Below are 143,241 nucleotides of genomic sequence, written 5' to 3'. Positions count from 1 at the left end.
GGCAGCGATTAGCAGCCCAGCGACGGCGGCGGCAGCAGCAACGACGACGACGGCAGCGACAGCAGCCCAGCGACGGCGGCGGCAGCAGCAACGACGACGACGGCAGCGACAGCAGCCCAGCGACGGCGGCGGCAGCAGCAACGACGACGACGCAGCGAGCAGCAGCCCAGCGACGGCGGCAGCAGCAACGACGACGGCAGCGACAGCAGCCCAGCGACGGCGGCGGCGGCAGCAGCAGCAACGACGACGGCAGCAGCAGCCCAGCGACGGCGGCGGCAGCAGCAACGACGACGGCAGCGACAGCAGCCCAGCGACGGCGGCAGCAGCAGCAACGACGACGACGGCAGCAGCAGCAGCCCAGCGACGGCGGCGGCAGCAGCAACGACGACGACGGCAGCGACAGCAGCCCAGCGACGGCGGCGGTTGCAGCAGCAACGACGACGGCAGCGATTGCAGCCCAGCGACGGCGGCGGCAGCAGCAACGACGACGACGGCAGCGACAGACGACGACGGCGGCAGCAGCAACGACGACGGCAGCGGCAGCAGCCCAGCGACGACGGCGGCAGCAGCAACGACGACGGCAGCAGCAGCCCAGCGACGACGGCAGCAGCAGCAACGACGACGACGGCAGCGACAGCAGCCCAGCGACGGCGGCGGCAGCAGCAACGACGACGACGCAGCGACAGCCCAGCGACGACGGCGGCAGCAGCAACGACGACGGCAGCGATAACAGCCCAGCGACGGCGGCAGCAGCAACGACGACGGCAGCAGCAACGACGACGACGAGCAGCAGCAACGACGACGGCAGCGACGCAGCCCAGCGACGGCGGCAGCAGCAAACGACGACGGCAGCGACAGCAGCAGCGACGGCGGCGGCAGCAGCAACGACGACGAGCGACAGCAGCAAGCGACGACGGCAGCAAACGACGGCAGCGACAGCAGCGAGCGACGGCGGCGGCAGCAGCAACGACGACGGCAGCGACAGCAGCCCAGCGACGGCGGCGGCAGCAGCAACGACGACGACGGCAGCGACAGCAGCCCAGCGACGGCGGCGGCAGCAGAACGACGACGGCAGCGATAGCAGCCCAGCGACGGCGGCAGCAGCAACGACGACGGCAGCGATTACAGCGACGACGGCGGCAGCAGCAGCAGCAACGACGACGGCAGCGATAGCAGCCCAGCGACGACGGCAGGCAGCAGAACGACGACGGCAGCGATTCAGCGCGACGGCGGCGGCAGCAGCAACGACGACGACGGCAGCGATTGCAGCCCAGCGACGGCGGCAGGCAGCAGCAACGACGACGGCAGCGAGCAGCAGCGACGACGGCAGCAGCAACGACGACGGCAGCGACGCAGCGGACGGCGGCGGCGGCAGCAGCAGCAACGACGACGGCAGCGACAGCAGCCCAGCGACGGCGGCAGCAGCAACGACGACGACGGCAGCGATTGCAGCCCAGCGACGGCGGCGGCAGCAGCAACGACGACGGCAGCGATTACAGCCCAGCGACGGCGGCAGCAGCAACGACGACGACGGCAGCGACAGCAGCCCAGCGACGGCGGCGGCAGCAGCAACGACGACGGCAGCGACAGCAGCCCAGCGACGGCGGCAGCAGCAACAACGACGACGGCAGCGACAGCAGCCCAGCGACGGCGGCAGCAGCAACGACGACGGCAGCGACAGCAGCCCAGCGACGGCGGCAGCAGCAGCAACGACGACGACGGCAGCGACAGCAGCCCAGCGACGGCGGCGGCAGCAGCAACAACGACGACGGCAGCGATAGCAGCCCAGCGACGGCGGCAGCAGCAGCAAACGACGACGGCAGCGACAGCAGCCCAGCGACGGCGGCAGCAGCAACGACGACGGCAGCGACAGCAGCCCAGACGACGGCGGCAGGCAGCAGCAACGGCGACGACGGCAGCGACAGCAACGACGGCGGCAGCAGCAACGACGACGGCAGCGAGCAGCCCAGCGACGGCGGCAGCAGCAACGACGACGACGACGCAGCGACAGCAGCAGCCCAGCGACGGCGGCAGCAGCAACGACGACGGCAGCGATAGCAGCCCAGCGACGGCGGCGGCAGCAACGACGACGACGGCAGCGATGCAGCCCAGCGACGGCGGCAGCAGCAACGACGACGGCAGCGACAGCAGCCCACGACGACGGCAGCAGCAACGACGACGGCAGCGACAGCAGCAACGACGACGGCAGCAGCAGCAACGACGACGACGGCAGCGAGCAGCAGCGACGGCGGCGGCAGCAGCAACGACGACGACGCAGCGATAGCAGCAACGACGGCGGCAGCAGCAACGACGACGGCAGCGACAACAGCCCAGCGACGGCGGCGGCAGCAGCAGCAACGACGACGGCAGCGATAGCAGCCCAGACGACGGCGGCGGCAGCAGCAACGACGACGGCAGCGACGATACAGCCCAGCGACGGCGGCAGCAGCAACGACGACGACGGCAGCGACAGCAGCCCAGCGACGGCGGCAGCAGCAACGACGACGACGGCAGCGATAGCAGCAGCGACGACGGCAGCAGCGACGGCAGGACAGCAGCAACGAGCGACGCAGCAGCGACGACGACGGCAGCGATTGCAGCCCAGCGACGGCAGCAGCAGCACGACGACGGCAGCGACAACAGCCCAGCGACGGCGGCAGGCGGCAGCAGCAAACGACGACGGCAGCGATTAGCAGCCCAGCGACGGCGGCGGCAGCAGCAACGACGACGACGACAGCGACAGCAGCAGCGACGGCGGCAGCAACAACGACGACGGCAGCGACAGCAGCCCAGCGACGGCGGCGGCAGCAGCAACGACGACGGCAGCGATAGCAGCCCACGACGGCGGCGGCAGCAGCAGCACGACGACGGCAGCGATAGCAGCCCAGCGACGGCGGCGGCAGCAGCAACGACGACGACGGCAGCGACGAGCAGCCCAGCGACGGCGGCAGCAGCAACGACGACGACGGCAGCGACAGCAGCCCAGCGACGGCGGCAGCAGCAACGACGACGCAGCAACACGACGGCGGCGGCAGCAGCAACGACGACGACGCAGCGACAGCAGCCCAGCGACGGCGGCGGCAGCAGCAACGACGACGACGGCAGCGACGACGCGACGGCGGCGAGCAGCAACGACGACGGCAGCGACAGGCCCAGGACGGCGGCAGCAGCAACGACGACGGCAGCGACAGCAGCCCAGCGACGGCGGCGGCAGCAGCAGCAACGACGACGGCAGCGACAGCAGCCCAGCGACGGCGGCAGCAGCAACGACGACGGCAGCGACAGCAGCCCAGCGACGGCGGCAGCAGCAGCAACGACGACGACGGCAGCGACAGCAGCCCAGCGACGGCGGCAGCAGCAACGACGACGACGGCAGCGACAGCAGCCCAGCGACGGCGGCGGCAGCAGCAACGACGACGACGGCAGCGACAGCAGCCCAGCGACGGCGGCAGCAGCAACGACGACGACAACGCCCAGCGACGGCGGCGGCGGCAGCAGCAGCAACGACGACGGCAGCGATTGCGCCCAGCGACGGCGGCAGCAGCAGCAACGACGACGGCAGCGATAGCAGCCCAGCGACGGCGGCAGCAGCAACGACGACGGCAGCGACGACAGCCCAGCGACGGCGGCGGCGGCAGCAGCAACGACGACGGCAGCGACAGCAGCCCAGCGACGGCGGCGGCAGCAGCAACGACGACGACGGCAGCGATAGCAGCCCAGCGACGGCGGCGGCAGCAGCAACGACGACGACGGCAGCGACAGCAGCCCAGCGACGGCGGCAGCAGCAACGACGACGGCAGCGACAACAGCCCAGCGACGGCGGGGCAGCAGCAAACGACGACGGCAGCGACAGCAGCCCAGCGACGGCGGCGGCAGCAGCAACAACGACGACGGCAGCGATAGCAGCCCAGCGACGGCGGCAGCAACGACGACGACGGCAGCGATTAGCAGCCCAGCGACGGCGGCGGCGCAGCAGCAACGACGACGACGGCAGCGATTGCAGCCCAGCGACGGCGGCGGCAGCAGCAACGACGACGACGCAGCGAGCAACGAGACGACGGCGGCAGCAGCAACGACGACGACGCAGCGACAACAGCCCAGCGACGGCGGCGGCGGCAGCAGCAACGACGACGACGGCAGCGACAGCAGCCCAGCGACGGCGGCGGCGGCAGCAACGACGACGACGGCAGCGACAGCAGCCCAGCGACGGCGGCGGCAGCAGCAACGACGACGGCAGCGACAGCAGCCCAGCGACGGCGGCGGCAGCAGCAACGACGACGACGGCAGCGACAACAGCCCAGCGACGGCGGCAGCAGCAACGACGACGGCAGCGATAGCAGCCCAGCGACGGCGGCAGCAGCAACGACGACGACGGCAGCGACAGCAGCCCAGCGACGGCGGCAGCAGCAGCAACGACGACGACGGCAGCGACACAGCCCAGCGACGGCGGCGGCAGCAGCAACGACGACGACGGCAGCGACGAGCAGCCCAGCGACGGCGGCAGCAGCAACGACGACGGCAGCGACAACAGCCCAGCGACGGCGACGGCGGCAGCAGCAACGACGACGACGGCAGCGACAGCAGCCCAGCGACGGCGGCGGCAGCAACGACGACGACGGCAGCGATAGCAGCCCAGCGACGGCGGCGGCAGCAGCAACGACGACGACGGCAGCGATTGGCAGCCCAGCGACGGCGGCAGCAGCAGCAACGACGACGGCAGCGATAGCAGCCCAGCGACGGCGGCGGCAGCAGCAGCAACGACGACGGCAGCGATAGCAGCCCAGCGACGGCGGCAGCAGCAACGACGACGGCAGCGACAGCAGCCCAGCGACGGCGGCGGCAGCAGCAACGACGACGACGGCAGCGACAGCAGCCAGCGACGGCGGCGGCAGCAGCAACGACGACGACGCAGCGATACAGCCCAGCGACGGCGGCAGCAGCAACGACGACGGCAGCGACAGCAGCCCAGCGACGGCGGCGGCGCAGCAACGACGACGACGGCAGCGACAGCAGCCCAGCGACGGCGGCGGTCAGCAACGACGACGACGGCAGCGATTGCAGCCCAGCGACGGCGGCGGCAGCAGCAACGACGACGACAGCGACAGCAGCCCACGACGGCGGCAGCAGCAACGACGACGGCAGCGACAGCAGCCCAGCGACGGCGGCAGCAGCAACAACGACGACGGCAGCGACAGCAGCCCAGCGACGGCGGCGGCAGCAGCAACGACGACGACGGCAGCGAGCAGCCCAGCGACGGCGGCGGCAGCAGCAAACGACGACGACGCAGCGACAGCAGCCCAGCGACGGCGGCAGCAGCAACGACGACGGCAGCGATAGCAGCCCAGCGACGGCGGCAGCAGCAAACGACGACGGCAGCGACAGCAGCCCAGCGACGGCGGCGGCAGCAGCAACGACGACGACGGCAGCGACAGCAGCCCAGCGACGGCGGCAGCAGCAACGACGACGGCAGCGATTGCAGCCCAGCGACGGCGGCAGCAGCAGCGACGACGACGGCAGCGATGCAGCCCAGCGACGGCGGCAGCAGCAACAACGACGACGGCAGCGACAACAGCCCAGCGACGGCGGCGGCAGCAGCAACGACGACGACGGCAGCGATTGCAGCCCAGCGACGGCGGCGGCAGCAGCAACGACGACGACGGCAGCGAGCAACGACGACGGCGGCAGCAGCAACGACGACGGCAGCGAGCAACAGAGCCCAGCGACGGCGGCAGCAGCAGCACGACGACGACGGCAGCGACAGCAGCCCAGCGACGGCGGCAGCAGCAACGACGACGACGGCAGCGATAGCAGCCCAGCGACGGCGGCAGCAGCAGCAACGACGACGGCAGCGATAGCAGCCCAGCGACGGCGGCAGCAGCAACGACGACGACGGCAGCGATTGCAGCCCAGCGACGGCGGCGGCAGCAGCAACGACGACGGCAGCGATGCCCAGCGACGGCGGCGGCAGCAGCAGCGACGACGACGGCAGCGACAGCAGCCCAGCGACGGCGGCGGCAGCAGCAACGACGACGACGGCAGCGACAGCAGCCCAGCGACGGCGGCGGCAGCAGCAACGACGACGACGGCAGCGACAGCAGCCCAGCGACGGCGGCGGCAGCAGCAACGACGACGACGGCAGCGACAGCAGCCCAGCGACGGCGGCAGCAGCAACGACGACGGCAGCGACAACAGCCCAGCGACGGCGGCGGCGGCGGCAGCAGCAGCAACGACGACGGCAGCGACAGCAGCCCAGCGACGGCGGCGGCAGCAACGACGACGACGGCAGCGACAACAGCCCAGCGACGGCGGCGGCAGCAGCAACGACGACGGCAGCGACAGCAGCCCAGCGACGGCGGCGGCAGCAGCAACGACGACGACGGCAGCGACGCAGCAGCCCAGCGACGGCGGGTCATAGCAACGACGACGACGGCAGCGACAGCAGCCCAGCGACGGCGGCAGCAGCAACGACGACGGCAGCGACAGCAGCCCAGCGACGGCGGCGCAGCAACGACGACGGCAGCGACAACAGCCCAGCGACGGCGGCGGCGGCGGCAGCAACGACGACGACGGCAGCGATTGCAGCCCAGCGACGGCGGCAGCAGCAACGACGACGGCAGCGATAGCAGCCCAGCGACGGCGGCAGCAACGACGACGGCAGCGAGCAACAAGCGACGGCGACGGCAGCAACGACGACGACGGCAGCGATGCAGCCCAGCGACGGCGGCAGCAGCAGCGACGACGACGCAGCGACAGCAGCAGCGACGGCGGCAGCAACGAACGACGACGGCAGCGATAACAGCCCAGCGACGGCGGCGGCAGCAGCAGCAACGACGACGGCAGCATTACAGCAGCCCAGCGACGGCGGCAGCAGCAGCAACGACGACGGCAGCGACAGCAGCCCAGCGACGGCGGCGGTGGCGGCGGCAGCAGCAGCAACGACGACGACGCAGCGACAGCAGCCCAGCGACGACGGCGGCAGCAGCAACGACGACGACGCAGCGACAGCAGCCCAGCGACGGCGGCAGCAGCAGCAACGACGACGGCAGCGACAGCAGCCCAGCGACGGCGGCAGCAGCAACGACGACGACGGCAGCGACAGCAGCCCAGCGACGGCGGCGGCAGCAGCAACGACGACGACGGCAGCGATTAGCAGCCCAGCGACGGCGGCGGCAGCAGCAACGACGACGGCAGCGACGAGCAGCCCAGCGACGGCAGCCCAACGACGACGGCAGGACAGCAGCACGGCGGCAGCAGCAACAACGACGACGACGGCAGCGACAGCAGCCCAGCGACGGCGGCGCAGCAACAACGACGACGGCAGCGACGCAGCCCAGCGACGGCGGCAGCAGCAACAACGACGACGGCAGCGATTGCAACGACGGCGGCAGGCAGCAGACGACGGCAGCGATTTACAGCAGCCAGCGACGGCGGCGGCAGCAGCAACGACGACGACGGCAGCGACAACAGCCCAGCGACGGCGGCAGCAGCAGCAAACGACGACGGCAGCGACAGCAGCCCAGCGACGGCGGCGGCAGCAGCAACGACGACGGCAGCGACAGCAGCCCAGCGACGGCGGCGGCAGCAGCAACGACGACGACGGCAGCGACAGCAGCCCAGCGACGGCGGCAGCAGCAACGACGACGACGGCAGCGACAGCAGCCCAGCGACGGCGGCAGCAGCAACGACGACGGCAGCAGATAGCAGCCCAGCGACGGCGGCGGCAGCAGCAACGACGACGACGGCAGCGACAGCAGCCCAGCGACGGCGGCAGCAGCAACAACGACGACGGCAGCGATAGCAGCCCAGCGACGGCGACGGCAGCAGCAACGACGACGACGGCAGCGACGCAGCGGCGACGGCGGCGGCAGCAGCAACGACGACGACGCAGCGACAGCAGCCCAGCGACGGCGGCAGCAGCAACGACGACGGCAGCGACAACAGCCCAGCGACGGCGGCAGCAGCAGCAACGACGACGGCAGCAGCAGCGACGACGGCGGCAGCAGCAGCAACGACGACGGCAGCGATTGCAGCCCAGCGACGGCGGCGGCAGCAGCAACGACGACGACGGCAGCGATTGCAGCCCAGCGACGGCGGCGGCAGCAACGACGACGACGGCAGCGATTGCAGCCCAGCGACGACGGCGGCAGCAGCAACGACGACGGCAGCAGCAACAGCCCAGCGACGGCGGCGGCAGCAACGACGACGGCAGCGACAGCAGCCCAGCGACGGCGGCGGCAGCAGCAACGACGACGACGGCAGCGATAGCAGCCCAGCGACGGCGGCGGCAGCAGCAACGACGACGACGGCAGCGATAGCAGCCCAGCGACGGCGGCGGCAGCAGCAACGACGACGACGGCAGCGATAGCAGCCCAGCGACGGCGGCGCAGCAGCAAACGACGACGGCAGCGACAGCAGCCCAGCGACGGCGGCGGCAGCAGCAGCAACGACGACGGCAGCGACAGCAGCCCAGCGACGGCGGCGGCAGCAGCAACGACGACGACGGCAGCGATAGCAGCCCAGCGACGGCGGCGGCAGCAGCAACGACGACGACGGCAGCGATAGCAGCCCAGCGACGGCGGCAGCAGCAACGACGACGACGGCAGCGACAGCAGCCCAGCGACGGCGGCAGCAGCAACGACGACGGCAGCGACAACAGCCCAGCGACGGCGGCGGCAGCAGCAGCAACGACGACGGCAGCGACAGCAGCAGCAGCAACGAGACGACGGCAGCGATAGCAGAGCGACGGCGGCGGCAGCAGCAACGACGACGGCAGCGATAGCAGCCCAGCGACGGCGGCGGCAGCAGCAGCAACGACGACGACAGGCAGCGACAGCAGCCCAGCGACGGCGGCGGCAGCAGCAACGACGACGACGCAGCGACAGCAGCCCAGCGACGGCGGCAGCAGCAACGACGACGGCAGCGATTGCAGCCCAGCGACGGCGGCGGCGGCAGCAGCAACGACGACGACGGCAGCGATTGCAGCCCAGCGACGGCGGCAGCAGCAGCAACGACGACGGCAGCGACAGCAGCCCAGCGACGGCGGCGGCAGCAGCAACGACGACGGCAGCGATAGCAGCCCAGCGACGGCGGCGGCAGCAGCAACGACGACGACGGCAGCGATGAGCAGCCCAGCGACGGCGGCGCAGCAGCAACGACGACGACGGCAGCGACAGCAGCCCAGCGACGGCGGCAGCAGCAACGACGACGGCAGCGACAGCCAGCCCAGCGACGGCGGCGGCGGCAGCAGCAGCAACGACGACGGCAGCGACAGCAGCCCAGCGACGGCGGCGCAGCAGCAACGACGACGACGGCAGCGATAGCAGCCCAGCGACGGCGGCGGCGCAGCAACGACGACGACGGCAGCGACAGCAGCCCAGCGACGGCGGCGGCAGCAGCAACGACGACGACGGCAGCGATAGCAGCCCAGCGACGGCGGCGGCAGCAGCAACGACGACGACGCAGCGACAACAGCCCAGCGACGGCGGCGGCAGCAGCAACGACGACGACGGCAGCGATTGCAGCCCAGCGACGGCGGCGGCAGCAGCAACGACGACGACGGCAGCGACAGCAGCCCAGCGACGGCGGCAGCAGCAACGACGACGACGGCAGCGACAGCGCCCAGCGACGGCGGCAGCAGCAACGACGACGGCAGCGATGACAGCCCAGCGACGGCGGCGGCGGCAGCAGCAGCAACGACGACGGCAGCGACAGCAGCCCAGCGACGGCGGCGGCAGCAGCAACGACGACGACGGCAGCGAAGCAGCCCAGCGACGGCGGCGGCGGCAGCAAACGACGACGGCAGCGGCAGCCCAGCGACGGCGGCGGCAGCAGCAACGACGACGACGGCAGCGACAGCAGCCCAGCGACGGCGGCAGCAGCAACGACGACGACGGCAGCGATAGCAGCCCAGCGACGGCGGCGGCAGCAGCAACGACGACGACGACGGCAGCGATTGACAGCCCAGCGACGGCGGCGGCAGCAGCAACGACGACGGCAGCGATTGCAGCCCAGCGACGGCGGCGGCAGCAGCAACGACGACGGCAGCGACAGCAGCCCAGCGACGGCGGCGGCAGCAGCAACGACGACGACGGCAGCGACGAGCCCAGCGACGGCAGGCAGCAGCAACGACGACGGCAGCGACAACAGCCCAGCGACGGCGGCGGCGGCGGCAGCAAACGACGACGGCAGCGACAGCAGCCCAGCGACGGCGGCGGCAGCAGCAACAACGACGACGGCAGCGACAGCAGCCCAGCGACGGGCAGCAGCAACAACGACGACGGCAGCGATTGCAGCCCAGCGACGGCGGCGGCAGCAGCAACAACGACGACGGCAGCGATTACAGCCCAGCGACGGCGGCGGCAGCAGCAGCAACGACGACGGCAGCGATACAGCCCAGCGACGGCGGCAGCAGCAACGACGACGACGGCAGCGACAGCAGCCCAGCGACGGCGGCAGCAGCAGCAACGACGACGGCAGCGACAGCAGCCCAGCGACGGCGGCGCAGCAGCAACGACGACGACGGCAGCGATAGCAGCCCAGCGACGGCGGCGGCAGCAGCAACGACGACGACGGCAGCGACAGCAGCCCAGCGACGGCGGCAGCAGCAACGACGACGACGACGACGGCAGCCCAGCGACGGCGGCAGCAGCAACGACGACGGCAGCGACAACAGCCCAGCGACGGGCAGCAGCAGCAACGACGACGGCAGCGACAGCAGCCCAGCGACGGCGGCGGCAGCAGCAACGACGACGGCAGCGACAGCAGCCCAGCGACGGCGGCGGCAGCAGCAACGACGACGACGGCAGCGACAGCAGCCCAGCGACGGCGGCAGCAGCAGCAACGACGACGACGGCAGCGACAGCAGCCCAGCGACGGCGGCGCAGCAGCAACGACGACGACGGCAGCGACAGCAGCCCAGCGACGGCGGCAGCAGCAACGACGACGACGGCAGCGACAGCAGCCCAGCGACGGCGGCGGCAGCAGCAACGACGACGACGGCAGCGACAGCAGCCCAGCGACGGCGGCGGCAGCAGCAACGACGACGACGGCAGCGACACAGCCCAGCGACGGCGGCGGCAGCAACGACGACGACAGCACGACGACGACGGCAGCAGCAACGACGACGGCAGCGATTAGCAGCCCAGCGACGGCGGCGGCAGCAGCAACGACGACGACGGCAGCGATAGCAGCCCAGCGACGGCGGCAGCAGCAACGACGACGGCAGCGATAGCAGCCCAGCGACGGCGGCGGCAGCAGCAACGACGACGACGGCAGCGACAGCAGCCCAGCGACGGCGGCGGCAGCAGCAACGACGACGACGGCAGCGACAGCAGCCCAGCGACGGCGGCAGCAGCAGCAACGACGACGACGGCAGCGACAGCAGCCTGAAGGACGGCGGCAGCAGCAGCAACGACGACGACAGCGACAGCAGCCCAGCGACGGCGGCGGCAGCAGCAACGACGACGGCAGCGACAGCAGCCCAGCGACGGCGGCGGCAGCAGCAACGACGACGACGGCAGCGATACAGCCCAGCGACGGCGGCAGCAGCAACGACGACGAGCGACGCAGCAGCGACGGCGGCGGCGCAGCAGCAACGACGACGGCAGGCAGCAGCAGCGACGGCGGCACGAACGACGACGGCAGCGACAACAGCCCAGCGACGGCGGCGGCGGCAGCAGCAGCAACGACGACGACGGCAGCGATAGCAGCCCAGCGACGGCGGCGGCAGCAGCAACGACGACGACGGCAGCGAGCAGCCCAGCGACGGCGGCAGCAGCAAACGACGACGGCAGCGATGCAGCCCAGCGACGGCGGCGGCAGCAGCAGCAACGACGACGGCAGCGATTGCAGCCCAGCGACGGCGGCGGCAGCAGCAGCAACGACGACGGCAGCGATAGCAGCCCAGCGACGGCGGCGGCAGCAGCAACGACGACGGCAGCGACAGCAGCCCAGCGACGGCGGCGGCAGCAGCAACGACGACGACGGCAGCGACAGCAGCCCAGCGACGGCGGCGGCAGCAGCAACGACGACGGCAGCGATAGCAGCCCAGCGACGGCGGCAGCAGCAGCAACGACGACGACGGCAGCGACAGCAGCCCAGCGACGGCGGCAGGCAGCAGCAACGACGACGACGGCAGCGACAGCAGCAACCAGCGACGGCGGCGGCAGCAGCAACGAACGACGACGGCAGCGATAGCAGCCCAGCGACGGCAGCAGCAACGACGACGGCAGCGATAGCAGCCCAGCGACGGCGGCGGCAGCAGCAACGACGACGGCAGCGATAGCAGCCCAGCGACGGCGGCAGCAGCAACGACGACGACGGCAGCGATTTCAGCCCAGCGACGGCGGCGGCAGCAGCAACGACGACGACGGCAGCGACAGCAGCCCAGCGACGGCGGCGGCAGCAGCAGCAACGACGACGGCAGCGACAGCAGCCCAGCGACGGCGGCGGCAGCAGCAACGACGACGGCAGCGACACAGCCCAGCGACGGCGGCAGGCAACGACGACGACGGCAGCGATTAGCAGCAGCGACGGCGGCGGCAGCAGCAACGACGACGACGGCAGCGATAGCAGCAACGACGACGGCGGCAGCAGCAACGACGACGACGGCAGCGACAACAGCCCAGCGACGGCGGCGGCGGCAGCAGCAGCAACGACGACGGCAGCGATTGCAGCCCAGCGACGGCGGCAGCAGCAACGACGACGACGGCAGCGATAACAGCCCAGCGACGGCGGCGGCGGCAGCAACGACGACGACGGCAGCGACAGCAGCCCAGCGACGGCGGCGGCAGCAGCAACGACGACGACGGCAGCGATAGCAGCCCAGCGACGGCGGCAGCAGCAACGACGACGACGGCAGCGACGACAGCCCAGCGACGGCGGCGGCAGCAACGAACGACGACGGCACGATAGCAGCCCAGCGACAGCAGCAGCAACGACGACGGCAGGATAGCAGCCTAGCAGCGACGACGACAACGACGACGCAGCGACAAGCGACGGCGGCGGCAGCAGCAACGACGACGACGGCAGCGACAGCAGCCCAGCGACGGCGGCAGCAGCAACGACGACGGCAGCGACAGCAGCCCAGCGACGGCGGCGGCAGCAGCAGCAACGACGACGGCAGCGACAGCAGCCCAGCGACGGCGGCAGCAGCAACGACGACGACGCAGCGATAGCAGCCCAGCGACGGCGGTGGCAGCAGCAACGACGACGACGGCAGCGATACAGCCCAGCGACGGCGGCGGCAGCAGCAACGACGACGGCAGCGATAGCAGCCCAGCGACGGCGGCAGCAGCAACGACGACGGCAGCGACAGCAGCCCAGCGACGGCGGCGGCAGGCAGCAGCAGCAACGACGACGGCAGCGATAGCAGCCCAGCGACGGCGGCGGCAGCAGCAACGACGACGACGCAGCGACAGCAGCCCAGCGACGGCGGCGGCAGCAGCAACGACGACGACGGCAGCGATAGCAGCCTAGCGACGGCGGCGGCGGCAGCAGCAGCACGACGACGGCAGCGATAGCAGCCAGCGACGGCGGCAGCAAGCAACGACGACGACGGCAGCGACAGCAGCCCAGCGACGGCGGCGGTGCAGCAACGACGACGACGGCAGCGATAGCAGCCCAGCGACGGCGGCAGCAGCAACGACGACGGCAGCGATAGCAGCCCAGCGACGGCGGCAGCAGCAGCAACGACGACGGCAGCGATAGCAGCCCAGCGACGGCGGCGGTGCAGCAACAACGACGACGGCAGCGACAGCAGCCCAGCGACGCGGCAGTAGCAACGACGACGACGGCAGCGATAGCAGCCCAGCGACGGCGGCAGCAGCAGCAACGACGACGACGCAGCGATAGCAGCCCAGCGACGGCGGCAGCAGCAACGACGACGACGCAGCGACAACAGCCCAGCGACGGCGGCGGTGGCAGCAGCAGCAACGACGACGGCAGCGATAGCAGCAGCGACGGCGGCGGCAGCAGCAACGACGACGACGGCAGCGATAGCAGCCCAGCGACGGCGGCAGCAGCAACGACGACGGCAGCGATAGCAGCAAGCGACGGCGGCAGCAGCAACGACGACGGCAGCGATAGCAGCCCAGCGACGGCGGCGGCAGCAGCAACGACGACGACGGCAGCGATAAAGCAGCCCAGCGACGGCGGCGGCAGCAGCAACGACGACGACGCAGCGATTGCAGCCCAGCGACGGCGGCAGCAGCAGCAACGACGACGGCAGCGACGACGACGGCAGCAGCAACGACGACGGCAGCGATTGCAGCCAGCGACGGCGGCGGCAGCAGCAAACGACGACGACGGCAGCGATAGCAGCCCAGCGACGGCGGCGGTAGCAGCAGCAACGACGACGACGGCAGCGACAGCAGCCCACGACGGCGGCAGCAGCAGCAACGACGACGACGCAGCGATAGCAGCCCACGACGGCGGCAGCAGCAACGACGACGGCAGTGATAACAGCCCAGCGACGGCGGCGGGCGGCAGCAGCAGCAACGACGACGGCAGCGATAGCAGCCCAGCGACGGCGGCGGCAGCAGCAACGACGACGACGGCAGCGATAGCAGCCCAGCGACGGCGGCAGCAGCAGCAACGACGACGACGGCAGCGACAGCAGCCCAGCGACGACGGCGGCAGCAGCAACGACGACGGCAGCGAGCAGCAGCGACGGCGGCAGCAGCAACGAACGACGGCAGCGACAACAGCCCAGCGACGGCGGCAGCAGCAGAACGACGACGGCAGCGATAGCCCAGCGACGGCGGCAGCAGCAAACGACGACGGCAGCGATAGCAGCCCAGCGACGGCGGCAGCAGCAACGACGACGGCAGCGATAGCAGCCCAGCGACGGCGGCGGCAGCAGCAACGACGACGACAGCGATAGCAGCCCAGCGACGGCGGCGGCAGCAGCAAACGACGACGGCAGTGACAGCAGCCCAGCGACGGCGGCAGCAGCAACGACGACGGCAGCGACAGCAGCCCAGCGACGGCGGCAGCAGCAACGACGACGGCAGCGACAGCAGCCCAGCGACGGCGGGCGGCAGCAGCAGCAACGACGACGGCAGCGATTGCAGCCCAGCGACGGCGGCAGCAGCAGCAACGACGACGGCAGCGATTGCAGCCCAGCGACGGCGGCAGCAGCAGCAACGACGACGGCAGCGACAACAGCCCAGCGACGGCGGCGGCAGCAGCAACGACGACGACGGCAGCGACAGCAGCCCAGCGACGGCGGCAGCAGCAGCAACGACGACGGCAGCGATAGCAGCCCAGCGACGGCGGCAGGCAGCAGCGACGACGGCAGCGATAGCAGCAACGACGAGCAGCAGGCAGCAACGACGACGGCAGGACAGGCCCAGCGACGGCGGCAGCAGCAACGACGACGGCAGTGACAGCAGCCCAGCGACGGCGGTGGCAGCAGCAGCAACGACGACGGCAGCGATAGCAGCCCAGCGACGGCGGCGGCAGCAGCAGCAACGACGACGGCAGCGATACAGCCCAGCGACGGCGGCGGCAGCAGCAACGACGACGACAGCGATAGCAGCCCAGCGACGGCGGCAGCAGCAACGACGACGGCAGCGACACAGCAAGCGACGGCGGCAGCAGCAACGACGACGACGGCAGCGACAGCAGCCCAGCGACGGCGGCAGCAGCAACGACGACGGCAGCGACAGCAGCCCAGCGACGGCGGCGGCAAGCAGCAACGACGACGGCAGCGACAGCAGCCCAGCGACGGCGGCAGCAGCAGCAACGACGACGGCAGCGACAGCGACGCAGCAACGACGATGGCAGCAGCAGCCCAGCGACGGCGGCGGCGGCAGCAGCAGCAACGACGACGGCAGCGACAGCAGCCTAGCGACGGCGGCGGCAGCAGCAACGACGACGGCAGTGACAGCAGCCCAGCGACGGCGGCGGCAGCAGCAACGACGACGACGCAGCGATAGCAGCCCAGCGGCGGCGGCAGCAGCAACGACGACGGCAGCGATAGCAGCCCAGCGACGGCGGCAGCAGCAACGAACGACGACGGCAGCGATAACAGCAGCCCAGCGACGGCGGCGCAGCAGCAACGACGACGGCAGCGATAGCAGCCCAGCGACGGCGGCGGCAGCAGCAACGACGACGACGGCAGCGATAGCAGCCCAGCGACGGCGGTGGCAGCAGTAAACGACGACGGCAGCGACAGCAGCCCAGCGACGGCGGCAGCAGCAACGACGACGGCAGCGATAACAGCCCAGCGACGGCGGCGGTGGCAGCAGCAGCAACGACGACGGCAGCGATAGCAGCCCAGCGACGGCGGCGGCAGCAGCAACGACGACGGCAGCGATAGCAGCCCAGCGACGGCGGCGGCAGCAGCAACGACGACGACGGCAGCGATAAACAGCCCAGCGACGGCGGCGGCGGCAGCAGCAACGACGACGGCAGCGACAGCAGCCCAGCGACGGCGGCAGCAGCAAACGACGACGGCAGCGATAGCAGCCCAGCGACGGCGGCAGCAGCAACAACGACGACGACAGCAGCGATAGCAGCCCAGCGACGGCGGCGGCAGCAGCAATGACGACGGCAGCGATAGCAGCCCAGCGACGGTGGTGGCAGTAGCAGCAACGACGACGGCAGCGATAGCAGCCCAGCGACGGCGGCAGCAGCAACGACGACGGGCAGCGATAGCAGCCCAGCGACGGCGGCGGCAGTAGCAGCAACGACGACGGCAGCGATAGCAGCCCAGCGACGGCGGCGGCAGCAGCAACGACGATGGCAGCATAGCAGCCCAGCGACGGCGGTGGCAGTAGCAACGCAACGACGACGGCAGCGATAGCAGCCCAGCGACGGTGGCAGTTGTAGCAAATGACGACGACGGCAGCGATAGCAGCCGAGCGACGGCGGTGGTGGCAGCAGTAAACGACGACGATGCAGTGATAGCAGCCTAGGACGGTGGTGGCAGCAGCAACGACGACGATGGCAGCGACAGCAGCCCAGCGACGGCGGCAGGCAGCAGCAACGACGACGGCAGCGTGATAGCAGCCCAGCGACGGCGGCGGCAGCAGCAACGACGACGACGGCAGCGATAGCAGCCCAGCGACGGCGGCAGCAGCAACGACGACGATGCAGTGATAGCAGCCCAGCGACGGCGGCAGCAGCAACGACGACGGCAGCGATAACAGCCCAGCGACGGCGGCAGCAGCAACGACGACGGCAGTGATAGCAGCCCAGCGACGGTGGCAGCAGCAAACGACGACGGCAGCGATAGCAGCCCAGCGACGGCGGCAGCAGCAACGACGACGATGGCAGTGATAGCAGCCCAGCGACGGCGGCAGCAGCAACAACGACGACGGCAGCGATAGCAGCCCAGCGACGGCGGCAGCAGCAACGACGACGGCAGCGATAACAGCCCAGCGACGGCGGCGGCGGCAGCAGCAGCAATGACGACGGCAGCGACGGCAGCCGGCGACGGCGGCAGCAGCAGCAACGACGACGGCAGCGATAGCAGCCCAGCGACGGCGGCGGCAGCAGCAACGACGACGGCAGCGACAGCAGCCCAGCGACGGCGGCAGCAGCAGCAACGACGACGACGGCAGCGATAGCAGCCCAGCGACGGCGGCAGCAGCAACGACGATGGGCAGCGACAGCAGCCTAGCGACGGCGGCGGTGGCAGCAGCAGCAACGACGACGGCAGTGACAGCAGCCCAGCGACGGCGGCAGCAGCAGCAACGACGACGGCAGCGACAGCAGCCCAGCGACGGCAGCAGCAGCAACGACGACGGCAGCGATAGCAGCCCAGCGACGGCGGCGGCAGCAGCAGCGACGACGACGGCAGCGATAGCAGCCCAGCGACGGCGGCAGCAGCAGCAACGACGACGGCAGCGACAGCAGCCCAGCGACGGCGGCAGCAGCAGCAACGACGACGGCAGCGATAGCAGCCCAGCGACGGCGGCAGCAGCAACGACGACGGCAGCGATAACAGCCCAGCGACGGCGGCGGCAGCAGCAGCAACGACGACGGCAGCGATAGCAGCCCAGCGACGGCGGCAGCAGCAGCAACGACGATGGCGACAGACGACGGCAGCAGATGAGCAGCGATAAGCGACGGCGGCAGCAGCAACGACGACGGCAGTGACAGCAGCCCAGCGACGGCGGCAGCAGCAGCAACGACGACGACGGCAGCGATAGCAGCCCAGCGACGGCGGCAGCAGCAGCAACGATGATGGCAGCGATAGCAGCCCAGACGGCGACGGCGGCAGCAGCAACGACGACGGCAGTGATAGCAGCCCAGCGACGGCGGCAGCAGCAACGACGACGGCAGCGATAGCAGCCCAGCGACGGCGGCGGCAGCAGCAACGATGACGACGACGGCAGCGACAACAGCCTAGCGACGGCGGCAGCAGCAGCAACGACGACGGCAGCGATAGCAGCAGCCCAGCGACGGCGGCGGCAGCAGCAACGACGATGACGGCAGCGATAGCAGCCCAGGACGGCGGGTGGCAGCAGCAATACGACGGCAGTGACAACAGCCCAGCGACGGCGGCGGCGGCGGCAGCAGCAACGACGACGGCAGCGATAGCAGCCCAGCGACGGCGGCAGCAGCAACGACGATGGCAGATAGCAGCCCAGTGACGGTGGTGGTAGCAGCAACGACGACGGCAGTGATAGCAGCCCAGCGACGGCGGCAGCAGCAACGACGACGGCAGTGACAGCAGCCCAGCGACGGTGGTGGCAGCAGCAGAATGACGACGGCAGCGACAGCAGCCGCGACGGCAGCAGCAGCAACGACGACGGCAGCGACAACAGCCCAGCGACGGCGGCGGCAGCAGCAGTAACGACGATGGCAGCGATAGCAGCCCAGCGACGGCGGCAGCAGCAGCAACGACGACGGCAGTGATAGCAGCCCAGCGACGGCGGCGGCAGTAGCAACGACGACGACGGCAGCGATAGCAGCCCAGCGACGGCGGCAGGATGACGCAGTGACAGCAGCAACGACGACGGCAGCAGCAACGACGATGGCAGCGACAGCAGCCAGCGACGGCGGCAGCAGCAACGACGACGGCAGCGATAGCAGCCCAGCGACGGCGGCGGCGGCAGCAACGACGATGATGGCAGCGATACAGCCCAGCGACGGTGGCGGCAGCAGCAACGACGATGACGTTAGCGATAGCAGCCTAGCGACGGCGGCAGCAGCAACGACGACGGCAGCGATAACAGCCCAGCGACGGCGGCGGCAGCAGCAGCAACGATGACGGCAGTGACAGCAGCCCAGCGACGGCGGTGGCTGCAGCAACAACGACGACGGCAGCGATAGCAGCCCAGCGAAGGGCGGCAGCAGCAACGACGACGGCAGTGATAGCAGCCCAGCGACGGCGGCAGCAGCAGCAACGACGACGGCAGTGATAGCAGCCCAGCGACGGCGGCAGCAGCAGCAACGACGACGGCAGTGATAGCAGCCCAGCGACGGCTGGCAGCAGCAACGACGACGGTCAGATAACAGCCCAGCGACGGCGGCAGGCGGCGGTGGTGGCAGCAGCAGCAACGACGACGGCAGTGACAGCAGCCCAGCGACGGCAGCGGCAGCAGCAACGACGACGATGGCAGCGACAGCAGCCGAGCGACGGCGGCAGCAGCAAACGACGACGGCAGCGACAGCAGCCCAGCGACGGCGGCGGCAGCAGCAGCAACGACGACGGCAGCGATAGCAGCCCAGCGACGGCGGCAGTCTGTAGCAACGACGACGACGGCAGTGATAGCAGCCCAGCGACGGCGGCAGCAGTAATGCTGATGGTAGTGATAACAGTTTAGTGATGGTGGTAGTAGTAATGATGATGGTAGTGATAGCAGTTTAGTGATGGTGGTGGTTGTAGTAATGATGATGATGGTAGTGATAGCAGTGACAGATACAGAGGGAACAGAGAAAGTCAGAGAGACTGACAGATACAGAGGGAACAGAGAAAGTCAGAGAGACTGACAGATACAGAGGGAACAGAGAAAGTGAGAGACTGACAGATACAGAGGGCACAGGAACAAAGAAAGACAGAGAGACTGACAGATACAGAGGGAACAGAGAAAGTCAGAGAGACTGACAGATACAGAGGGAATAGGAACAAAGAAAGACAGAGAGACTGACAGATACAGAGGGAACAGAGAAAGTCAGAGAGACTGACAGATACAGAGGGAACAGAGAAAGTCAGAGAGAGACTGACAGATACAGAGGGAACAGAGAAAGTCAGAGAGACTGACAGATACAGAGGGAGAGAGAATATACTGTTTGGTTCCAGTAAGTCTCTGGTATAACGGTAAGGGGAGGTTAGTGGTGGCCACCCCATGGGCTGTAGAGCATAGAGCTGCCTGCCACACACACACACATACACGTACACACACGGCACAGTCTTGTGTGAAATTCCATCACCGCTGGGCTGGAATTTAATGTTTCCCTTTAACAGGCTTATGGCGAGCTGTTAACTGGGGTGTTTTCTAAAGATGGCTGGCCAGAGAGATCAGAGTGAGAGACAGACAGGCTTTCCATATCAGCAATCCCCAGGCCCAGTCCAGAGCCCAGAAACACCGGCTGGCTAATACCACCATCACCACACACAAACACAGGATGAACCCTGCCAAGATGGAGGGCGGGAGAGAGGGAAGGAGAGAAAGAAAGAGAGACGGACTGAAATAACTGTTCGCTGACTCCTTCTATGGTCCTGGGGGTAATGAAGCAGCTTCTTGTCCACATCCTGGTTTAACACTAACCCTAGCTTAATGTCCACATCCTGGTTTAACACTAACCCTAGCTTAATGTCCACATCCTGGTTTAACACTAACCCTAACCCTAGCATCTTGTCCACATCCTGGTTTAACACTAACCCTAACCCTAGCTTAATGTCCACATCCTGGTTTAACACTAACCCTAACCCTAGCTTCTTGTCCACATCCTGGTTTAACACTAACCCTAGCTTCATGTCCACATCCTGGTTTAACACTAACCCTAACCCTAGCTTCATGTCCACATCCGGGTTTAACACTAACCCTAGCTTCATGTCCAAATCCTGGTTTAACACTAACCCTAACCCTACCCTCATGTCCACATCCTGGTTTAACACTAACCCTAACCCTAGCTTCATGTCCACATCCTGGTTTAACACTAACCCTAACCCTAGCTTCATGTCCACATCCCGGTTCCACCCTAACCCTAGCTTCTTGTCCACATCCTGGTTTAACACTAACCCTAACCCTAGCTTCATGTCCACATCCCGGTTCCACCCTAACCCTAGCTTCTTGTCCACATCCTGCTTTAACCCTAACCCTAGCTTCTTGTCCACATCCTGGTTCAACACTAACCCTAACCCTAGCTTCATGTCCACATCCCGGTTCCACCCTAACTCTAGCTTCTTGTCCACATCCCGGTTCCACCCTAAGCCTAGCTTCATGTCCACATCCCGGTTCCACCCTAACCCTAGCTTCATGTCCACATCCTGGTTTAACACTAACCCTAGCTTCATGTCGACATCCTGGTTTAACACTAACCCTAGCTTCATGTCCACATCCCGGTTCCACCCTAACCCTAGCTTCATGTCCACATCCCGGTTCCACCCTAACCCTAGCTTCATGTCCACATCCTGGTTTAACACTAACCCTAGCTTCATGTCCACATCCTGGTTTAACACTAACCCTAACCCTAGCTTCATGTCCACATCCTGGGTTCAACACTAACCCTAACCCTAGCTTCATGTCCACATCCTGGTTTAACACTAACCCTAACCCTAGCTTCATGTCCACATCCCGGTTCCACCCTAACCCTAGCTTCATGTCCACATCCCGGTTCCACCCTAACCCTAGCTTCATGTCCACATCCTGGTTTAACACTAACCCTAGCTTCATGTCCACATCCTGGTTTAACACTAACCCTAGCTTCATGTCCACATCCCGGTTCCACCCTAACCCTAGCTTCATGTCCACATCCCGGTTCCACCCTAACCCTAGCTTCATGTCCACATCCCGGTTCCACCCTAACCCTAGCTTCATGTCCACATCCTGGTTTAACACTAACCCTAGCTTCATGTCCACATCCTGGTTTATAACACTAACCCTAGCTTCATGTCCACATCCTGGGTTTAACTTAACCCTAGCTTCATGTCCACATCCTGGTTTAACACTAACCCTAACTTCATGGTTCCACCCTAACCCTAGCTTCATGTCCACATCCTCCGGTTCCACCCTAACCCTAGCTTCATGTCCACATCCTGGTTTAACACTAACCCTAGCTTCATGTCCACATCCTGGTTTAAACACTAACCCTAGCTTCATGTCCACATCCTGGTTTAACACTAACCCTAGCTAACCCTAGCTTCATGTCCACATCCTGGTTTAACACTAACCCTAACCCTAGCTTCATGTCCACATCCTGGTTTAACACTAACCCTAACCCTAGCTTCTTGTCCACATCCTGGTTCCACCCTAACACTTCATGTCCACCCTTCTAACCCTAGCTTCATGTCCACATCCTGGTTTAACACTAACCCTAGCTTCATGTCCACATCCTGGTTTAACACCCCTAACCCAACCCGGTACCCTAACCCTAGCTTCATGTCCACATCCTGGTTTAACACTAACCCTAACCCTAGCTTCATGTCCACATCCTGGTTCAACACTAACCTTAACCCTAGCTTCATGTCCACATCCTGGTTTAACACTAACCCTAACCCTAGCTTCATGTCCACATCCTGGTTTAACACTAACCCTAACCCTAGCTTCATGTCCACATCCCGGTTCCACCCTGACCCTAGCTTCATGTCCACATCCTGGTTTAACACTAACCCTAGCTTAATGTCCACATCCTGGTTTAACACTAACCCTAGCTTAATGTCCAAATCCTGGTTTAACACTAACCCTAACCCTAGCATCTTGTCCACATCCTGGTTTAACACTAACCCTAACCCTAGCTTCATGTCCACATCCTGGGTTTAACACTAACCCTAACCCTAGCTTCTTGTCCACATCCTGGTTTAACACTAACCCTAACTTCTTGTCCACATCCTGGTTTAACACTAACACTAACCCTAACTTCTTGTCCACATCCTGGTTTAACACTAACACTAACCCTAGCTTCTTGTCCACATCCTGGTTTAACACTAACCCTAGCTTCATGTCCACATCCTGGTTTAACACTAACCCTAACCCTAGCTTCATGTCCACATCCGGGTTTAACACTAAGCCTAGCTTCATGTCCAAATCCTGGTTTAACACTAACCCTAACCCTAACCCTAGCTTCATGTCCACATCCTGGTTTAACACTAACCCTAACCCTAGCTTAATGTCCACATCCTGGTTTAACACTAACCCTAACCCTAGCATCTTGTCCACATCCTGGTTTAACACTAACCCTAACCCTAGCTTCATGTCCACATCCTGGGTTTAACACTAACCCTAACCCTAGCTTCTTGTCCACATCCTGGTTTAACACTAACCCTAACTTCTTGTCCACATCCTGGTTTAACACTAACACTAACCCTAACTTCTTGTCCACATCCTGGTTTAACACTAACACTAACCCTAGCTTCTTGTCCACATCCTGGTTTAACACTAACCCTAGCTTCATGTCCACATCCGGGTTTAACACTAAGCCTAGCTTCATGTCCAAATCCTGGTTTAACACTAATCCTAACCCTAGCTTCATGTCCACATCCTGGTTTAACACTAACCCTAACCCTAGCTTCATGTCCACATCCTGATTTAACACTAACCCTAACCCTAGCTTCATGTCCACATCCTGGTTTAACACTAACCCTAACCCTAGCTTCATGTCCACATCCCGGTTCCACCCTAACCCTAGCTTCTTGTCCACATCCTGGTGTAACAGTAACCCTAACCCTAGCTTCATGTCCACATCCTGGGTTTAACACTAACACTAACCCTAGCTTCATGTCCACATCCTGGTTTAACACTAACCCTAACTTCATGTCCACATCCTGGTTCCACCCTAACCCTTGCTTCATGTCCACATCCTGGTTTAACACTAACCCTAACCCTAGCTTCATGTCCAAATCCTGGTTTAACACTAACACTAACCCTAGCTATTTGGTCCACATCCTGGTTCAACACTAACCCTAACCCTAGCTTCATGTCCACATCCTGGTTTAACACTAACCCTAACCCTAGCTTCATGTCCACATCTCGGTTCCACACTAACCCTAGCTTCATGTCCACATCCTGGTTTAACCCTAACCCTAGCTTCATGTCCACATCCTGGTTTAACACTAACCCTAACCCTAGCTTCATGTCCACATCACAGTTCCACCCTAACCCTAGCTTCATGTCCACATCCCGGTTCCACCCTAACCCTAGCTTCTTGTCCACATCCTGGTTTAACACTAACCCTAGCTTTATGTCCACATTCTGGTTTAACCCTAACCCTAACCCTAGCTCCAGGTCCGTCCGTGTGTGTGTGTGTGTGATTTCTCCTGAGCAGGGTTCATGAGTCTAATGTGTCTCTAATGACCCCCACCTTCACCTCCTCATCTACTGGGCTGTGGACGTATTCACACACCCCGGGGGACACCTGGAACACATACACACAGATACACAGACAGACACACAGACACACACTGACAGACACACAGACAGACACACACACACACACACACCCACACAGATACACAGACAGACACACCCACACAGATACACAGACAGACACACAGACAGACACACACATACACACACACCCACAGACACACACACACTCTCCTCATCTCTCTGTACCTGGAAGCAGGTGGGTCCTGGTTTGACAGGCAGTATGTTGGCCAGGTAGTAGACCTTGAGCTCAGGGAACAGAGCGATGACCGTCTTGACCAGAGAGATGATGTCTGACCAAACCTTCTTGATGTCCACTCCTTTAGAGGCCAGGCGGTAGAGCACGCTGGAGAAGGTGCGCTTGTTTCTTGACGAAAGGCTGTCAGAGTGGACAAATTTCCCACTCTGGACACTGAGGGAGTAGTTGGTCAGGTGCATGAGGACATGGCTCAGGTTCTTCTGACTGGGTTCCTGTTGGGGTGCCAGGGACATGGGAGAACAGAGTTGTTAGAATGCTATATTTAAACATAGAAACATGTTAAAAAAGTCCATGTTTAAATGCTAGTATAATGCTTTATGCCAAAATGGAAGACAAAATATATTGTGTAGTGATTATGAGTGCTGTATGTATGTGTTATGAATGCGTTATGTCTTCAGATAAAGTGTTCCTACCGTTCCTACCTGGTATTGCTCGGTTCAGAATGTGTTATGAATGGGTTATGAACATGTTATAAAGTCCCTTTGTAACTTCCAACCTGGTATGGCTCGATACAGAAACTTCTTATGAATGTAGCTTATATGTATTATGAGCATGTTATAACATCCTTATCTATGTTCCTAGCTGGTATGTCTCGGTGCAGAAGCGTGACAGCGATATAAATCTCCAGCGGCTCCAGGGACTTGACCAGAACGTAGAGACGGATGTCCAACTTCAGCTTTCGATAAGAAGAGGCTTGTGGATGTACTCCTGGACCACAGACTGCCTTGTCTGTGATCCCGCTATAACCCTGAGGTCACTGGGCTCGTGGATCCAGCTTGACGATGAAGGTGCGCTTCAGGGACGCATCAGCATTAACTATGTAGTAATAAGACTTACTTGTTAGATATTACTGCAAGGTTGGAACTAGAAGCACAAGCATTTCGCTACACTTGCATTAACATCTGCTAACCATGTGCATGTGACCAATCAAATTTGATTTGTTTTGATTTCACTGACTGGAAAAACATAAACATTGACCATCCATAGGTCTAAATGGGTGAATATGTTGGGTCAATCAAGCACTGGTCTTTAAATCATCAATGGCCCCCAGAAACCTTATTTTACTGTCTGTTCCGGACATTCTAGACAACCAATTCTCATAGCTTTTAGCCGTACCCTTATCCTACTCCTCCTCTGCTCCTCTGGTGATGTAGAGGTGAATCCAGGCCCTGCAGTATATAGCTCCATTCCTATTCCCCAGGCGCTCTCTTTTGATGACTTCTGTAACCGTAATAGCCTTGGTTTCATGCAGGTTAACATTAGAAGCCTCCTCCCTAAGTTTGTTTTATTCACTGCTTTAGCACACACTGCCAACCCGGATGTTCTAGCCATGTCTGAATCCTGGCTTAGGAAGACCACCAAAAATTCTGAAATCTTCATCCCTAACTACAACATCTTCAGACAAGATAGAACGGCCAAAGAGGGCAGTGTTGCAATCTACTGCAAAGATAGCCTGCAGAGTTCTTTCCTACTATCCAGGTCTGTACACAAACAATTTGAACTTCTACTTTTAAAAATCCACCTCTCTAAAAACAAGTCTCTCACCGTTGCCGCCTGCTATCGACCACCCTCTGCCCCCAGGTGTGCTCTGGACACCATATGTGAACTGATTGCCCCCCCCATCTATCTTCAGAGCTCGTGCTGCTAGGCGACCTGAACTGGAACATGCTTAACACCCCAGCCATCCCACAATCTAAGCTTGATGCCCTCAATATCACACAAATTATCAATGAACCTACCAGGTACCACCCCAAAGCCGTAAACACGGGCACCCTCATAGATATCATCCTAACCAACTTGCCCTCTAAATACACCTCTGCTGTTTTCAACCAATATATAATGTCTATTCTAATTACATAGTTAGAATATAATAGCGGGCACTTTGAATACAGTCTTGTTTGACATGACAACGAATGAAAATTCCAGGGAGGAGTTATTGTGATAGGGTAGGAACTAATGTGTTGATAGGTGTTTCCTAGGGGACCCTATAATCTTTGGCTTCATGTAGCTAACAGAAGACACTGTTGCACAAACAACATGCTGATTTAGGTCTACACGATCATTGGTATTATCAGTATCAGCTGTATAGCTAATTACGCTTGCTCTTACTCAGTACATTTATTATCTAGCTAGCTAGCGATTAGCATTAGTGGCTAACAAGATTTAGAAACAACTTGCTAAGAAAAGACAAACAAGCTATTTGCAGATGTAAGAAACACAAGCTAATGGTGTAATTATAGAATGCTAGTAGATTTATATTAAGAAGCAAAGTGACAACTGCATCGTTGTCATCAACGGTGTTGCATATGCTGCATTGACCATGCAGACTGAACGCAAGTGTCTCGTAGTTGAGGGACATCAAATGCGCTCCTTGAGTGTCGGTGACATAGAGAGAGTGAAGAGAGATGACTCAAGTAGCGAAGTAAACTATAAAAAATTGACGTTACACACTGCGTATCACATTTAACAAACCAAACATTCAAATACCGGTAAAGAAGGTCAAGTAAAACCAGTCCGTGCATCAATACCGGTATATTACAAAAAAACGGTTTACCGCCCAGCCGTACTCTGAGTCAAATCACAGTACATTAAGGCTGTGTTTACACAGCCAGCTCAATTCTGATCTTTTTTCCAGTAATTTGACTTTTGACCAATCAGATCAGCTCTGAAAATGATTTGATGTGATCTGTCAAAATACCTAATAGTGGAAAGAATATCAGAATTGGGCTGCCTGTGTAAACGCAGCCTTAGTGCTGCAGTATGTGGTAGCGAACTACACTCTTAGAAAAAAGGGTTCCAAAAGGGTTCTTCGGCTGTCCCCATAGGAGAACCCTTCTTGGTTCCATGTAGAACCCTCTGTGGAAAGGGTTCTACCTCGAACCATAAGGGTTCGACTATGGAAACAAAAAAAATCTTTAAAGGGTTGTCCTTTGGGGACAGCCAAAGAACCCTTTTAGGTTCTATAAGGCACTTTTCTTTCTAAGAGTGTACTTGTTATCACCTAATGTAACCTAAGTGACACAGTGATAGACTGACACAAGCTGAGTGATATTTAGCTACCTGCTTTGCCTAGACATTTCAAGTTGAAGTTTTATTAGTAGTCTGTACAGGATACACATGGTATACATCGTCCAACAAAATGCTTACTTGCTTATCTTACTCTTGTTCACTTTGTCATGAATGAACTTCAGTGTCTCGTCACTGCCCCTAGAGTATTTTGCACCATTCAACACCACATCCCAAGGCGAAATATTGAGATCTGGAGCTTATATGTATCTACGGCAATTTCCTAGGTTGGGATTAATTAATTTTAACTACACACAATTTCCTTCCTAATCGTTGTCTACCTTGTTTAAGTAAGTAATTGAAACCAACTTAAATGTTAAGACTCCCTAAGCTCTGATACTATCCTATGGCACAGCTCTATCAAGGTTAGTCTATGCCTGTAGACAACGTTCCCTCTGAGCTGCGCGAGGCCGTGCACATCCTCCATGACTGCAGCACAGAAGAAATGCCAGCCAGCGCAGAGACGCACGAGATTAAACTTCACTGAGTTCGCTTCATTAGTGTGCACTATAGAGATCAACATTTTTCTCTAATGTGACCAAATCAACATTATATCAGCCCCTTTTTAATGCAACAAACAAAAACAAATCTAACTTGCAAGATTGAGTCTGCGATTTAGTTGTAGGCTGAGCCAGAGAGCATGGGAGTAGAATTCTATTGACCAGCCCATTCAATCAGCCTGAGTGGATGCGCTTTTCTGATCTGAGCTCAGAGCAAAGCTTGTTTCTTTAAGGGGCAATGTTGTATTTTGATACAGGCTTGATTATGCAAATAAGCCAATAGGCAGTGGGTAGCCTACTTTGCATAATTCTCTGCATGGTAATAATAACGCATTTTATTTTGTAAATAAAATGCGAATACAATTTGATACAATGAAATGTACACTACCGTTCAAAAGTTTGGGGTCACTTAGAAATGTCCTTGTTTTTTGTGTGTTTTTTAACCTTTATTTAACCAGGTCGGCTAGTTGAGAACAAGTTCTCATTTACAACTGCGACCTGGCCAAGATAAAGCAAAGCAGTGCGACACAAACAACAACACAGAGTTACACATGGAATAAACAAACATACCGTCAATAACACAAGTCTATATACAGTGTGTGCAAATGAGGTAAGATAAGGGAGGTAAGGCAATAAATAGGCCATAGAGGTGAAATAATTACAATTTAGCAATTAAACACTGGAGTGATTGATGTGCAGAAGATGAATGTGCAAGTAGAGATACTGGGGTGCAAAGGATTTTGGTTAGAGACAGTTTGCGCTGTTCTGTGAAGGGAGTAGTACACAGCTTTGTACGAGATCTTCAGTTTCTTGGCAATTTCTCGCATGGAATAGCCTTCATTTCTCAGAACAAGAATAGACTGACGAGTTTCAGAAGAAAGTGCTTTGTTTCTGGCCATTTTGAGCCTGTAATCGAACCCAAAAATGCTGATGCTCCAGATACTCAACTAGTCTAAAGGCCAGTTTTATTGCTTCTTTAATCAAAACAACAGTTTTCATGTGCGAACATAATTGCAAAAGGGTTTTCTAATGATCAATTAGTCTTTTATAATGATAAACTTGGATTAACTAACAACGTGCCATTGGAACACAGGAGTGATGGTTGCTGATAATGGGCCTCATGTACACCTATATAGATATTCCATGAACAATCAGCCGTTTCCAGCTAATAGTCATTTACAACATTAACAATGTCTACACTGTATTTCTGATCAATTTGATGTTATTTTAATGGACAAAAAATGTGCTTTTCTATCAAAAACAAGGACATTTCTAAGTGACCCCAAATTTTTGAACGGTAGTGTACAGTCACCTATTCGGCCCATGGTAGAGACCAAGTAAAAAATCATTAATTCATGTCAATCCCTGCATAATGTAAAAAAGTTTGTAAAGGTCTCATGGAATGTACTGGAGGCCTGCATTGAACACTGCATATTGTAGACTATATCATTGAAATCAAAAGCTATTTCCATGTGAAAATGTTATGGGATTTGCTCCATTGATTTTGTTGCTAGGCCACTCTAATATGCTCAAATAGCCACAATAGCCTATTGGCACTGTCTAAAACTGTAAGTTAAAGCAGGTACAGCCTCAGTTTTCACTGTAATCGCGTGCCGGAAGTTGCACAAAATTCTCACAATGTTCAAGTTTCTGCTCACAAGCCCAGAAATTTGCTCAGTGCCCAAAAACATTAGAGGGAACATTGCCTGTAGCCTGTCTGTGGTTAAGATGCAGAGCCTTTTAAAGGGGCTCTAGTGCCCCCCTCTGTTTGACTAGCTGAGCTGTATCTCAGGCAATGACGTAAGTTCATTCACAAAGCCAGTTAAATCCCGCCTCCACCATCCATACATCCCCTTGCCAGGCAGGGAGGCTGTCTGAGGACACACCCTCTCAAAGTCACTGTGACCTCTGAACGTCAAACACCATTAAAACTTATGAGCTTGACCTCTGACCTTTCCCTCTAGCCATTCTGAATTAATCATGCGTGCCAACGCTTACGGTTCACTAAGGGATGAGTAGAGGGAAGGGGGTGGACAGGGGTTTGAGAGTGGTGTGTGTGTGTGTGTGTGTGTGTGTGTGTGTGTGTGTGTGTGTGTGGTGTGACACAGCTGTTCGTGTGGTTTGTGTGTGGTTTCCTATTAGAGAGCACGTCATTCACTATTGCACAAAGGGTAGTGAACTACTAGTTTGTATGAAATCATTAAAGGAAAACTGTACCTCGTGAGTCATGCTCCCGAGTGGTGCAGCAGTCTAAGGCACTGCATCTCAGTGCTAGAGGCGTCACTACAGACTCTGGTTCGATCGCGGGCTGTATCACAACCGGCCGTGATCGGGAGTCCCATAGGGCGGCGCACAATTGGCCCAGCGTCGTCCGGATTAGGGGAGGGTTTGGCCCAGGTAGGCCATCATTGTAAAATAATAATTTGTTCTTAACTGACTTGCCTAGTTAAATAAATACATACTTTTTAGATTACCATTTACGACAGATGTACACTTGATGGGTTAGTGGTACATCTCCAAACCGTGCAAAGGAAAGTTGACTCATCATTGACTCAGAGGAGTTAGAGAGGGCTTGCACTGTTTGACAACATCCAATTGAGGACAAGCGCTCAGCCTTTTGACTGGATGCCATGGGGAGTGAATGGCCCTGTTCCACTATGGAGGACAGTTTTCTCTGTTGTTATGGGGAAGTAGAGTCTTACAGCGCAGCTGAAAACAGTGGTGGGGAGAGTGACAGAGGCTGCATTTAAACAGGCATCCCTATTCTGATCTTTTGCCCAACTATTGGCAAAACATCTGATCTGACTGGTCAAAAGACCAATAATTTGGCAAAATATCAGAATTGGGCTGCCTGTGTAAATGCAGACGGGGTGATGAGAGAGCTCTGATAATGGTTGGTTCGAGGCTGAGTGATCAATGTGGCTGAGTGATTAATGTGTCCTGCGCTGTACTACATAACATTAGGAATTGAATAGGACTGAATGGTGCGCTGTGCCTGGGTATAGTGACTAAAATTGTGTCCTACATTGAGTGGCTGTACCCGGATGTCATGAGTGATAAAACGTGTGTTCTGAACTAAGAGGATTACCTATGTGTAATCAATCAATCACTCAAATGATCAAACAATTGTGTGGAGATTAAAATAGAGTTCTGTTTCCTTAGCTGTGTGCTGTACCTGTGTAGAGAAAAGATGGTACTCCTCAGGCAGGATGCAGGAGTGGGGGTAGAAGTTGTACTCCCCAGGCAGGATGCAGGAGTGGGGGTAGAAGTTGTACTCCTCAGGCAGGATCCAGGAGCGGGGATAGAAGTTGTACTCCCCAGGTAGGATCCAGGAGCAGTGGTAGAAGTTGTACTCCCCAGGCAGGATGCAGGAGTGGGGGTAGAAGTTGTACTCCCCAGGTAGGGTCCAGGAGTGGGGGTAGAAGTTGTACTCCCCAGGTAGGATGCAGGAGCGGGGGTAGAAGTTGTACTCCTCAGGTAGGATCCAGGAGTGGGGGTAGAAGTTGTACTCCCCAGGCAGGATGCAGGAGCGGGGGTAGAAGTTGTACTCCCCAGGTAGGGTCCAGGAGCGGGGGTAGAAGTTGTACTCCTCAGGTAGGATCCAGGAGTGGGGGTAGAAGTTGTACTCCTCAGGTAGGATCCAGGAGTGGGGGTAGAAGTTGTACTCCCCAGGCAGGATCCAGGAGCGGTGGTAGAAGTTGTACTCCCCAGGTAGGATCCAGGAGCGGTGGTACTCCTCAGGTAGGATCCAGGAGTGGGGGTAGAAGTTGTACTCCCCAGGCAGGATGCAGGAGTGGGGGTAGAGGTTGTACTCCCCAAGCAGGATGCAGGAGTGGGGGTAGAAGTTGTACTCCCCAGGCAGGATCCAGGAGCGGGGGTAGAAGTTGTACTCCTCAGGCAGGATCCAGGAGCGGGGGTAGAAGTTGTACTCCTCAGGTAGGATCCAGGAGTGGGGGTAGAAGTTGTACTCCTCAGGTAGGATCCAGGAGCGGTGGTACTCCTCAGGTAGGATCCAGGAGCGGTGGTACTCCCCAGGTAGGCTCCAGGAGCGGTGGTACTCCTCAGGTAGGATCCAGGAGCGGTGGTACTCCCCAGGTAGGCTCCAGGAGCGGTGGTACTCCTCAGGTAGGATCCAGGAGCGGTGGTACTCAGGTAGGATCCAGGAGCGGTGGTACTCCCCAGGTAGGCTCCAGGAGCGGTGGTAGAAGTTGTACTCCTCAGGTAGGATCCAGGAGCGGTGGTACTCCTCAGGTAGGATCCAGGAGCGGTGGTACTCCCCAGGTAGGATCCAGGAGCGGGGGTATAAGTTGTACTCCTCAGGTAGGATCCAGGAGCGGTGGTAGAAATTGTACTCCTCAGGTAGGATTCAGGAGCGGTGGTACTCCTCAGGTAGGATCCAGGAGCGGGGGTAGAAGTTGTACTCCTCAGGTAGGATTCAGGAGCGGTGGTAGAAGTTGTACTCCTCAGGTAGGATTCAGGAGCGGTGGTACTCCCTAGGTAGGATCCAGGAGCGGGGGTAGAATTTGTACTCCTCAGGGAACAGCTCCTGCATGGTCCTCACCGCTCGGCTCAGGTTGATCTTTCTCAGCATCTCTATCATACCTACAGACCACACCACAGACGGACAGACAGACAGACAGACATATTAGAGACAGGTAAGGGATATGTGAGAGACAGACAGTTGTAATGCTGGTGGTTTGGTAACCCACCCTGGTGTGGTTGTGAGTGTTATGGGGTGAGTGATGAGTGGTATATCAAATCAAATCAAATTTTATTAGTCACATGCGCCAAATTCAACAGGTGTAAGCCTTACAGTGAAATGCTTACTTACGAGCCCCTGACCAACAGTGCAGTTTCAAAAAAATACGGATAAGAATAAGAGATAAAAGTAACAAGTAATTAAAGAGCAGCAGTAAAAAATAACAATATATACAGGTGTGTGCCAGTATAGAGTCAATGTGCAGGGGCACCGGTTAGTTGAGGTAGTATGTACATGTAGGTAGAATAATTAAAGTGACTATGCATAGATGACAACAGAGATTGGCAGTGGTGTGGAGAGGGGGTTGGCAATGCATATAGTCTGGGTAGCCATTTGACTAGATGTTCAAGAGTCTTATGGCTTGGGGGTAGAAGCTGTTTAGAAGCCTCTTGGACCTAGACTTGGCACTCCAGTACCGCTTGCCATGGGGTAGCAGACAGAACAGTCTATGACTAGGGTGGCTGGAGTCTTTGACAATTTTTAGGTCCTTCCTCTGATACTGCCTGGTATAGAGGTCCTGGATGGCAGGAAGCTTGGCCCCAGTGAGGTACTGGGCAGTTCGCACTACCCGCAGTCGAAGGCAAAGCAGTTGCCATACCAGGCAATGATGCAACCAGTCAGGATGCTCTCGGTGGTGCAGCTGTAGAACCTTTTGAGAATCTGAGGACCGATGCCAAAACTTTTCAGTCTCCCAAGGGGGAAAGGTTTTGTCGTGCCCACTTCACGACTGTCTTGGTGTGCTTGGACCATGTTAGTTTGTTGGTGATGTGGACACCAAGGAACTTGAAGCTCTCAACCTGCTCCATTGCAGCCCAGTCAATGAGAATGGGGGTGTGCTCTGTCCTCTTTTCCTGTAGTCCACAATCAACTCCTTTGTCTTGATCACGTTGAGGGAGAGGTTGTTGTCCTGGCACCACACGGCCAGGACCTCCTCCCTATAGGCTGTCTTGTTGTTGTCTGTGGTCTGTGATCAGGCCAACCACTTTTGTCATCGACAAATTTAATGATGGTGTTGGAGTCGTGCCTAGCCGTGCAGTCATGAGTGAACAGCGAGTACAGGAGGGGGCTGAGCACGCACCCCTGAGGGGCCCCAGTGTTGAGGATCAGCGTGGCGGATGTGTTGTTACCTACCCTTACCATCTGGGGGTGGCCCGTCAGGAAGTCCACTATCCAGTTGCAGAGGAAGGTGTTTAGTCCCAGGGTCCTTAGCTTATTGATGAGCTTTGAGGGCACTATGGTGTTGAACGCTGAGCTGTAGTCAATGAATAGCATTCTCACAATGGTATTTATTTTGTTCAGGTGGGAAAGGGCAGTGTGGAGTGCAATAGGGATTGCATCATCTGTGGATCTGTTGGGGAGGTATGCACATTTTAGTGGGTCTAGGGTTTCTGGGATGATGGTGTTGATGTGAGTCATGACCAGCCTTTCAAAGCACTTCGTGGCTACAGACGTGAGTGCTGCGGGTCGGTAGACATTTAGGGAGCTTACCTTAGTGTTCTTGGGCACAGGCACTATGGTGGTTTGCTTAAAACATGTTGGTATTACAGACTCGGACAGGGAGAGGTTGAAAATGTCAGTGAAGACATTTGCTATTTGGTCAACGCATGCTCGCAGTACACGTCCTGGTAATCTGTCTGGCCCTGTGGCCTTGTGAATGTTGACCTGTCTAAAAGTCTTACTCACATCGGCTGCGGAGAGCATGATCACACAGTCTTCCGGTACAGCTGGTGCTCTCATGCATGTTTCAGTGTTATTTGCCTCCAAGCGATTATAGAAGTAGTTTGGCTCGTGTCACTGGGGAGCTCTCGACTGTGCTTCCCTTTGTAGTCTGTAATGGTTTGCAAGCCCTGCCACATATATGGGGTGATGGCCAGGTGTAGCATGCTCCAGCTTCCTCACACAATATAATAATCCTCCTCACTCCTAATGCTGGGTTTATTAAATTGGCATGACAAGGCATTAACACAGCTGTGCTTAGGGCTCACACAATATCATAACAGGATCCATAGACCCTACATACACGAAACCTGACTGACAACAGTGTTTCCCTCTGTACCATTGTAAAGGCTATAATTTACTGGCTAATCAATTGATATTTTTCGTTAAAGGATGTTGATTTGGGGACCTGGAAAACAATCTATGGGAAACACTGTGAACACATACAGTGTAGCTTTTTTCAGTCGGATCAGCATACCTGGGAACTTGTTGACCTGTCCAGAGAGGATGTTATCGTTGTCATGGAAGGACACTCCATGCCAGTAGATGTCACAGGCTGACCATCTACCCACAGGGAACTGCAGTAAGAAGGAGAGAGATGTTTGAGGGAGGGGTTCTGATTGAGCTCTACATGGTTAGGGTTGAGGTAGTCTCACAATGTCACTTTTTCAAAGTCTTGTCTCATCTAGTTCTGACTGAGGAGAGGAAGACTGTATATCAAGTCTTGTGTTGAGGTGTTGTTGAGGGAAACACTGTTACACAAACTAAATGCACTAAATGCATTGAATCTTTTACTCAGTATTGTGGTTCCATTATATAAATATAAATGATTTTTCCATACACTAACAAGGCCATTTGTTGTTACAGGCAGTTAGGTAATCTCAGGCCAGGCGTGCAGGTTACCCTTCCAGTGACAATACGTTCTTCGGCTGTCCCCATAGGAGAACTCTTTGAAGAACCCTTTTTGGTTCCAGATAGAACCTTTCGGTTCTACATGTAACCCAGATAGAACCTTTCCACATAGGGTTCTACATGTAACCCAAAAGAGTTCTACCTGGAACCAAAAAGGGTTCTACCTGGAACCAAAAAGGGTTCTCCTATGGGGACAGCCGAAGGACCCTTTTGAAACCCTTTTTTCTAAAAGTGTAGGAGGCATGGCGTATCAGTGGTCTTTGTGAATGAGACTGCAGTTCTGTGTTAGCTAATCATATAAGTCTATGGTTAAGAGGAGCCCTGGCAGGTGGAGGACATGATATTCTGACAAGATTATAAGAACCAATTTCTGGGACCTGGCCCACCGACACCTTACTGTTAATGACACACTTAGAAACCCACCCCACACACACAAACACATCACCTTCTCCCGTCCCGACCCAGCTTACTCATGGGGTAACTGGCAGTGGCATCAGATAGAAACAAAATTCTATCTAGTCTATTATATAGAATAGACCTTAAAACTTCTTAGGGATCAAATCCTGTTAACGGGATCGATTTGACAACATCCGGTGAAATGGCAGAGCGCCAAATTCAAATTAAATTATTAGAAATATTTAACTTTCGTACAATCACAAGTGCAATACACCACATTAAAGCTTTACTTCTTGTTAATCCAGCCAGTGTCAGATTTTTAAAAGGCTTTACGGCGAAAGCAAACCATGCTATTATCTGAGGACAGCACCCCATCAAACAAACACAGACAATCATATTTCATCCCGCCAGGCGCGACAGAAAACTCAGAAATAACTATATAATTCATGCCTTACCTTTGATGAGCTTCTTCTGTTGGCACTCCAAAATGTCCCACAAACATCACAAATGGTCCTTTTGTTTCGATTGATTCTGTCGTTATAGTCCAGAAATGTCCATTTATTTGGCGCATTTGATCCAGAAAAACACTGGTTCCAACTAGCGCAACATGACTACAAAATATCGAATAAATAACCTGTAATCTTTGTCCAAACATTTCAAACAACTTTTCTAATACAACTTTAGGTATTTTTTTACGTAAATAATCGATCAAATTTAAGACGGGATAAACGGCGTTCAATAGCGGATAAAGACAAAGTGGAGCGAGCTTTCAGGTCGTGCGCCCCTAACAAACAGTACACTAAACTCGACCCTCGTTCTGAACAGCCCTACTTCTTCATTACACAAAGGAAAAACATCAACCAATTTCTAAAGACTGTTGACATCCAGTGGAAGCGATAGGAACTGCAAGCAAGTGCCTTAGAAATCTAGATCCACATAGAAAACACATTGAAAAGAGAGTGACCTCAAAAATAAAATTCCTGGATGGTTTGTCCTCGGGGTTTCACCTGCCAAATAAGTTCTATTATACTCACAGACATTATTCAAACAGTTTTAGAAACTTCAGAGTGTTTTCTATCCAAATCTACTATTATATTATGCATATCCTAGCTTCTGGTCCTGAGTAGCAGGCAGTTTACTTTGGGCACGCTTTTCATCCGGATGTGAAAATACCGGCCCCTAGCCTAGAGAGGTTATTAATTAATGATGAGTAAAATAGCGAATTTACAGATTGTATTTTTATCTCCAACATTCTAAATGTTGTCATTGCCACCTCAGTGAACAGGCCCAAGGCGAGCTACGCAACAGTGAGCATCCCAAAGAAAGAGTTGGGTAAATAATTGGGGCGGCAGGTAGCCTAGTGGTTAGAGTGTTGGACTAGTAACGGAGAGGTTGCAAGATCGAAACCCCAAGGTGAAAATTTGTTCTTGCCCAGTTAAATAAAGGTAAAAAAAAGGAGGTTGAAAGAAAACTTGCATGACAGCCAAGGCCTGCTATAGTTACGATCTCATAGATTTCAATGTTTAACCACCCCTTAATCTTGTCAGCCAATTGGGTCACATTAATTTGGGAAGTATCTAGGGGAAGAACAGGGAAGAGAGATGGCAATAGCTCCATCTGTGAGTGCATTCCAGAACTTCATCTTACACACACAAACACAAAGGCTCACTTGTGGACGTGAAAAATGAACCATTCTAGTTTTTCTGGCTCCATCGCAGTTTAGAACAGGATATGAGCTCATCTCCCTAACATCCAATCAAAATTGTCCGAGAGACATTGGCATGAATTTGCAGACTTGTCTTGGCAGGTCTGGTCATTCCTTCTGATCCTGCCAGATGAGGTTGCCTGGCAGCGGGCATGTAACAGTTTATAACAAGATCTGTACTGCCTGTCATCCCACTGAACCCACTGCCTGGCCTGCATTATTCTTTCACATCATACTAATGTCACACCCTGATCTGTTTCACCTGTCTTTGTGATTGTTTCCACCCTCCTCCAGGTGTCGCCCATCTTCCCCATTATACCTGTGTTCTGTTTGTCTGTTGCCAGTTCGTTTTGTTCGTAGAACCTACCAGCGGTTTCCCCCTTGCTCCTCTCTTGTCTACAGTGCCTGTTTTCTAGTTTTTACCATTCTGCCTGCCCTGAGCCTGCCTGCAGTCCTGTACCTTTGCCTTTCAGTGGAAAACTGAAAGGTAATGTCAGATCCAAATTAGATCCAACACTATCCTCCCTCTTTTTACATGTGACAGTGTGACTCTCTCTCCCTCTCAATCTACTCTTGCCTGCTCCGCTCCCCGAGAGTAATATGACTTTATTGGATTATCAGAGATTAGGTCTAATCATTTCCCACCGTTAAGAGAAGGCCATATGCTGAAAGTTAGCTGGCAGATGCCTTGCAGGCTTCAAAACTGCTGTGCCATGAAAACTGCCTGGTTACACACAGGTGAAGGTGTTAGACCTAGATTGCTGACACATTACAGCCTTATAGGCTACACTAACTCACCGAGTGAACCATTATTAGTACCCTGCCTAGTACCTATTATAGTACTATAGCCTAATTAACAAATACGCTTAAGTGACTGTAATGATACAGAGAGCTCACTCTCCAACAGCGTTGTGGGACTTCAGACAGTTTCTCTCACGCAGGCTGAGGAGGCTACTTCAATCCCCGTTAGGCTACAAGTGGGAATATCTTAACACAAAATAGTGAGGATTTGGTGTCAGACCTTCTTAATAAAAAAGTCTTAGATGAAATAGATTCCAGAGTAATGAGTGTAGTGAGTGAGCGACTAAGGGGAATGTCTAATGGCAGATACTGTAGGCTGGGTCCTCTGCAGTGAAGCATGGATCAATAATAACCATAGAGTGCAGAGTAGTGTAGGAAATGAGAGGAGAGATTTGTATTTATTTTTTACCTTTATTTAACTAGGCAAGTCAGTTAAGAACAAATTCTAATTTTCAATGACAGCCTAGGAACAGTGGGTTAACTGCCTGTTCAGGGGCAGAACAACAGATTTGTACATTGTCAGCTCGGGGATTTGAACTTGCAACCTTTCGGTTACTAGTCCAACGCTCTAGGCTACCCTCAGCCATTGATCAAACATTTAGGCTTAGCAGCAATCATTCCTTTTTGAGGTAGAGTGCCTTCAGAAAGTATTCATATCCCTTGACTTATTCCACATGTTGTTGTGTTACAGCCTGAATTCAAAATGGATTAAATTGAAAAAAAATACATTTTTTCAAATGTATTGAAAACGAAATACAGAAATATCTCATTTACATAAGTATTTACACCTCTGAATCAATACTTTGTAGAAGTACCTTTGGCAGCGATTACAGATGTGAGTCTTTCTGGGTATGTCTCTAAGAGCTTCCCATACCTGGATTGTGCAACATTTGACCATTATTATTTTCAAAATCCTTCAAGCTCTGTCAAATTGGTTGTTGAGCATCGCTAGACAACCATTTTCATTGCTAGACAACCAATAGATTAAGTTAAAACTGTAACTCAGCAACTCTGGTACATTCACTGTCTTCTTGGTAAGCAACTCCAGTGTAGATTTGGCCTTGTGTTTTAAGTTATTGTTCTGCTAAAAGGTGGATTAATTTCCCAGTGTCTGGTGGAAAGCAGACTGAACCAGGTTTTCCTCTAGGATTTTGCCTGTGCTTAGCTCTATTCAGTTTCTTTTTATCCTGTAAAACTCCCCAGTCCTTAATGATTACAAGCATACCAATAACATGATGCAGCCACCACTATGGGTAAAAATATGCAGTGGTACTCAGTAATGTGTTGTATTGGATTTGCCCCAAACGTAACACTTTGTATTGAGAACAAAAAAGTGAATTGCTTTGACACATTTTTAGCAGTACTACTTTAGTGCCTTGTTTCAAACAGGATGCATGTTTTAGAATATGTGTATTCTGTACAGGCTTCCTTCTTTTCACTCTGTCATTTAGGTTAGTATTGTGGAGTAACTACAATGTTGTTGATCCACCCTCAGTTATCTCCTATCACAGCCATTAAACTCTGTAAATGTTTTACAGTCACCATTGACCTCATGGTGTAATCCTTGAGTGGTTTCCTTCCTCTCCAGCAACTAAGTCAGGAAGGATGCCTGTATCTTTGTAGTGACTGGGTGTATTGATACACCATCCAAAGTGTAACTAATAACTTCAGCATCCTCAAAGGGATATTCAGTGTCTGCTTTTTGTTTTACCACTCTACCAATAGGTGCCCTTCTTTAGAGGCATTGGAAAACCTCCCTGGTCTTTGTGGTTGAATCAGTGTTTGAAATGTACTGCTCGACTGAGGGTCCTTACAGATAATTGTATGTGTGGGGTACAGAGATGAGGTAGTCATTTATAAATACTATTTAACACTATTATTGCACACAGAGTGAGTCCATGCAACTTATGTGAGTTGTTAAGCACATTTTTACTCCTGAATCTATTTAGGCTTGCCTATTTAGGCTTACATTTCAGATTTTGATTTAATATTAATTTTTAAACATTTAGAAAAACATAATTCAACTTTGACATTATGATGTATTGTGTGAAAAAAAAACTAAAATCTAAAATCAAGGTACATATTTTCTATAGGCACACTAATACACAGTCATGCAGAGAAATACACAGTATTTATTGAGGCAATGCACAGCAAGCAGATCCAATGACATGTTAGGCTACTGAAAAAACTTATACTGCATGTCCCCTACTGGTTATCAGTGAACATCTGAGTTGAGAACCAGAGTCATACTGTAAATGACTCTGGAATCAACTAAGCCTGCTCCTGCCATAGGAATTAAATGCAATTACTGTCATAATTGGGTTTTCATATGGGTCAACATCTTCAAAAACTCATGCAGAGTGCATTACATAGATTAGATATCAATCAATTGCTCAAGTTCCTCTTCTCCATGCACTAGGCTAAAGCCTAGGGTGAAAAAGCACCCACAACAAGTTAAGATGATTGTTAGGCCTATCTCCTGCCACTGAAAGGTGGGTGTGCCTTAATATACTTAGGTCAATGGGCTTTCCAACTTACACTATACCTCAGCACCGCACGTCAAAGCTCTTTTGAAACTGACAGAGGATCAGTTAGGTCCTTGACTTTGTAGAAGATGTATCTGTCAGGGCAAAGGGTAATGTAATAAGGCCTCTGTCTACAAAGTTTTGAAACCTGATCGGATCTGCTGTGCCATACTTGGGAGGGATTACATTTCGACGCATGATGGTCATCCATGGTGGTAGTGAGGAGCATTTTACCTCTAACTGTCTGATGGCTTCACCCTCCACTGCTCCTCGTGTATAATGAACTACACTGTTGATAACGGCCAATAGCAGGTATTAATTGCGCCACATTCAACGCCTGTAGGGCCGAACTGATGGAGCTCGCCTGCCGAAGTGAGGGGACCCGTATCAATTAGCCATCTAATAAGTCTATTAAAGATATCGCTTTCCATTTGGGACAACTTTTCAGCTACCACAGTCCAAGGTTAAGGCTGTGTAGCTGTTTATACTGGGCCATAGAGCCGTCACATTGGAGTGACAGGGTTAACAGAGATAGTGTCCCCTCATCAATGTGTTGTAGGCCTACTATGCTATTCTTTATCAAGGCCTGGAGGGAAAAAAAGATTATGAACAGATTAAAACTGTTATTGCTGTTGAAAGATGGGGTGTGTTGTGGTGGCACAATACACAAGTTGCTCTTATACCTGTGTAGTACTATTGTATTACTATTGTTACAATATTATTGTTACCTTTATACAGTCATTGGTTTCTGTATAGTAATTTAGTATTTTCACAATAACAGTATTTGTTATTACACAAGTGGAATAAGTATCAGCCCCCAGGTAAACTGTGCACCCCTGAAATGTGTACTAAACTCAGCAGCATAGAAACCAATTTTGTCAATTAATGAGTCAGTATGGACATACATACCTCTTTCCATTTGAGCTACCTGATGCTGAGCTTCAGTGCCACCAGAGGAGACAGATGAGAGCAGGGATGCCACCCACACCTCATCATCAATAATATCTGCCCCCTCCTCCGCGCCAACACCTGATGATTTCATTTGTTCGAGTTGAACCTTCACTTTTACATAATGATCACTCATTATACGAATCAACACCACGTGGCAGGGCTCCACAATAACGCTCAGGCCGAAAAGAATGCGACAGCAAGTGATAAACATCATTTTGCAAAGCTAGCCAGTCACCACGCTTTCTACAATGCAACGTTATTGTAACCACTCCCAGACTAACTCAATGCCTACAACCATACCGTTCAGCTAGATTGCATAATTATGTTTCCTCCGTGAAAATAGTCAAAAGACTATAACATATGGGTAGCTAATTTGTTTCACCCCATTATAACGGATAGCGCATGTTTGCATAGGTTACGTTAAATGGCTACCATTATCCAATCACTGTAGCTGAGTGCAGGACATGCTAGCAGTCAAGCTAACGTTAGCTAACACCGGTTGATATCGTTGGTTTGACAGCATCCCTCTGCAGCTAGCTAGCTAGTGCCATAAAATAATTGTTGTTTGTGTCATCCACATAATAAAATGCCGCTATTTAATTAACATATTGTATCGAGTTACCTCCTAAATACAGCGCTAGAAAGTGAATATCGTCAGAGCAGCGGTCAACGGCATCCGGACAAGACTGTCGTGCTACGGCCTGACTGTCACTGTCTGTGCCAACTAGGAGAAGACTAATTTGGCTGGTGGTGAACGTACTGTGTTTTGATCCGTTGTCACTAGTTACCACAGCCACAAAGTTATAAACCCCGCGCATTTCTACAATTTATCTTCTTAAAAATGTATTTCAACCCTAACCTTAAACACACTGCTAACATTATGCCTAACCTTACATTAAGACCAAAAAGCTACACTGCTCAAAAAAATAAAGGGAACACTTTAAACAACACAAAGTCAATCACACTTCTGTGAAATCAAACTGTCCACTTAGGAAGCAACACTGATTGACAATACATTTTGCATGCTGTTGTGCAAATGGAATAGACAACAGGTGGAAATTATAGGCAATTAGCAAGACACCCCCAATAAAGGAGTGGTTCTGCAGGTGACCTCCAGCAGGCCACAAATGTGCATGTGTCTGCTCAAACGGTCAGAAACAGACTCCATGAGGGTGGTATGAGGGCCCGACGTCCACAGGTGGGGGTTGTGCTTACAGCCTAACACCGTGCAGGACGTTTGGCATTTGCCAGAGAACACCAAGATTGGCAAATTCGCCACTGGCACCCTGTGGACTTCACAGATGAAAGCAGGTTGACACTAAGCACATGTGACAGACGTGACAGTCTGGAAACGCCGTGGAGAATGTTCTGCTGCCTGCAACATCCTCCAGCATGACCGGTTTGGCGATGGGTCAGTCATGGTGTGGGGTGGCATTTCTTTGGGGGGCCGCACAGCCCTCCATGTGCTCGCCAGAGGTAGTCTGACTGCCATTAGGTACCGAGATGAGATCCTCAGACCCCTTGTGAGAGCATATGCTGGTGCGGCTGGCCCTGGGTTCCTCCTAATGCAAGACAATGCTAGACCTCATGTGGCTGGAGTGTGTCAGCAGTTCCTGCAAGAGGAAGGCATTGATGCTATGGACTGGCCCGCCCGTTCCCCAGACCTGAATCCAATTGAGCACATCTGGGACATCATGTCTCGCTCCATCCACCAACGCCACGTTGCACCACAGACTGTCCAGGAGTTGGCGGATGCTTTAGTCCAGGTCTGGGAGGAGATCCCTCAGGAGACCATCCGTCACTTCATCAGGAGCATGCCCAGACGTTGTAGGGATGTCATACAGGCACGTGGATGCCACACACACTACTGAGCCTCATTTTGACTTGTTTTAAGGACATTACATCAAAGTTGGATCAGCCTGTAGTGTGGTTTTCCACTTTAATTTTGAGTGTGATTCCAAATCCAGACCTCCATGGATTGATAAATTTGATTTCCATTGATAATTTTTGTGTGATTTTGTTGTCAGCACATTCAACTATGTAAAGAAAAAAGTATTTAATAAGAATATTTAATTCATTCAGATCTAGGATGTGTTATTTTAGTGTTCCCTTTATTTTTTTGAGCAGTGTATTTTTTTCCATTTATTTCTACTATAGCCAATAGTGACTTTGTGGCTGTGCTATCTAGTGGGAAATCAATGATCCTGTTTGTATTCGTATTGATTATGGATCCCCATGAGCTGCTTCCAAGGCAGCAACTACTCTTCCTGGGGTCCAGCAAAATTAAGACAGTTATACAATTTCAAAAACATTACAATACATTCACAACAGATTTCACAACACGTCAAGTGTGTGCCCTCTGGCCGCTACTCTACTACTACCACATATCTACAACACAAAATAAATGTGTAGGTGTGTATAGTATACACCTCTACTCAGACTACACCATTCTGTATACTTCTGGCCCTTCTTTGGACACTGTGTTAACTAACCTCCAGACGAGCTTCAATGCCATACAACTCTCCTTCCGTGGCCTCCAACTGCTCTTAAATGCAAGCAAAACTACTGTAAGTAAAGAAATAAAAACAATAGTAAAAAGACTGTGAAAAATAACAGTAGTGGGGCTATAAAAGCAGCGAGGCTTCGTACAGACACTGGTTAGTCAGGCTGATTGAGGTAGTATGTACATGTAGATATGGTTAAAGTGACTATGCATATATGATGGACAGAGAGTAGCAGTAGCGTAAGAGAGGTGTTGGTGGGTGGCGGGACACAATGCAGATAGTCCGGTTTGCCATTGTGCGGGAGCACAAAGTGAGTTAAAGTGTTAAAGTTAAAGTGAGTATGCATATATGATAAACAGAGAGTAGCAGCAGCGTAAAAGAGGGGTTGGGGGTAGTCCGGGTAACCATTTGATTACCTGTTCAGGAGTCATATGGCTTCGGGGTAAAAACTGTTGAGAAGCCTTTTTGTCCTAGACTTGGCACTCCGGTACCGCTTGCTATGCGGTAGTAGAGAGAACAGTCTATGACTGGGGTGGCTGGGGTCTTTGACAATTTGTAGGGCCTTCCTCTGACACCGCCTGATGTAGAGGTCCTGGATGGCAGACAGCTTTTCCCCCAGTGATGTACTGGGCCGTACACACTACCCTCTGTAATGCCTTGCGGTCGGAGGCCGAGCAATTGCCGTACCAGGCAGTGATGCAACCAGTCAGGATGCTCTCGATGTTGCAGCTGTAGAACCTTTTGAGGATCTCAGGACCTGTGCCAAATCGTTTTAGTTTCCTGAGGGGAATAGGCTTTGTTGTGCCCTCTTCACGACTGTCTTGGTGTGTTTGGACCATTCTAGTTTGTTGGTGATGTGGACACGAAGGGACTTGAAGCTCTCAACCTGCTCCCCTACAGCTCCGTCGATGAGAATGGGGGCGTGCGTGGTCCTCCGTTTCCAGGAGTTCACAATCATCTACCTAATTTCTTGGTTACGTTGAGGGATAGGTTGTTATTCTTGCACCACCCAGCCAGGTCTCTGACCTCCTCCCTATAGGCTGTCTCGTCGTTGTCGGTGATCAGGCCTACCACTGTTGTGTCGTCTGCAAACTTAATGATGGTGTTGGAGTCGTGCCTGGCCATGCAGTCGTGGGTGAACCCTGAGTACAGGAGGGGACTGAGCACGCACCCCTGGGGGGCCCCAGTGTTGAGGATCAGCGTGGCAGATGTGTTGCTACTTACCCTCACCACCTGGGGGTGGCCCGTCAGGAAGTCCAGGATCCAGTTGCAGAGGGAGGTGTTTAGTCCCAGGATCCTTAGCTTGGTGATGAGCTTTGAGGGTACTATGGTGTTGAACACTGAGCTGTAGTCAATGAATAGCATTCTCACATAAGTGTTCCTTTTGTCCAGGTGGGAAAGGGCAGTGTGGAGTGCAATAGAGATTGCATCATCTGTGGATCTGTTTGGGCGGTATGCACATTTTAGTGGGTCTAGGGTTTCTGGGATAATGGTGTTGATGTGAGCCATGCCCAGACTTTCAAAGCACTTCATGGCTATGGACGTGAGCACTACAGGTCTGTAGTCATTTAGGCAGGTTGCCTTTGTGTTCTTGGGCACAGGGACTATGGTGGTCTGCTTGAAACATGTTGGTATTACAGACTCAATCAGGGACATGTTGAAAATGTCAGTGAAGACACCAGCCAGTTGGTCAGCACATGCCCAGAGCACACGTCCTGGTAATCCGTCTGGCCCCGCAGCCTTGTGTATGTTGACCTGTTTAAAAGTCTTACTCACATCGGCTACGGAGAGTGTGATCACACAGTCGACCAGAACAGCTGATGCTCTCATGCATGCCTCAGTGTTGCTTGCCTCGAAGCGAGCATAGAAGTGATTTAGCTCGTCTGGTAGGCTCGTGTCACTGGGCAGCTCGCGGCTGTGCTTCCCTTTGTAGTCTGTAATAGTTTGCAAGCCCTGCCACATAAGACGAGCGTCGGAGCCGGTGTAGTATGATTCAATCTTAGCCCTGTATTGACGCTTTGCCTGTTTGATGGTTCGTTGCAGGGCATAGCAGGATTTCTTGTAAGCTTCCAGGTTAGAGTCTCGCACCTTGAAAGCAGCAGCTCTACCCATTAGCTCAGTGTGAATGTTGCCTGTAATCCATGGCTTCTGGTTGGGATATGTATGTACAGTCACTGTGGGGACGATGTCCTCGATGCACTTATTGATAAAGCCAGTGACTGATGTGGTGTACTCCTCAATGCCATCGGAAGAATCCCAGAACATGTTCCAGTCTGTGATAGCAAAACAGTCCTGTAGTTTAGCATCTGCTTCATCTGACCACTTTTTTATAGACTGAGTCACTGGTGCTTCCTACTTTAATTGTTGCTTGTAAGCAGGAATCAGGAGGATAGAGTTGTGGTCGGATTTACCAAATGGAGGGCGAGGGTGAGCTTGTGGGGTATGCATGGGTTTCTGAGCTGTGTGCCAGTAGTTCAAACAGACAGCTCGGTGCATTCAACATGTCAATGCCTTTCACACAATTTTCACACAAGTCCCTCTTTGTGGCACGTGACCACACAACTGAACAGTAGTTAGGTCCTGTAGGACCTGCCTTGTGTGTTGTTAATAAAATAAATAACAATAAATAAATAAAAACCTGCCTTGTTGATAGTGCTGTTAAGAAGCCAGAGCAAAGCTTTATTGTGGAAAAACTTCTCCCCATTTTAGCCACTGTATAAATATGTTTTGACCATGACAATCCAGGGTTACTTAAGTAGTTTAGTCACCTCAACTTGTTACATTTTCACATTATTCATTACAATATTTAGTTGAGGTTTAGGGTTTAGTGAATGATTTGTCCCAAATACAATGTTTTTAGGTTGGAAATATTTAGGACTAACTTGCCACCCACTCTGAAACTAACCTTAACTCTTAAGTGTTGCAGTCATTTCAGTCGCTGAGATAGCTGACGTTTACAGCGTTGAGTCATCCGGTGACAACGAAACTGACGGAAAACTTCAAGGGACACGCTGACAGTGCTGTCGTTTTATATATCACCAGCAGAGGACGTGCCTGTTCTATTTTACACAATGACTGTATATGAAGATTTTAGATAAGCATCACTACGCCTACTCAGTTTTTCAGTTTAGTGTAGACAAATATGTTGCCAATAACATTCCGTTTCCAACACTCCCTCTCGGCAGATTAGTGACGCAAACTTTATCGCACTTTTTAAACGAGTAGGCTACATCGTTTTTACATGTTCAGTATTTTGTTTACTAACACTTTAATTTATATATGGAATCTATCTTGGCTTGAGAAAGAGAACCAGACTGTACATCTTCTGGGGATGATTAAACCTGTCTTTGTAGACGGATTGTTTGAATAAGGAAAAGGAGAGAAAAACGAAAGTTGTTCCAGTTGTGATTTTTTGTTGTTGTTGTATGGTCCACATCCCTCTGCAGCAATGGAGATAGATAGTATGGTGGCGAACAGCGCACTCATCAGAGCCAGAGGAGGTAAGAAAGACACCTATATAGGTGCAGTAAAAATTAACGCTGCAGTAAATACTAGCCTACTACTTCATATTTCACCATACAATACTTTTTTTTTAGCAAGCACACACATTTTCTGTTTGTCACTTGTCATCATGTCTGTCTTTATTTATTAGTTGTATCTTTAACCAGGGAAGTCAGTAATGATTGATGTCTCTTATAGTTAGTTGGAGAAGTTTAGAGAAACATAAAAAGACAAGTTAGAGGCAACCTGTTTGCACCTTGATTGAGTAGTGGTGTGTTCAGAGCTCAATATTATTCCAGTTTGTGTTGCCCTCTGTTACAGTGCTGTGGTGTCACAGGTGAGTAGGGTGGGTTGCAGTAGGCTACATTTTATGGGTGAGATTGCAGTGCACCCTTGTAATTCTTAACCATATTGCCATTCTTATGAATGTGTTGCTCCCTTCTGAGGAACAATGTATGTGGTGAAGGAATGAAGAAAGGATGTATGATGAAAGAGGACTGGTTGATTGTGGAGTGGGGGATGGAGGCTCCCTTCTGAGGAACAATGAATGTGGTGAAGGAATGAGGAAAGGATGTATGATGAAAGAGGACTGGTTGATTGGGGAGTTGGGGATGGAGGCTCCCTTCTTTTTGGGGGATTCTTTTTTCTTTACATACTGAATGTATTGTTACTTTTTGGCTCTGTGATGCAAACAAACTATTAAATGATATGAATGTGTGTGTTGTGAATGTGCCCCCCAACAAGAAAAAAATGTATAAAGATTTGATCACAAACAAAAGTGGACTGATTGACACTTAGAATGAACTAGCAGGGATTTTATACAGTACTACTTCCTCAAGTTTCTTTTTCCCATATACACACACGCACACACACTTCATTACTTGAAATATTCACTTATCTAGCCTGCTTTCACCATCTAAATGATGTCAGATCAGTGATTACCTCAATGACGTGGTAGGGGATTCATCACATCACATTCTTTAGAAGCAGGATGTAATAAATTAGCTTTCTCTCCTTGTTAAACAACCCCAATCTCTCTCGAAAGCAGGTAGAAAGTCAGATGTCTCTACTAATAGATATCCTGTTTGTATTTTATGGGTCATGGGTGAAACCTTGCTAAATGTAGTAGTAGCCACACACACCATATATTAAGATGCAACACATTTTGCTACAGGCTACAGGAGAAATCAATCCTTTGGGTGGATGATGTGGAGCAGTTGCCCAAGTACACTCATATTGTATGTGTCACAGGAAAACACACACACACTATGTGTTTTGGTGAGCTGAACAAATGTCTGGTGGCAGGCTCAATACAGCTGTGTGAAAGGTAGCAGGGTGACAGGCTCAATACAGCTGTGTGAAAGGTAGCAGGGTGACAGGCTCAATACAGCTGTGTGGAAGGTAGCAGGGTGACAGGCTCAATACAGCTGTGTGAAAGGTAGCAGGGTGACAGGCTCAATACAGCTGTGTGAAAGGTAGCAGGGTGACAGGCTCAATATAGCTGTGTGAAAGGTAGCAGGGTGACAGGCTCAGGGTTGTATGTGTGTGGGAAGAGTGAGGTCACAAACATAACCAACAGGTTGGATGCCTTCCTAGGATCTGTGAATATCATCATCAGTAGGTGACACCTGTTGGCAGGATCAGCAATTTTATCACAGTGCTGCACTGTGTGTGTGTGTGTGTGTGTGTGTGTGTGTGTGTGTGTGTGTGTGTGTGTGTGTGTGTGTGTGTGTGTGTGTGTTTGCAGTGCTCTGTGGTCCAACAGGTTTGTTCCTGCTCTATACCTATTTATAGATTTCTCTTTGGAGTGGATGGATGCCAGGGCTGGAACCTGACTGACGAGGAACTACTACACACACACACACACACACACACACACACACACACGCACACACGCACACACACACACACACACACGCACACACGCACACACACACACACACACACACACACACACACACACACACACACACACACACACAGAGGACCAAAGGCTGTTGTTGACAGACTGATTGTAGTCTTTTTTTTCTCAGTATGTTGAGGTGAACAGGTAAACAGGAAAGACCTTTAGGTTATAAGGTTGTAACTATACAACTACAAGGATGAATCGGTCTAGTTGGATATGTTTGGTCTTACTGCTGATAGTTTTTATTTCTTTGTTTTCTTTCTGAGGCCCAATTTTAACATATTACATAAAACACATAACCAAAGAGTTGAATGAGCTCACATGCTTTTGGGTATGAAAAACAATAAATGAATGACAGGTCAACTGTAATATCAAATTTGTCATACTATTTTTCCTTCCCCATTTTAGCAGATGCTCTTAACAGAAGAATTAGGGTTAAGTGCGTTGCACAAGTGTACGTCAACAGACTCTTCACCTTGTTGTCTTGTGGATTCGAACCAGCGTCTTTTCAGTTACTGGCCTAATGCTCTTCACCGCTAGGCTATCTGTCACCATTTCTTACCTCCTTCTTTCACCCTTCTCTCCCCTGTTCCATCTCTCTCTAGGTGGAGGGGGAAAAGGCAGGAGTTGGAAATGGAAAGACATGCTGCGCTTCCCTCACATCAGCCAGTGTATGGAGCTGGCAAAAACCCTCGGTCAGTGTGTGTGTGTGTGTGTGTTTGTGTTTGTATGTCTGTGCATGCATGTTTTATACGTGTAATGTGTGTGTTTCAGAGCGAGACTACTACAGTCTGTGTGTGAAGCAGCCTATCGGCAGACAACTATTCCGTCTCTTCTGTCAGAGCAAACCTGAGCTGCAGCACTGCAACTCCCTATTGGACCAAATGGTATGATCCACTATAGGCCTTATTCACTATGGAAGAGGTGGTATGGTCCATATTGTGGGAAATGATCAGATATAATTCTGCAAGCAGGTTTTACAGTACGCACTGCTGACAGACCGGTGTCACAGCAAAGTGATGTCATATATCTGAACGGTGTGTGTGTTTTTGGGCACACAGCCAGGAAATAATTCTAGTATGATAACATTCTTAGAAATGGTATGTTACTGTAATAAAAAAATAAGTTATGTCTGCTGGGTTAAAAATAACTGTTATTCATAACTCTCTGCTTTTCCTCATTGGCCTGGGCCTTGCTGAAGGTTAGTGACCTGGGTCATTCATGAAGAATGATCCAGCAATCCGAATAAAATACAAAAAATACCAATCAGCGTCAGATAATAGACAGGGACAGGGACCATAAAAATGTCATTATTCATGTTGACAAAACAAGAATTATAAGTCCAGAAATGTTTGCATTTCTACAGGGGGAGTATGAGGTGAAGTCAGATGAGGAGAAGAGGAGTTTTGGCATGCAAATCATTAACAGGTTCCTCAGTAGACAGGTACCGTCTTTAAACACTCTCTCTCGCACACACCCATACACACACACATACACACACTAAAGGTTGATTTCTCACTTGAGATTTTTGCAAGTTAATTGTATATGTGCATGTTTCCTTGCCAGTCATCTGAGTGTGTACAGGTAGTAGAGCGCTATGGTGAGAGGTGTAGGGAGAGTCTGGAGGAGCAGCACAGTAGAGAAGTCTTCATTGACTGCACAGAGTAAGTCTCTCTGACCTTTACCCCAATGTCCTCCATCTTGCTCTCACCCTTCCCTCCCCTATCTGTGAGGGGCTGTGTGTCCTGGGAATTCACCTCCGCTTACTGTGTTTTTACAGTGACCTCCATGAGTACCTGAGCGGTGCCCCCTTCCTTCAGTACCAGCAGAGCATGTACTTTGACCGTTTCCTGCAGTGGAAGATGGTAGAGAGGTCAGTGCATATGGACATGTGTGCGTTTGACTGAATAATCAAACTAAGTGAGAGATGACCACAAATGCTTGACACCAGTCACTCTGTGTATTTCTCTCCCCCCAGACAGCCTGTTACCAAACACATCTTCAGACAGTACAGGTTGCTTGGCAAGGGAGGCTTCGGGGAGGTAAGGCTGCTTTCACTACACTTTTAGAAAAAAGGGTTCCAAAAGGGTTCTTCGGCTATCCCCATAATCGGCTTTCCCTATAGGAGGACCCTTTTTTGTTCGAGGTAGAAACCTTTTTGGTTTCATGTAGAACCCTCTGTGGAAACGGTTCCTCATTTAACCCAAAAAGGTTTTACCTGGAGCCAAAAAGGTTTCTTTGAAGGGTTATCCTATAGGGACAGCCGATGAGCCAATTTAGGTTCTAGATAGCACCTTTTTCCTCAGAGTGAACAGACGAACATGTTTTCACAATTTTTCTGAGAAAAATCCCAAATCAGAAAACATTGACCCAACTCTAACTTCAGATGCACATGTGTAACAACAAATTTGATAGAGAGGATTCGTCTCATACAATCTCCCCCTCTCTCTATCCTTTTCTCCCTTCCTTCCTCCCTCCCCTCTCCCCCAGGTGTGGGCATTCCAGGCACGTGCCTCTGGGAAGATGTATGCATGTAAGAAGCTGGAGAAGACTCACGTGAAGAAGGGGAAAGGAGAGGCCATGGCCCTCAATGAGAAACAGATACTAGAGACACTTAACAGCAGATTTGTGGTAGGACTCTCTCTCCATCCTCTTCTCTCTCTTTCGATCCTCTTCTCTCCATCCTCTCTCTCTCCCTCTCTTCCACTTCTCTCTCTCTCCATCCTCTTCTCCCTCTCTCCATCCTCTTCTCCCTCTTTCCATCCTCTTTTCTGTCTCTCTCTCTCCATCCTCTTCTCCCTCTCTCCATCCTCTTCTCCCTCTCTCCATCCTCTTCTCCCTCTCTCCATCTTCTTCTCTCTCTCTCTATCCTCTTCTCTTTCTCTCCTTCCTCTTCTCTCTTTCTTCATCCTCTTCTCACTCTCCATTCTTCTTTCTCTCTGTCTCTTTCTTTCATTCTCTCTCTGTCTCTCTGTGTCCTCTAACGCTCCGTCTTTCTCTCTCTAGGTCAGTCTGGCGTATGCGTATGAAACCAAACAGTCTCTCTGTCTGGTGCTGACCATAATGAACGGAGGAGACCTGCGGTTCCACATCTATAACATGGGTACTTCAGGCCTGGAGCAGGACAGGGTTCAGTTCTATGCTGCTGAGGTCTGCTGTGGTCTCCACCACCTCCACCAGATGAACATTGTCTACAGGTTAGTAGACACTGGCTCCATCCTGATTCTACATCCTTTTTAAAAGCGTAAGATCGGTGTAAGCATTGGCTGGAGGGAGTGTCCATCATTGTTAAATCCCTGCGAGAAAGTGTTTGCGCATATTTTGCACACTTCTGGAAAAGGGTGGAGAAGTCTCAGTATGCTAAAATGGATTAATGTGACATTGAAAAGGCATTGTACTGATTTCTGTTCTTTGTTTTTTGTTTCAGGGATCTAAAACCAGAGAACATCCTTCTGGATGACAATGGTAGGCACACTTGAATGATATCACAATCAATACATGTGCTTCAGACACAAATAATTCTTCCTTATTCTTCACATTCTAGCCATGTAGGATCTACCTTTAGAAAGTATTCACACCCCTTGATGTTTTCCACATTTTGTTGCGTTACAAAGTTTTTTGTCAACAATCCACACAAAATACAATGTCAAAGTGGAAGAAAATGTAGATTTCTGACATTTTTATTCATGGTATTTTGTTATTATTATTTAACTAGGCAAGTCAGTTGAGAACGAACAGTGGATTAACTGCCTTGTTCAGGGGCAGAACAACAGATTTTTAATTTGTCAGCTCAGGGATTTGATCTAGCAACCTTTTGGTTACTGGCCTAATGCTCTAACCACTATTCATGGTAAATAAAACACTTGATTATATAAGTATTCAACCCCCTGAGTCAATACATTTTACAATCACCTTTGGGAGCAATTACTGCTGTGAGTCTTTCTGAGTAAGTCTCAAAGAGCTATGCACACTTGGATTGTGCAATATTTGCAAATTATTCTTTAAAAAATGATTCAAGCTTTGTCAAGTTGATCATTGCTAGACAGCCATTTTCAAATCTTGCCATAGGTTTTCAAGACGATTTATGTCAAAATTGTAACTAAGCCACTCAGGAACATTTAATGCCGTCTTGGTAAACAACTCCAATGTATATGTCTCCCATCAGACTGAACTATTCCTTTCTTTTTATAAAAAGAAAAAAAACTCCCATGTCCTTTCCGATGACAAGTAAACCCATAACATGATGCAGCCACCACCATGCTTGAAAATATGAAGAGTGGTACTCAGTGATGAGTTGGATTTGCCCCAAACATAACGCTTTGTATTCAGGACAATAAGTTAATTTCTTTGCCACATTTTTTGCAGCATTACTTTAGTGTCTTATTGCAAACAGGATGCATGTTTTGGAATATTTTGTACATTCTGTACAGGCTTCCTTCTTTTCACTCTGTCATTTATGTTAGCTCCCGAGTGGTACAGTGGTCTAAGGCACTGCATCTCAATGCATAGATGTTTCCCTGGTTTGAATCCAGGCTGCATCACATCTGGCTGTGATTGGGAGTCCCATAGGGTGGCCCACAATTGGCCCATCATTGTAAATAAGAATTTGTTCTTAACCTACTTGCCTAGTTAAATAAAGGTTAAAAATGTATTTTGGAGTAACTACAATGTTGTTGATCCATCCTCAGAGTTCTCTTATCACAGCCTTTAAACTCTGTAAATGTTTTACAGTCACCATTGACCTCATGGTGAAATCCCTGAGTGGTTTCCTTGCTCTTTGGCAACTGAGTTAGGAAGGACACCTGTATCTATGTAGTGACATTTAAAAATCGTGTTAAAACACTACTATTGCACAGAGTGAGTCCATGCAACTTATTATTATCAAACACATTTTTACTCCTGAACTTATTTTGGCTTGCCATAACAAAAGGTTTGATTACTTATTGACTGAAGATATTTCAGCTTTTCATTTTTGACATTATGGGGTACTGTGTGTACAGTAGATCAGTGACACAAAATCTAAATTGAATCTATTTTAAATTCAGGCAAAATGTGTAAAATGTCAATGGGTGTGAATACTTTCTGAGGGCACTGTAAGTTTCCCTAAGCAGGATATCCTGGTGATGAAATTTAAGATTAGATTTTCTCACAATCACAAACATGGGCGGTTGGTCTATCTGGAAGTGAATATACACTGTGTGACAACCAGTTCTAGTCTATTTTTAGATAATCTTATTGTTACCTGTTCCAAGCTTGGCAGCGTGTTTGGTAACTTGGAAGCACATGTAGACGATACCAAGCATACCACTGTAACTAGTAACTATCTCACATGATACACACATACACCAGTGGCGGTCGGTGCCATTTAAGATGAGGAAGATATTTTTTTTTCCCCCCTATACACACACATCATGAGTTTGCTACGACCTAGCCTATGAATGAAAGTTTACAATGTAGGTGCGGTCAGATCGAGAGAAATTTGAAGTGACAGACGGTGACAGATTCAATACTGCCTTGCACACTCTTGCCTGCATCTAACTGATCTAGAGTGTAATCATTAGTCCAACAGCTGCAAACAAGAGTTTTTATTGGACAGATTTAGTCATGTTTATCCCTGTTTCGTTCCATTTGCTTCTGTTTAAGAATCGAATACAGACAATGAATACATCCCTGATCACACGTAAAAACAGTTCATTTTCATAGCAGCCACGTTGTATTCCTTCTCGCATCTATGCACTCTACTCCTCTCACCTTTTCCCTTCGCTTGTGGAATTCAATGCACAACACATCAGCTGTATGTTACCAGGTGAAAAAACCTTTCCAAGCCAAACCATATCATAATCGCTACACACAGCCTGCATTATTGTCACCATATTAGCTAAAGTAATGTCATAGTCAACATAGCTAATAGAACGAAGGTGTTAGTAAACCCGCTACAATCATGTAGTAATGTTACAGTGTACAGTCAGTAAGCAGTTCAATAAGCAGTTTAGCAGTTACACTGGCGGGCCTGGTGGCAATAAACTAGTCAAGCCAAAAGCTTCTCTCCTGCTTCTCCTTCATTTTTGAAGAAATTAATTGTCTTTCTCTTTGAGTCAACTACTCACCACATTTTATGCACTGCAGTGCTAGCTAGCTGTAGCTTATGCTTTCACTACTAGATTCATTCTCTGATCCTTTAATTGGGTAGACATGTCAGTTCATGCTGCAAGAGCTCTGATAGGCTGGAGAACGTCCTCCAGAAGATGTCATAATTGCTGTGTAAGTCTATAGAAGGGGGTGAGAACCATGAGCCTCCTAAGTTTTGTATTTAAACCAATGTACCCATAAGAGGACGGAAGCTAGCTGTCCAGCTACACTGCAGAGTGTTGTTGAGGCTACTGTAGACCTTCATTGCAAAACAGTGTTTTAATTATTTGGTGACGTGAATATATTTAGTATAGTTTTATCTAAAAAAAGGATACCTTTTTTAATGTTTTACTATTTTTATGAAATTCACTGAGGATGGTCCTCCCCTTCGTCCTCTGAGGAGCCTCCACTGACACACACAAACACACCAGTACACACTGCCACGTCACATGCCAGAACCATCCTTCTCCTTCCCCTCATGTACTTTGTGTTCCGTGAGAGGTTTTCCATGACAGGGATTTTCATCAAATCTATTACGTGACATTTTCCACAAGTGAAAATCTCTTGAAAATGTGTGGCTACCCTTTGCTGTATGAATAATGGTCCACTGATCTCCCACTCCTCTCAGGGCACATCCGTATCTCAGACCTGGGCCTGGCGGTGACACTATCTGAGGGGAATCTGGTACGAGGCAGGGTGGGCACCCTGGGCTACATGGGTACGTGGCTCTAACCTACTGTACACTTTCAGGTGGTCTACTCATATCTAGCAGAATACACAGATACAGGGTGTATGAAAGATCATGAGAATACGTGCACACTTTTTAGATGCCAAATATCCCCATGGTGGTCAAAATGTTGCAACGTGTTTGCTATCATGATACATTTTTTTTACATCACAGTTTACCTCCAGATGTTGTACTATCACTGAGCCTCATTGGATATATAATTTGGGAGCAACAACAGTGAACCAACATTTCCAAACCCCTCCTTCTTCCCCTCAGCTCCAGAGGTGATTGGCAACGACTACTACGGGTTGAGCCCTGATTGGTGGGGCCTGGGCTGCCTTGTGTACGAAATGACGGCAGGACGATCCCCATTCAAGAGAAAGGGGGAGCGAGTGATAGGAAAGGAGATGGAGAGAAGGATACAGGAGGAGGAGGAGGAGTACGGAAAGATATTTAGCAACGAGACGAAAGACTTCTGTCGCTTGGTAAGATTACAGTTTTACTCTGATTTGACATGAAACCTGTCAACGAGCAAATTCTGTTCTACATTGTAACTGCATGGATGTTCTCTCGTCTCCCCTTTCTCTCTTCTCTCTTTCCTTCACTCTCTCTTATCCTTTTTCCATCTCTCGCGCTCTCAGCTGTTGACTAAAGACCCGAGAGATAGGCTGGGGTGTCAGGGGAGTGGGGTGTATGGGATTAAGTCCCATCCCTTCTTCAGAACCATCAACTTCAGGAGGCTGGAGGCAGGAGTCATTGAGCCACCCTTCAAACCGGATGTAAATACCCTAACTCAAATCAAATGTTATTTTTCACATACTTTGAAAACATGTGTCGACTAACAGTGAATTGCTTACTTACGGGCCCTTCCCAACAATGCAGAGAGAAAAAATAATAATAATAACAAGGAATAAATACACAATAAGTAACGATAACTTGGCTATATACACGAGGTACCAGTACCGAGTTGATGTACAGGGGTACGAGGTAGAAATGTACATATAGGTAGGGGTAAAGTGACTAGGCAGCAGGATAGATAATAAGCAGTAGCCACAGTGTTGATGTGTCATCATGTGATGAGTCAAAAGAGTTAGTGCAAATATGGATAGTCCAGTTAGCTATTTGTTGAACTACTTAGCAGTCTAATGTCTTGGGGGTAGAAGATATTCAGGGTCCTGTTGGTTCCAGATTTGGTGCATCGGCACCGCTTGCTAACTTTAACCGCTATAGTGGTTATATGTGGTAGACAGACTAAATAATCTGTAAAACTGCAATTAAAATGATATAATATGGGATGCTAAATGTTGTAGTAAGTAAGAATACTTCTCCCTCCCTCTGTCCTCTCCATCTTTCCACCCCCCTTCACTCTCTCCAGCCCAGAGCAGTGTACTGCCAGGATGTTCAGGACATTGATGAGTTCTCCACAGTAAAAGGAGTCATTTTGGGAAGGGCAGACAACGACTTCTACATCAAGTTTAACACAGGCTCAGTGGCCATACCCTGGCAGACAGAGGTCAACACAACATGCAGATTATTACATTTGATTGTTTTGTTAAATTCAATTACATTATACTTATTTCAATTAAATGTAATCATATTGGTAGCAATTTGAGGTTAGGTATGTTTTGGTCATAGGCTAATTGAGATTACTAACTACTTACTCTCCTATCCTCTCATAGATGATAGAGATGGGTTGTTTCAAGGAGCTGAATGTGTTCGGGCCTCAGGGTTCCAGACCCCCTGACCTGGACTGGACCCAGACCCCTGCCCCAGTGAGCCCCAAACGCAGCCTGCTGGACCGCTTATTCCGCAGACATGTAGGACACACACCTGTTGGTTGGGCTTCCTAATGGCTCACTCAACCCCTCTCTTCACTGCAACTGTCGTTGTAAATGAGAACATTCTCTCACTCAGTTTACCTGGTGTAGAGTAAAATTAATAGATACTGATTGTCTATGTTGTTGTGCTTGCAGCATTCGGAGGAGTCAGGCAGCAGAAGACACAAGTCAGACAGCAGCACCATGGACTCAGCTAGCCTGCTCAGCACTACAATCTAGTGGTGGAGGCACAGCACTACAGCCAATGGACTAAAGCCAAAGCTGTAACAGACGTTAGAGTGCCTGGGCCATTCCATCTATCGTTCACCAGCTCAGGCCAAAGAGACCACCCCCGTACGTACTATCATCCAGGAGGTGGTCATCTTATTTCTGCATGAGTCAGATCAGAGAGAACCTCAGCTAAGATTGTTCTGATTTTGTACCCGTGTGTTTATGTAACCTTAGTATAAAAACCTTGAAAACAAATCTTTCCAAAACTTTACTTTATTAAAACCAGCATGAAAGTAAAACAAAAGTAAATTGTTAAAACAAGACCAAACCTTAATATTTCACATCTGTAACCAGGTTTCTATCCAACCTTTTTATGCTCGTAAAGTACGCTGGGTAAAAAATGTCACATCAGGCCTGATGGAAACAGCAAATTTGCTGGTAAACTTTACAAATATCGACAAAACAAAACACATTAGACAAGGTGGGATATTTTTTGTGTCTGAACTATGCGAGTAATGGCGGTGGAAATGCTTTCATGGGCAAATATTGATATAATAACCATCATATCGAAGTAAATTTGAGAGTCACGTGATGACGTGTGTGGTCCTCACACTACGACTAGGGAAAGAATGAAGTTTATTAGGCTACAAATGAAATAAATGATGGTAAACTTCACAGCGTGGTGAAAGTGGAAGGTGATAAGCTTGGTGCTCCTTTCCAATACATATCGAGGGTCTTATTCTGGTGACATGAAGATTGAGGCATGCCATTTGACAAATTCAAAATAATCTTGCACTTTTGTTCATAATAATCTCACATATAGACTATACCCACACTGTATGTGCGAGCTGCTGACTGGACCGCACATGCAAATACTTGAATGGGCACATTCACTACGTAACACAATTTGTTCTGTGACAAAACCATCAGTAGAGTTGAAAATGCAAAACCCATTTAACTTGATTTTGTTTTTTTATTCGGTACATAGGAATTTAACCACAAAAGTTATTTTTATGTGCACTACGTCGTCACGCAGACTAATTCGCAACCAGTCAGATTTTTATCATATTTGCATGAAGATCTGTGGCCAATAGTATGGAACCCTAGCTTGAGACCAGCTGGCAGGTAATGAACAGAAACAGAATATGTTCATATGCTTGAAGAAATAATATCTGGAACTAAGAATATCTGGGGTGTTTGACAAAAATGGATAATGAATTTCAAACTTGTCCATACATACATTATGTTATAGTGCTGGAACACCTAAAGTGCTTCATACACCAAACTTGTCCATACATACATTATTTTATAGTGCTGGAACACCTAAAGTGCTTCATACACCAAAAAGAGTTGTTCAGACAAGCAAGTCTCATTTTAGATCACACACATCTTGTTCAATAGAAGGGTACAGCTGATTTAAGTTACCAATGACAATGTTTAAGGGACACCACAGAGAGACTGCAAAGTGTTCATGTTCAGGTTGACATCAACCCACCTATAAATGATGGAATGGACTCCTCCATGCCTTTCCAAACACAACTGGCCATCTGTGTGTGTGTTGATCTCTGGAGGTGTGCGTTTATCCTTCCCAGGGAGGGCTACGCCGTCCGTCCACGTCCGTCTCTACGTGATACAACATGTCAGCCAGTGTATGTTCGATCACTGCTCCCCAGCCCATATCACTCATCTGAGAACACAAACACACAAATCAATCAAACCGACAACCTCAGTGACATCAAAACTACAAGTATCTATATTTCTTGTCTTATACAAATAAAGTATATGTACAGTGCTTTCAGGAAATATTCATAGACCTTGACTTATTACAGCCTGAATTCAAATTGGATTTGATGTTTTTCTCTAACCCATCTAAACACAATACCCCAAAATGACAAAGTGAAAACATGTTCTTAGAAATGTTTACAACTGTATTTTATGTTAAATACAGAAACCATTTACATAAGTATTCACACCCCTGAGTCAATACTTTGTAGAAGCACCTTTGGCATCGATTACAGCTGTGTCTCTTTCTGGGTAAGTCTCTAAGAGCTTTCCACACCTGGATTGAGCAACATTTGTCCATTATTATTTCAAAAATTCTTCAAGCTTGGTTGTTGATCATTGCTAGACAACAATTTCTCAGGTTTTGCCATAGATTTAAGTCAAAACTAACTTTGCCAATCAGGAACATTCTTCTTCTCTTCTTGGTAAGCAACTCCAGTGTATATTTGGCCTTGTGTTTTAGGTTATTGTCCTGCTGAAAGGTGAATTAATTTCCAAGTGTCTGATAGAAAGCAGACTGAACCAGGTTTTCCTCTAGGATTTTGCCTGTGCTTAACAATGTTGTTGATCCACCCTCAGTTATCTCCTATTACAGCCATTAAACTCTGTAAATGTTTTACAGTCACCATTGACCACATGGTGTAATCCTTGAGTGGTTTCCTTCCTCTCCGGCAACTGAGCCAGGAAGGATTCCTGTATCTTTGTAGTGACTGGGTGTATTGATACACCATCCAAAGTGTAACTAATAACTTCAGCATCCTCAAATGGATATTCAGTGTCTGCTTTTTGTTTTACCACTCTACCAATAGGTGCCCTTCTTTAGAGGCATTGGAAAACCTCCCTGGTCTTAGTGGTTGAATCTGCGTTTGAAATGTACTGCTCGACTGAGGTTCCTTACAGATAATTCCATATGTGGGGTACAGAGATGAGGTTAAACACCATTAAAACGTAATTTAACATTATCATGTTAAACACCATTATAAGTCCATGCAATTTATTATGCTAATTTTTAAGCACATTTTTACTCCTGAAGTTATTTAGGCTTGCCATTTCACTTTAATACTATGGGGTATTGTGTGTAGGCAAGTGACAAAAATGTGGAAAAAGTCAAGGACTTCTGAATGCATTGTGTATGTGTTTGTGTACTCACTGGCTGGTACTTGATGTCTTTTGGAGGGTGTTTGAAAAGTGGTCCAAAGTTAACTGAAACCTGGGATAAAAGAGGGATAATCATTACAACGTGATTAAAAAGGAAGTGGGCATCCTTGGAGTAGATAGTGCTACATATCACAACACCATAAACCTCTGGGACATAGTATTACTTACAGTGCTGTGGAGGGAGATGGAAGGAAAATATAACCCTTCTAATAGTCACACACGCACACACTACTAACCGTGCAGCCCCGGTAGAGAGAGATGGCAGGAAAGTAGAGCCCCTCAAACAGGTTTTCATAGGCCAGACCCAGGTTAACCCCATTCTTATAGAACAGCATCTGGAGAGGAGAACAAATGGAAATCAACAAATGGAAATGCCAATCCTATACATATTATGTTAATGTATTTGATAAGGACAACCAATAGGAATCATAAAAATTGGCAGTGCATTCTGAGATAATCGCCATTGCTTTGAACGTGAATGTCTGATCTATTGGATGTAGTTCTATGCTGGAGCCTCACCCTGCTGGGGGTAACAGTCTTCAGGCTCTTCTCTGCCTTGTCCACATAGTCCTTCTCCTCAAAGTACAGGTAGCTCTTAAACTTAATCAGCGCCTGAAAGAGCACACACACAGGGATGAGATGTCAAGTCTCATAACTACAACAGAGAGTGGATGTCTGCTATTCACAGTTAATCATTAATAAAAATAGAAAACGTACCTTGTCCTTGTAAGTGTCCGGCAGTGCCTTGGCTGTCTCAGTGCCGTCTGGTAGTTCTATGAAGAAGCCCAGCGTGTCTCCCTGTCCGTAGCCTGAGGAGTAGTGTTTCCCTACAGACTGGTGGAACCGTGTCCCCTTCTTACTACGCCATGAGTAGCTGAACTTATCATAGCCCAGGGGGGCTTGCAGGTTACCTACAACACACACAGGTTACTACATATCCTGTCTCCATGTGTGTATGCTCGTTTGCGTATTTGTGTGTGTGTGTGTGTGTGTGTGTGTGTGTGTGTGTGTGTGTGCAGTACTAACCCAGAGGCTGAGACCAGCCCAGTCTGGCTGCGGTGTCCGGGGGCATCTCATCGATGGAGACCTCAAAGTACCAAGATCCTTTCCTGACACCGTGGGAGGCTCTGACCATGGAGTAACCCTTCTCCCCTGTCACTGTCAGACGGTCATCTGAGATCTTCAGCTGTGGGGCTGCAGACATATATACACACACACGCACAAAGACACCCCACACACAAACAGAATTCTCAGAGAATCTGACAATAGACATTACTGGGTAAGGCTAATCACGAGAAGCCCATATCCACTACAGGATTTCCTGTGTGTACCTCTGTCGTGCAGGGCTAGCAGTACTCTCTCGTAGAGACAGGCTCTGTAGAGGTCTCCGGGGATGGGTTTCCCAGCCCAGCAGTCCAGCTCTAGTTTCTCTGGGTCGGGGGCGTGGGGGTCCGGCTCTGCTAGGATGTAGCGGTAGCCATCTTTGTTGAAGGGGTGCTCCAGAGGGTAGCCATGGGGAGGAAGACGCTGGGCCGAGAACAGAGGGTCACTACAGAGGGAGAGAAAGGAAAAATGGAGTGAGTTAGTGCGCATTATGGACAGAAAGGGTGAGGGAAGGAGAAGTAGAGGATAGAGAGAGTCACATTGATGGCATATTATCATACATCCGATAAGTCTTGTAAGAATGTTTCAGATGAACTACATGTTCACTCATTAGATGATTCTCCAATATAACGTGTTCCTGCATATAAATACTTAGGCATTTGGATTTGACGTTTAGAAAACATAGAGATGAGCTGGTTAAGAAGCTAAGATTTAAAGTTGTCATTTTCTACAGAAACAGATTGTGCCTTTCTCTAAACAATGGGAAGCAGATTATTCAATTAATTAATAATATCAATTTTTATCTGTTCTTGAATACGGTGAAAATATTTATCAAAGTGTAGATGCCATCTACCATAGTGCCCTTCATTTGTTACATGTGACAGTTCTGAGACTAATCACTGCATCCTGTATCAAAAGGTTGGCTGGACTTCGCTAAAGACCCATAGAGCTCTAAATCACTCCCTTTTTGTTTACAAGGCCCCAGATACTCAACTAGTCTAAAGAAGGCTAGTTTTATTGCTTCTTTAATCAGAACAACAGTTTGCAGCTGTGCTAACATAATTGCAAAAGGGTTTTTTAATGATCAATTAGCCTTTTAAAATGATAAACTTGGATTAACTAACACAACATGCCATTGGAACACAGGAGTGATGGTTGCTGATAAATGTAGATATTCCATAAAATCAGTTGTTTTTTTGAACGGTAGTGTGTGTGTGTGTGTGTGTGTATATATTAGTTTGGGTATAATGTGTATATTTACATTGTATATAAGGGGCGCATCTGTAAAAGAGACCTTGGTCTCAATATGTCTTCACTGTTAAAATAAAGGTTACAAAAAAAAGTTCAGACCTATGAGAACACTAAGGACATCTGTGTTGTACCTGCGTGTTCTCTTAGCTGCTCCAGCTGTGGCGCCCTCCTGTTGTTGCTGCTGCTGCTTACGCTTGGCTCCTCTACCTTTACCTGGGCCAGGGGCCAGACCACCTTCACACCACACACACAGGTTACACTATAGAACACACACTTTCAGCACCATCAAAAAGTCACCCAGGAGGTACAAGCGTGGATTGAGCAGGGAGGGACACCACATATTAAAGGAGAAATGCAGACACACAGAGGAAGCAAAGGGATTAATTCACACCATGGCTGTGTCCCAACAATAACAGCCTCCTTCTGTCTTTCCTTTACCACTCACCACTGGGCAAGAAAAGGAAGGAGGAGGCTGTTCCAGAGTATTGGAATGAAGCACGGGAACTCAGGAGCAGAAAGCCAGAGGAAATTATATCATTCAATCAGTCCACCAATCATAAGCCAGATCAATCAAAAGGGTAAACGCTTCAGGGCACCAACATAAGCGGTGAGCAGGTGAGGGATGGGGTTACAATTGGAGCAGGATGAGGTTGCCTGAATATGCTGATCAAAAGGTCAGACTGCATTTTGCCCCTAAATTGATTGGGTAAGGAATGGGGAGACTAGCTGATCCTAGATCTGTGCCTTTGGGCAAATTCTACCTGGAGAGTTACGATTGCACGAAACACAGGGCTCAGAGGCAGATACCAAAACACCACATCATATTCACCTGAGAAAGAAGGTCCACCTGGAACGCAACACAGCATGTATATAGCATTTATAACATGAGAACTTTTTAGGGCTTCTTCAGTGTGGTATTATGCACTGTGACACATTGATAACTAATTCCATGAAAAACAATGTGTGTGTGTGTGACATGTGTTGTGTGTTTAGTGAGAATGTGTTGATGTGCGACAGTGTGTGTTGATGTGTTTAGAGTTACCGTTGAGCCCTCCAGGAGTGGGAGCAGTGGTGGTCTGTTTCTGGTTGTCGTAAGACGGTCCAATGTTGCCCAGGTCCTGAGATGAAAAATCAACCAACTGTCAGCATCACTGTTTGTGTGGGTATATGTCTGATGTGTTTTCCTACCTGGTCCAGCAGGCCAAACTTGGGGTAGTCCTCCTCTGGGTCCTTACTGCCTGGGTCTGGGTGCTCCTTCACCAAGAACACATCCCGCTCTTTACTCTGAAACCCAAAAAAGTCAAATAAAGACAGGATCTGTTTCTAAATGAAAGTCCACATACTTTTTCCAATGGTGTAATAGTGAAGGTTTAGTGTGATGTGTGTCGTTTGGTGCATCTGTGTAAGTCAATTGTTGCTCTCATACTCACCATGGTCTTGACTAGGTTGTTGGGCCATGTAAGTTTTCCAGGTCTCTGTCGGGTGGTCATACACTCCCAATACTTATCAATGAACGGGATGATGTCCTGCAAGGAAAGAGAGTGTGTACCGGAAAATATTACATTAACATATCCAGTGTTTTAAGCATATGAAAAACATATGCAAACTGTGTGTAATATCTTGACATGTAAAATCAAGCATTTCCAAAGATCACAAATTTGCTTCTCAAAGTGTATCGATGTGGGTTCTATGTTGGGACTGTTGAGAGGACTGACCTTGTCTTTGGAGAACATAGTCTTGGGGTGCTCCTCCTGAGTCCTGGAGCTCCATGTGAGGTTAGCCAGAGCAGTCAGACACATCTCCTTCAGGTCTGAAACACACAATGACCCCCAATCAGTGCATCAATCAATAACAGACCATCAATAATCACCAAACTCTCACACACACAGAAGTGTATCAGCTGAATGAGAAGACCCACTGGCTTGTTTCCGGAGGAAGTAGGTGTTGCCACTGTGATGACACACGTTACAATGGAAAACATAGTTGGTCATGAAAGGCAGACACGTCCTGGAGAGAGAGAGAGGGAGCGAGAGAGAGAAAGACTAATCAAAAACCTTGATCCTGAAATGTTTTATTTCAACCAGTAGCTACCTGGTTATTCAAGCTCAAGGGGGCTAATTCAAGGTCTAACAAGCTTAGTCTTAGAATCAATTAGCCAAAGGCCTCTATAGTTTGAGTTACAAAGTGAGCTAGACATACGCGGTGTCAATGCTGAAGGTGTCAGCGGTGAACCACTTCATACAGAGAGCACACTGCAGCTCCACCTCTCCCTGGTGCCTGCCGCTCTCCTCGTCCCCAGAACCTGTCTGGGTGTCAGCTGCCTCCAAACCCTCACTACCCGGATCCTGAGGAGGGGAACACAGGAAAAAGTATTCATTATTGCTCGTGTCGGTGAAAAGAAATGCCCAGAGAACTGCTATATTAGAGGTGTAGTACCATGGCCTCTTTGCCATTCGATGACTCAGTCTCCAGGTTGCCTGTCAAGTCCCCAAATCCAGCATCACTGAAAGTAAACAAAGATATGACATGAACTGGTTAACATTAACACATTATGGTGACAGCTGGGATAACTGATCTGCCATTAACCTTCATATTCTTATATTTAAGACTAGCTGTGGACCATCAGCATGCGTTGGGACTGCGCTTATATGGACCAGAGCTAGTCTGGCGGTATAACAAAGTGCTCAAAGGTCATTTATTTAATATTTTGGATACATGACCGTTTATGTACACAGAGAAAAGTTTGTCAGCACTCAGGGAGATTTTTCCTTTTGTAAGTAACAATAGTAATGGAGAAAGATGTGTAGGGTTGAAGAAGATTCAGCCTTTAATGGCGCAATCAGCAGTTGTTACATCCATTTTTGGACGTATAACTTAATATGTACGCATTGATTTTTGGAGAATAACTCAAATGCCTCATGAGCTTAGCTCAATTGTTGTACCCCTTCAGAATCAAAAACACAAGCTTTTTTACTCAAATGTTTGTTGACAAAGTAAATGTAAACAAACACTATGACTATAACGTTATAGCATCAAGACATGGTTAAAATTATAATCTTGATATCATGGAGTGTCAGTGGTTGCATCCATAGTTCGGTCTATGAATTTCGGTGGTTAAATTTCTCAGCTTTTTACCTAACAGGGGCGGCGAAGTCGCTGTGTTATTGTTTCTACTGCTTAACTAAGCATCCATCTGCACGCCGCACGTAACATCTCGGACCAGAGCTAACTAGGTAGCTATTTTCCCTTGGTTTGCTAGCTATGTTCTGCAGGATTCATGCTAGAAGTGTATTTAGAAGCAGATATTGAACAAGGAAATCAACCTGTACCTTGATACTTTAACTAGTCGATTACAAGTTAGCTTACAAGTGGGGAAGGCATTTGAATGAGACAGCTAAGTTAGCTTGCTAAACAGCTAACGTTGGCTAACGCCAGCGGGCTAGTTTGTTGAGGGAAAGCTAGCTAGCTGTAATTGCAATATTTATGAATATTGATCTGGTTGTCTACCAACAAACATATATTATGAACCAAAACCCTGGTCTTTCACCGTTTTAACGGAGACTTACCCGTCCCCGGTCTCTGGTTCAACAACAGAAGCATTGGCCGCCTCTCCTTCCGACGCCATGTTTCAAATCAATAAAATATGACATCTCGCGAGACGTTTTGTTAGACGCAGAGCGCTGATCTAGGGTCAGTTTATTTTCGGATGTAAGCAAATGTACATGTATTGAGGTAGTTTAAATATGAGCCTAGATCAGTCACAATTACTTGTAAACTTCTGTGAAGTTGTGTCACGCTCTGGGCTGGTATTTTCTAAGTGTGATCATTGGGACGTCCCTACCACTGCTACGATGGTCCTCATAAATAAATAACCAACACTATTGCATTATTGTAGTACATATAAGTAATGTCATACTTTCCAGGTCCATACCCAAACAGTTCGAACTACTAATTTTGAAAATTACTCTCTCCAGAAATAAGTCTCTCACTGTTGCCGCCTGCTACCGACCCCCTCAGCTCCCAGCTGTGCCTGACACCATTTGTGAATTGATTGCCCCCATCTAGCCTCAGAGTTTGTTCTGTTAGGTGACCTAAACTGGGATATGCTTAACACCCCACCAGTCCTACAATCTAAGCTAGATGCCCTCAATCTCACACAAATCATCAAGGAACCCACCAGGTACAACCCTAACTCTGTAAACAAGGGCACCCTCATAGACGTCATCCTGACCAACTGGCCCTCCAAATACACCTCCGCTGTCTTCAACCAGGATCTCAGCGATCACTGCCTCATTGCCTGTATCCGCTACGGAGCCGCAGTCAAACGACCACCCTCATCACTGTCAAACGCTCCCTAAAACACTTCTGTGAGCAGGCCTTTCTAATCGACCTGGCCCGGGTATCCTGGAAGGACATTGACCTCATCCCGTCAGTTGAGGATGCCTGGTCATTCTTTAAAAGTAACTTCCTTACCATTTTAGATAAGCATGCTCCGTTCAAAAATGCAGAACTAAGAACAGATACAGTCCTTGGTTCACCCCAGACCTGACTGCCCTCGACCAGCACAAAAACATCCTGTGGCGGACTGCAATAGCATCGAATAGTCCCCGGGATATGCAACTGTTCAGGGAAGTCCGGAACCAATACACGCAGTCAGTCAGGAAAGCTAAGGCCAGCTTCTTCAGGCAGAAGTTTGCATCCTGTAGCTCCAACTCCAAAAAGTTCTGGGACACTGTGAAGTCCATGGAGAACAAGAGCACCTCCTCCCAGCTGCCCACTGCACTGAGGCTAGGTAACACGGTCACCACCGATAAATCCATGATTATCAAAAACTTCAATAAGCATTTCTCAACGGCTGGCCATGCCTTCCGCCTGGCTACTCCAACCTCGGCCAACAGCTCTGCCCCCCCGGCAGCTCCTCGCCCAAGCCTCTCCAGGTTCTCCTTTACCCAAATCCAGATAGCAGATGTTCTGAAAGAGCTGCAAAACCTGGACCCGTACAAATCAGCTGGGCTTGACAATCTGGACCCCTATTTCTGAAACTTTCCGCCGCCATTGTCGCAACCCCTATTACCAGCCTGTTCAACCTCTCTTTCATATCGTCTGAGATCCCCAAGGATTGAAAGCTGCCGCAGTCATCCCCCTCTTCAAAGGGGGAGACACCCTGGACCCAAACTGTTACAGACCTATATCCATCCTGCCCTGCCTATCTAAGGTCTTTGAAAGCCAAGTCAACAAACAGGTCACTGACCATCTCGAATCCCACCGTACCTTCTCCGCTGTGCAATCTGGTTTCCGAGCCGGTCACGGGTGCACCTCAGCAACACTCAAGGTACTAAACGATATCATAACCGCCATCGATAAAAGACAGTACTGTGCAGCCGTCTTCATTGACCTTGCCAAGGCTTTCGACTCTGTCAATCACCATATTCTTATCGGCAGACTCAGTAGCCTCGGTTTTTCAGATGACTGCCTTGCCTGGTTCACCAATTACTTTGCAGACAGAGTTCAGTGTGTCAAATCGGAGGGCATGCTGTCCGGTCCTCTGGCAGTCTCTATGGGGGTGCCACAGGGTTCAATTCTCGGGCCGACTCTTTTCTCTGTATATATCAATGACGTTGCTCTTGCTGCGGGCGATTCCCTGATCCACCTCTACGCAGACGACACCATTCTATATACCTTCGGCCCGTCATTGGACACTGTGCTATCTAACCTCCAAACAAGCTTCAATGCCATACAACACTCCTTCCGTGGCCTCCAACTGCTCTTAAACGCTAGTAAAACCAAATGCATGCTTTTCAACCGATCGCTGCCTGCACCCGCATGCCCGACTAGCATCACCACCCTGGATGGTTCCGACCTTGAATATGTGGACATCTATAAGTACCTAGGTGTCTGGCTAGACTGCAAACTCTCCTTCCAGACTCATATCAAACATCTCCAATCGAAAATCAAATCAAGAGTCGGCTTTCTATTCCGCAACAAAGCCTCCTTCACTCACGCCGCCAAGCTTACCCTAGTAAAACTGACTATCCTTCCGATCCTCGACTTCGGCGATGTCATCTACAAAATGGCTTCCAACACTCTACTCAGCAAACTGGATGCAGTCTATCACAGTGCCATCCGTTTTGTCACTAAAGCACCTTATACCACCCACCACTGCGACCTGTATGCTCTGGTCGGCTGGCCCTCGTTACATATTCGTCGCCAGACCCACTGGCTCCAGGTCATCTACAAGTCCATGCTAGGTAAAGCTCCGCCTTATCTCAGCTCACTGGTCACGATGGCAACACCCATCCGTAGCACGCGCTCCAGCAGGTGTATCTCACTGATCATACCTAAAGCCAACACCTCATTTGGCCGCCTTTCGTTCCAGTACTCTGCTGCCTGTGACTGGAACGAATTGCAAAAATCGCTGAAGTTGGAGACTTTTATCTCCCTCACCAACTTCAAACATCAGCTATCTGAGCAGCTAACCGATCGCTGCTGCTGTACATAGTCTATTGGTAAATAGCCCACCCATTTTCACCTACCTCATCCCCATACTGTTTTTATTTATTTACTTGCTCTTTTGCACACCAATATCTCTACCTGTACATGACCATCTGATCATTTATCACTCCAGTGTTAATCTGCAAAATTGTAATTATTCGCCTACCTCCTCATGCCTTTTGCACACATTGTATATAGACTCCCCCTTTGTTTTCTACTGTGTTATTGACTTGTTAATTGTTTATTCCATGTGTAACTCTGTGTTGTCTGCTCACACTGCTATGCTTTATCTTGGCCAGGTCGCAGTTGCAAATGAGAACTTGTTCTCAACTGGCCTACCTGGTTAAATAAAGGTGAAATAAAAAAAAAATAAAAAAAATATTTGAGTCAAAATCTGTATCTATAAATTAAATATATATTTTTTGTTTGAACACAAATAGGCTTACATTTATGACCACAGACAACCCGCCTCCTAATGTGTGGTTAAACATGTCCATAACACCTCTATTACCACCATCACTGGAGCCCCTCGGGGGTGCGTGCTCATTCCCCTCCTGTACTCCCTGTTCACCCATGACTGCATGGCCAGGCACGACTCCAACACCATCATTAAGTTTGCAGACGACACAACAGTGGTAGGCCTGATCACCAACAACAAGACAGCCTATGGGGAGGAGGTCAGAGACCTGGCCGGGTGGTGCCAGAATAACAACCTATCCCTCAATGTAACCAAGACTAAGGAGATGATTTTGGACTACAGGAAAAGGAGGACCGAGCACGCCCCCATTCTCATCGATGGGGCTGTAGTGGAGCAGGTTGAGAGCTTCAAGTTCCTTGGTGTCCACATCACCAACAAACTGGAATGGTCCAAACACACCAAGACAGTCGTGTAGAGGGCACGACAAAGTCTATTCCCCTCAGGAAACTAAAAATATTTGGAATGGGTCCTGAAATCCTCAAAGGGTTCTACAGCTGCAACATCGAGAGCATCCTGACTGGTTGCATCACTGCCTGGTACGGCAACTGCTCAGCCTCCGACCGCAAGGCACTACAGAGGGTAGTGTGTATGGCCCAGTACATCACAGGGGCTAAGCTGCCTGCCATCCAGGACCTCTACACCAGGCGGTGTCAGAGGAAGGCCCTAAAAATTGTCAAAGACCCCAGCCACCCCAGTCATAGACTGTTCTCTCTACTACCGCATGGCAAGCTGTACCAGAGTGCCAAGTCTAGGACAAAAAGGCTTCTCAACAGTTTTTACCCAAAAGCCTTAAGACTCCTGAACAGGTAATCAAATGGCTACCCGGACTATTTAAAAAATATATATATTTCACCTTTATTTAACCAGGTAGGCTAGTGTAACAGTTTAACTTTAGTTCGTCCCCTCGCCAGGCTCAAACCAGGGACCCGCTGCACACACCAACAACAGTCACCCACGAAGCATAGTTACCCATCGCTCAACCAAAGCCACTGCCCTTGCAGAGCAAGGGGAACAGCTACTTCAGGTCTCAGAGAGAGTGACATCACCGATTGAACCGCTATTAGAGCGGACCACCGCTAACTAACTAGCCATTTCACATCGGTTACACTAGTTGAGAACAAGTTTTCATTTACAACTGCAGCCTGGCCAAGAATAAAGCAAAACAGTTTGACACATACAACAACACAGAGTTACACATGGAATAAACAAACATACAGTCAATAATAGAGGAGAAACAATCCATATGCAGTGTGGGCAAATGAGGTAAGAAAAGGGAGGTAAGGCAATACATAGGGCGTGGTGGCGAAGTAATTACAATATACCAATTAAACACTGGAGGGATTGATGTGTAGAAGATGAATGTGCAAGTAGAGATACTGGGGTGCAAAGGAGCAAGATAAATAAATAAATACAGAATGGGGATGAGGTAGTTGGATGGGCTATATTATTTGCATTGTTTGCCTCCCCCCAACCCCTCTTTTACGCTGCTGCTACTCTCTGTTTATCATATATGCATAGTCACTTTAACTATACATTCATGTACATACTACCTCAATTAGCCCGACCAATCAGTGCCCAAGCACATTGGCTAACTGGGCAATCTGCATTATGTCCCGCCATCCACCACCCGCCAACCCCTCTTTTACACTACTGCTACTCTCTGTTTATCATATATGCACAGTCACCATGTACATACTACCTCAATCAGCCCGACTAACCGGTGCCTGTATATAGCCTCACTACTGTTATTACTCACTGTCTTTTTACTGTTGTTTTTATTTCTTTACTTACCTATTGTTTACCTAATACCTTCTTTTTTTTAAAATTGCATTATTGGTTAGAGCCTGTAAGTAAGAATTTCACTGTAAGGTCTACCTGTTGTATTCCACGCACGTGACAAATACACGTTGATTTGATTTGATCAACAATGTAACGCCATTCAGATATTCATGGCCAGTTTCCTCCACAGCAAAGGTACACAGGGCACCATTATAACACATAGGCGTGTGACTAAAAGTGTGGCAGACAGATAGACCATAATGGAATCCTATTGCTGTGGAATGCTAAGATCTCCCCTGAGTATGGTTAGAAGTGCTTTTAACTGTTGTTAAGTAAATTATACAGTTATAGATTCTCCTCCTTCTCTCTCTCTCTCTCTCTTGTAGTGGAGCCCATCTGTGAGGTGGAGTGGTAAGAGGCGGGGTCGTTGGGGCTAAGGAGGAGAGGGAGGGATGAGGGGTTAATTGAGAATTGAACAGTACCCCTTGTATGCACATTCAATTCTCAATTACACCATGACCGTCAGGACACATACATTTCCCTAAAGAAGAGGGATGCGGGTGGATACTAGTTGATTATTTCAGCATAGTCCCCTAGACCCTTCTATCGGTATAGTTAATATTATCTAACCACAATGCATGATGGCTATTCTGACACAATGTTGATGGATGAATGAAACCTTTAATTAAGCTTATGGAGACAAAAGATAGACCTGGGCCTGGCTAAAGTAAAATAAATACACTGTTTAATCGACAGAATCACTCCCTCTTCTATTGTCTTCTTCCCGCCCACCTCACCCCCCTCCTCTTCCTCAGCTCCTCTCACCGCTCAGTCAGATTCTGATACAAGTTTTATTTCATTTTTAACAGCATGGAAGGTCAATAAAATATGCAAGGTAAATACATTACATTTTAAGTCAAGAATATAGAATAAAGTTCAGAACAATTTGATGCACTAGTCCTTAATGCTCTTTCTTCGACCCTGGACAAGCTTGGTGTGGGTTGAGTGCTTGGTGTGGGTTGAGTGCTTGATGTGGGATGAGTGCTTGGTGTGGGTTGAGTGCTTGGTGTGGGTTGAGAAGTGTGAAGCTCTTCACCACACATATTATATGCGGTCCCCCTCGTCTTCTCTGGTCCTGCTGGACAAAGGCCTGGGTCAGGGAGGGTCAGGCCTACTGGTGACATCTGCTAATTGTCCCAGTGGGCCGGCCACTCTTCTCCCCTCAATACCAACCGCTCTGCAGGGGGTCACTGCTTGGATGACGCTGGGAGATGCCATCCTGTTATCCCACCTTTACGATCTGGCCTGCTCCACAGGGGGCATATATACTCCTCATGTACCCCCCCAGAACGACTCTTCATGTTGGACCTTCTCATCCCTCATTTACTCACTCCCTGGAGACTACAGATTAGTAGAAGTCATATTACTAATGTATGGCTAAGGACAAGACTATTAATAAGGCTTTATAGTGCTTTTATAGAGCATTCCTGATAGATGATTCAGATATCTGGCATGTAGGCTGCAAAGAATGTGCAGTACATTTATTTGGAAGAGGACTGATAGACTGTACTGCGCTGCACCACCTAAACAGCACTTGGGTCATTCCACCAATTCGGTGCCTTTTGAAAACGTTTGATTTCACCTAATTTTAACATTCCTTCATAAAGAGCACATGTTAATCTTCATTAAAAAAACGTTTTTAAACAGTTCTCCCCATCTTAAGAGGTTACATTTTTTTTAAATGACTATAGTAGGTGCCTATTAAGAGCCAGATAAAGTAACAGGGTTTACGATTTAATCTTGAATCAGCCATGAATCCCCTCGTGAACATGGGAATAGAAGCTTGATGTGTGAAACAGGGTGTGGCAATTGAATGCAAGCGTCATAATTGTTACATTTCTAGCCTGTCTATATATATATGGGTAGCACAGGGTTGACAAGGTTTTGAAGTGTCTGTTTATTTTAAAATATATATTTAAAATGAATAGTTTCCTAAATCTAGGAGATATTTATTTTAAACTGGAAATATATATCTTTTTTTACACATATTTAACCCATTCTTTTGGTAGGAACAAAACTACCTTCATACTTCCATTTTCCCCCAATTTTTTTCAGACCAGTCCCGTAACACTTGTTGAGGTCAGAGAGCAAAACAGAGAACACCACCATGTTCGTGAAAATCTCCCCTTTCCAAAACAGTTTGGACGCTACCAAACAGAAGTAGGCACATCAACTGTACCGAGTTCAGACTAGTTTCCTGAAAACTTGTGGGGTTCGTAGAGCAAAACGGAACATCATCGTCTGTTTGTGAGAATCTCCCCTTTCCATAGAGTGGTCAAAACTGTTTGGACGTTACAGATGTTTTCGTGAGAAGACTGATTTTTGGATGTCTCATGCTCTGTCAAACACCTTTCTAGCTCTACCAACGATCACCACAGATGTAGAAGTGAGACACTGACAGATGCTGTCGATTGAGATGCATCCAATGCAAAAACCAGATATCTATAGCTTAAATGTATGGATTTTGATGGCAATTTTTTGTTATGTAACTAGATTACCGAGTAGGGGGTATATTAGAGGGCACTTAATTTAATATAACAGGCTTTTAACATTTTATTGCTGCACAATTTCTACTTGAAATATCAAAGGGACGCAAAAGGCTAATTTCGGGGAACAACCCACTTATCCAATGTGCACATATCAGTGGGATTTATTATTATACAAACTTCCCCGTGGATCTCTCTGTGGTCATATTATGCTATGTGATTGATGTTGCTTCTATGGTTTGTTTGAGAGATGAAAGATACTAAGAGATTTTACATAAAAGTATGTGGATTGGTTTGAAATCTAGCCTACAGTCCACAATAGGATAGTAATAGGTTCCCACTTCGAGCCTACCAGGTATACTTGGAAACAGTGGAGAGAAACTGATACACCAATGAAGAACACATTTGGAGAACCGTTATCAAGGGATTCTGAAACGATGTGTTCTAACAGTAGGCTACAACAGCACAAATTACGACAGGAAAATAAGCTCCAAGTTAACTAATAGGCACAAAATGCTTTAGTTAGGTCTTAAGTTTCATACTGTTGAGCAGACAGATGGGCTATTGCACTCATAATCATGTTAGTTGTAAATGTGTGGACCTCTAATCATAGCTAAGTGTTTGTGTGATTAGACTCACTACAAAGGTATACATTTTAACCACATCCAATAAAAAACACAAATGTTTCTATTGATATTCGTGCACAAGTGAAGCAGCATCACTTTCACTCTGAGAGGAGTCGATTACTTAGAATGACAACCAGAGTTCACGTGTCCTACCAGCGTAAAATCACACAATTGCAAATAATGACAAGCCAAACGACAAAAAGGAACACGGTTGTAAAGAAAACGGCACATTTTAACCAGATGCTCTGCAATAAATAACCGAGACATCTGAGAGCGCTCATTAGCATTTTAAAGTGCCCGCGCAGGGGTTCCTTCTTCCACGCACTCGGCCAGGGTTGTTTGTTCGTGTGTGTGTCCGTGCGTGTTGCGCACGCCAAATTACGCACGCAGGAAGGAGCATGTGTTTTTTCTTGCAGAGCGCAGCCGTGCACTTGTATTTGTGGAAATGTTCATTTTATGCGGGGGAGCGGCGTGTGCTTGACCTGTATAAATTGAGGGGCGCCAGGGCAACAAGAATCAGACACGGGGATGTAAGGTGGCGCGCGCAGTGGTACTCGAGTTATCTACCACCTCCTTCACTGAAAAACGTGCGCATTTTCGTCCAAATTTACACAACAGATAATTAAAATGCAGGCAGAAAAGTTGTCACAGGTTAACAGAACCTCTTTCTCTGTAGCAGACATCATTGATCCGTCTAAATTCACTGGGAGTCCAAGCAGTACCAATCCGAGCCATGGTTCAACTGCTGAGAGTGATGCTGCAAGACAGACCACAGGTAGGAGTGTTCAGTTATTATAACTATTTCTTTCAAAAACGTAAAGGGTTTAAAAGCCATTTACTTACTAGTTATATTTTATAAATAAATATTATCCTTAGATTGAGATATAGGGTTGATGCAGAAGTTTAGTTTATAGGCATGGCCTAGTACTGCTACAGTTGATACAGTAGTATTAGTTATTTCCCAGAAGGCAGTGTTGAGTCATTTATTTTTGGCCCAGCCCTCAACAATGAACTTTTAACAGTATTCTTTATCAGCATTCAACCCATATCATCATAACTGCAGATTAGAATGGTTGAGGTCCTTCTCTAAACTCACTATTGTAATATTCAGGTGGGGCAGCCATTCCAGAAAGCCATTCCAAGAGAGTAGAATTCCCAAGTGGTCCAGCAGCCAGTAAATGCTCCACCACAGTGGACTCAGTGGAAAGGGAGTCTCACCCTGCATCTGTGTGCCGTAGCCTGGAGAGGTCAAAGGGCAAGTCACGGCGGGTTCGGACAGCGTTCACCTTGGATCAACTACACATTCTAGAACATAGTTTCCACAGCAGCCACTACCTGTCTGTGTTCGAGCGCTACGCCATCGCCTTGATGCTCTGTCTCACAGAGACCCAGGTTAAGATCTGGTTCCAGAACCGACGCACCAAGTGGAAGAAAGAGTGTGAGGGGAAAGGGCTGCCTGAGCAGCAGCTCCAGTGTGGGGTCAGATACCCCTCACCTCCTCCTATCTATCCTACAACCTTTCCACTGTACAACAAAATGCATTTTCACCAGGGACCACAGATTCAAATGTTCACCCCACCAACCTTCCTCACTCCACAATACAACCATCATCAATTTTAGATGAGAACATTTTCAATCAGATTGAGCTCACAGTTTAGACACTATAACCTGCTATGTCATAAAGGTATTTGTGCAATGTAATAGGCCACTGTAAATTAATATCAGTATTTATGAGTTACTATTTATGTGTTGTTTAAAAGCCAGTGGAAAACTATGTCAATCTATTCCATATGCCGAAGGATTATTGCTGTGAAATGTTAAATGATAGGGTTATTTTCTTATTGTTAAAAGGTGTTAACTTATTTGGATGTAATGTCCATACACAAAGGTTAAATATTTTTGTACTGTACCAATAGTGTTCTTCTTCACAATTTTAAAGAAGTTAAAAAAAAATCAATCTTGAATGATTTATTATGCAAAAAAGACACACACACACACACACACACACACACACACACACACACACACACACACACACACACACACACAGAGGAGACGAAGGAAGACAGATGTGGAGTGGATATGATAGGAATAGCTGTCAATTCTAGCAGTTGCCTGATCTGTGAGATGAGAAACAGCAGCACTCATAGAGGATGATGAGAAAGCATACAATCAGACCAGCAGGAGCACGCACACAAACACACACACACACACTGGATTCGTCCAGCCGGGGCACATCTGTTTGCAATCCATCATATGCTCTCTGTTAGCCGCAGATTTCAGAGAGCCATCAGTTATCTCTAGATTAAACAGTGTATGTTTTTACATTTAAAAAATATATAGAGCTATATATAAAAAATATTTTACAAACCTGTAATACTACTAGCCACCTAGCAATTTTATGAAGTAGGCTTTAGCCCATATAGATTCCCAATCTCCCAACCTCATAATTAGCTACCAAGAAGCCATATCAGGCTATCAATCAAGTTAGAGTAGCTAGCTTGTCTAACAATCTTAGCTGGCATGCTTGCTGGCTAGGTTGGTCGACTTTAGAAAAGCAAGCAATAACTAAACATGCTGAATAAGACTCACATTCCTTACAATCTGTTACCCAGATTTTAGCAGCCATGCAGAGAAGCATATTTTGTTTCTTTTTAAAAAAGAAGCACAAGTCAGGAGGATACAGACAGCTCAAGATATGCCTAGATACGCAGAAAAATATATAGATATTTTTTAAACAGAGAATTAGACATAATGATTATGGCACAAGATTGCAGGAAAAAGCACAGTACTTTGTGCCCTTTTAGATTTTTGGGGAGCATGACACCCCTGGACTCTATCACCCTCATTCTCTGTATCACATTCACTGACAGAAATCTTTAAAAAACCGCTGAGCACCCTCAACGGTCCTACCTCCCACGGTTATGGACGAGACACAGATACAGATGATACAGTACAGAAAACAGTATGACTGATCGGCCTGGGTGACTGGTCACATGCTACAGTAATTAAGGAGGTTTTTCCATCCTTGAGGCTTCGACATTAACATATCTTCCAAATCATAAACTATACAGGAATGCACAAGTGTAACTTTAATACATTATCATATTAACAACAATTGAGAATAAGGTACGTAGAGCTAAGTACATAGACTGCTGGATTGCCTTCCAGAGCTCATACCATTAATGTTCACTGACTTTTGATGATCTATGAATAGCAGCTTTCTATCTTCTGTTTGTACATCAGATCAGATGTGTGTTCATTGATGCATGGCCTTGATGAAGTCAAGATGACCCTCCTGCTAACACTGCAGGCTGACTCAGTGCTCCAGACTAGAAATAAAGAAAGTAGATATCCCAGCACATCTGGTGTAGAAGTAGAATGCTTAGATATCACAGCACATCTGACTGTCATAACTACAATATCATAGGAGAAATAACTCTGGAACTTAGTGGCCACCAGACTCAGTAGTCTCCAGCATGAGTTGTCGGTGTGATTACTGTAGGGGGCATACTTAATCTGTTAACTAGAAGATAAAGTCTCTGAGGAATGAATAGCAATAAACACATTAATATGTTATTACTGTTTATTGTCATATTTTATCACAGATATCAACTTAAACCTCTGGGGCCATTCTCATTCAATGTTTCTAGCCTGAACCCAGTCTTAAGCAAAGACCTCACAAGGAATCAGATGTAACCCACCACTAGGTCCCGACCCACCATTGGTAACCAGTGTAAAGTCGTATTTTTTAGCAAATTCACTTCCAGTTCACACCCTTCTTTCACACTCTTATCTCTCTTTTTCTCTCTTTATCTTCTGTTTTCCACTTGAGAGCAGAGTAGGAGACAGGGACAGGTCCTGACATCACTGTATGACCTGGAGGCATGTGGAGCTGAGCTGGGTTGTTTGGGTCAGTGTGTGTGTGTGTGTGTGTGTGTGTGTGTGTGTGTGTGTGTGTGTGTGTGTGTGTGTGTGTGTGTGTGTGTGTGTGTGTGTGTGTGTGTGTGTGTGTGTGTGTGTGTGTGTGTGTGTGTGTGTGTGTGTGTGTGTGTGTGTGTGTGTGTGTGTGTGTGTGTGTGTGTGTGCGTGTGTGCGTGTGTGGTTTTACCAGGTCTGCTAAAACACTTATTCCCAACCCCACGATTTGGGCACATTCTTAAACATGGAATGAGTTTTCCTCTAAAATAAAATGTTTTCCTTTTTTCTGAACTCATTGAAAAATGGGTCCTGGGTGGATTCAGTAGACTGACTCACATTTGTCTTTTTGTTGCAAGAGTATAGTACTTACTCTGGAAATTAATTATTGTCAACTTCTGCATTTAAATGTTTTTCTAAATGATTCTCTCTCTCTCTCTCTCTCTCTCTCTCTCTCTCTCTCTCTCTCTCTCTCTCTCTCTCTCTCTCTCTCTCTCTGTCCCCTCTCCCCTGCAACGTGACATGTGGAAGACCCCCTCCCCTATGTTGAGTGGAGAGAGGGAGAGGGGGTGCCTGCGGAGGAGTGAGAGGGCGAGGAAAGACGGGAGCCAGGAGGTGTGCTGTGTTACTGCTGCTGAAACTCCAGACTCCTGCATGCGTCTGTGTTTCCTTTCTTCATTCTCTGCCAGGAGACTGCTTTAAAACCCTGAGCCCACAGCTCTTTCCTGCTCCACCACCAAACAGGCCTGCGCTCTGTACACATCTGCACACCAAACCTTTCACCGCAGCTTTTTACAAACCAAAGCATTTTACACACCAACGTTTTATACACATTTTTTTTCAGACTCCACGGCTACTGGAAGGAACCAACCATAACTCATCTCTTCAAGCTCTCAGAGACTCTACAAGACAGACTGACTCCAACTGAGACTTATTCTACACCTGAGGACTGTTGTTGGATGTTCTGTGTTGTTCGTCTAGCAAATGCAAGTCATCTGTTAGCTGACGGTTCTGACTGGTCTGTGTGAGAGACTGTGGGTGGCCTGGGGCCTTTTGTGCTTCACTGAAACAGGAGTTGAGCTGAGGAAGCTTCTCTTGCCTTCCTAGAGCTGGGGTCAAGTTCCACTGCCTGTGCTGGTCTTGGTAAATCTGGTTCAAGTCTGGTTTAAGCTGTAGGCTGATTTAGTCCGGTCCTGCTTCTGAGTGTAGTAAGACAATGAGGGGGGCATTGTTGGGTTTGTCAGTGTCTCTGGCCCTCTGTTGCTGTGTTCTAGGCTGGGATGGAGGTGTAGAGGGACAGGACACCACAGGTGTCCAGACACAGGTGAGACAGGCTGGACCTGTGGAACATGGGAGAGAGTGGGAGGAAGAGAGAGAGGACGTTATGATGGACGACCCTGGTACGGAGGTGAAGGAGATCAAACCAAAGAAGAAGAAATCCATAGAGGAGGTGGAGGCAGGTAAGAGGTGACTCCTTTAGTTCTTGTTCTCCTCCTCTTCTTCTTCTTCTTCTTTGTCCTTTATCCTTTTCTTGTCCTCATTTTCTCCTTGACTGTATATTCATGGAGGTCCATCAACTAGCCATCCCTGTTACAACCTCTTGGGGACAAACTTACCAAACACTTGGCCCAGTTTTCCCTTGTTAGAGCATGTTCACTAACATGCGTGGAGACCTTGACCTTGAGGTATTGACAGAGATGACCATGGTCTAGTAGAGCTCACAGCTGCATGTGTCACACACTGATGAGCTACAGACAGATCTTAATTTGATCACTCTTTTCTTGATGAGAAATGTCCTGCACAGCAGGAAATACAAACTTGCAGTGTACTTGAGTTTTTAAAAGTTTTCTAAAGTTTGTTGTTTCCGCATTTACATTTCAGACTAGATTTGCCCTAACAAAAACTGTATCAACCCCTACAAAGATGTCCATTAATTATAATCCACATAATAATTCACATTTCCTGTTGCTGCAGGATTATTTCCTTTCTGTAGCAAACTGGCTCAAATTAAGATCCTACATCAGTACAGACACAAGGCTGTGTTCAAGTTGCAAGTTTTAATGTCACGTGCACATGTACAGTGAAATGCCTTTCTTGCAAACTCTAAACCCAACAATGCAGTAATCAATGTCAATTAAGTACTAAAAATCACATAAATGAGAAAAAACACACAATAAATAAAAATAAGAAATAAGAAGAAAACAAGAAAGTAAGAAGCTAAATACGGGGTCAATTCCAGTACCATATTTACAATGTGCATGGATACTGGAGGAATAGAGGTAGATATGAATAGGGGTAAGGTGACTAGGCATCAAGATATATGATGGACAGAGTAGCAGAAGTTTATATGATGCTTGTACGTGAGTGTGTGTGCGTGGGTGTAGATTCAGAATAAATATGTCTGCATGTTATGTGTGTGTTAGAGTGTCAGTATGCGTGAGTGTGTAGAGTCCTGTGAGTATGCATAGAGACAGTGCCACATATAAAATACAAGGGTCAACTCAGATAGTTTGATTAGCCATTTTGTTAGCTGTTATGACTTAGGGATAGAAGCTGTTCAGGTACCTGTTGGTGTGGCTAGAGCATTTAACGATTTTCCGGGCCTTCCTTTCACACAGCCTGATATAGAGGTCCTGGATGGCAGGGAGCTCAGCCCCAGTGATGTACTGGGCTGTCCGTACCACCCTCTGTAGCACCATGCGATTGAGGGCAATGCTATTGCATAACAAGCAGTGATGCAGCCAGTCAAGATGCTCACAATAGTGAGTGCAGCTGTATAACGTTTTGAGGATTTGAGGGCCCATGCCAAACCTTTTTAACCTCCTGAGGGTGAAGAAACCATTTTAAGTCCTTAGTGATTAGGACACCGAGGAACTTGACGCTCTCAACCCCCTCAACTGCAGCCCCGTCATTTTGGATGGGGGGCGTTTCCTATATTTCACGATCAGCTCCTTGGTCTTACTGATGTTGAGGGAGAAGATGTTGACCCGGCACCACACTGCCAGGTCACTGACCTCCTCCCTGTAGTAATGGCGCCAGCGGGGATGACTGGCGCTTTACGGGCTCAAAACCAACTGTGCAATTATTATTTTTTTCTGCATTGTTTGTAATTTATTTTGTACATAATGTTGCTGCTACATAATGTTGCTGCTACTGATTACCAACAATGACGAGACAGCCTACAGGGAAGAGGTGAGGGCCCTGGGAGTGTGGTGCCAGGAAAATAACCTCTCAATCAACAAAACAAAGGAGCTGATTGTGGACTTCTGGAAACAGCAGAGGGAGCAACCCCCTATCCACATTGACGGGACTGCAGTGGAGAAGGTGGAAAGCTTAAAGTTCCTCGGCGTACACATCACTGACAAACTGAAATGATCCACCCATACAGACAGTGTGTGGTGAAGAAGGCGCAACCTCAGGACCCAGAAGATATTTGGTTTGGCACCTAAAACCCTCACAAAGTTTTACAGATGCACAATTGAGAGCATCCTGTCGGGCTATATCACCGCCTGGTACAGCAACTGCACTGCCTGCATCCGCAGGGCTTTCCAGAGGGTGGTGCAGTCTGCCCAAAGCATCACTGGGGGCAAACTACCTGCCCTCCAGGACACCTACAGCACCCAATGTCACAGGATGGCCAAAAAGATAATCAAGGACAACAACTATCCGAGCCACTACCTTGTTCACCGCTATCATCCAGAAGGCGAGGTCAGGACAGGCGCATCAAAGCTGGGACTGAGAAACTTTAAAACAGCTTCTATCTCAAGGCCATCTGACTGTTAAATAGCCATCACTAGAACCTTAGAGGCTGCTGCCCTAGATAGACTTGAAATGACTGGCCACTTTATTAATGGAACACTAGTCACTTTAATAATGTTTACATATTTTGCATTTACTCATCTCATTTTAATTTTTTATTTATTTCACCTTTATTTAACCAGGTTGAGAACAAGTTCTCATTTACAATCGCGACCTGGCCAAGATAAAGCAAAGCAGTTCGACACATACAACGACACAGAGTTACACATGGAGTAAAACAAACATACAGCCAATAATACAGTATAAACAAGTCTATATACAATGTGAGCAAATGAGGTGAGATAAGGGAGGTAAAGGCAAAAAAAGGCCATGGTGGCAAAGTAAATACAATATAGCAAGTAAAACACTGGAATGGTAGGTTTGCAGTGGAAGAATGTGCAAAGTAGAAATACAAATAATGGGGTGCAAAGGAGAAAAATAAATAAATAAAATAAATACAGTAGGGAAAGAGGTAGTTGTTTGGGCTAAATTATAGGTGGGCTATGTACAGGTGCAGTAATCTGTGAGCTGCTCTGACAGTTGGTGCTTAAAGCTAGTGAGGGAGATAAGTGTTTCCAGTTTCAGAGATTTTTGTAGTTCGTTCCAGTCATTGGCAGCAGAAAACTGGAAGGAGAAAGAATTGGTTTTGGGGGTGACTAGAGAGATAGACCTGCTGGAGCGCGTGCTACAGGTGGGTGATGCTATGGTGACCAGCGAGCTGAGATAAGGGGGGACTTTACCGAGCAGGGTCTTGTAGATGACATGGAGCCAGTGGGTTTGGCGACGAGTATGAAGCAAGGGCCAGCCAACGAGAGCGTACAGGTCGCAATGGTGGGTAGAATATGAGGCTTTGGTGACAAAACGGATTGCACTGTGATAGACTGCATCCAATTTGTTGAGTAGGGTATTGGAGGCTATTTTGTAAATGACATCGCCGAAGTCGAGGATTGGTAGGATGGTCAGTTTTACAAGGGTATGTTTGGCAGCATGAATGAAGGATGCTTTGTTGTGAAATAGGAAGCCAATTCTAGATTTAACTTTGGATTGGAGATGTTTGATGTGGGTCTGGAAGGAGAGTTTACAGTCTAACCAGACACCTAGGTATTTGTAGTTGTCCACGTATCCTAAGTCAGAGCCGTCCAGAGTAGTGATGTTGGCCAAGCAGGCAGGTGCAGGCAGCGATCGGTTGAAGAGCATGCATTTAGTTTTACTTGTATTTAAGAGCAATTGGAGGCCACGGAAGGAGAGTTGTATGGCATTGAAGCTTGCCTGGAGGGTTGTTAACCAGTGTCCAAAGAAGGGCCAGAAGTATACAGAATGGTGTCGTCTGCGTAGAGGTGGATCAGAGACTCACCAGCAGCAAGAGCGACATCATTGATGTATACAGCGAAGAGAGTCGGTCCAAGAATTGAACCCTGTGGCACCCCCATAGAGACTGCCAGAGGTCCGGACAGCAGACCCTCCGATTTCACAAACTAAACTCTATCAGAGAAGTAGTTGGTGAACCAGGCGAGGCAATCATTTGAGAAACCAAGGCTGTCGAGTCTGCCGATGAGGATGTGGTCATTGACAGAGTCGAAAGCCTTGGCCAGATCAATGAATACGGCTGCACAGTAAGGTTTCTTATCGATGGCGGTTAAGATATCGTTTAGATATCGTCATATGTACAGTTGAAGTCGGAAGTTTACATACACTTAGGTTTTTCAACCACTCCACACATTTCTTGTTAACAAACTATAGGTTTGGCAAGTCGGTTAGAGCATCTACTTTGTGCATGACACAAGTAATTTTTCCAACAATTGTTTTACAGGCAGATAATTTCACTTATAATTCACTGTATCACAATTCCAGTGGGTCAGACATTTACATACACTGAGTTGACTGTGCCTTTAAACAACTTGGAAAATTAGGCTAATTGACATAATTTGAGTCAATTGGAGGTGTACCTGTGGATGTATTTCAATGCCTACATATAAACTCAGTGCCTCTTTGCTTGACATCATGCTTGACATCATGGGAAAATCAAAAGAAATCAGCCCAAAACATTGTAGACTTCCACAAGTCTCATTTATCCTTGGGAGTAATTTCCAAATGCCTGAAGGTACCACGTTCATCTGTACAAACAATAGTACGCAAATATAAACACCGTGGGACCACGCAGTCATACCGCTCAGGAAGGAGACGTGTTCTGTCTCCTAGAGATGAACGTACTTTGGTGCAAAAAGTGCAAATCAATCCCAGAACAACAGCAAAGGACCTTGTGAAGATGCTGGAGGAAACAGGTACAAAAGTATCTATTTCCACAGTAAAACGAGTCCTATATCGACATAACCCGAAAGGCTGCTCAGCAAGGAAGAAGCCACTGCTCCAGAACCGCCATACAAAAGCCAGACTAAGGTTTGCAACTGCACATGGGGACAAAGATCATACTTTTTGGAGAAATGTCCTCTGGTCGGATGAAACAAAAATAGAACTGTTTGGCCATAATGACCATCATTATGTTTGGAGGACAAAGGGGGGCTTGCAAGCCGAAGAACACCATCCCAACCGTGAAGCATGGGGGTGGCAGCATCATGTTGTGGGGGTGCTTTGCTGCAGGAGGGACTGGTGCACTTCACAAAATAGATGGCATCATGAGGAAGGAAAATTACGTGGATATATTGAAGCAGCATCTCAAGACATTAGTCACGAAGTTAAAGCTTGTTCGCAAATGGGTCTTCCAAATGGACAATGACCTCAAGCATACTTCCAAAGTTGTGGCAAAATGGCTTAAGGACAACAAAGTCAAGGTATTAGAGTAGCCATCACAAAGCCCTGACCTCAATCCCATAGAAAATTTGTGGGCAGAACTGAAAAAGCATGTGCGAGCAAGGAGGCCTACAAACCTGACTGTTATACCCGCTCTGTCAGGAGGAATGGGCCAAAATTCTCCCAACTTATTGTGGGAAGCTTGTGGAAGGCTACCAGAAATGTTTGACCCGAGTTAAACAATTTAAAGGCAATGCTACCAAATACTAATTGAGTGTATGTAAACTTCTGACTCACTGGGAATGTGATGAAAGAAATAAAAGCTGAAATAAATAATTCTCTCTACTATTATTCTAACATTTCACATTCTTAAAATAAAGTGGTGATCCTAACTGACCTAAGACAGGGAATGTTTACTAGGATTCAATGTCAGGAATTATGAAAAACTGAGAATGTATTTGGCTAAGGTGTATGTAAACTTTCGACTTCAACTGTATATACTGTATTCTATTCTATTCTACTGTATTTTAGTCTATGCCGCTCTGACATTGCTTGTCCAAATATTTATATATTCTTAATTCCATTCCGTTACTTTAGATTTGGGTGCATTGTGTTTATTTTTATGAAATTGTTAGATATTGCTTGTTAGATATTACTGCACTGTTGGAGCTAGAAACTCAAGCATTTCGCTACACCCGCAATAACATTTGATAAACATGTGTTTGTGACCAATAACATTTGATTTGATTTGCTACCGTCTCGCATGACTGAAAATACCTTCTGGACATCAGAATAGCGATTACACACCTCGAACTGCACAAAGATTTTTTCTTTAACGAGTCTGACACAAGGAATATACTGCTTTCTTGAGACCAGGCCCGAATGCCCATCCTTTGCGTGAAGAAAAGACAGAGAAAAAGGGGGTGGAGGTCGGGGTGCCTTGTGAGAATTTGTAGGCGAGTGAGTAAACCTCCACTTGTCTCACCATGATCTGTTTCACCTGTCCTTGTGCTTGTCTCTACCCCTGTCGCTTATTATCCCTGGTGTATTTATCCCTGTGTTTTCTGTCTCTCTGTGCCAGTTCGTCTTGTTTGTCAAGTCAACCAGCGTTTTTCTCTCTCTTTTCTCACCCTCCTGGTTTTGACCCTTGCCTGTCCTGATTCTGAGCCTGTCCTGCCTGACCACTCTGCCTGCCCTGACCTCGAGCCTGCCTATCATCTTGTACCGTTTGGACTCTGACCTGGTTTATGAACTCTCGCATGTACCCAACCTGCCTTTCGCCTACCCCTTTTGCTATAATAAATATCGGAGCTCAAACAGCTGCCTCCTGTGTCTGCATTTGGGTCTCGCCTTGTGCCCTTATACCACTACCATCCTTACTATTGGCTAACGTGCAATCATTGGAAAATATACTGGATGATCTACAATAAAACATAAAAAACTGTAATATCTTATGTTTCACAGAGTCGTGGCTAAATGACGACATGTATAAATAGAGCTGGCTGGGTTTTCCGTGCATCGGCAGAACAGAGCAGCTACGTCTGGTAAGATAAGGGGCGGGGGAGTGTGTCTATTTGTCAATAACAGCTGGTGCGCGATGTCTAATATTAAAAAAGTATTGAGGTATTGCTCGCCTGAGGTAGAGTACCTCATGATAAGCTGTAGACCACACTATCTACCAAGAGAGTTCTCATCTATATTATTCTTAGCCATCTATTTACCACCACAACCCGGTGCTGGCACTAAGACTGCACTCAACAAGCTGTATAAGGCCATAAGCAAACAAGAAAATGCTCATCCAGAAGTGGTGCTCCTAGTGGCTGGGTACTTTAATGCAGGCAAACTTAAATCTGTTTTACCTCATTTCTACCAGCATGTCACATGTGCAACCAGAGGGAAAAAAGACCACCTTTACTCCACACACAGAGATGCATACAAAGTTCTCCCTCAAATAATAATTACAAGCTAAAGCAGGAAGCACCAGTGACTTGCTCAATACTGAAGTGGTCAGATGACACAGATTCTGTTTTACTAGCACAGACATGAAAATGTTCCAGGATTCATCCAATGGCATTGAGGAGTGTATCACCTTTGTCACCGGCTTCATCAATAAGTGCATCGACTACGTCGTCCCCACAGTGACCGTACGTACATATCCCAACCAGGTCCATGGGGCGACGTACAATTGGCCTAGCCTTGTCCAGGTTAGGGAGGGTTTGGCCGGTAGGGATATCCTTGTCTCATCACGCACTAGCGACTCCTGTGGCGGGCCGGGCGCAGTGCACGCTAACCAGGTCGCCAGGCGCATGGTGTTTCCTCCGACACATTGGTGTGGCTGGCTTCCGGGTTGGTTGGTCGCTGTGTTAAGAAGCAGTGCGGCTTGGTTGGGTTGTGTTTCGGAGGACGCATGGCTTTCGACCTTCGTCTCTCCCGAGGCCGTACAGGAGTTGTAGCGATGAGACAAGATAGTAACTACTAACAATTGGACACCACGAAATTGGGGAGAAAAGGGGGTAAAAAGTAAAAAAATATATTAAATCTAGCTGCGCCCTCAGACAAACCATCAAACAGGCAAAGCGTCAATACAGGACTAAGATTGAATCCTACTTCACCAGCTCTGACTCTCGTTGGATGTGGCAGGGTTTGAAAACTATCATGGACTGCAAAGAAAAGCACAGCCGTGAGCTGCCCAGTGACTTGAGCCTACCAGAAGCTAAATGCCTTTTATGCTCACTTTGAGGCAAGCAACACTGAAGCATGCATGAGAGCACCAGCTGTTCTGGATGACTGTGTGATCGCGCTCTCCGTAGTGATGTTGGCAAGAGATTTAAACAGGTCAACATTCACAACGCCGCGGGCCAGATGGATTACCAGGACGTGTACTCAAAGCATGCACAGACCAACTGGCAAGTGTCTTCACTGACATTTTCAACTTCTCCCTGACTGAGTCGTAATACCTACATGTTTCAAGCAGACCACCATAGTCCCTGTGCCCAAGAAAGCGAAGGTAACCTTTCTAAATGATTACCTCCCCGTAGCACTCACATCGGTAGCCAAGAAGTGCTTTGAAAGGCTGGTCATGGCTCACATGAACGCCATCATCCCGGAAACCTTAGACCCACTCCAATTCACATACCGTGCCAACAAAATCCACAGATGACACAATCTCAATCGCACTCCACCCTTTCCCACCTGCACAAAAGGAACACCTATGTGAGAATGCTATTCATTGACTACAGCTCAGCGTTCAACACCATAGTGCCCACAAAGCTCATCACTAAGCTAAGGACCCTGGGACTAAACACCTCCCTCTGCAACTGGATCCTAGACTTCCTGACAGGCCACCCCCAGGTGGCAATGATAGGCAACAACACATCTGCCACGCTGATACTCAAAACTGGTGCCCCTTAGGGATGCAAGCTTAGTCTCCTCCTGTACTCCCTGTTCACCCACGACTGAGTGGCCAAACATGACTCCAACATCATCATTAAGTTTGCTGATGACACAACAGTGGTAGGCCTGATCAGAGACCTAGCAGTGTGGTGCCAGGACAACAACCTCTTCCTCAGTATGAGCAAGACAAAGGAGCTGATCTTGGACTACAGAAAAAGGTTGGCCGAACATGCCCCCATTAACATTGACTTGGCTGTATTGGAGTGGGTAGAGTGTTTCAAGTTCCTTGGTGTCCACATCACCAACAAACTATCATGGACCAAATACACCAAGACAATCGTGATTATGGCATGACAGCACATTTTACGCCTCAGGAGACTGAAAAGATTTTGCATGGATCTCCAGATCCTCAAAAAGTTCTACAGCTGCACCATCGAGAACATCCTGAACGATTGCATCACTGCCTGGTATGGCAGCTGCTCGGCATCTGACAGTAAGGCGCTACAGAGGGTAGTGCACACGGCCAAGTACATCCCTGGGGCCAAGCTTCCTGCCATACAGGACCTATATACTAGGCGGTGCCCCAATAATTGTCAAAGACTCCAGTCACTCAAATCATGGAATTTTCTCTCTGCTACCACACGGTAAGCGGTACCGGAGTGTCAAGTCTAGGACCAAAAGGCTCCTTAACAGCTTCTACCCCTAAGCCATAAGACTGCTGAACAATTTTTCAAATAGCCACCCGGACTATTTACATTGATCCCGCTGCTGCTACTCACTGTTTATTATCTATGCATAGTCACTTTACCACTATCTACATGCACAAATTATCTTGACAAATCTGTACCCCCGCACATTGACTCGGTGCTGGTACCCCCTGTATATAGCCTCGTTATAGTAATTTTATTGTTACTTTTTTATTTTATAATTTTATTTATTTAGTAAATATTTTATTAATTCTATTTATTGATCTGCATTGTTGGTTAAGGGCTTGTAACTAAGCACCTGTTGTATTCGGCGCATGTGGCAATTTGATTTGATTTGTAGTTGGTTTCATCATTGCCGGTGATCAGGCCTACCACCGCCGTGTCATCACCAAACTTTATGATGGTGTCGTGCATGGCCACACAGTCGTGGATTAACAGGGAGAACAGGGGGGGACTAAGCACAGACCCCTGTGGGACCCCCGTGTTGGGGGTCAGCGTGGCGGAGATGATGTTGCCTAACCTCACTTCCTGGGGGCGGACTATCAGGAAGTCCAGGATCCAGTTTGCAGAGGGAGGTGTTCAGTCCCAGGGTCCTAGGTTTGGTGACAAGTTTAGAGGGAACAATGGTGAGCTGTAGTCAATGAACAGCATTCTCACATAGTATTCCTCTTATCTAGGTGATAAGGGCCGTGTGGAGTGCAATTGAGATTGTGTCATCTATAGATTTGTAGGTGCGGTGTGCAAATTGGAGTGGATCTAGGTTGTTTGGGATGATGGAGTTGATATGTGCCATAACCAGCCTTTCAAAGCACTTCATGATTACAGATGTGAGTACTACAAGGCTGTAGTCATTGTGGCATGTACCCTTAGAGTTCTTGGGAACAGAATTGATGATGATCAGTTTAAGACGTGTGGGGATTACAGACTACAGAATATGCCTGCCAGCTGTTCTGCGCATACTCTAAGAACTGCCCTCGAATACCATCCGGCCCCAAGGCCTTGCGAGTGTTGACCTGATTTAAAACCTCTCGGAGAGCGAGTTCACCCAGTCTTCTGGGTCGGTTGCAGCCCTCAAGCACAGTATGGTGTTGTTATTGTCGAAGCGTGCATAAAATGCATTGTTTTTGTCTGGTAGAGAAGCATTGTTGGGCAGATGCCGGCTGGGTCTTCCTTTGTAATTTGTAATGGACTGCTGCCCTTGCCACATGCGGCGGGAGTCGCAGTCTTTGTAATATGATTCAACCTTATTCCAATATCCTTTTGCTCATTTGATTACTCTGCGGAAGTCATACCAGGACTTCTTGTACTTATTCTGTCCTCAGCCGTAGGCTCAGGGTTGTCCGCGATAGCCCTGTGTGTGGTAGCACTGTCCTTTAGCTTAACACCAACTTCAGTGTTAATCCAAGGCTTTTGATTGGGAAAGCAGTGACTCTTCACTGTGACAATGAAGCCAGTGACGAAGGTGGTTAGCTCGTCGATGTCATTGCCGAAGACTTGGAACATATTCCAATCAGCGCCAGCAAAGCAGTCCTGTAGCATAATCTCTGATTCTGATGATCATTTCTCAACAAAGCAAGTCAAGGGTACTTCCTGTTTGTCACGGATTTCCTCCTCTTCATCTGAAGAGGAGAGGCGAAACGGATCAGAGGACCAATATGCGGCGTGGTAAGTGTCCATGGTAAATCTTTAATAAAGAAAGTACTGACACTGCATACAAAACAATAAACAAATGACGACCGTGAAGCTACAACATAGACAAAGACCCACAAACAAACAGTGCAACCCAGGCTACCTAAGTATGATTCTCAATCAGAGACAACTAATGACACCTGCCTCTGATTGAGAACCATACTAGGCCGAAACATAGAAATGCCCCAAAACATAGAAAAACAAACATAGACTGCCCACCCAACTCACGCCCTGACCATACTAAATAAATACAAAACAAAGGAAATAAAGGTCAGAACGTGACACTGTTTGAGCTTCTGCCTGTAAACAGGAACCAGGAGTACTGAGTCATGATCTGATTTGCCGAATGGGGGACGAGGGAGAGCCTTGTATACTTGCTTTTGGGTAGAGTAACAGTGGTCTAGGACTTTATCAACGCTAGTGGTGAAAGATATTTGGCATCATGTGTCAATGAAGAGGTATTAAAATCACTGGCAACAAAAAAAGCAGCCTTCGGGTGCAAGTTTTCCTGTTTGTTTATAGCCTCGTACCGTTCGTTAAGGTTCAGCTTTTTATATTTTCTGGCCAGTGGTGTAATGTACACAACAGTCAAGATAACAGCTGAAAACTCCCTCGGGAGGTAGAAGGGTCGGCATTTGACCATCAGGTATTCCAAGACGGTGAACATTGGTTCGAGACTTCCACTGCGCTCGAGTCAGTCACCATTTTGTTGTTGATGAAAAGGCAAACCCCTCCCCATCTCTGACTCCACTGTCCAGTCCGCTCAGGGAACGGAGAATCCATTGAGTTGGGTAGCCATGTTGTACGAGAATATTGAAGTTACGAGAGTCCCGTCAGTAGCAAATCCGCGATCAAAGGTCATCCAACTGTGACCGTACATTGGCCAATAGAATGGAGTGAATAGGTGGCCTGTTTTCCCTTCGCCTTAATCTTGCCAGGCTCCCCCTCTCTTACCTGTGTAATGCCAGTGTTTCGTTTTGGATACCCCCGAAAATTGGGTCAGAATTACAGAAAGAGCCCAGAGCATATGAGTTGAAGTTGAAGCTGGAATTAAGGCAAGTAAATATGCAGATCTGATGTTCAGAAGTTCTTGTCGGTTATAAGAAATGATAGTGGATACATTTTGTGAAAAATAATATAATAAAAATAGAAGAAAATCTTTTTTTTTTTTTTAATAACAAAGTTGGGTTGGAGCTCACAAATGGCAGCCATACAGTACAGCGCCATATTTGGTGGGTTCCTCTCGGAAACCTCTCTGCCTGATTCTATCTGGCCTGAGAGGGAGAGTAACTGAGAAGCAGAACTTTCTGAAATATTTTTCAGAAAACTTTTCTCTACAGTTCTGACATGTAGAATTGTCTTGTAAAACACGCCTGAGTCAGTTACTCCTTAAGCATCTCACTGTAAAATGACTCACAATTACTCACAGGAAACAGGAAACATTCCAGTTCAGTAGTGTGTGTGTGTGTATGTGACCTTCATCGGGATTGGTGTCCCTTCCACGGGAATGTTGAGCTAACGTAGGCTAATGCGATTAGCATGAGGTTGTAAAAAACAAGAACATTTCCCAGGACATAGACATATCTGATATTGGCAGAAATCTTAAATTCTTGTTAATCTAACTGCACTGTCCAATTTACAGTAGCTATTACAGTGAAATAATACCATGCTATTGTTTGAGGAGAGTGCACAATTTTGAACATAAAAAGTTATTAATATACAAATTAGGCACATTTGGGCAGTCTTGAAACAACATTTTGAACAGAAATGCAATGGTTCATTGGATCAGTCTAAAACGTTGCACATATACTGCTGTCATCTAGTGGCCAAAATGTATATTGCACCTTGGCTGGAATAATACATTATGGCTTTCTCTTGCATTTCAAAGATGACGATACAAAAAAAATACAAAAGAACGGTTGGTTTTTTCTTTGTATTATAATTTACCAGATCTAATGTGTTATATTCTCCTACATTCCTTTCACATTTCCACAGACTTCAACGTGTTTCCTTTCAAATGGTACCAATAATATGCATATCCTTGCTTCAGGGCCTGAGCTACAGTCAGTTAGATTTGAGTATGTCATTTCAGGCAAAAATTGAAAAAAGGGGCAGATCCTTATTAAGTTTGGTGCTTGTATAGATGGCAAACACATCTGGTCTGACTCATGACAGGAAGCAATGGTTCACTGGGTTCTTTTTCCATCCCTTCCCCTTTTCATGTATATTTTTACAACCCTTCTCTCCTTACCGTCCTCTCTACCTCCCTCTTCCCCATCCCCCTCTCTCTCACCATCCTCTCGCAGGGTAGCCTAGTGATTAGAGTGTTGGACTAGTAACCGAAAGGTTGCAAGTTTGAATCCCCGAGCTGACAAGGTACAAATATGTCGTTCTGCCCCTGAACAGGCAGTTAACCCACTGTTCCTAGGCCAGCATTGAAAATAAGAATTTGTTCTTAACTGACTTGCCTAGTAAAATAAAGGTAAAATTAAAATTTCCCTCTGTGCAGTGAGGCCAAAGCCACACATACAGATAGGAAAACTAACATTGGCTTTGCATTTAGAGCTATCTGTCAACAACATGTTCTCAGTTGAGACGGTAGATGTCTAGACCCTTTGTTTTCTCCCTAGAGTTTATTATCAACCAATCATCATGAAGACCAATTTGTTAAAAAGCATGTTGACATATACAATTGTCTTGTGACTGAGAGTATTTACTTTAATTGTGCTGATAAAAAGTTATAACGTTTTACGTGTTTGTTTCGTAGTGGAAAAGTGGAAAGACTCCCTGCTGTATGGAGTTGTGAGTAACGGTGTGGTGTGTGGCTGATTATGGGTTTTTAGTAACTGCGTGGTGTATGTGCGTGTTTGCGTGCGTCTGCATGTGTGTATGTGTGGCTAACACTACAGTAATTCAGTGATGAGGGAGAGCGTTACTGTGATATGCACTTAGAGGTCGAAAAAGTGTTTTCTTGGCAGAACCAACTTCAGTCTGTAATGACATGCACTGAGAGTCGGGAAGTAAGTTCAGGGAGTGTTTTAATAAATAAACGGAACATAATACAAAACAAGAAACACTACCAGCACTCAGATATGAAACAGAAACAATGACACCTGGGAAAGGAACCAAAGGGAGTGACATATATAGGGAAGGTAATCAGGGAAGTGATGGAGTCCAGGTGAGTCTGACGACACGCAGGTGCGCGTAACGATGGTGACAGGTGTGCGCCATAATGAGCAACCTGGTGAACTAGAGGCCGGAGAGGGAGCACACGTGACAGAGGTCTCATGACCTGGTCCAGCCGTGATATAATATGCTGTTTAGATTAAATATTGCATTATTTGGCAATCTGATGAAATATATTATTTAAAAATGTAAGATTTTTGTTGATTTCCTGCATACCCAGGCCCTTGATTATAAGAAGATTAAAATATAAATTTGTTCAAAATACCGAAAATGGGAAAGACAATGTATGACTGTGCCCAGTTGTAACAATGAAACTTACGTTTCATATGCACAGTATTACATTCTCCACTGCATGGAGCAAAGCCATATGCCTACTAGTTCTTTCCAAAGCCATATGCCTACTAGTTCTATCCAAAGCCATATGCCTACTAGTTCTTTCCAAAGCCATATGCCTACTAGTTCTATCCAAAGCCATAAGCCTACTAGTTCTATCCAAAGCCATATGCCTACTAGTTCTTTCCAAAGCCATAAGCCTACTAGTTCTATCCAAAGCCATAAGCCTACTAGTTCTTTCCAAAGCCATATGCCTACTAGTTCTATCCAAAGCCATATGCCTACTAGTTCTTTCCAAAGCCATATGCCTACTAGTTCTATCCAAAGCCATAAGCCTACTAGTTCTATCCAAAGCCATATGCCTACTAGTTCTTTCCAAAGCCATAAGCCTTCTAGTTCTTTCCAAAGCCATAAGTTATTTCCAAAGCCATACGCCTTCTAGTTCTTTCCAAAGCCATAAGCCTACTAGTTCTTTCCAAAGCCATAAGCCTACTAGTTCTTTCCAAAGCCATATGCCTACTAGTTCTTTCCAAAGCCATAAGCCTTCTAGTTCTTTCCAAAGCCATATGCCTACTAGTTCTTTCCAAAGCCATAAGCCTTCTAGTTCTTTCCAAAGCCATATGCCTACTAGTTCTTTCCAAAGCCATATGCCTACTAGTTCTTTCCAAAGCCATAAGCCTTCTAGTTCTTTCCAAAGCCATATGCCTACTAGTTATTTCCAAAGCCATATGCCTACTAGTTCTTTCCAAAGCCATAAGCCTTCTAGTTCTTTCCAAAGCCATAAGCCTACTAGTTCTTTCCAAAGCCATAAGCCTTCTAGTTCTTTCCAAAGCCATAAGCCTTCTAGTTCTTTCCAAAGCCATAAGCCTTCTAGTTCTTTCCAAAGCCATAAGCCTACTAGTTCTTTCCAAAGCCATAAGCCTTCTAGTTCTTTCCAAAGCCATAAGCCTACTAGTTCTTTCCAAAGCCATAAGCCTACTAGTTCTTTCCAAAGCCATAAGCCTTCTAGTTCTTTCCAAAGCCATAAGCCTTCTAGTTCTTTCCAAAGCCATAAGCCTACTAGTTCTTTCCAAAGCCATAAGCCTTCTAGTTCTTTCCAAAGCCATAAGCCTTCTAGTTCTTTCCAAAGCCATAAGCCTACTAGTTCTTTCCAAAGCCATATGCCTACTAGTTCTTTCCAAAGCCATAAGCCTACTAGTTCTTTCCAAAGCCATTCATGACTGTTAGAAGTAGGTAACATAAAAAGGCTGAATTGCCAGAATCTGGGACCACTGAGAGATATTTTATTTGGTTGTGCTGCATGGAGATCAAATTATGAATCAAAATTACAAGATGTATGTATTTGTCTTGTGATAAAATGGCATGATTCATGGTGCCACAGGGATCGTTGGGAGCTTCCTTGTTTTTACATTCAGACATCCATGTATCTTCATGGAAGATCGTTCCCCTTCTTTAAGCTTAAGTTTTCACTGACTTTGTAGTATAACCCCATTGATTGACAGCACTTGAGGGGCATCCTCACCCACCAATCGGATGTAAGTGGAACAGGTGAGTAGACCAAGAGAGAACAGACATTTTACTGGGTGGTGTGTTTAGCTGGCCTGGCTGTGTGTGTGAGGATGTTGACATTTACATTTTAAAGAGCTAGGTCATCATGGAACCATAACATAGCTGCAGGAACTGGTCTACTTAAGTCTACTGGGAGACAACAAGCTCTTCGCTGTTCATACAGTCCTGTGTCTGTCTGCTAGTCTGAGGGTAATTACATATAGGATTGCAATCACTAATACTTTTCATTACAAACTAAACCTTTCTACAAACATATACCAAATGAAGCATTATCCACAGCTAATCAACCAGGAATAGTTAGACAGATGTCGACAGCAGGGACGTCAACACAGCGTGTTTGGCCGGCTGGCTGCTTGGTCTGAAACCAAAACAAAGCAGTGACCATGTATCATTACTGAACCACTGAACACTGTGCGAGAGGAGGAATGTGATCAGACCTGCCCTTCAGGAAATAGGGGAGAAGAGAGGGAGAAAGAGAGGGCAAAGTGATACCTGTGGAGAGATTTCCGCTGTCTACTTCTCTCTCTCTTTCATGCTGTATTTAGTCCCATATTCTGTTTCAACCTTGTGTTCTCTTTCTCAATTTTTCTGGATGGGGCTGGGTGAAGTAATTGTGGTGGTCACTTTCTCACTTACACCCACTCTCTCTCTCTTTCTCTCTCTCTCTCTCTCTCTCTCTCCATTTCTCTTTTCAGCCAGGGCAAAGAAAGCCGCAGAGAAGGAGGCCAAAGCCAAGAAGCAGAAAGCCAACAAGGCGCCCAAAGCCCCGAAACCCACAAAAAAAAACAAAGCCACCAAGGCACCCAAAAAGCTCAAGGCCACCAAGGCACCAAAAGCCACCAAGGCACCTAAGGTCACAAAGCCCAAAGCTACCAAGGCCTCCAAGACAACAGCATGGAAGGAGGAGGGGGTGAAGCCGGTGACCAGAAGACCCAGTCTGGAAGAGGAGAAGGAGAAACTCCTGATTGAGCTGGGCTGGGACAGACGTACGTATATATATATATTAGGACATCTCTGTTCTAATCTGTTCCCTATGAGTTGCTTTTTTTCATGTCATACCTTTAAAAACAAGCAGGCCATGTTAATTTAGGGGCGGCAGGTAGCCTAGTGGTTAGAGCATTGGACTAGTAACCGAAAGGTTGCTTGATCGAATCCCCGAACGACAGTAAAATTCTGTCTTTCTGCCCCTGAACAAGGCACTTAACCCACTGTTCTCTGGCCATCATTGTAAATAAGAATTTGTTATTATCTGACTTGCCTAGTTAAAAAATAAAATGTAGTGGTACAGTGTAATCTCATTAATTTGCAATACGAGATGACTGAGCCATGTGTTGTCTCTGCCCAGTAGACAGCAGACCCTCGGGACACACACCTCTCTCTGCTGGCTCCAAGACCCTGACAGAGCATGGTCAAGATTACTGGGACACCAAGCGTATGTCTGACATGACTCAACGATCTATCACTTTCAATCCAGTCTTCTCTGATTTGAAGCATGAATTTAGCTTGGCAAAGATTATGATCATATGTCACCAATAAGCTATTACAACAAAAGCAAAACACTCATGTTGTCAAAGCCATTTCTAATGTTTGTGAAAGTTGAGAGGAAACACATTGCTTTTCCTGTACAGTACAGTAGTTGTTCAGCCCTCTAAGACATCTACATTTCTGTTACCATCTCTAACAGTGGACAGAGAGAGGACTACCACTGAGGTCATCATGTATGTATCAGGTAAATAGCCCATCACATAACAAATGAATTGGGCGGAAGTCGAAATGACACATTTGAATAATTCAACGTATTTACCATGCATGCACATGTTCTTTCAGAGGAAACCACAGTGCCCTGGTACGAAGAGTATGATTATGCAGACTGTACGTACATTACACGTTATGTCTGTCTGTCTTTCTTTCCTGCAATTGTTTGGTCATGTATGATCACCTGTACAATCAGCTTGTGCTGTCTGCATTCGTTGTGTGATCGTGTTGGTAAGAGCACCCCTCTCTAACTCCCGTCTAACCTCTCTTAAACTCTCTTTAATCTCACCTCTAACCTCTGCTCTCTCTCTCCACAGTGGCAGCTAAACAACTTGAGGAGGAGGCAGAGAAAGCTCGCAAGGAGAAGGAGGAAAAAGGTCTGAATCTCTTTTATCTGTCTGACAGAGAGCAACCTGTAGCCCTGTCCCTTTAGGGCCCCCTTATGTGTTCATTCACTTACAGAGATGACCGGATTGTTTATGCAACAAGAACCATTATAGCCTGTAGATTGCAACATTGTCAGTGTTGGGGAGTGGAGGGAGGAAAGGGCCATGGCTGTGTGTGAGAGAGGGGGGTGGACTGAGGAAGAGAGAGAGGGGACTGGGCGGGAGAAGGATAGAAAGACAGTTTATCAAAACAGCTACTGCCATTTGTTGGGGCCCTGGGCCGGTAGACATCAGTAAGATAGACGGGGGAGAAGGGGAATGGAGAAAGAGAGGGAAGAAGGGAGAAAGGGTAGGAGGGTGTTGGGGGTTATTTTGAGTGTGTGCAGGACTGCAGGCTGTCTGCTTGAGAAGAGGTTTCAATTGTATACTTAAAAATCAGTATACTTTCATTGGATAAAGTGAAACATATGTTTACAAGAATATGCAGACTTATTGGAGGGAAAACAGAATGGCAGTGACTGTAATATTCAGTACTCTACTAGCAGCAGCACATGTGGAAGTATTTGATGCTTGGTGAGCTGGAGAGCCATGACCGTGTGTAAACATGCCTAGTCACATCTTGTTTTCCTATCATGCATCACAGTGAAGCGGCTGAGGAAGAAGTGGGAGGAGGAAGAGGAGGAGAGGCTGAGGAAGATCCCAGTACATGCCGAACCCAAGAGTAAGAAAATCACCTCAACACTGGTTTTCATCTTTATTCATGAGCAGCTTCAACTTCACTTGAGGGGTGGCAGGTAGCCTAGCGATTAAGAGCATTGGACCAGTAACCAAAAGGGCGTTGGTTCGTATCCCAGAGCTGACTAGGTGAAACATCTGTCGATGTACCATTGAGCAAGTCACTTTACCCTAAAGTTTTGGTGTTTTGGTATCAGCTGGTATCAAAATGTGCAGCCAGGGGGCGGCCCCAGGACAGACTTTGGGAAAACCTGCCTTACATGATTGTCTATTTCCTGCAGCTGGACTGTTGGCCTTGTTTTCTCCTGTCTACTGTAACAACCTGGCTTTCTCCCCAATCAGACTTCTGGTCCTGCCAGAAAGACATGTTTTACTGTACAGTCAGACTCGGAGACGACTAGCATTTTCGTTCTCTTTCTCTTCCTCTTACAAGCACCAGATTACAAGCACCCATAAAAAGGAAAAATGGTCTCTGCGGAAATCTTTTTTTGACGCACTTGAAAACAAACCATTCTCTTTTCACGCTTTCAGAATCTACAAAAGCATTGTGTGTATGTGTTGGTCAGTGTGCGTGCGTGTCTGCGTGTGTATGTGTTTGTGTAAGATGTGGTCAGCATCAACTGAGTGTTTTCAGCCTGTTGCTCTTGACCACTACAGACCAAAATATTTAGCCGACAGAAACTTTTTTGTAATCTTTATTTGACAATAAAGCAGATAAAACAAAAATTATTCTTGTTTTGTTTTTTGGAGTGTGTCACATGATTTATGAGTTGTTTTGTTCCTAGAATGCCCTCCTCTAGGTCTGGAGTCCCATCGTGTTGACGATGACCAGCTGCTGGCCTCTTCTCAGTCTCACCACGGCTTCTCTGCTCAGCGGGGCAGGCTCAACATGCAGGTAAACACGGTACTACATTAGATATACGGTGTACTACACCATAGTGTCACGTTCTGACCTTAGTTCTTTTATTATGTTTTTGTTTTAGTATGGTCAGGGCGTGAGTTGGGTGGGTTGTCTATGTTAGTTTTTCTATGATTTGCTATTTCTGTGTTTGGCCTGGTATGGTTCTCAATCAGAGGCAGCTGTCAAGCGCTGTCCCTGATTGAGAACCATATTTAGGTAGCCTGGTTTCTATTGTGTTTCGTGGGTGATTATTTTCTGTTCTGTGTTTTATGTATGCACCGTACAGGACTGTTTCGGTTTCATTTCGTTCTCTTTGTTGTTTTATTATTTAGTGTTCTGAGTTATAAATAAATATAATGAACACTTACCACGCTGCGCATTGGTCCTCCGATCCTTCTTACTACTCCTCCTCAGAAGAGGAGGACGAGAATCGTTACACATAGTACTGCCTCATTTAAGTCTCACCACAGCTTCTTTGCTCAGAGAGGCATGCTCAATGTGCAGGTACACACAGTATGATACACTATCACTGGTGTACTAGACGCCCCTGCAAGGCGGCCCACTGGCTATGGGGGCACCAAACCCAATAATAAAACAACAACAATAACAACAAAATAATAGGATATGAACATGTCATATGCCATGGCAAATATGTTGAGAATGACAGGAAATTAGCTCTAAAATAGCAACATATTCTCTCAGCCTCATGGCAAAATGTGTAGAATAGCATGAGATTAGCTATAATAGCACATTTTTCTCTTTCCCCCATAGTTAAATGTGTATAATTGTAGGAAGTGAGCTGCTTCCCCCCCCTTGCGGACCTTGTGTGTGTGTGTGGGGGGGGACGACGACACATACACCATAGTACGGCAGTTTATAGATACAGAATGTTGTAATACCCATTATACTTGTTGTATTCTAATGTTCCTGTATACAAACGCACAAACCAAATCTTCACATAAAATCATGAGAAATGTCAGGACACACACAGCCCCGACACATCTGACGAGAGAGGGGGCTATTTTGTCTTCCCAGAGCTCTGGTAATGAGGAGGGTGTGTACGGGGGTTCGTGGTGTGCTGAGCCAGAGGAGAAGAACCACTGGTTTGAGGTGGACGCTCGCAGAGAGGTGGAGTTCACTGGAGTCATCGTACAGGGCAGGAACTCAGACACAGCGTAAGTCCTGCTGCCTGGTGTCACTGCACTGGGATCACTGCACTGCGGTCACTGCACTGTTCACACAGCCAGGGCCAGGTGGAATCCCCATTAACCTGCACAATTGATTTGAAATGAACAACACATGAAATTAATCCAAACCAAACAGCATATACTGTACATTAATAGGTTGAGTTGTATCCATTAGATAAGCAGAATGCTGTAAAGGGGATTATAGAGAAAATGTCAAAGGAAATGGAATCTTACCTGTGGAATCATCTGGCATTTTGAATGTTAGAGATATATGTTGGATATTCGTATGACTTGTAAAGTCTCTCTCTCGCTCTCTTTTTCTTCTCTCTGTATTTCAGGGAAGATTTTGTGTCCACGTTCTACGTGTCCTTCAGTAATGACAGTCGTGATTGGACAGTGCTCCATGATGGCTATGCTGAGTGGGTCAGTAACCACTCTTACGATTGATCAGTACAGCCGGCAATTTAATATCTAAATAATCACTTAATTTTCCTCCTCCCCAACCTCTTCCCTCACCATACCTTTCCTCCCCATACCCTCTCATCTCCTCTCCATACCCTCCCCTCCCCATACCCTCGCTTCTCCTCCCCATACCCTCTCCTCTCCATACCCTCTCCTCCCCATACCCTCTCCTCTCCATACACTCTCCTCTCCTCTCCATACACTCTCCTCTCCTCCCCATACCCTCTCCTCTCCTCCCCATACCCTCTCCTCTCCATACCCTCGCTTCTCCTCTCCATACCCTCTCCTCCCCATACCCTCGCTTCTCCTCCCCATACCCTCTCCTCTCCTCCCCATACCCTCTCCTCCCCATACCCTCTCCTCTCCATACACTCTCCTCTCCTCTCCATACCCTCTCCTCTCCTCCCCATACCCTCTCCTCTCCTCTCCATACCCTCTCCTCCCCATACCCTCTCCTCTCCATACCCTCTCCTCTCCTCCCCATACCCTCTCCTCTCCTCCCCATACCCTCTCCTCTCCATACCCTCTCCTCCCCATACCCTCTCCTCCCCATACCCTCTCCTCTCCATACCCTCTCCTCTCCTCCCCATACCCTCTCCTCTCCTCCCCATACCCGCTCCTTCCCCTCTCCTCCCCATACCCTTTCCTCTCAATACCCTCTCCTCCCCATACCCTCTCCTCTCCTCCCCATACCCTCTCCTCTCCATACCCTCTCCTCTCCTCCCCATACCCTCTCCTCTCCTCTCCATACCCTCTCCTCTCCATACCCTCTCCTCCCCATACCCTCTCCTCTCCTCCCCCATACCCTCTCCTTCCCCTCTCCTCCCCATACCCTTTCCTCCCCATACCCTCTCCTCTCCATACCCTCTCCTCTCCTCCCCATACCCTCTCCTCTCCATACCCTCTCCTCTCCTCTCCTCCCCATACCCTCTCCTCTCCATACCCTCTCCTCTCCTCTCCATACCCTCTCCTACCCATACCCTCTCTTCTCCTCTCCATACCCTCTCCTCTCCTCCCCATACCCTCTCCTCTCCATACCCTCTCCTCCCCATACCCTCTCCTCTCCTTCCCCATACCCTTTCCTCTCAATACCCTCTCCTCCCCATACCCTCTCCTCTCCTCCCCATACCCTCTCCTCTCCATACCCTCTCCTCTCCTCCCCATACCCTCTCCTCTCCTCTCCATACCTTCTCCTCTCCTCTCCATACCCTCTCCTCTCTCTCCTCTCTCTCCTCCCCATACCCTCTCCTCTCCATACCCTCTCTTCTCCTCTCCATGCCCTCTCCTCTCCATACCCTCTCCTGTCCTCTCCTCCCCATACCCTCTCCTCTCCATACCCTCTCCTCTCCTCCCCCCATACCCTCTCCTTTCCTCTCCATACCCTCTCCTACCCATACCCTCTCTTCTCCTCTCCATACCCTCTCCTCTCCTCTCCATACCCTCTCCTCTCCTCTCCATACCCTCTCCTCTCCTCCCCATGCCCTCTCCTCTCCATCCCTTCTCCTCTCCTCTCCTCTCCATACCCTCTACTCCCCATACCCTCTCCTCTCCTCTCCATACCCTTTCCTACCCATACCCTCTCTTCTCCTCTCCATACCCTCTCCTCCCCATACCCTCTCCTCTCCTCTTCATACCCTCTCCTCTCCTCCCCTCTCTGTCCCTCTTTCTCTCCTCCCTCCCTCCTTCCCTCCCTCCCTCCAGTTGTTCTATGGGAATGTGGATAGGGACTCTCCAGTGATGGTGCAGTTTGATTGGCCAACCGTGGCACGTTACATCCGTGTCCTTCCCCAGAGCTGGAACGGCAGCCTGTGTCTCAGAGTTGAGGTCATGGCCTGCCAACTGACCAGTGAGTACAGTACAATGCATAACCCCATCAACCCTCCATAAACTCCAGAACGTCATCACATCCCTAACTCAAACACCTTCATAACCCCTAAAATGACAATAATCACCTCCTCAATGATCCCCGTTGCCATCCCCATCGATCCTTGTTTACCATCCCCATCCTCAACATCCCCGTTACCATCCCCATCCTCAACATCCCCGTCCTCAACATCCCCGTTACCATCCCCAACATCCCCGTTATCCCCGTCCTCAACATCCCCGTTACCATCCCCATCCTCAACATCCCCATTACCATCCCTGTCCTCAACATCCCCATTACCATCCCCGTCCTCAACATCCCCATTACCATCCCTGTCCTCAACATCCCCGTTACCATCCCCATCCTCAACATCCCCATCCTCAACATCCCCGTTACCATCCCCGTCCTCAACATCCCGTTACCATCCCTGTCCTCAACATCCCTGTTACCATCCCCATCCTCAACATCCCCATCCTCAACATCCCCGTTACCATCCCCGTCCTCAACATCCCCGTTACCATCCCTGTCCTCAACATCCCCGTTACCATCCCTGTTACCATCCCTGTCCTCAACATCCCCGTTACCATCCCCATCCTCAACATCCCCGTTTACCATCCCCATCCTCAACATCCCGTTACCATCCCCATCCTCAACATCCCTGTTACCATCCCCGTCCTCAACATCCCTGTTACCATCCCCATCCTCAACATCCCCGTTACCATCCCTGTCCTCAACATCCCCGTTACCATCCCATCCTCAACATCCCGTTACCATCCCCATCCTCAACATCCCTGTTACCATCCCCTTGTCCTCAACATCCCTGTTACCATCCCCATCCTCAACATCCCCGTTACCATCCCTGTCCTCAACATCCCCGTTACCATTCCCATCCTCAACATCCCTGTTACCATCCCCATCCTCAACATCCCCATTACCATCCCTTGTCCTCAACATCCCTGTTACCATCCCCATCCTCAACATCCCCGTTACCATCCCTGTCCTCAACATCCCTGTTACCATCCCCATCCTCAACATCCCCGTTACCATCCTGTCCTCAACATCCCCGTTACCATCCCCCTCCTCAACATCCCTGTTACCATCCCTGTTACCATCCGCGTCCTCAACATCCCTGTTACCATCCCCATCCTCAACATCCCTGTTACCATCCCTGTTACCATCCCCATCCTCAACATCCCCGTTACCATCCCTGTTACCATCCCTGTTACCATTCCTGTTACCACCCCATCCTCAACATCCCTGTTACCATCCCTGTTACCATCCCTGTTACCATTCCTGTTACCACCCCATCCTCAACATCCCTGTTACCATCCCTGTTACCATCCCTGTTACCATTCCTGTTACCACCCCATCTTCAACATCCCTGTTACCATCCCTGTTACCATCCCATCCTCAACATCCCCTTTACCATCCCTGTTACCATCCCTGTTACCATCCCCATCCTCAACATCCCTGTCCTCAACATCCCCGTTACCATCCCTGTCCTCAACATCCCCGTTACCATCCCCGTTACCATCCCTGTTACCATCCCGTGCTCAACATCCCCGTTACCATCCCGTTACCATCCCTGTTACCCCCATCCTCAACATCCCCGTTACCATCCCTGTTACCATCCGCGTCCTCAACATCCCGTTACCATCCCTGTTACCATCCGTGTCCTCAACATCCCTGTTACCATCCCCATCCCAACATCCCTGTTACCATCCCCATCCTCATTATCCCCGTTTACCATCCCCATCCTCATTATCCCCGTTTACCATCCCCATCCTCAACATCCCCGTTACCATCCCCATCCTCAACATCCCCGTCCTCAACATCCCCGTTACCATCCCTGTCCTCAACATCCCCGTTACCATCCCCATCCTCAACATCCCCGTCCTCAACATCCCCGTTACCATCCCCATCCTCAACATCCCCATCCTCAACATCCCCGTTACCATCCCCATCCTCAACATCCCTGTTACCATCCCTGTCCTCAACATCCCCGTTACCATCCCCATCCTCAACATCCCCGTTACCATCCCTGTCCTCAACATCCCCGTTACCATCCTGTTACCATCCCGTGCTCAACATCCCGTTACCATCCCCATCCTCAACATCCCCGTTACCATCCCCATCCTCAACATCCCGTTACCATCCCTGTCCTCAACATCCCGTTACCATCCCGTTACCATCCCTGTTACCATCCCGTGCTCAACATCCCGTCCTCAACATCCCGTTACCATCCCCATCCTCAACATCCCTGTTACCATCCCCGTCCTCAACATCCCCGTTACCATCCCGTTACCATCCCAGTTACCATCCCGTGCTCAACATCCCCGTCCTCAACATCCCCATTACCATCCCCGTTACCATCCCTGTTACCATCCCCGTGCTCAACATCCCCGTCCTCAACATCCCGTTACCATCCCCGTGCTCAACATCCCCGTCCTCAACATCCCGTTACCATCCCGTTACCATCCCGTGCTCAACATCCCCGTCCTCAACATCCCCGTTACCATCCCGTTACCATCCCGTTATAATCCCCGTTACCATCCCTGTTACCATCCCCGTGCTCAACATCCCCGTCCTCAACATCCCCGTTACCATCTCCGTTACCATCCCCGTTACCATCCGCATCCTCAACATCCCCGTTACTCCCCAATGAATGATCGCTCCCATGTGTATTCAGCCATATGCTTCCAATGTCTGCTCACCCCTTCCCACAGGCAGATTCCGTAGTGAGAATAAGGTCAACCCCACAGACAACCTTGACTTCAGACACCACAACTATAAGGACATGAGACAGGTGAGTGTTTAATGAGAGTGTGACGGGTGAGATTGATACTGTCCTTCATCTCTTCCTCATCCCTCTCCTCTCCTCCCTTACTCCTCTCTCACTATCTCCCTCCTCTCCCGCTCCCATTCTCCCTCCATCACACCTCTTCCCACCTCCCTCCCTCCCTCCATCATCTCTGCCACTCTCCCTTCTCCCTCATCCACTTCTTTCCTCCCTCACTCTGTCAGATGATGAAGGTGATAAATGAGGAGTGTCCTAACATCACTAGGATCTATAACATTGGGAAGAGCTCTGCAGGCCTGAAGATGTATGCCATGGAGATCTCTGACAACCCCGGGGAACACCAGACAGGTGTGTGTGTGTGTTTGTTTGTTTGTGTGTGTGATAGTTGAGCCATACAGCAAAGGAAAACACACACATACTAAGTGATCACAAAACACCATCACAGGATGTCATCTTCCTCACCAGGTGAGCCGGAGTTCCGCTACACGGCGGGTCTCCATGGTAATGAGGCACTGGGGCGGGAGCTGCTCCTCCTGCTGATGCAGTTCATGTGTAAGGAGTATAATGAGAACAACCCCAGAGTGCGCCGCCTGGTGGGGGGAGTGAGAATACACCTGGTTCCCTCACTCAACCCAGACGCCTACGAACTGGCCTACGAGATGGTGAGGGACCTGGGCTCATTCCAGAAAGATGCTCCAACAAGGAATATACAGTATATGTTTAAGCTGATGAAACTGGAACCAATGTTACATTACATACTGTCCTTCCATATCCGGTTTCTCACACCCCTCAAACTCCCTGCTCTTAATCTCTCCAATAGAGATCCTTTCTTTATTATTTTCTAGCCTCCTCTCTCGTCTCCAGGGCTCTGAGATGGGGAATTGGGGTCTGGGCCACTGGACTGAGGAGGGATACGATATCTTCCAGAACTTCCCGGACCTCAACAGTGTTCTATGGGGGGCAGAGGACAGAGGCTGGGTCCCACGCATTGTACCTAATCACCACATCCCACTCCCAGAGAACTTCCTCAATGGCTCGGTGGGTGTTAGGGCTACAGATGTTGTTTTTTAATATTTATTTATTTTGTATTGTTAATTTTCCAATTATACTACAGTTTGTATTTCTGGTGTTAGATCTACATTTCTCTCCCACTCTCTCTCTGTAGGTTGCCCTGGAAACCAAAGCCATTATTAACTGGATGGAGCGGACCCCATTTGTGTTGGGAGCCAATTTGCAGGGTGGAGAGAAAGTGGTGGCGTACCCGTTTGACATGCAGCGACCTCCAAAGGCTACAGGGGTGGGTTCTGTTCTGACTGGAATAGGATGAATCAGCACTGGCAGGGCCGGATTACCGAGCACTCAGAGCACATGCCCCGGGGCCCTGACTTCCAGGGTGCCCCCAATCCCAAATCATGGGGTTGGGGTAGCAAAGTGTTCTCTCAGCATCATGGCAAAATGTGAACAAAAGCATAAGATGAGCTATGAAACATTAAGAAACATTAAAAACAATTCCCTGCCTCATTGCAAAAACTGTACAATTACAGGAAATGTTCTTACAACTGCCCTGGGGCCCCAAATGCTGTAGTCCGGCCCTGAACACTGGTGTCCAAAAGTAGTCCACTATTTAGTGAATTTCTATGTAGGGAATTTCAGATGTACCCAAGGAATTATATTTGCACTGGGAGCCAAGAGAATAGTGTTCCATTTCAGGCCCAGCCCTGGTCTCTTCTATAACATGAACATATGTCTTATTCCTCTGTCAAACAGACTTTGGGGTCTCGGCGTGAGTTGAGACCCGGTGTGAACCATGAGATGAATGAGGAAACGTGGGCCCGGATGCAGCGTCAGAATGGGGACGCGCTACGAGAGACGTCTGACGACACCATGTTCCGCTGGCTGGCCATGACGTACGCCCACAGCCACCTGACCATGACGGAGACCCAGCGGGGCTCCTGCCACACAGACGACATCTCTGGGGGACAGGGCATCATCAACAGGGCCAGTTGGAAACCTGTGGTGGGAAGTGAGTCTCTATGGGGAGGGGGAGATATGTGAATAGTGGTAATGAGGGAAAGGGAAGAGGGAGAGTCAGGGGAAGAGGGACAGAGATGGCGAGAAAAAGATGAAAGGAGAGAGTATGACAAAGGGAGAATGAGGGCGGAAGAGAAAAGTACAGAAAAATCTGGTGAGAGAGCTCCTAATTAACCCAATATCATGTATTCTTCCCTCCCCGCCACGCTGTAAATTCCCAGGTATGAATGACTTCAGCTACCTGCACACTAACTGCTTTGAGCTGTCTGTGTTCCTGGGCTGTGACAAGTTTCCTCATGAGAGTGAGCTGCCTCTGGAATGGGAGAACAACCGGGAGGCACTACTGTCCTTCATGGAACAGGTGAGAATACACAGTTTTTAAACCATTCTCATACTTGATTTTTAATGTATTTAATGTGTCTTTACTGGAAACTGTACTGTATGTTGCTGATGAGTAAATACTTGATTGTATTGCATCCAGTGATGTCATCTGAGCATTGAGCCCTTATATAGGTGCTGTTTCCTGTGCTAGGTGCATCGTGGGATAAAGGGCATAGTGAGGGACATGGAGGGTAAACCCTTGGCCAACGCCACCATTTCTGTGGACGGCGTCAAGCACGATGTCAAGACTGGTAAACCTGCATTCACACCCAAACTTGAACCCGATCTAACATTTCTGGAGATACCTGAAAATAGCTGTGCAGCGATGCTCCCCATCCAATCTGACAAAGCTTGAGAAGATGGGAGAATCTCCCCAAATACAGGTGTGCCAAACTTGTAGCATCATACCCAAGAAGACTCAAGGCTATAATCCCTGCCAAAGCTGCTTCAACAAAGTACTGAGTAAAAGATCTGAATACTTATGTAAATGTATTTTTATTTTTTATTTTATTTGCAAAACATTCTAAATACCTGTTTTTGCTTGTCATTATGGGGTATTGTGTGTAGATTGATGAGGGGGGAAACAATTTAATCAATTTTAGAACAAGGCTGTAACATAACAAAATGGGGGGAAAAAGTCAAGGGGTCTGAATACTTTCCGAATGCACTGTATAACACCAAATGACATCTGATCCACTTTCTCTCTCTTTCTGCTCTCTCTTTCTGCTCCCTCCCTTTCTCACACCCTCTTCCTCCCTCCCTCTCTCCCTCTTCTTCTCTCTCACCCCCCAAACTATAGCTGCGACTGGTGACTACTGGCGGTTGTTGAACCCCGGGGAGTACCGTGTGACAGCTCGCGTCGACGGCTACACGCTCCAGACCCGGCTGTGCATTGTGGGCTACGACTCCGGAGCCACCCCCTGTAGCTTCACCCTGGCCAAGTCCAACTGGGACCGAATTAAGCAGATTATGGTCCTCCACGGCAAGAGGCCCATACGGCTTGTTACCAAAGCACCCCCCCGGGTAGGAAGTGACATCAGCGGCGGGTCAGTTGGCAGCGTAGACGCAACAAAGATGGGCGCCACTGGCGGGATATCGGCCAACTCCCATAATGCAGAGCGTCTCCGGCGGTTACGGCTGATGCGCCTGCGCAAGATGCACCAGCAGAGACTCAGGTATAACTTCTCCACCACCACGCCCGTTGCCACGACGACCACCACGGCGGCCCCCACAACGACGGCGGCGCTGGAGACAGAGAGCACTACTTCCTGGTATGACTCGTGGTTCCCTGTGGAGAGTTCGTACACAGAGCCCACACCTGCCGAGGTCTTCACAGAGATCCAGGAGTCAAAGCCTACACAGGACTACACCTTTGAGTACAAGTTTGAAGATTACTAAGGTGAATTTAATTAAATTGCTAAAGTAACAAATTACAGTTTTTAAAAACACAATCATAAAGGCATTATTCAAATTGTGTGAAATTGAAAACATATTTAATTCCTTGCAGAGCTGAAAGAAAATATAGCATTTAAAAAAAACGCTTTTTAAAAATAATACTTTCTCTGTGCTTTATGTCTCATGATGGTCTGTATTCTGATATATTTTTGTAATGCTCACACATAGATTAGAGAATAGTCTACATTCTCTCTCTGCAGAGCAGGGAGTTAACAGCATGTTTTTCATATTATTTACTTAAGCAAGCCTATTCTGAGACGTAGATATAGGGTGCTTCAAATGTTTCACAATAAAAGAGTATAAACAGGTTATTTGACACACGCCTAAGTCATGCTTTGCCTCAACGTGGATTCTTATGTTTGGTTAGATATGATTACTAATATCTATGGAAACTGCGGTGTGTTTGTATTATTACATTAAAAGTGTTCAAAAAAGTATATCTTTGTTGTTTATATGATGTTGCAAGGCCTTCACCTACAGAGAAATAGGACCACAACCACAACTAAATATTCATTTTGATGACATATTACCCTAAGTATTGCGGTACAAATAATAGTGTTTATAACGAAGTCAATAATAACAGTATATTTCTTTAAGTTATTGGAAGGAGGATTTGTAACAGCTGCTAGTGAGTGATAGTGGAAGGGGTAGGTACCTTTCTCCCGCTCAACTTTTGGAATTCTGTAAACCGGGATATCTCTGAGGATGGACGTTTTCCGCTAATGACGTAGTCAACATCCTGTGTAGTTTGGAAAAAGGGAAGTTTTTTTGCTAGCAATATCTCTGGTTATAGTTAATACCACACTCGCTTAACTAAACAAGCTAGTGAAACTATATTCAAAATAAATGTGTATTTATTTTAAACTTGTTAAAATTGTACTGAAAGCTAACGTTAATTAGTTAACGTTAAGCTAGCCTACTCATACTATAGCCGGTAATTTCTGGTGGATCAAGTTTGTGTCGAGGAGAGAACAAGGTAAAACTACTTTATCTTACTAGCTAGCTATGTTTCAAGTCTGTCGCAGTCTTTAATCGGTTAAACTGTCATTAGCAGCAACCTGTTGATTTGCTGAAATGTTGGAAGTTGATTTGATAGTGACAGTTGTGCCCTGTAGCTTTCAGACGCTAGCTAGTTCGCTAAAGTTATCTAGTTGCTAATGTTAACCGCTAGTTACAGATAACGTTGTTTGGTTATTGTACTACAGCAAAAACGGTGCCCAATACTGCTACCTGTATGCCCAATAACTTAATTCAGATCATGTTGTATAGTTATTCACCAAGTTTGAGTAACTAATAAGCTACACACTATGTGTGAGAGATAATGTCACACATCAGTGTGGATAATTAGCATGACAGCAGCGGCGTGTAGCTGAAAGTGACACAGGACTTGATCTCATCGTTGCAGGCTGCCTGCGTTAGAAGACAGAGGTTATTCACACCACCACCATGAAGCTTTTCAGTCTGAGTGTGCTGTATAAAGGGACCACCAAGTCTAACCTACTGAAAGCTGCCTTCGACCTGTCATCCTTCAGCTTCTTCCAGAAGTCCAGGTAGGATTGGCTCTTTGTCTGTCTATCTATGGGCCAGTTTCCCTGGACACAGATTAAGCCTAGTCCTGGACTAAAAAATACTTTAAATTAATAATTTCCATTAAACCTCTAGGAATGTGATTAGTCAGTGTTTTGGGAAACCAGCCCTATCGTTTATGACAGGGGGGGCAGGCTTACCCTCCTTTTGTGGAGTAGAGCTAGCCTAACCTCCCGCAGGACTTTGTTCCATCCCCAGTAATATAAATACACACTTTCTACTAATCAGCTGCTCCTTGATTAGCTGAATCAGGAAGTGTGTTCGTGTAGGGCTGGTGCTATTAGTAATGCACACCCACTAGCTCTCTTGGAGAAGGGTTGGCCACACCATGTTTCAATTGTGACATGTCACCTGTTTCTTTTAAAAATTAGTGGTGTCAGGTACCTGGTGTCAGGTACTTATCTCTGTCTGATCTGCAGTGTTGCCCAGGTTTTCTGATTGCTACATGAGTATTAATTGAGACTTGCTTCATTATTTGTGTGTGGTTGTGTCTCAGTGTTCAGGAGTTCATGACATTCACCAGTGATCTCATAGTTCAACGCTCGTCTATAGGGAGCCGAGCCTCTGTCAAAGAACAAGGTTAGTGTGAGGACGACATACACACCTAGGCAACTCTCTCTCTTACACATACACACCACACACAATACCACCCACATTCACTAACTCCTCGTTAGCCCCCATAGGTGTCTCAGAGACTGAATGTGTGTGTGTTCCCTCTCAGAGTACCTGTGTCACGTGTATGTAAGGAACGACTCCCTGGGTGCGGTGGTGATTGCTGACGGAGAGTATCCCTCTAGAGTGTGCTTCACCCTACTGGATAAGGTAGGAGAGTATCCCTCGAGTGTGCTTCACCCTACTGGATAAGGTAGGAGAGTATCCCTCGAGTGTGCTTCACCCTACTGGATAAGGTAGGAGAGTATCCCTCTAGAGCAGGGGTCTCCAGCTTTTTCTAGCATGAGAGCTACTTTTAAAAGAATGTCACAAGCTACTCCATATTTTATATATTTTTAGCTTTCAAATAGGCACATTTTTCTATTCTCCTCCACCATAAAACTCTTCTCCGGGTCCTTAGTGTACAAGAGATGTTTTATATCAATATACCTCGTAAAACAATGGGACTAAGGGGTCCCATAAAATTATATTATGTATTTTCAAGAATTCAGTTTTCCTCTGGGGGTTTTCTCCAGTTTTTTCTCTCAATATTACAATTATTCATACAGAAACAATGTAAATGGATGTTCTGAGTCCTTGTCAATGATTAAATCACATTAGGAAACCAATTTTGATTCAGAAAAACAAGAGTTTAATTCCCGTTTAATTGCGCATTTAGAAATAGTGGAATGTGTCGTCTAGTGGGGTTACTGATTGAATTACTGCTGCAGCTTGTCATGGCAGAATATGCAAAACAACGGCCACCAAATTGTTACAAATAATCTTGTCAGCTAAGCCTCCTTTATAGTTAACATTTAATTCGAGAAGGTTTTTGTGGAAAGTCTTTCTGTCTACCCACAAGACCGTTATCATTACTAGCATCGCTAGCTGGCTACATAAGGAGTGATAGACAAACGCGTGCACCAAACAGACAGACCAGGGCAATACTGCTGAAAATTAATTGGCAGATATTGTGTTACATTTGACCATATTGACCTATTCATGTGATCTGCCTTACATTCAGACCCACTTACTGAGCGGAGTCGGAGAACTAGATGAGTTTCTGCATTTCCTATGTTAGGGCCATTAGTCATGGATTGTTAGTTGTAAAATATTACTGCCTCTGAGGATTTACCATCTGTCTTTTTGAAATTCAATTTAGAAACTCAGAGGTTTGATTGATGCATGTATCCTGCTTCAGATGAGTACTCAGTCCTGACTACTCTCTCCTTCTCTCCCCTCCCTCCTTCTCTCCTCCCCTCTCTTTCAGGTGCTGGAGGAATTTTCCAGACAGGTGAGCAGTATAGACTGGCCCTCTGGTTCTCCTGACACTGTCCACTATACTGCCCTGGACAGCTACCTCGCCAAGTACCAGGTAACACACACACTCCCTCTCACAGGTTAATCACAATTGATTTATTTACATTTTGATTTGCATTAGAATACATCAATATATTGCACACGATTGAGCTGATCTGGAAGTGAGTTCCATAGATGGACTTCTTATAACAACAAGTGTTGCAATGTGGGGTTTTGTTTATGCGTTAACTTAACCCTGTTTATTTGCCTGTAGAATCCTCGGGAGGCGGACGCAATGAGTAAAGTACAAGCTGAGCTGGACGAAACCAAAATAATTCTGGTGAGTTGAGTTCTCGTGTGTGTGTGTGTGTAATAACAAAATGTAACATTCATTTTAATTAAAGTGTAAGAACATTTTCTGAAACAAATAATGAATAAGGAGCCTTTCTACAGACAGAACAGCTGTGATGACAGAGTTGAGTGACTGAAATGTGTCATGATTCTACAATAAATGTCCATGGAGTCTTTTTGAAATGTGCTCGCATATCTACATCCATAGGTAGTATCCAAAGAGATATCCAAAAGGACTTTGATGTAAGAGAACTCCACACACAGCACTTGCAAATAAATATCTGATTTAATCTGCCAATGTTTCAGTCTTCGTCAAAGCAACTCTTTGCCAACAGCAATACTCTTCAATGTTTACCAAATGCATTGATTCATTCATTATATCTTATTTGAACAAGATAGGTCACATGAGGTCTATGTCATCCTACCTGACCCAGTAACTGGGATAAAGGTTATGACGCATCCGGATAGAAATATATTGAATAGAACAGACATGCTAATCTATTATCTAGAGTAAGAAATCCTGTCTGCTCTAAATATGACATTTCTGTTTGCACTGTTGTTGGTGCACATAGAATTGTGTTGCACCCTTCTAAATGTGACTCAGATGTTAGTTGGAATCTACTGGTTGGAACATATTTTACTCCAAGGGAACTGTCGAGTACTTCTCTCTTATGAAGAGTACTTTTGTGATTTTTAAGTAAATCATACTCGAGCATCTGCTACAGGTGTTGGACCCTTAAGGTTTCTCTGCTGGTGCTGTTTTAAGTTTGCTGCGGTGCTACTACATTTTCCAGACGTTTCTCCCCTGTGTGAGAAATATGCCTTCTCAGTTGCCTTTTCAGATTTGACTCCTGGTTGAAACATTTCCCACACTCATTGCATGTTTGTTGTTTCTCATTTCTCTCATGTGTGAATCCTCATATGTCTGTTCAGCTGTGTCTTAGAGATGAAGCATTTGACATATTTTTTACGTTGATATGATTTCTTCCGAGTGTGAGTAATCATATGAGCTTTCAGGTGATCCTCCCGGTAGAAGCATTTCCCACATTCTTAACATGTTTATGAATCAAATGAAATGTTATTTGTCACGTGCGCCGAATACAACAGGTGTAGACCTTACAGTGAAATGCTTACTTAAGACCTTAACCAACAATGCACTTTTAAGAAACACCTAAAAAAAAAGTTACAAATAATTAAAGAGCAGCAGTAAATAACAGTAGCAAGGCTATATATAGGGGGTACCGGTACAGAGTCAATATGTAGGGGCACCGGTATTGAGGTAATATGTACATGTAGGTAGAGTTATTAAAGTGACCATGCATAGATTTTAACAGAGTAGCAGCAGCATATGGGGGGGGGTAATGCAAATAGTCTGGGTAGCCATTTGATTAGCTGTTCAGGGGTCTTATGGCTTTGGGGTGGATGCTGTTTAGAAGCCCCTTGGACCTAGACTTGGCGCTCCGGTACCGCTTGCCGTGTGGTAGCAGAGAGAACAGTCTATGACTAGGGTGGCTGGAGTCTTTGACAATTTTTAGGGCCTTCATCTGATTCTCTCTGCTGCTCTTGCTGTCTCAAACTCTGAAAGCCAACTTACATTTACTCCTGAGGTGCTGACCTGTTGCATCCTCTATAACCACTGTGATTATTATTCGACCCCGCTGGTCATCTATGAAAGTTTGAACAATGAGCTGGCTTTAATGGCCATGTACTCTTATATTCTCCACCGGGCAAAGCCAGAAAAGAACTGGCCACCCCTCAGATCTTCCCCTCTAGGTTTCTTCCTAGGTTCCTACCTTTTCTAGGGAGTTTTTCCTAGCCACCGTGCTTTATCGGAATTGCTTGCTCTTTTGGGTTTTATGCTGCGTTTCAGTATCAGCACTTTGTGACATCTGCTGATGTAAAAAGGGCTTTCTAAATACATTTGATTGATATGCTTGATCAGAGCAGAATTATTTTTGATGCATTTGCCACGTTCTTTACGCTGACATGGCTTCTCCCCTGTGTGACATCTGATATGGATAGTCAGATCTGACTTTTGGATTAAACATTTCCCACAATCCTTGCACTCATATGGTTTCTCTCCTGTGTGAATCATCATATGCTAAAGCTTACCATATGCTTCCCAGTCCAAATAGTTTGCACCTAATTTTATGATTTTTTTTTTTCTCCCTTCTTGAGGCTAGTCGAAGTCTACACACCTTCGGTGATTGGTCAACAGTAAGGATTCTTCAATTGTGTTTTTTGTCATTTAACGGAGAAGGCTATTTATTTTATTTCATTTGAGAAATGCTGCACCAAACATCTTAGTAAATTGTCAAATCGCACAATTAAGACCTCTGCAGAAAGGTCAAAATATATTACAGATTTCTTGATTGATCTTAGATTAATTGATTAATTGAGACTATTTTGAGGTAGTGAATATTGGCTATTTGTTGCCATGATGTCTCAAACTGTAATATTGTCGCAAATTTTTCAACAAAGGGTCTTTAAAGGGTGTATGCGAGGTACAGATGTTCGCTTCGCCTAGCCGATTTGTGCTAGGAGCAAACCAAACCTAATGTGGATGCCTTTAGTCAGTATGTCCTTACGGTATAAATATTTGTCACATTCTTGGCACCTACACTGAGTATACCAAACATTAGGAACAACTTCCTAATATTGAGTTGCCACCCCCCTTTTGCCATCAGAACAGCCTCAATTCGTCGTGGCATGGACTCTACAAGGTGTTGAAAGTGTTCCACATGGATGCTAGCCCATGTTGACTCCAATGCTTCCCACAGTTGTGTCAAGTTGGCTGGATGTCGTTTAGTTGGTGGACCATTCTTGATACACACATGTAACTGTTGAGTGTGTTAAACCCAGCAGCATTGCAGTTCTTGACACAAACTAGCGCACCTGGCACCTGCTATCATACCCTGTTCAAAGGCACTTACATCTTTTGTGTTGCCAATTCACCCTCTGAATGGCACACAAACACAATTGATGTTTCAGTTGTTGCAAGGGTTAAATGTCCTTCTTTAACTGTTTTTCTCCCCTTCATCTACACTGATTGAAGTGGATTTAACAGGTTACCTCAATAAGGGATCATAGCCTTCACCTGGAATCACCTGGTCAGTATATGTCATGGAAAGAGCAGGTATCCTTAATATTTTGTATACTCAGTGTATATGGTTTCAACCCTTAGTGAATCATCACATGCCTGGTCAGATCTGACTTGGAGGAAACAATTCCCACAATCTTTGCAATTATATGGCTTCTCCTTTGTGTGAATCATCATATGTTTGGCCAGATGTGTCTTAAAGATGAAGCACTTTACACATTATTTGCATTGACATGATTTCTTCCCCATATGTCTTTTCAGTTTTACAATCAGGAGAGAAACATTTGCCATTAACATGACAAATGTTTAGTTTCAGCTTTAGTGTGAGTTTCCAGGTGATCTATCAAACTCACTGTGGACTCAAGGTCTTTCCCGCGCACACAACAGAGATGTTCATTATGCTTTATGTGTTTGGTTCACACATGAAAAGTTAAATAAAGCAGTGAAGTAAAATTATTTTAAGACGCCTTGCAACAATGAGAAGCAGCATGTCTTTAACTAGGAGATTTCAAACAGGACAACTTTCGGTTTATGCTGCCTGGCAGAAGTCCTCCACTCTTCTGCAGTTCAGAGTAGTCTGGATTTACTGCAGAGGGGCTGAGGGTCACTGCTTAGTTATCTTAAAAAATTATTCTACATTGACATTAGAGTATTTTGTGTAGATTTTTAACAAAATATTATGACAATGAAATCTAGTTCAACCCCACTGTAACACAATAAAATGTGAAGAAATCCAAGCGGTCTGAATACTTTGGCAAAGCACTGTAAATATAAGGTGGATGAAAGAGTATGTAAACATGGTTAAAGTGACCAGTGTTCCATGTCTCTATATACACTACCGGTCAAAAGATTGAGAACACCTACTCTTTCAAGGGTTTTTCTTTATTTGTACTATTATCTACATTGTAAAATAATAGTGAAGACATCAACTATGAAATAAGACACATGTAGTAACCAAAAAAGTGTTAAACAAATCTAAATATATTTGAGATTCTTAAAAAAGACACCCTTTTCTTTGATGACAGCTTTGCACACTCTTGACATTCTCTCAACCAGATTCATGAGATAGTCACCTGGAATGCATTTCAATTACCAGGTGTGCCTTAAGTTAATTTGTGGAATTTCTTTCCTTCATGCATTTGAGCCAATCAGTTGTGTTGTGACATGGTACAGAAGATAGTTCATATTATGGCAAGAACAGCTGAAATGACTTTAAGACATGAAGGTCAGTCAATCCGGAAAGTTTCTTCAAGTGCAGTCGCAAAAACCATCAAGCGCTATGATGAAACTGGTTCTCACTAGTACCACCACAGGAATGGAAGACCTGGAGTTACCTCTGCTGCAGAAGATTTTTGTTTATTTTTTTAACCTTTATTTAACTAGGCAAGTCCGTTAAGAACAAATTCTTATTTTCAATGACGGCCTAGGAACAGTGGGTTAACTGCCTGTTCAGGGGCAGAACGACAGATTTGTACCTTGTCAGCTCGGGGATTTGAACTTGCAACCTTCCGGTTACTAGTCCAACGCTCTAACCACTAGGCTACCCTGCCACCCCTCATTAAAGTTACCAGCCTCAAGAATTTGCAGCCCAAATAAATGGGGGTGCTTTGCTGGGGACACTGTGTGATTTATTTAGAATTCAAGGCACACTTAACCAGCATGGCTACCACAGCATTCTACAGCGATATGCTATCCCATCTGGTTTTGGGCTTAGTGGGACTATCATTTGTTTTTCAACAGGACAATGACCCAACACACCTCCAGGCTGTGTAAGGGCTATTTAACCAAGAAGGAGAGTGATGGAGTGCTGCATCAGATGACCTGACCTCCACAATCCCCCAACCTCAACCAACTTGAGATGGTTTGGGATGAGTCGGACCGCATAGTGAAGGAAAAGCAGCGAGCAAGTGCTCAGCACATGTGGGATCTCCAAGACTGTTGGGAAAGAATTCCAGGTGAAGCTGGTTGAGAGAATGCCAAGGAAAGCTGTCAAGGCAAATGGTGGCTATTTGAAGAATCTAAAATAATAAAATATTTAACACTTTTTTTGGTTACTACATGATTCCATATGAGTTATTTAATAATTTTTACATCTTCACTATTATGTAGAAAATAGTAAAAATAAAGAAAAACCCTTGATTGAGTAGGTGTTCTAAACGTTTGATCAGTAGTGTACATATAGAGCGGCAGCAGTGTCTAAGGTGCAGGGCAGAGTACCGGGCGGTGGCTGGCTAGTGATGGCTGTTCAACAGTCTGATGGCCTGGAGATAAAAGCTGTTTTTCAGTTTCTCGGTCCAGGCTTTGATGCACCTGTACTGTCTATCTGCTATATGGGAGTAGAGTGAACTGGCTATGGCTCGGCTGGCTGATGTCCTTGATGATCTTCTTGGCCTTCCTGTGACACCAGGTGCTGTAGATGTCCTGGAGGGCAGGCAGTCTGCCTCCGGTGATGCATTGGGATGACCGCACCACCCTCTGGAGAGCAATGCGGTTGCTGGCTGTGCAGTTGCTGTACCAGGCGGTGATGCAGCCAAACAGAATGCTCTCAACGGTGCATCTGGAGAAGTTTTATGAGGGTCTTGGCTGAATTTCTTCAGCCTCCTAAGGTTGAAGAGGTGCTGTTGCGACTTCTTCACCACAGGTTCCATTTCAGGCCCTTGGTGATGTGCACACCAAGGAGTTTGAAGCTTTTGACCCTCTACTGAGGCCCCATCAATGTGGAAGGGGGCGTGCTCTCTCTGATAGTCCACAATCAGATCGTTAGTTTTGTTGACGTTGAAGGAGAGGTCATTTCCCCAGAACCATTCCGCCAGGGCCTGTAGGTTGTCTCGACGTCATTGTTGGTTATTAGGCCTACCACTGTTGTGTCATCAGTAAACTTGATGATCGAGTTGGAGTCGTGCCTGTCGGTCAATAGGTAATATTCATTTTTGTCTTCTTCTAATGTATCTTTAGGGGAAAGTAATCTAAAAGTAATCAGATTACTTTACTGAGTTTGGATTACCCATTTTTGTAATTGTAATTTAACTTCAGCGGATTACATTTATAAAGTAATCTACCAAACCCTGTAAATTTATCATCTGATTTATGTGATATCTAGCTAGTTGATACAAACCTGCTCTGTGACTTTCTCTGGTTTGAAAACCAAATCCAGTACCATCTGTAGACGTCTGTTCTCCTCTTTGGAATGGGACATTTCTCTGCTAACGTTTTTTCCACGGCCTGGGATATCTCAGAAGCAGCCACTGTTAGTCGTTCAGTAAGAAACACAATCAACGGCTGTAGTTTGGACATTTTGAGTTCAAAGTTGAGAGGTTCATATTACCACACAATCCTGTGTGCCTTATCCACCCCATTCCTGTTTCCGATTGTGGCACACCGCTTTTTTGTCTTCAATTTAGGTGGAAGTTTCAACCTAAAACCATCATGTCAACCAAAACTACAGTTATTTGGCCCCCAAATTGTTTTTTGACACCTTTTTATTTAACTAGGCAAGTCAGTTAAGAACAAATTCTTATTTACAATGATGGCCTAGGAACAGTGGGTTAACTGCCTTGTTCAGCAGCAGAACAACAGATTTTTACCTTGTCAGCTCGGGGATTCGATCGGGGATTAGATCTAGCAACCTTTCGGTTACTGGTCCAACGCTCTACCTACCGCTAATAAGCTACGATGCAGTCTTGCTATGAAACCGACTGTTAGCACTGTACTTGCTACGTCTAGGGGTCCTAGGCTTGTCTAATGGTTCTGTAACCTGAATGAATGTGTGGATAAATGTGAGAAGAAGAAAAAACATGCCCAGACAAAAGATTCATGGCACCAAGAAAAAACGGCAGTCTCACAGCTCTGCAAGCTAAGTTTTCCACTTCTACCCACCATTTTCATGTCAATAGCAAGAAGTTGTTTACCCGTGGTGTAGTGAACATGTTAAATTTGTCCATCTATCCCTTTTTAATGACTTCTCCACCTCATCTCCTCTCTCAGCACAACACTATGGAAAGTCTGTTGGAGAGAGGAGAGAAGCTGGATGATCTAGTCCAGAAGTCCGAACACCTGGGGAACCAGTCTAAAGCCTTCTACAAGACGGTGAGAAACGTATTGGAACACACACAAACACACACACAATAATTCATGAGAGGACATACAGTATTAGATTGCTAGTGTAATCATACTGTATGTGTGTGTGTTCTCCCCAGGCGCGGAAGCAGAACTCTTGCTGTGAGGTCATGTGATGTTGCTAAACCCCTCTTGATCTCCTCACCCCCTGGATGTGCCATGACTATCAGCCTTCATATTATACTTCTTACTCTGCGTGTGTGTGAGCATACTGGCGAAATGGTTGTGTGGTGAAGTGTATCAGGTGATAGTTGTTGGAGCCTTTTTGCAGTTGATTAGGCCTAAGTGCTGTTTTCTGAATATGTTGAGGGAATTCTATACATTCCTAGTTGTGAAAAAGTACATGACTTGTGTGTGTGTGAGAAGTGAACATTGTGCATCAAAGGTAGGTAGGTGTGTGTGTGTGTGTGTGTGTGTGTGTGTGTGTGTGTACAGTAAAGCAGGGGTTATTAAACCTTTTCAGCCTGTGAACCAAATGAGAAAGTCGATGATTTCTTGGGACCCAAGCTCATGAAAACATGCCCCCTTTTTGGGGGTCCTAAGAAAACATTTTAGGGGCCCCCCTGTTGATGGCGGAGAAGAAAATGGATGTTTTAAAGCAAGTTTTCTGCAATTCTACACATTTTGCCATGGGGCAGAGCATTTTTTCTGCAGTTTTACAGCTAGTTTCCTGCAATTCTACACATTTTGACATGGCTTACATCATGTTAATATGGTATCTGAGTGAGAGTAGTTACCAAAATCAATGTGCTCCTGTACAGTGTTGGAAAAAGTACCCAATTGTCATAATTGATTAAAAGTAAAGATGCATTAATAGAAAAGTGAAAGTCACCCAGTAAAATAGAGTAAAAGTATTTGGTTTTAAATATAATTAAGTATCAAATGTGATTGTAATTGCTAAAATATACTTAGTATCAAAAGTTAAAGTATAAATAATTTCAAATTCCTTATATTAGGCAAAACGGATGGTACGATTTTGGTTTTTAATTTATGGATAGCCAGGGGCACACTCCAACACTCAGACATAATTTACAAACAAAGCATTTGTGTTTAGTGAGTCATACCAGATCAGGTGCAGTAGAGATGACCAGGGATGTTCTCTTGATAAGTGTGTGAATTGGACCATTTTCCTGTCCTGCTAAGCATTTGAAATGTAAGTACTTTTGGGTGTCAGTGAAAATCTATGGAGTAAAAAGTACATTCTTGTATATAGGAATGTAGTGAAGTAAAAGTCTTTTTTTTTTTTTTACACAAAAAAACCTACTTAAGTAGTGCTTTAAAGTAGTTTTACTTCAGTACTTTACACCACTGCCCTTGGCCACGTGGCCTGTTGGTATTTTGCCATGATTACTACAAGTTTAGATAGCTGGCTAGACTGAATTACCAATCTAAAAACTGTTAGCTGACATGGCTAATTGAGTGACTGACATAACGAGAAAACTGGTGATGCACAACCACATTTCTAAATAGCACCTTGTGTATTCTACTATTCTAACTAAGTTTCAACAGTAAGTTGAGACCCCGACTGAGTTCCTAAAAAAAACATTTGAAATACATTTATTAACATCTACATTTGCCACATTTATTCTATACAGACACCTTAATGCAAACTTTTAAATGATATTATGTGAGCTAAGCCTACAAATAAAATATGTAAAAACGTTTACATTTGAGATTACTAATGTTACTGTCCCCACTACAAAATATTGTTACGTTACAGCCTTATTCTAAAATTTATTAAATACATTTGTTTCCTCATGTACACACAATACCCCATAATGACAAAGCAAAAAGAGGTTTTTATAAATGTTTGCACATTTATAAAACATGAACTAAAATGTGACATTTACATAAGTATTCAGACCCTTTTTAGTACTTTGTTGAAGCACCTTTGACAGCAATTTACAGCCTCAAGTCTTCTTGGGTATGACTCTAAAAGGTTGGCACACCTGTATTTGGGGAGTTTCTCTGCAGATCCTCTCAAGCTCTGTCAGGTTGGATGGAGAGTGTTGCTCTACAGCTAATTTTAGGTCTCCAGAGATGCTAAATTGGGTTCAAGTCCGGGCTCTGGCTGGGCCACACAAAGCCATTCAGAGACTTGACCCGAAGCCACTCCTGCATTGTCTTCGCTGTGTGCTTAGGGTTATTTTCCGGTTGGAAGGCGAACCTTCGCCCCAGTCTGAGGTCCTGAGCGCTCCGGAGCGCTCTTCATCAAGGATCTCTCTGTACTTTGCTCTGTTCATCTTTCCCTCGATCCTGACTAGTCTCCCAGTCCCTGCCTCTGAAAAACATCCCCACAGCATGATGCTGCCACCACCATGCTTCACTGTAGGGATGGTGCCAGGTTTCCTCCAGACGTGATGCTTAACATTCTGGCCAAAGAGTTCAATCTTGTTTCTCATGGTCTGAGTCCTTTAGGTGCCTTTTGGCAAACTCCAAGCGGGCTGTCATCTGGCTTCTGTCTGGCTACTCTACCATAAAGCCCTGATTGGTGGAGTGCTGCAGAGATGGTTGTCCTTCTGGAAGGTTCTCCTATCCGCAGAGGAACTCTGGAGCTCTGTCAGAGTGACCATCGGGTTCTTGCTCACCTTCCTGACCAAGGCCCATCTTCCCTGATTGCTCAGTCTCCTGGGTGGCCAGCTCTAGGAAGAGTCTGAGTTGTTCCAAACTTCTTCCATGTAAGAATGATGGAGGCCAATGTGTTCTTGGGGACCTGTTAATGCTGCAGAAATGTTTTGGTACCCTTCCCCAGAAAATTCCTTCGACCTCATGTCTTGGTTTTTGCTCTGACATGCACTGTCAACTGTGGGACCTTTTATATAGTGTGGCGGAATTATTGAAATCAAAAGGAGACTTTTAGATTTCCTAAAAATAATCCAACTTTATTCTTTAATTACTGCAGTAATGGAGCTGGTCGGTAATCACCCCTGGAGGTGATCACTGAGAACTCAACGAGATGGTTTGAGCCACAACATTTTATAGCAAAGTCCATCCTTCTTCAGTCTATATGACAAACAACAGATGTATGGATTGGGTCACAAGGTTAAGAGTTGTATGAAAGATACTTATAATTCACAGCAGACAGTATCTGCTGTAAAAAACAGTTCTCATTGTGTAGAGACCAGGGTCTGGCCCCCAACTCCATACGGGAGCCATCTCTTCCTGGTACCCCAGTACAGAAACATTAACTCATGCTCTGGAATGTGGTATCACCCAAAGACATCGTAAATCTCCTATCAGTGTTATCTCCCAGAGGCCCACTTTCAGTTCACACAGACACAATAGAGTTATAAGAACCCTCTATTCTGTTGCATTAAACAACCATTTGATGCAATAAAAGTATTATAACATACTCTTGTAATTTCCACCATAATAGACAGGTGTGTGCCTTTCCAAATCATGTCCAATCAATTTAATTTACCACAGAATGACTCCAATCAAGTTGTAGAAACATCTCAAGGGTGATCAATGGAAACACAATGCACCTGAGCTGAATTTAGTCTCGTAGGAAAGGGTTGGAAAACTGTTTTGTATTTTTAATACATTTGCAAATATTTCTGAACCTGTTTTCGCTTTGTCATTATATGGTGTTGTGTGTAGATTGACGAACATTTTCTATTTAATCCATTTTAGAATAAGGCTGTAATGTAACAAAATGTTGAAATAGTCAAGGGGTCTGAATACTTTCCTAATGCACCTGTAGCATCAGCAATCCAAAGTGGATCTCAACCCATACTTTAAGAAAGGCTGCAGTAAAGCATCGGGTAACATGGTGCCAGATAAGAGTCTTTCATTCTCTGCCGAGAGATTCCAAAATCCGGCAGGCCTTGCAACGTGCCTTCTCTCTCCAGCCTGGCCTGGGAACCGACTCCCTACCCTTCTCCTTGTTCACTCCACACCTGAAATGAGTCGCAGCCACCAGCCAAATTCTGGTAAATGGTCTGAGATGCTGCTGACATTTTTCATCCAACAGAGATAATGGATGATGGACATACGGTTATTTTCAGGCCCTTGGACTATAAGGAACTCCCTCCAGCTCACAGTTATACCAATGCATCAGTGTGTACACTCCAGGAACCACAGCCTCACTGTATGTGCCAAATGTTCTAAAATAAACCTTCATGCCGGTTCACCTTATATTATTGTAGCGATTATTTGATAATTGTTTATTTACTTGAGTAAAACCCTCACACCTGCATCCATTCTGTATATTCAGGTTAAGCTGCCTACCTACCATAGGTATGTAGCATGCCTTGACTAAAATACCCTCTTCTGTTTGATCATTCAAACTTCTCTTACCGCTCTTAAATGTAACCATGTGTACATTGTATTAAATGTGAAACAAGATATGGGCTTGCAATCATAATCAATAAAATCATTTGAACCATATCAAGATTTGTGGTGGTTATATGAATCTGAATTCCACTTGCTTTCTACGTTGTGTCCATAATTTATTTTAACACCAGTTCATAATTACATCCAAAGCACGTCCCCAAAGAACTTTTTATTTATCTTTTTGTACTTTTACCCCTTTTCCTCCCCAATTTTTTGTGATATTCAATTGGTAGTTACGGTCTTGTCCCATCGCTGCAACTTCCGTACAGACTCTGGTGAGGCGAAGGTTGAGAGCCATGCATCCTCCACACTGCTCGCTTAACCCGGAAGGCCAACCAAACCAATGTGTTGGAGGAAACACTGTCCTGCTGGCAAAGTCAACTTGCAGGCGCTCGGCCCGCCACAGGGAGACACTAGTGCGCGATGGGACAAAGAAATCCCGGCCAGCCAAACCCTCTAACCCGGATGACGCTGGGACAATTGTGTCCTGCCTCATTGGTCTTCCGGTCACGGCCGGCTGTAACACAGCCTGGGATCGAACCTGGGTCTGTAGTGCCGCCTTAAGCACTGCGATGCAGTGCCTTACTGCTGTGCCACTCGGGAGGCCCCCCCAAAGAACCTTTGGTTAGAGGGAGAGACCTCTGGGACTGACATGATTTATGGTAAACAGAGACCTCTGGGACTGACATGATTTATGGTAAACAGAGACCTCCGGGACTGACATGATTTATGGTAAACAGAGACCTCTGGGACTGACATGATTTATGGTAAACAGAGACCTCTGGGACTGACATGATTTATGGTAAACAGACCTCTGGGACTGACATGACATGATTTATGGTAAACAGAGACCTCTGGGACTGACATGATTTATGGTAAACAGAGACCTCTGGGACTGACATGATTTATGGTAAACAGAGACCTCTGGGACTGACATGATTTATGGTAAACAGAGACCTCTGGGACTGACATCAAATCAAATCAAATCAAATTTTATTTGTCACATACACATGGTTAGCAGATGTTAATGCGAGTGTAGCGAAATGCTTGTGCTTCTAGTTCCGACAATGCAGTAATAACGAGCAAGTAATCTAACTAACAATTCCAAAAAAAACTACTGTCATACACAGTGTAAGGGGATAAAGAATATGTACATAAGGATATATGAATGAGTGATGGTACAGAGCAGCATAGGCAAGATACAGTAGATGATATCGAGTACAGTATATACATATGAGATAAGTATGTAAACCAAGTGGCATAGTTAAAGTGGCTAGTGATACATGTATTACATAAGGATGCAGTCGATGATATAGAGTACAGTATCAACGTATGCATATGAGATGAACAATGTAGGGTAAGTAACATTATATAAGGTAGCATTGTTTAAAGTGGCTAGTGATATATTTACATCATTTCCCATCGATTCCCATGATTAAAGTGGCTGGAGTAGAGTCAGTGTCATTGACAGTGTGTTGGCAGTAGCCACTCAATGTTAGTGGTGGCTGTTTAACAGTCTGATGGCCTTGAGATAGAAGCTGTTTTTCAGTCTCTCGGTCCCAGCTTTGATGCACCTGTACTGACCTCGCCTTCTGGATGGCAGCGGGGTGAACAGGCAGTGGCTCGGGTGGTTGATGTCCTTGATGATCTTTATGGCCTTCCTGTAGCATCGGGTGGTGTAGGTGTCCTGGAGGGCAGGTAGTTTGCCCCCGGTGATGCGTTGTGCAGACCTCACTACCCTCTGGAGAGCCTTACGGTTGAGGGCGGTGCAGTTGCCATACCAGGCGGTGATACAGCCCGCCAGGATGCTCTCGATTGTGCATCTGTAGAAGTTTGTGAGTGCTTTTGGTGACAAGCCGAATTTCTTCAGCCTCCTGAGGTTGAAGAGGCGCTGCTGCGCCTTCCTCACGATGCTGTCTGTGTGAGTGGACCAATTCAGTTTGTCTGTGATGTGTATGCCGAGGAACTTAAAACTTGCTACCCTCTCCACTACTGTTCCATCGATGTGGATGGGGGTGTTCCCTCTGCTGACATGACATGATTTATGGTAAACGGCTTAAAGAGCAAAAATACAAAACATGTAATAAACGTTTTCTGAATTCTAATTACAAAGAAACAATAAATGCAATACCCACGTGTAGCCATCTGAAATGACCACACATACATAGCATGTGTATAGGAAATACCAGAATTGGGGTCAATTCCATTTCTATTATTGACAATTCAATAATAGAAAATTAATTATTGAAAAACAATTTTAATTCTTCAATTCGGATTTCATTGAACACTAGTAAAGAGAAGGAAGTTCATTCGCATCGGTGGAGGTGCAGAGTAATGCAGTCATAACATTACTGTGTCGTGTTTAGGAGGGAATGCACATTATTAATTTGACAGGTTTTCTAACCAGACAAACTCCGATGTTGGCTCACTTTAAGAGTAATGGTGCTGCTGATAGGTTCCTCATCTGGGTTGTATTCATTAGTGTGCACTGTTTCAAAATGTAGCAAAATGTTTTCCAACAGAATACAAAAACAAGTGTTTCTTATTGGATAAGTTCAGATTGTCCCCTCCTGTTTCAGTCCGTTTTCTTCCGTTTGGGGCCTGATAGTGGACACTTCGGCTGCATCTCAGTCTACAGTGGCTTCCTCAGTTTGTTTCCCCCTTCATCTGCACTGATCTGGAAACTGGTGATGTCATAGGTGAATTTTATTTGGATTCACTTTGACATGGAATCCTAGGATTTGCTAGCCTTGCCCCCTCGGCTCCTCACTCCGGTGTAGCAAAAACTCTTCAAGTGGTTCTTGCCTCAGAAGTCCTTCTAGGAAGGGAAGGGAGGGATGGATGAAGAGAAGGGAGGGAGGGATGGATGAAGAGAAGGGAGGAATGGATGGAAGGAGGGATGAGACAAGGTTAGATCAGTGTATTCATTACACTTTGAAATGTAAATGGCTGCTTACCGTTTGCTGCTCCCAGTGTGAAAGAAATAACCATGAGAAAAAAGTGAATGGAATGTCGGCAAACGGCTTGCTACTCCCCAGTGTGGTCTTTGTTGAGCTAGGTTAGGGTTGCGACTAGGGTTAAAGGCTTATGTCTGGGTTAGAGTTAGTTAGGACGGAGCCTTACCTTGATGGTTGTCTTGACGACCCCGTCAGGTTTGGGCTTCTCTCCTCCTGCCTGACATTGGGTTGGCCCTCCCCTCAGCGTCGGAGGGACTGAAACGGACAATAAGAAATTGTTTACATTCACCATAATCTGAGTGTAAGGTTGAAATATTATAGAAGAGGTCTCTAAGCAGTGTGTCTATTACTAAGGTATTTCAGGATGTTTTTCAGGTGTGGTTGATGACGGCAGGGTGCAGGTCTTTAACATTGTCCTCAAAGTATGTTTGAGTGACAGAACAACGGACCAATCAGTTAAGGGAGAAGAAAGAGAAACAGAAGGGAGAGAAACAGAGGAGAGAGAAGCCCATTCACCTTGAGTGAATGGGCACACAATCCAACCTCATATACTACCAGGTGTGAGGTGAACAGGTGTGCTATGATATCACAGAGGTGTGTGTACGTACCCGATTAGCAGTATCTGAAGCCCTCGATCTCCATCTTAAACCCATACGGCTTCAAAACCCGCTCAGTGTTATCTGAGAGACAGAGAGAGATGCTAGGTCAAACAGTCTATATCAATTAGATCCACACAGATGCTAGGTCAGTTAAACAGTCTACATCAGTGGTTCTGAAACGTTTTATAGTCCGTACCCGTTCAAACATTCAACCTCCAGCTGCGTACCCCCTCTAGCACCAGGGTCAGCGCACTCTCAAATGTTGTTTTTTACCATCATTGTAAGCCTGCCACACACACACTATATGATACATTTATTAAACATAAGAATGAGTGTGAGTTTTGTTACAATCCGGCTCGTGGGAATTGACAAAGAGCTCTTATAAGACCAGGGCACAAATAATAACCATCTTACATATAAAACCTTATTTGTTCATCGGAAATTGTGAATATCTCACCACAGTTTGAGAAGGGTGTGCTTGAAAAGATGCATATAACTCTGCAGCATTGGGTTGTATTGGAGAGAGTCTCAGTCTTAAATCATTTTCCACAAACAGTCTGTTCCTGTATTTAGTTTTCATGCTAGTGAGGCCCGAGAATCCACTCTCACATAGGTACCTGGTTGCAAACGTCATCAGTTTCTTAACAGCGCGATTTGCCAAGGCAGGATACTCTGAGTGCAGCCCAATTCAGAAATCTGGCAGTGGCTTCTGATTAAAAATTCAATTTTCACAGAACCGCTTGTTGCAATTTCAATGAGGCTCTCTTGTTCAGATATCGGTAAGTGGACTGGAGGCAGGGCATGAAAGGGATAATGAATCCAGTTGTTTGTGTCGTCCGTTTCGGGAAGGTACCTGCATAATTGCGCACCCAACTCACTCAGGTGCTTCACTATATCACATTTAACATTGTCCTTAAGCTTGAGTTCATTTGCAAACAAAAAATCATACAATGATGGAAAGACCTGTGTGTTGTCCTTGTTAATACAGACAGAGAAGAGCTACAACTTCTTAATCATAGCCTCAATTTTGTCCCGCACATTAAATATAATTGGAGAGTCCCTGTAAACCTAGATTCAGATCATTCAGACGAGGAAAAAACATCACCCAGATAGGCCAGTCGTGTGAGAATCTCATCATCATGCAAGCGGTCAGACAAGTGAAAATAATGGTCAGTAAAGTCAACTTTAAGCTTGTCTCCAAATTTTAAAAAAATGTGTCAATACTTTGCCCCTTGATAACCAGCGTACTTCTTTATATTGTAAAAGTGTTACATGGTGGCTGCCCATATCATTGCATAGTGCAGAGAATACACGAGTTCAGGGGCCTTGCTTTAACAAAGTTAACCATTTTCACTGTAGTGTCCAAAACATCTTCCAAGCTGTCAGGCAGCAAGAGCCTCTCTGTACCCAAGTGGCATCGGGAGCAACTGTTTTCACGCGCGTTACCACTCCACTATGTCTCCCTGTCATGGCTTTTGCATTATCAGTACAGATACCAACATGAGCAGCAGCTACGTTTGGCTACATACGGACCGTTAGTGGAATTCCCATGAGAGAGTAACGGTTAATGTGATTGGATGTTAATTATTCGACTAGACTACCTGTAATTGGCATTGTGTTGTTAATTCGCTGAACACTAGATGGTTTAATTTTATTTTGGGCAGTAAAACGAAGCTATTCAGGCGAGAAAAAAACCTCACCCAAATGTATAGCCCCATTGGAAAATATAAATGGACTGTTTTGAAAATGTGAAGAAAAAAATGTACAAAAAAATGTGAATCACATTTTTATCTGGCGTACCCCCGACGGTTTTGTGCGTACCCCAGTTTGGGAATACCTGGTCTACATCAATTAGATCCACACTTAGAGACGCTAGGTCAGTTAAACACACATCAGACAGAAACACCTGTGCCTGTGCGTACATCCTGTGAGTGCGTCCTCCACCTCGGCCAGCAGGGGGAGCTCTGTGTGAGATGAAGGTGAAGGTGTGACTGGGTCGTCTGCTTGCACCATTCTACAGATGGAGAGCGAGGCTGAATTGCTGAGCTTTATCCACCCTCTTATAGAGCTCTGCTCAAATGTAGTGCACTACAGGAGGAATAGGGTGCGATTTGAGATGTAACCTTTGTGTGTCATTTCAGAGTTGCAGCTTGTTTCCATCTCTACGTGAACAATAAAGTTGTATTCTGTTGTGGTGATACTTACTGTTCGACGCAGTGGATGTAGGGCTCAACGGTGATGGGGAAGTCAAAGTTGATGAAGTTGGAGACATTCTGGAAGTCGATTCTTCTGGAGACTCCTTACTCCTTAGCTCTGTGAGGGTCAGGGGTGAGGTCAGAGGTGAGGGGTCAATGTACCGTCACCTGGGGTGTATTAACTATGAAGCAAATGTAACAAAAACGGGGAGGGACCATACAGAATTTGTCATTTCATTGCAAAATGTTTTCTGTTTGAAGCGTTTTGCAACTGTTTGCTATGGTATGCACTAATGACTTCATCCCTGCATTAGTGTAGAGTAGAGGACTTCCCTGGCACAATAGGCAGTCAGCTGGCGGATCATGGCCTGTACCTGCTGCCCCATCTCCTTGGTAGGAAACAGGATAAACACTTTCACATGCAAGGTTCAAGATTTTACTCCAGCTGGCCGTTCTGTCAGTTCGATTTTACTCCAGCTAGCTGTTCTGTCAGATTTTACTCCAGCTGGATGTTCTGTCAGTTAGATTTTACTCCAGCTGGCTGTTCTGTCAGTTAGATTTTACTCCAGCTGGCCGTTCTGTCAGTTAGATTTTACTCCAGCTGGCTGTTCCCCTCGCTACATCACCAACTACTATGATACTACTACCTAGTCATAGCCCAATTGAAGGTCTATGCTACTACTACCAGAGATGGTCTAATGTTATATGACCCTTGCTACTACTGCTTCTCACCTGTTTGGATGTCAGGATGCGCTGGATGACAGGTACAGCGTAGGCATCGTTTTTCCTAACCCGGTCTTGGCACAGACCAGAAGGTCCTTGGCTTCCAGAGCCAGAGGGATAGCTTTCTCCTGGATCAGAGTGGGCTGAGCCCAGCCGAAGTCTGCCAGCGCCTGGGTGGGGGGATTAAGTGTCTTAGCAAGCTAGTTAACTAATTAGGAAATTAAATAAGCACAAAAGCCTGAGCATCTCGTTTGTTTATTTCTGAAGGACTGTGCTTTCTCCATGACAACTTCTTGAATTTCCTGTAGCAGGGGTGATTGTTTAACCCTTCTGTTGCGTTTGTTTCGGGTAAATTCATTCTGTGTTCCCGAATGAATTTTAAATCTATAATAATCCATATTTTATTACCTAATGTTGTGTTAGGTCTTTTTATCAACTTAAGTTCTTGTGAACATGACAAGTTTTGAACTTCTATTTGCTATTTATGGCCTGTAGGCCTCATTGACCTGAGCTAATTGTTTTGAGTAAAACAAAGCATAATGTATGGATTATTTTTACTATAACAAATACTCAGATGAAACATATTGTGCTATTTATCACAGACTACTTTGTGTCAAAGTTTAACAAGGACTCTCCTCCTCTCTAGTGTCATGATCAAAGATATGATCAACAGCCTCACATACAGTATATCGTTTGGTAATTGTGCTGCCACAGAATGAATTGTGAGCAAGGCCTCAAAAAGCTTTATATACCAGAGCTGCAAGAACATTTCTATATATTATTGAAACAATGTTGGAATTGTTTGTGAAAATGCCAAAGATTCCTGTGGGGGTTGCCATGGAAGCCAAGAAGGGGAGTGAGATGTGTGTGGTGCAAACACACATGCATGTGGGGGTCTGGGAGATGAAGTGTGTCCATCTGATGAATGGGCCTGAACTAAATTTTATACACTAATTGTAGTCTCACCCATTCATTTCTAATGACCAGTCATTTTTGACCGGGAACACCACAGTTCCACAGAACACCCCAAATGTAATGAAAATCATCGAAATGTATTTTGTGTGTTCAGATGCCCTGTGTGGACAAAGTCATGGAACTTTATAACAATCTGATTAAATGAACATTTTTCAGAGAAAACTTGTAAATCGACCCAATTCGACCGGAACACAGCAGGATGGTTAAATAACATCTAGCTAGCTACACACTATGCATAATTTGGTTAATACCATTTACTCTTGAATATGTAAATTAGTTAAAATTCAGGACGATTGACAGGCAAAGTAAACACATTCACAAGCTAATGTTGGCTAGCTAGGTTAGAGATCCTAGCTGCTTTCAGTGTCTACTGATGTATGGTTCTGTAACCGTTTGATATCACAATTGAGGTCATGCGATTTAACACTTCATTTATCCTCATATTTTCACCGGAGAGAAGATAATCTAAACCCTTTCATGGAACTGCAGCCTGTCGGTAGCCATCTCTAGTCTCTAGTGCTTGACTAGTTCCACTAGTTATCACAGCCACAAAGTCAGAATTGGTGCCTGGTGCTCCCACCCGTGTGTACTTCGCTTGAATTATACGTCATTCATCACGTGAACACAGTGACGCGAAGAAAATGTTCACAGAGGACGGTGTTCGAGAGGATCAAAACCGTAATGTATCATGGGTCATTTATTACTGACTGACCTACAAATACTAATGGGTAGTAAGTAATGGTGCGGTAGTGTAGCCTAGTGGTTAGAGCGTTGGATTAGAAACCGGAAAGTTGCAAGTTCAAACCCCCAAGCTGACAAGGTACAAATCTGTCGTTCTGCCCCTGAACAGGCAGTTAACCCACTGTTCCTAGGCCCTCATTGAAAATAAGAATGTGTTCTTAACTGACTTGCCTAGTTAAATAAAGGTTAAAAAAAATGATGCAAGGTTATTTATAGATCCGTCAGTAGGCAGTGCACTGTCAAATAAACCCAATAATAGCACAGGTGGAACAATGGATTAGCTATAACAAATATTTGATGATTAGAGGCCTCTAGGGCCCAAAATGCCGTTTTAGCATGGCCAGCGCCATTGAGGGCTTCCACCATTTTAATGTAGTCAACCACAGATTATCAATTTTATTGGCGAGATACTCAACTGGCCGCTCTAATGTTGAAAATAAATGTATTCAAAGATGGAAGGCAGTCGGGAGGAGGCAAAATCAGGTGGGACCATTCTAGCCAATGAGAGGGCAGATATAAAGTATTTTTCCAATGATATATGTATTATTCTCAAAGTTGGCGGGATTTCACGTGTCCTACTTATATAAGAACACTCGTAACAACCTAAGCATTACGAAACGTATATTCGATCAAATAAGCCACACGTAGCAAATAAGCCATTACATTCTTTGTTGACCAATTTCGGCACTCTCTCATTGACCTCCATACATAAATGCTTTACTTGGTGAGCGAAAGAAACGAATCAACGCCACCTGCTGGAGAATATAGATTTTTGTCCCAGTTGTCCCTTGCTTCGCCTCTTCCTCTTTGGCTCCGCACATTAGTGTTCTAATCATTAGCCGTAGGTGCCTCCCCGTTTCGTTACGTTTTCTTCCGTTTATGAAACTTTTAGCAACATAATCTGCGTAATTATTACACCCCATGTAGCGACTGCTCCACTTCAAAACATAAAAAGCACTAACGTTTTGCCAGAGAAGGATTTCAAGGAGAGTTTGTGTCAGAGTGAGTACCTTTGCTAGCTAGCTAGCTAGCTAGCTACCTAATTTGCTATTTTTTCGAAATCATAATTACAAACGTATAGCTAGCTAGATCGCTGTGTTCAAAGTGACCGTTTGGTGGTAGTTACAAATAATCTCAATTATAGCTACCAGTATTGTAGCTAGCTAACATTTTGTGTAGTAGCCAGGGTCATCAACGTTAGATGAATGTGTTCGTTCATCTAGTCAGTTAGCTAGCTAGTCCAGGTTCTTAGTTAGCTAGCTAAAACTCATGGCCAATACTTTACGCTGTAAGATCTGTGCATCATTGATTGCAGCAATCAGTGGCCAGTGGCAATCAATGATGCACAGATCTTACAGCGTAAAGTATTGGCCATGAGTTTTAGCTAGCTAACTAGCTAGGTTATTCACCATGGCGTCAACCATCGGGGTTCAATAGAATTATTTTTTTAAATATTTCTATTGACCTGAACATTGGGTCCAGTTGATTATAAGATTAGTCTTTTTTTTTTGTTGGTTTAGTATGTACTTTACACCATAAAAGGTCTGACGACCCTCTACCCTTCCTGGGCTAAAGACCCTCTTGCAGTTTTCCTGCCAACCAAGCAATATATCTAGCCATTTATGGGCTTTTGCTTAATCTCAGCAACATGACATATTCGTGAGCATGGATAGGTAGGCAGATACTACATGCATGCTGTAGATTTGCTATCTCAATGTAGTGATTGAGGGGTAACAGCTCAAGTGAAGTTTGAACCAGTGACCCAGTGGTTATAGGGAAAGTGAACTTCACAGCAAAAGGGGGAGAATCAGAAGTGGGCTAATTGAGTGGTTGTCATGTGCAAAAAGAACAAAGATTTACATATGGATCACTCCAATATATTGGTATCACTCCACGGTGGAGGGATACATCCGAGGTGAGGATTTACAGATTGACTCCCGTGTATACCTGTGTCACGGCTGGGGTCCGCCCCTATATATAGACCCCATGGCTGCGACACACGTTCTCTACATCATTTTTGAGGCGCCTCTAGCACCGTAGAGGATTGGAGTGATCCATATAGCTCACATAACCGTGATCATAACCGTGGTTACATGTGTAACCTTATATGTTTCACTCTATTGGATCACTCCAATATATTGGTATACCCGTACCAGATTAGTCGGTGCTAGAGGGAACTGGCCAGCCAGTGGCAAAGTCCCAGCGTGGGACCGAGACGCAGGGGTCGTCATTGTGGAAGAGGGGTCCCGGCACAGTCTCCGGAAGGGGAGACGATGCCCAGGAACGCTGAACCAACCGCAGAGGGAGGTGCCACATTTACCTGAGTACCTAGTAAAGGCATAAGAGGAAGCCCAGATATCACTGAGGGGCACTCATCTCAGGAGTGCCCAGGATGCAGCCACACCTCGTGTTTAATATGCCACCACAGATCCCAGCACTGGCCTTCCAGCCAGGTGGTAATCTACCGTAATCGTGTCCACAATCCAATGAGAGAGCCTCTGCTTTGATAGCCCAGCCCCCAGGACTCTCTCACCATAGCAGACAAAGAGCTGGTCTGTTGATCTCACTGACCGTGTCTGCTCCACATAGGCAGCCAGTATCCGCATAGGGCACACCATGCCGGAGGGAGGCCCAGACTCCCCTGCCACTGCCGGGGGGTTGTAAGCAGAACTTTCGGGAGGAATGAAGGGTTGGGACGGAGAGATATACTCCTCCCACCGGGCTCCATCCGGTAGCACTCAGAACTTACCGAAAAAGCATGGTGCTCACCCACCCTCTTCATGGAAGTAATCGCTACTAAGAAAACCACCTTCATAGAGAGGTGTTTCATTGAGGCAGACTCCAACGGTTCGAAAGGCGGCTTTGCCAAACTGCCAAGACCACATCCAGATCTTAGCTCGCCATTGAGCGGGTCCTAGTGGGATGCAGGCGACAAACCCCCTTCATAAACCTGGAGAACAAGGCATTGCGCCCCACCGACCTGTCCATCCACCCCACATGGCAAGCAGATATAGCGGCCAAATACCCTCTCAATGTAGAAGCTGCCATGCCCTCATCCAAGCGAGACTGTAGGAATTGGAGAACATACTGCACCCCGCATGACTCGGGCACAACCTCAATGCCAGCGCAACTGGTATGCCGCGGTTGTAGCTGGTGCCCTTGTGCTCTGCATGGTGTTCTTTACGTCCTCCTGTAGTCCTAACATGGACCATTGGTGCCGTTCAATGGCCAAGCCCACAGACTGAGGCGGTGCGGTCTCAGACGCCACAGAGTTCCCCCGGCAGGTCGGGTCTCAGAGGCAGTTGCCAAGGTGTCCCAGACAACCGGGACAGGAGAAGGCTGAACCAGGGTTGTCTGGGCCAGTATGGGGCCACCAGCAGCAGATGATGCTCCACCATCCTGGCCCTGTCAGGCACCGCCTGGATCAGGGGAAAAAGAGGGGGTAATGCGAAAAGCTCCAGCCCTGGCCAATCGTGAGCCAGAGCATCCAATCCTAGAGGCCCTGGTGGATCCGACATGGAGTACCACAGGGGGCTGTGTGCATTGCTCATGGAGGCAAACTGATCCATCTGCGCGCTACCGAACTTGACCCACAGGTGCTGCACGACCTGGGGATGTAGGCTCCAGTACCTAGGTGGCGGCCCTCCCTCGAGAGCTAATCCGCAGCCACATTCAGGATGCCAGGCACGTGTGCTGCACGTAGAGACACTAGACTTCCCTGAGCCCAGAGAAGGAGCTCCCATGCCATAAGATGGAGGCGGTGGGACCTCAGGCCACCCTGTGGTGTTGTCTGTTCTCACCAGGACATGTCTTCCCTTCAGATTGTGGAAGGAAAAAGAGCAGAGCCAGCAGTACAGCTCAGAACTCTAGTCGCTCCAAGAGGGTAGCCAACAGCTGCTGGCCGACCTGCCCCCCCCCCCCAGCCGATCTGGGAGGCGTCTGTGCTGACCAGCTCCCGGCGGCACATCCTCAGCATCTCCACCCCACCTGAGAGAAAGTAGTGACAGCTCCACTTCAACAATCCCCTGAGGCACTGTGAGGTCACCCGCAGTTGGAGTTGGCGCTTCGGGTGCAGCTAGTGGGAGTTGAAACACCCCTGAAGAGGCCGGAGATGGAGCAGGCCCAGGGGAATCAGCAACGTGGCCGCTGTCAGCAAGCCCAACAGGTGTTAGCAGGTCAGGGCGGATACCACCCACCCACCCCTGCCGAAAGTGGTCTAGGCAAGATTAGATCGCCTGAACCCTTCTGGTGGACAGGCGTGCTCTCATGAGGACTGGGTCCAGTTCAGCCACCCTTTGAGTGTGCATCAGATGACTCTTCTTGCCGTTTACAGTAATGTCCAGCCCGGCGATGTGTGTCAGGAGCATCGCTCTCTGACAGGACCTGGGTCCTGGTCGGATACAAATCAGCCAATGGTCCAGGTAATTGAGGATCAACAATCCTTGGGATGTGAGAGGTGCCAGGACAGCATCCATGCACTTTGTGAAAGTGCAGGGTGCCAAGGTGATGCTGATGGGAAGAACCCTGAATTCGTAAGCCATCCCTTCGAAAGCAAATCGGAGGTACTGCAAATGAGCTGGGTGAACAGGAACATGGAAGTACACATCCCTCAGGTCCAGCGTCACATACCACTAGTCCCTGGACATGCCTGCAACAAGTGGGCTGGGGACAGCATGTGGAACCTCAGTACCTTCAAGTACCCATTGAGGTTGCAGAGGTCCATAATCGGTCGAAACCCTCTATCTTTTTGGGACCAGTAGAACCCACCTTTCTGATGTCTCGATCCTGCGGATGGCACCCTTGTCCAGGAGTGAGGAGATCTCCAGCCGCAGGGTTTTCTTTGGGGGTCGGCCACCGGAATTGGAGTCGGTACTTTGCCCTCTTCTCACACTTTGCCCTTTGATACCGGGAGAAGCGATCGGGAAGGGTGTGTTATGGGTCCTGCCGGGGCCTGCCTCTCCTCTGGTGCCCCGAGCGCCTGGGTCCCCCAGGCACGTCCCTATGGCGGTGGCGTTTGACACCATCACACCTGTCACAAAGAGAAGCCATAAACTCAGCCAAGCCAACAAGGCCACGGAGGGGCGTCAGGGGTCCAACGCCCTGGAAGAGCTTATTTCGTGTCCTGCTTGGAGGAATAGGAACCCGGTGAGGGATAAATTACCCAGTACGCTGCTGTGCCCCTCCCCGCTGTCGTCCCTTAGCAAGAGGCGATGGGGCAGGAGAGGGACCCCACTGTCGTTCGGGTGCAGGTGGGTGGCGACGGTCTGTCTTGGACCCGGGGCCTGAGGAGGTAGCATGAACTGGTTGACTGGCAAATGTGCTCTGGAGAGCACCTAGCAGACGGGACTGGGCTAGCCAGAGATGGTGCCGGGAGGTAACCACCTGCACCATGGCCCGTCTGTTGGCTCGGGCCACATCCCTTTGGAGCAGGGAGAGCAGGCGAGACATCTCCATCGCTTCCCGGAGGAGCTCCTCTGTGCCCTCCTGCAGTCGGGGCAACAGAGTCTGCAGGTAGGCCTGCAGCAGCATGGCCGTATTGGTAAGGTGGCCAAGAGAGCAGAGGGACCCATATGTGGCTTTCAAGTCTGCATCAAAGACTTTTTGGGGATTCTGGCTTCAGTCGCGGTTTCCACCCTATAATCCCTTGGTCCAGGAGGACCATGGCAGGACCATGTTGTCCATAGTCGGGTACTTCCGGAGGCCGAGTGACTCCACGTCCACAACATATCTCCATGGTCTAGTCTTTGCTGTGTGTCAGAAGCGCCCCCAGGCAGAGGCCCAGCCTTCATGCAAGGCCTCGCGGAACTCAGCAGAGATGGGGATAGATGGAGAGTCCTCACTGTCCACCAGTTTGATGTCCATCTCAGTGGCTACCTGAGTGAGTAGGCTCCTCATAGCCTCTCAAGCTGCTGGGGGTTGATGAAGCCCCGTTGCCAGCTTCTGATGGCCTGGTCGCCCCGCTCACGGTGGTGAACAGCGCCAGCATCGTCCCCCAGGAACAGCCTATCACTGGCCAACAGGGAACAGCTGTCGTCGCCATCGACGCTATCAACCTCCTGATGCAAGGCATGCACCTTCCGTTCAAGGTGGTCCCAGCGGTCTGACTCATACCCCCGTCCAGGACTGGCAGCAGAAGGGCCCAGTAGAGAGGCCTGAGGTGGCTTCGGCCACGCTTCCTGGGAGGGGTACTGGGCCCAGTAGAGGGATTAACAGCTCGCTGCGCACCACTCCTGAGGGAGGGAGCTCGTCCCCAGCCTGAACCCGAGGTTGACCGACCCACTCGCGCCAGGAGCAGGCGTTCTGAGAACACCACACAAAACAGGGATCCAGTAGGGCGTTCCACCGCCCTCTCCGTGTGGCTCAAACGCAGGCAGTGCATACACGAGGTATGCAGATCCCCAGGGGGGAAGCCACCATCACATCTGTCACAAAGGGAAGCCATAAGCTCAGCCAAGCCAACAAGGCCACGGCGCAGGGATCCGACACCATGGGAGAGCTTATGTCGTGACCCACTTAGAGGAATAGGAACCAGGCGAGGGATAACTTACCCAGTAACTCTTCAAATACCGGGGAAGACCCATGTGGGAAAAACAGGCAGACAAAAAAAACAGCAACCAGGTAATGAATTTGATTTGTGTGTTTTTATTTTGTATTTTTACTGCATTTATTACCTTTTAATATCCAAGCCGTAAAAACAGCACTATATCAGGGAGTAGCTTCGTTAAGGAACTTCAAAGTTAATGTCTCAACGTAGTGGAAGCCCACTAAAATACTCTTACACTCTGCAGGGGAAAGAACAAGAAAAAACCTTGCAGGATAATTAGCAGAGAACCAATTCACAACACACACATTGAACAAGCTAGTGGGCAAGTTGTGTAAGGTAAATTACAGTTTGTGGCAACGAGCCACCATACTAATGGATGCACACGGAGTCGTAGTGTAACACTAACGAAACACAAGTACGACAAACCACGGGCAGAAGATACAGATCAACCGTGCGCATTGAGTGGAGCACTCAAGAGGAGAGGCGGCCATGTGGCCAGCTGCTCCAGGCTGCAAACAGCCAGTGAGTATACTTCCACGCAAGATATTACACTTACCAGTGACTTACCAAGCGAACTAGAGAAAGTTTGTACTTCAAACCATATGGACGTCTGCTGAGAAAATGAAAGAGAACGTGTGTCTATATATAGGGGCGGACCCCAGCCGTGAGGTGGGGTGTACACAGAAGCAAATCTGTAAATCCTCACCTTGGATGTATCCCTCTACCACAGAGTGATACCAATATATTGGAGTGATCCAATATAGTGAAACATAACTAGAATAATTATATTTCTATGGTTGTGTGTCAGGTCTGCTCCAGAAAGAAGTAGGTCCAGACCGATCCAGCTAAGGAGTGATACTGAGCAGATACATGGATAGCCAAGTAAGACAAACGTGTGTGTGTGTGTGTGTGTGTGTGTGTGTGTAATGCGTCTATAATGATATGTTTGTGTTCGCTCTCAGATGAAGCAACGTGTCTTCACTGGGGTTGTGACCCAGCTCCAGGAGCATTATGGGATGGTGGACCAGGAAGTGCGTTTTCAAAAGAGGTACAAAGGACTAATACCAAGTTCCAGTAGTTATGCCCCAGTCTCAAATGGACCCCTAACCCACTATTATGCACATATGTCGATTTGAGAAGCTTGGATAGGTGTAAGCAATATAGCTAAAATATCCGTTTTGATTTACTAAATTATTCAATTCTATGAGGTCATTCAACTGGTGGTAAACACTGTGTGTACTGTGTTAACTCTGTGTGTGTCAGTGTGGTGAAGGGGAGAGTTCCAGCACTGGGGGAGAGGGTGCTGGTAAAGGCTGTCCTGGATCTGTCTCAATCACACAGCTGGAGCGCCCAGAGAGTACAGACCCTCGCAGAACACACACAGGTAGAGTACAGAGCCTGACCAAAGACACACAGGTAGAGTTTCTGTAGGTAATGTAGATTACTGTAGAAGGACCAGACAGTAATATTGTAGAATTTCATATTTCACCTGAGTGGTTGATTTGTTGTTTTGTTAACCAATAGTGTGTCAGACAAGAGGGTTGAATAGGGATAAGGAAAAGGTATACTCTATCCTCTTCTTCCATCTCTTCTCAGACGGCAAAGTTTCC

The 143,241-nt window shown here is 48.0% G+C and overlaps 6 protein-coding genes, 1 long non-coding RNA gene and 1 pseudogene across 15 annotated transcripts in view; 5 read left to right on the top strand and 3 right to left on the bottom strand.

The window, feature by feature from the left end:
* Positions 1-32,716: 32,716 nt before the first annotated feature.
* On the bottom strand, positions 32,717-42,842 carry LOC121840204 (annotated as a pseudogene).
* A 4,928-nt stretch (positions 42,843-47,770) lies between these two features.
* LOC112222429 (G protein-coupled receptor kinase 5) lies at positions 47,771-59,199 on the top strand. The gene is made up of 16 exons (XM_024385238.2): positions 47,771-48,133; positions 50,646-50,735; positions 50,815-50,927; positions 51,407-51,484; positions 51,607-51,704; positions 51,821-51,913; positions 52,019-52,082; positions 52,531-52,671; positions 53,047-53,237; positions 53,468-53,505; positions 56,798-56,887; positions 57,173-57,381; positions 57,538-57,675; positions 58,272-58,409; positions 58,576-58,713; positions 58,870-59,199. The coding sequence occupies exons 1-16, from the start codon at positions 48,082-48,084 to the stop codon at positions 58,951-58,953; spliced, it is 1,755 nt and encodes a 584-aa protein (XP_024241006.1). The 5' UTR covers positions 47,771-48,081; the 3' UTR covers positions 58,954-59,199.
* Positions 59,200-59,201: 2 nt separating this feature from the next.
* On the bottom strand, positions 59,202-67,928 carry LOC112222428 (set1/Ash2 histone methyltransferase complex subunit ASH2). Of its 2 annotated transcripts, XM_024385237.2 has the most exons (17): positions 67,806-67,928; positions 66,676-66,742; positions 66,439-66,584; positions 66,158-66,246; positions 65,955-66,049; positions 65,670-65,765; positions 65,428-65,523; positions 65,282-65,357; positions 65,069-65,086; positions 64,371-64,473; positions 63,216-63,433; positions 62,911-63,078; positions 62,602-62,795; positions 62,404-62,496; positions 62,121-62,219; positions 61,877-61,936; positions 59,202-60,631 (listed from the first exon to the last, which is right to left on the bottom strand). In XM_024385237.2, the coding sequence occupies exons 1-17, from the start codon at positions 67,862-67,864 to the stop codon at positions 60,524-60,526; spliced, it is 1,785 nt and encodes a 594-aa protein (XP_024241005.1). In that variant the 5' UTR covers positions 67,865-67,928; the 3' UTR covers positions 59,202-60,523. The 2 variants fall into 2 exon arrangements, with proteins under 2 accessions (XP_024241005.1, XP_042158424.1); XM_042302490.1 differs by lacking the exon at positions 65,069-65,086.
* Positions 67,929-76,613: 8,685 nt separating this feature from the next.
* pnx (posterior neuron-specific homeobox) lies at positions 76,614-78,064 on the top strand. Its single transcript, XM_042302028.1, has 2 exons — positions 76,614-76,935; positions 77,272-78,064. The coding sequence occupies exons 1-2, from the start codon at positions 76,788-76,790 to the stop codon at positions 77,778-77,780; spliced, it is 657 nt and encodes a 218-aa protein (XP_042157962.1). The 5' UTR covers positions 76,614-76,787; the 3' UTR covers positions 77,781-78,064.
* Positions 78,065-80,726: 2,662 nt separating this feature from the next.
* On the top strand, positions 80,727-112,950 carry LOC112222427 (inactive carboxypeptidase-like protein X2). Of its 4 annotated transcripts, XM_042302486.1 has the most exons (21): positions 80,727-81,538; positions 98,197-98,487; positions 98,847-98,933; positions 99,186-99,230; positions 99,329-99,373; positions 99,574-99,633; positions 100,286-100,363; positions 101,163-101,272; positions 102,314-102,453; positions 102,804-102,888; positions 104,629-104,773; positions 107,518-107,597; positions 107,816-107,939; positions 108,057-108,253; positions 108,456-108,629; positions 108,757-108,888; positions 109,359-109,614; positions 109,844-109,983; positions 110,155-110,254; positions 110,803-111,402; positions 112,864-112,950. In XM_042302486.1, exons 1-20 carry the CDS (start codon positions 81,295-81,297, stop codon positions 111,399-111,401), a joined length of 3,132 nt encoding a protein of 1,043 aa, XP_042158420.1. In that variant the 5' UTR covers positions 80,727-81,294; the 3' UTR covers position 111,402; positions 112,864-112,950. The 4 variants fall into 4 exon arrangements, with proteins under 4 accessions (XP_042158420.1, XP_042158421.1, XP_042158419.1 ...); XM_042302487.1 differs by lacking the exon at positions 112,864-112,950 and having other exon boundaries at positions 80,728-81,538; positions 98,850-98,933; positions 110,803-111,895; XM_042302485.1 differs by lacking the exon at positions 112,864-112,950 and having other exon boundaries at positions 80,728-81,538; positions 110,803-111,895.
* LOC112220223 (synaptobrevin homolog YKT6-like) lies at positions 111,333-123,074 on the top strand. Of its 3 annotated transcripts, none has more exons than XM_024381951.2 (8): positions 111,333-111,402; positions 112,864-113,008; positions 113,542-113,624; positions 113,767-113,867; positions 114,967-115,071; positions 115,270-115,335; positions 122,431-122,532; positions 122,643-123,074. In XM_024381951.2, the coding sequence occupies exons 2-8, from the start codon at positions 112,905-112,907 to the stop codon at positions 122,676-122,678; spliced, it is 597 nt and encodes a 198-aa protein (XP_024237719.1). In that variant the 5' UTR covers positions 111,333-111,402; positions 112,864-112,904; the 3' UTR covers positions 122,679-123,074. The 3 variants fall into 3 exon arrangements, with proteins under 3 accessions (XP_024237719.1, XP_042158423.1, XP_024237718.1); XM_024381950.2 differs by lacking the exon at positions 111,333-111,402 and adding an exon at positions 112,146-112,434; XM_042302489.1 differs by lacking the exons at positions 111,333-111,402; positions 122,431-122,532; positions 122,643-123,074 and adding exons at positions 112,141-112,434; positions 115,555-116,477.
* A 5,865-nt stretch (positions 123,075-128,939) lies between these two features.
* On the bottom strand, positions 128,940-133,020 carry LOC121840157. The gene is made up of 4 exons (XR_006079430.1): positions 132,659-133,020; positions 130,463-130,534; positions 130,021-130,109; positions 128,940-129,715 (listed from the first exon to the last, which is right to left on the bottom strand). It is a non-coding gene; the product is annotated as an uncharacterized LOC121840157 (long non-coding RNA).
* Positions 133,021-134,966: 1,946 nt separating this feature from the next.
* The window catches only part of ccar2 (cell cycle and apoptosis regulator 2), a 22,307-nt gene continuing 14,032 nt past the window's right edge, over positions 134,967-143,241 (top strand). The window contains exons 1-5 of one of the 3 annotated variants that reach the window (XM_024381953.2): positions 134,967-135,024; positions 142,440-142,513; positions 142,594-142,679; positions 142,895-143,015; positions 143,228-143,241. The exon at positions 143,228-143,241 is cut by the window's right edge and continues 134 nt beyond it. In XM_024381953.2, coding sequence (XP_024237721.1) covers positions 142,502-142,513; positions 142,594-142,679; positions 142,895-143,015; positions 143,228-143,241 — 233 coding nt within the window. In that variant the 5' untranslated portion in view covers positions 134,967-135,024; positions 142,440-142,501. Of the gene's footprint in view, positions 135,025-135,051; positions 135,167-135,838; positions 136,090-142,439; positions 142,514-142,593; positions 142,680-142,894; positions 143,016-143,227 lie in introns of those variants that run through there. The other 2 variants (XM_024381954.2, XM_024381952.2) reach the window with 2 other exon arrangements.

The sequence above is a fragment of the Oncorhynchus tshawytscha genome, linkage group LG20 (assembly GCF_018296145.1).
Source record: "Oncorhynchus tshawytscha isolate Ot180627B linkage group LG20, Otsh_v2.0, whole genome shotgun sequence".
In the NCBI taxonomy this organism is placed as follows: Eukaryota; Metazoa; Chordata; class Actinopteri; order Salmoniformes; family Salmonidae; genus Oncorhynchus; species Oncorhynchus tshawytscha.
Note: the sequence above shows the minus strand (reverse complement) of the source record. Positions and strands in the feature narration are given on the sequence as shown.

Excerpts from the sequence above, each read along its gene's own strand:
- pnx (XM_042302028.1), top strand. The coding sequence starts at position 76,788 with ATGCAGGCAGAAAAGTTGTCACAGGTTAACAGAACCTCTTTCTCTGTA. Across the intron at positions 76,936-77,271 it reads TGCTGCAAGACAGACCACAG|GTGGGGCAGCCATTCCAGAA; the intron begins GTAGGAGTGTTC and ends TGTAATATTCAG.
- LOC112222429 (XM_024385238.2), top strand. The coding sequence starts at position 48,082 with ATGGAGATAGATAGTATGGTGGCGAACAGCGCACTCATCAGAGCCAGA. Across the intron at positions 52,083-52,530 it reads GCAAGGGAGGCTTCGGGGAG|GTGTGGGCATTCCAGGCACG; the intron begins GTAAGGCTGCTT and ends CCTCTCCCCCAG. Across the intron at positions 58,714-58,869 it reads ACCGCTTATTCCGCAGACAT|CATTCGGAGGAGTCAGGCAG; the intron begins GTAGGACACACA and ends TTGTGCTTGCAG.
- LOC112222427 (XM_042302486.1), top strand. The coding sequence starts at position 81,295 with ATGAGGGGGGCATTGTTGGGTTTGTCAGTGTCTCTGGCCCTCTGTTGC. Across the intron at positions 98,934-99,185 it reads AGATTACTGGGACACCAAGC|TGGACAGAGAGAGGACTACC; the intron begins GTATGTCTGACA and ends CATCTCTAACAG. Across the intron at positions 108,630-108,756 it reads AGAACTTCCTCAATGGCTCG|GTTGCCCTGGAAACCAAAGC; the intron begins GTGGGTGTTAGG and ends CTCTCTCTGTAG.
- LOC112222428 (XM_024385237.2), bottom strand. The coding sequence starts at position 67,864 with ATGGCGTCGGAAGGAGAGGCGGCCAATGCTTCTGTTGTTGAACCAGAG. Across the intron at positions 66,247-66,438 it reads ACCTTCAGCATTGACACCGC|GACGTGTCTGCCTTTCATGA; the intron begins GTATGTCTAGCT and ends CTCTCTCTCCAG. Across the intron at positions 62,497-62,601 it reads CGGACACTTACAAGGACAAG|GCGCTGATTAAGTTTAAGAG; the intron begins GTACGTTTTCTA and ends GTGCTCTTTCAG.
- LOC112220223 (XM_024381951.2), top strand. The coding sequence starts at position 112,905 with ATGAAGCTTTTCAGTCTGAGTGTGCTGTATAAAGGGACCACCAAGTCT. Across the intron at positions 113,868-114,966 it reads GCTTCACCCTACTGGATAAG|GTGCTGGAGGAATTTTCCAG; the intron begins GTAGGAGAGTAT and ends CCTCTCTTTCAG. Across the intron at positions 115,072-115,269 it reads GCTACCTCGCCAAGTACCAG|AATCCTCGGGAGGCGGACGC; the intron begins GTAACACACACA and ends ATTTGCCTGTAG.